The sequence below is a fragment of the Euphorbia lathyris genome, chromosome 3, assembly GCF_963576675.1.
Source record: "Euphorbia lathyris chromosome 3, ddEupLath1.1, whole genome shotgun sequence".
NCBI classification, from domain to species: Eukaryota; Viridiplantae; Streptophyta; class Magnoliopsida; order Malpighiales; family Euphorbiaceae; genus Euphorbia; species Euphorbia lathyris.
The window spans coordinates 26,614,119-26,736,041 of NC_088912.1; the positions used below are offsets into that span (position 1 = coordinate 26,614,119).

The following is a 121,923-nucleotide window of genomic DNA, read 5'->3' on the forward strand; positions in this document are numbered from 1 at the left end:
AAACTTGCTAACATAGGTGTATTTTGAGAAAACTCAATAGTGTATTATTGGAATAATAGGTATTTATATACAAAGTGGTATAGATGCTAATAGGTCCCTGAACTAATATGCTAATAGGTCCCTAAACTAATATCTATATGCAATTACATATATTACAATATGGAAAGTTATTAATAAAAGAAATTAATAATTTTCTTATGATTGGATAGATAATTTAATAGCAGATCATGTATTAACAGTGCAACAGTGAAAACCACATTTTGATCATTTTGATGCCCATGTCAATAAGATTCTCACTTGGGTTCGATTTCCAGCCTTTTCTTGTTGAAATTAGGTGCAATGATAGGATAAGTCTACCAGGTCGACAAACACACTCTATCAACTGAAAGAGGAAGTACGCCACAGTATGTGTTGAGATCAACTTGAATATGCCATTGTTAGCCAAATACAAGCCAGAGTAATAGAATTTTGATGATCCGCGAAGCCAAACCGGGCCGAATCATAAACACGGGCCCAACCTATACTTAGGCCCATGGTTCCAGATCAAATGGGCTCCTAATAAAGGAAGCGGGTAAAGCGGATAACCGCCCCGAAATCCTAACAGGGCATTAAACCTCCCACTCAAACAAACGAAACCACGTTGGTGGCCACGTAAGGGACGTGGAATAGAAAGAGTAACCGCCCTCGGCGGTTACCTAGAGATACTTATAAAAGAGACATGAAAGCAAATGGGGGAGGTAAGTTGACATTTTTCCCATCAGTACTATTATCAACCTACTAGCCTTCCACATAAAACTGACTTGATCGTCGGAGAGTTTTCCCGGAGATCCTGTCTCCGGTTTTGTTTTGCAGGTAACTACGACGAGGACCATCGAACTAAATCCGACAAGTTATCATTGGTGCGGTGAACGTGGACCTTTTTTACCAACATCTGGGTAAAGGTACACAAAGAACATGTCAGAACCATCACGAACGACTGGAGTTACAACCAGATCAACTAGTATGAACTCAAGGGGTCCACGGACTGTGAATTCGCAGCCTGCGAGTACACAACCTGTGGTACCCAGCTCGTCGAATCCTTCGGGACAGTTGAGTCCATTATTGGAGGTCCAAGTGCAAACCGAGAGGGAGATGTCCAATAGCGATTTCATACAGATGGCAGGACAAGTCTTGGCTTCGAATATGAGCCAAGCGGCTGGAGATCGAATGATTAGTTTGTTAACTGCAATCGCTGATCACAATACCGCCGTAGCGGCTGCTCCTCAAGAACCCGTTGTCATCTCGACACAATCACCGACTATTCCTGCCATATCTGCGCTTCCGCAGCCATCTCGAGAGACAAATCGGATGGGTCAGAGTAGTCGCATGAACCCACACAGCCATCCAGGCAACTACTCGCACCAAGATCCTATTATGACGATCCATCCGACCTGGCAAGCATCCCAGCCGATGTCAGGAAGGCAAGGAATTCTTTCGCTACAACAAACGGAGCCCTTTGTCCACAGACATTCAGAGTTGATGACGTCTGGAATGAATATGTCTGGGCGGGAGCACACTTGGAACTTTGATCCTATAACTGGACAGCGGTTAGACCCACAGCGAGAACAAATGTCGACACAGTATGGCGGGTGGATGTCACCCAGAATTCACCAGCAGCGGATGGAAGAAGTTCGGTGGGAACCCAATACTGAATTGGAGGATCAACTGCGAAGCATGATGGAGCGAATGGGGTACACACCTAGGGCGAGAGCAGTGGTGCAGAGTGATTCGCCTTTTGCCCCATCGTTGCGGGAGTTTATTCCAGATCACAGAATAAAAGCGCCGGCGATACCTAAATACTATGGGGATCCAAATTCTGACCCTGAGGCACATGTCAGAAACTATAGGGAGTTGATGGATGTTGCAGGAGCAAGCGAAAGCATAATTTGCCGATTGTTCTCGACCACTTTGGGTGGTGCAGCATCCGATTGGTTTCGGTCTCTACCTACTGAATCTATTCACAACTGGACTCAATACAGTCGTGATTTCTGTGCAAAGTTCGTAGGCTGTAAAGCAGCAGATGTGACGGATAGACAGCTGAAAGAGATCAAATAGAGAAATTACAATTCCCTAAGGGAATTTGTTGTAGCCTTCAATGATATTCTGGTGCGGCTACAGAACCCGGATATCGTGAGCATCCGCAACATAATGGCAGATGGAACCACAGATTGGAGCATGCGGGAGGAAATCATCCGCAACAAGCCACGCACAGTGGCCGAACTCATGAAGATAGCAAAGGAGTTCATGGAAGTGGATGATGTCAACAGGGAACATAGAGCTCAAACCCGGCGAGAAAGAGATGCCACTAGATCCGCTTCGGACAATCGGCGCCATCAACATCAAACCCAGTCCAAGGGTAATTTTGTTCGAAAGGGCGATCGCTCCTTCCAGGGAGGAGGATATCAAACGCCATTGAATACGACTCGCCATGAGGTGTTACTTTGGATTGAAAAGAACCCCCTGAAGAAAGATGTGCAGTTTCCTGAGACGAAAGGTCGAACTAGTTTGGGGCGATATCCTAACAAATATTGCAGGTTCCACAGATTGAACGGCCATGACACGAACGATTGCTACGAACTGAAGAGGGAGATTGAAAAGCTGATTGAGAGAGGCAAACTGAGTCAATTCGTTAGAAAAGAAACGATGGATGAAAAGGTAACACTTCCGCGTGAGGTAGAAGTAAGACCAGAAAAGAAGCAGAAAAAAGGAGTGATTAACGTGATAGCAGGCGGGATCTATGAGCCTCCAACAAAAAGGGCTCGCCGTGAACAGCGAAAAAGCAACACGAGTAGGGAGGATGCCCTTAATTACTCATTTGCGTGAATCACGGAGCCGCATGCAGATGCGTTGGTGATTACGGTGGCCATTGAAGGATGGGATGTTAAGCGGGTCCTTATCGATACAGGCAGTTCTTGCAATGTTATTACTCGAACTGCATTCAACAAATTGGGAATTAACGACGAGCGAGTAGAACATACGTTCATGGATGTAACTGGTTTTGGAGGTCAATCATCTCAAACAAGTGGACAGGTGGTGTTGGAGACAGAAATGGGCGATAAAAATCTAAAATGGCGAGGTGATCTGGAATTCGCAATTGTTGATCTCCCATTGGCTTATAATATAATCCTGGGGCGTCCGTTCCTATCAGAAACGGAGTCGCTCATTTCAATGAAGCATTTGACATTGCATTTGCCAACACACCAAGGGCGAGTCGTTGTTGAGGGAGATCAACTTATATCTCAACAAGCTTATACATTGTCACTTGAACCAAAGCCAGATGAAGAGGATAAAGTTGATGAGAAGTTGCCGGCTGAAGCGTTAGGAGAAACAGAACTATTCGCCATCTCAAATGACAAGAATGTACGGATAGCGGCAGGACTTCCAGAGGAAACGAAGAAAGCCATTACCGATGTGTTGATCCAGTGCGAGTCGGCATTCGCTGCTCCAAATGAAGTGCTGAAGGGGATAAGCCCAGAAATAGCGACACATCGTTTGAATGTGGACAAAAGTGCAACCCCAGTGCGACAGAAAAAGAGAGGACATGCTCCAGAGAGGCAGAAGGCGATTGAAAAAGCAGTGGCGGATTTGCTAAAATCAGATGCAATTCGAGAAGTCACCTATCCGGAGTGGCTAGCCAATGTGGTGCTAGTCAAAAAGCCAAATGGAACGTACAGAATGTGCGTAGACTTCAAAGATCTGAATAAAGCTTGTCCGAAGGATATGTATCCGCTACCTAACATTGATATATTGGTAGATGGGACTGCGGGATTTGAAGCTTTATCGTTCACCGATGTGAAATCCAGTTACCACCAGATACCAATGGAGAAGGCGGATGAGATCAAGACGTCATTCATAACTCATCAGGCAACTTATTGCTTCAAGGTGATGCCCTTTGGACTGAAAAATGCTGGAGCAACCTATCAACGGATGATGAACAAAATATTTTCAGACAAATCAGGCGAGAACTTCTCGATTTATGTAGATGACATGATCATTAAAAGCAAGAAGATGCAAGACCACTCGCAGGATATTAAAGAAATCCTGGAAGTGCTGATCAAATATGGCCTCAAATTGAACCCAGAGAAATGCACGTTTGGAGCAAGAGCGGGGAAGTTCCTGGGTTTCATTGTTAGTGGCAAGGGAGTTGAGGCGAATCCTGAGAAGGTTAAAGCAGTGATGGAGATGAAGACACCGAGGAATATAAGAGAAGTACAGCGACTCAATGGGCGGTTGGTGGCATTAGGGCGGTTCATATCATGCTCGGCTAGAAGATGTCTACCTTTCTACAATGCCATCAAAAAATCTAAGTCCTTTGAATGGACACCAGATTGTCAAGAAGCATTCGAGGGGATAAAACGACTACTATGTTATCCGCCCTTAATGAGCAGGCCAGAGGATGGAGAAGATTTATTTCTTTATGTATCCATCACCAGCATGGCGATATGCACCGTAATGGTACGAGAAGAAGAAGGGCAACAATATCCGGTGTACTACGTGAGTAAAGTCTTGAAGGACGCAGAACTTCGATATTCGAGGTTAGACAAAATGGCCCTCGCGGTGATAACCACGGCGGCTAGGTTAAAGCCATACTTTCAGGCGCATACTATCATTGTGAGAACTGGAATTCCAATGCGAAAGGTACTACAGAAACCTGACGCATCCGGCCGATTAATGGAGTGGTCAATTCGCTTGGGAGAGTTCGATATTCGCTACGAAGGAAGACCAGCTCTAAAAATTCAAGTACTTGCCGATTTCGTGAATGAGTTCACATGGGATGAAGACGAATGTCCAAAGGCACAAAAAGAAGAGTGGAGTATGTTCACAGATGGGGCATTATCCACAGATGGAGCTGGAGTAGGAGTCGCCATCAAGGGTCCAGATGTTATTCGCCTGTACTATACGGCACGATTAACATTCAAAACTACCAACAATGCCGCGGAGTATGAAGCAATGATATGCGGATTGAAGTTGCTTAATGAACTTATGCCGGAAAGAGTGGTAATCTACAGCGACTCTAAGCTTATGATAAATCAGATCACAAAGAATTATCTGGTGAAACAGGAGGATCTGGTCAAGTACCATCAGGTTGTCGGCAGATTGACGCAGGAGTTAACACATAAAGGAGTCGTCTGGGAGATGGTGCATGTTCCAAGAGGCCAGAACACAAAGGCTGATGAGTTGGCAAAGGCAGCAGCGAGTAGAGACCCATGGAGTCAAAAGGCATGTAATTTGGAAATAAGGTCGTCACCAGCATTCGAAGCCGATCAGATTATGGTCATCGAAGAGCTAGAGGACGATGAAGATTGGCGGATGCCCATCCGCCACTATCTAGAACATGGAGATTTGCCGGTTGATAAAAGTTTAACTAGAAAGCTACTCGGGCAGTCAGCAAGATACTCAATTCGGGATGGAACTTTATACCGAAAATCATATACATGTCCATGGTTGAAATGTATTAGCCGCAATGAAGGAGACTACGTGCTGCGAGAACTCCATGAAGGAATTTGTGGCGCACATGAAGCATCTGCGGCGTTGGCAAGAAAAGTCAAATTGATGGGTTATTATTGGCCAAAGGTGGAGGAGGATTCCCAGAAGATGGTAGCGGAATGTCACAGCTGTCAAATCCATGCAAATGAAAAGCATGTTCCCGGAGCCGAACAAGTCACTATAATGACGGCGTGGCCATTCGCGACATGGGGAATCGATATAGTGGGTCCGTTCCCAGAAACAACAAAGAAAAGGAAGTACTTGATAGTCGCAGTTGACCACTTCAGCAAATGGGTAGAAGCGGAGGCAGTAACCGCTCAAACACCTGAGCGAATGATCGAGTTCTTACGAGAGAACATTATCATGCGGTTTGGAATCCCACAAACGCTTATAACCGACAATGGCACCCAGTTCAACTGTGTCAAGTTCAAAGCATATTGCGAAAGCATGGGGATCAAGAATCATTTTTCTTCCGTAAATCATCCCCAGTCGAATGGTATGACAGAGGTTACCAACAGGGCCATGATTCAGGGAATCAAGAAGCGACTAGGTGATAAGAAAACAGGTTGGGCGGATGAGATACCTCATATGTTATGGGCATACAGAACCTCTGTAAAGGCAGCAACAGGCGAAACACCTTTCTCGCTGGTTTATAGAGCCGAAGCAGTCCTACCTGTTGAAATCAAATCGCCTACAGATCGGGTAATTTATTACTGCGACACCCAAAATCCTATCAACATTAGAGATGCATTGGATTCTGTTGAAGAACGAAGGGAAAAAGCTTACATGCGAATGGCAGTATATCGCAATAGAATCAAGAAGTATCGCGAAAGGTGATAATCAATGAGAGCGACTTGGTCTTGAAAAAAGCAGATAAAATACAGTCCAGAGAAGGCAAAGGAAAATTAGGCGTCAACTGGATCGGGCCTTACAGGGTATCCAAGAAGTTGGGACCATCAACTTTTGAAATAGAAGAAATGAGCGGCAAAAAGCTCCTGCGCACCTGGAATCTAGAGAAATCTACGCCTATATAAACAGGCCGAGTAGTTCAGGGAAATGACGAGTACTCTTTTTCCTTTTATGAGTTTTTTCCCACTGGGTTTTCTGATAAAAGGTTTTAATGAGGCTTTGATCCCACACAGTTTAGGTACCCATGTAACAAGAAGTCTTTTTTCTTTATCAATAAAGAGGTTCATTGGTTACAATTATTCTGTATGCTACGGCTGAATGCAGGTCCTTTTCAAACTGCTAATACAAACACATAAATGTGTTGCCTATAAAAGAAAGGCGGATGCATGATTACGCATCACTCGCAAAACCTTATGGTTAACCTTATGATTATTTGAAAAATTATAAGGCATAAAATTAAGCGAATAAATGAGTACTCAAAAAATTGCAAAAAGGGTCTGGCCACCCTAATGAAAACAAAACTAACTACGACAAATTACAAGTATGAAGTCGGCAAGAGGCAAGAGTCGCATACGAAAATAACCGACATTAAAGCGAAGAAGAATAAAACAATAATTGCGCATATATGTAAAAGCGGCGGCAAAGTCGCTCGGTTGATATATATACTGGCAGTTTGTTACATACAACAGTTCGGATATAAATAAAATTATACTACAGTTTCTTCTCATTCGCCTCTATTGCCCCCTTCGCCTTCAGCGGCTCCTTCATCTTCTCCTGTGGGGTGATCTGCTTCAAGCGAATCCCCAACAGTCAAATCAGTAACCGCATCGGAGCGAGGTACCTCTTGTTCAACGTGAGAAACATCTTGTGGTACCCCTCCTTCTACGTTCTAATTTGGGATCTCACAGCTAATTGGAGAGTCATGAAAACTCTGCCAATCTAGGAGAAGTACCTCATCCATATCGGCATCCTCGGCCTCCAACTTGTCCCATTTTTTAGCTAAATCCTTTTCAGGAATGGGAACCTTGGGGCGATTAAGTACATAATCTGGATGTCCATGCTCATAGGCCGCATGAATCCGCTCTCCATACCAATAGATGCGAGCACCATCTTCAGCGGTGATCTCCTCGGCCCTCCTCTTTTGCATGTCCAAAGCTTCCTTGGACGAATTCAGATCATCAATAACCTTCTGAAGCTCATCGGACTTAGCCTGGAGGGATTTGAGAGCTTCCTCCTTCTCGCTGATAGCCTTCTGACAAGCACCTTTAAGGGCCTTTACTTTGCCTTGGACATCATCAAAAAGCGACTTCTGAGTCGCCAATTCGGTGCCAAGGCTTTCCAGCTCTCTAGCTCGTTCAGCATCCCTGCAAAGAGCACCTTCCGCGAAATTGATAATCTGCATATAGGACGATACGTGAATAAAAAGAGCGAATGGAGACATGCATTTGAGGGATGGAACATGAGTAGAAAGCAATATACCTCTATAGCACGCTTCTCAATCCCCTCCATGGCAGTCGGAAGTCGTCCAAGGACATTGCATATGGAAGAAACAATGTCCCTACAGGAAAAGCTCACGGCTTTACCAAAGGTTCTGGTCCACCATCCGCTGATATCAGGAATCGGCTATGGATACACAAGGAGAAGGGTCAGGAGAACAGCGAAAACTGATAAGAGAAAATAAATAACGCAAGAAGAGCGAATAAATTATTATACCTCATGAAATGGGGTACCGCCCTTGGCTTTGGATGGAGTGGATGTAGATGTGCCAACGACAGGCAAGGATACGGAGGTATTCTTCTTCCTAGGGCGAGAAGACTCCACATCCACATTACTCTTCCGCTTCCTATTTAAGGGAAGCTCCTCAGAAACAGAAGCGGGGCCCTGTGAAACAGAAGCAATTGTGGAGGAATCCGCCTCAACAGAAGTCGCCCCCACAGGAGAATTCGCCCCTGCAACAGAAGTTGTTCCCGCCATCCGCTTCTTCCTTCTTGCCAGGGCTTTCGCTTCCCGATCTGCAGCGAGTTGAGATAAAGGATCACCCCTGCAAAGGGTTAAAAGAAATCATCAACTTGGAAATAAGTTAATAGTACCTTGTACAAAAACGCGATAAGGGATATAGACAACGCGATCTCCCTCGCGGTAGGCAATCGCTACTCGGCTTCTTAGCATATGGAATGCCTGATCATATGTCCATACAAAGGGAGGAGTACTCTTCAAGAACTTTATAATAGCGGATTCTTCCTGGCTGGGATAACCAAAGTTCAAACTCTTTACATTGGGTCGGCCCCAGCAGCGCAGAAAGTTTGGATTCCCTTCATGGAACTTAATGAAGAAATAGGACTTATCCCACTCACGGATTTTGTTCGACTTCTCATCAAAGCCGTAGTAACCGCTCTGTCGGATGAAAGTAAAGTACTCCCCCGAACTCTTGAAATGATGAAGCTTGGAGAAAATCTTGAGCGAGAGGGGAACCTCCAGACAATCCGCCAGAAACTTATCTAGGGTCAAGTCGGCCCATCCATTGGGATGCAGTTGTCCAGGTGCGATTCCATAACCACCAAGGATGGAAGCAATCTCATCCGCCAGCGGATACGTGAAACCGCAGATAATCTGGGCGACAAAAATGGTAAAGTACCCCTTTGGGTAGTCGCCAGGCCCTCTATTTTCCCAGGGAATGCTTGTCTCCAGTCCTTGAAGCCAAGGATACTGCTCCCGCAAATCGTCAATCGTCTCGCGACAAACTAAGCTTCCGGACCTATCCTTTTTCGGTAATAAACGGGGAGTTGGGACGAGTGGTGGAATCAACTTCTTGGGGTCGAAACCTAGGCCCTCATCAGTTGTATTCGCCAAATGGAGAAAATCGGCGGGATGAGAGTCCGACCTAGGAGAGCTAGTTGAAACTTTATCAACCATCTCCTCGACCTCGTGAGACACCTCGCGATCGTAATTTTTGTCGAAAGGTGCGAAATCAAGTTCAGGGTTCGACATATCAGGGAAGGGAACGAACAGAAATAAGAAATAGTTGAACGAGCTGCAAGTTACAGAAGAGGAAAACTTACATGTGAGAAAGAATATAGAGAAGAACGAACGCAAAGATGTTGACGCCGGAGAGGAAATGACGGAGAACGAAAGAACCACTTTCGAATTTTGAATATCCAGACAAAGACGAAGAGTTGCCTATAGCATATGAAAAGACCCTAAAGGGCTCTTGCCAAACTAAGGGGGAGGCATGTGATGATCCGCGAAGCCAAACCGGACCGAATCATAAACACGGGCCCAACCTATACTTAGGCCCATGGTTCCAGATCAAATGGGCTCCTAATAAAAGAAGCGGGTAAAGCGGATAACCGCCCCGAAATCCTAACAGGGCATTAAACCTCCCACTCAAACAAACGAAACCACGTTGGTGGCCACGTAAGGGACGTGGAATAGAAAGAGTAACCGCCCTCGGCGGTTACCTAGAGATACTTATAAAAGAGACATGAAAGCAAATGGGGGAGGTAAGTTGACATTTTTCCCATCAGTACTATTATCAACCTACTAGCCTTCCACATAAAACTGACTTGATCGTCGGAGAGTTTTCCCGGAGATCCTGTCTCCGGTTTTGTTTTGCAGGTAACTACGACGAGGACCATCGAACTAAATCCGACAAGTTATCAAATTTAAAATATCGAATATGAGGGCCTTCATAATATCTGCTCCAACTGTGGTTTACTTGGCCATAATCAGGAGAGGTGCTCTCTGTTGGGAATTTTTCAGGATTGCGATAATTTAGCGGAGCGATAAAACAATTTTATTGAATTTATGAGGTTACAAGAGGGTACTCTCTAGAAACTTTCTAGAGTTACAATGAGATAAAAATAAAAATAGTACACTCAGGTGTTTCTCGAAAAGACCCGAAATAATTATCTTTACTGTTTTTATCTCTCCCCAAAATAATTAAACTACCCTCAAAAATTAAATCACTCTCTCAAATATCACTAATCTCCTCTCCTCTTCACCTCAACTCTCTCAATACATGTTTGTTATTTTATAGCAAACATGTCAAACAGTCAACAAGAGCCTTAAATGCTCTTGTTGACATATCTTCAAATTATTAATTGGGTTGGCACCAAAATCGGTGCCACCCAATTAATATATATTTTTTTTTCTTTTCTTTTCTTTTTATTAAATTAATACTACAAATTACAAAAAGATCTCCATTAATTAGGACTTTCACAATAATTCCTTTTTTTTAATTGTTTTAAATTAATAGTTAATTTTCTCAACAATCTTTCCCTTAACTATTAATTTAAAACTTTCATTTTTTTTATATATGATGTACTTTCCCATCATCACCGGAGCACTTCTCTCCGCAAACAACTTCTCGGTGCACTTCTCACCGAATCAATGATATACTTTCCCATCATCACCGGAGCACTTCTCTCCGCAAACAACTTCTCGGTGCACTTATCTCCAAATTAAGCAAATTCTTCTTCGCCAACATGGTCTGTCACATTGACACTTTCTTTTCTCTTGTTTTTACAATTCCGTTGCAGGTGCCCAAACTTCTTGCACTTGAAACATTGAGGCTTCCCCTTATACCAGCAGTCCTTCTCATCATGACCATGCTTTTTGCAATGACCACATTGAGGAATTTCCCTTTTTCCTTTTGAATCTTGGGTGAGGAAAACTCCCTCAACTGCTTCCTCATTTTTTCCATTTCTCATTGCTCTTCTTTGTTCTTGAGCTTGCAAAGAATTAATTAATTCGGATAAGGATAATTGACTTATATCTCTTGAATCTTCAAGAGATGAAAGTTTTGCCTCAGACCTTTCAGGCAAGCTCACGAACAATTTTTCAACAACTCTGCTATCAGGCAGATCTTCTCCCATTAGCCGGATTTTGTTCACAACTGCCATCAACCGGTCATAATACTCATGTACCGACTCATTTTCTTTCATTCTCAAAGTCTCAAAATCTCTTTTGAAATTCAAGACTTGCATCCTCTTTGTTCGTTCATTGCCTTCATAAAGTTCTTTCAACTTTTCCCAAGCTTCATTTCCTGTTTCACAAGTCATAATTCTCGTGAAAATTGACTCTGAGACAGCACCATGAATGATAGACAAAGCTCTTGGAGCTTTCGATGATTCCTCTTCATGAGCCCAACAATTTTATTGAATTTATGAGGTTACAAGAGGGTACTCTCTAGAAACTTTCTAGAGTTACAATGAGATAAAAATAAAAATAGTACACTCAGGTGTTTCCCGAAAAGACCCGAAATAATTATCTTTACTGTTTTTATCTCTCCTCAAAATAATTAAACTACCCTCAAAAATTAAATCACTCTCTCAAATATCACTAATCTCCTCTCCTCTTCACCTCAACTCTCTCAATACATGTTTGCTATTTTATAGCAAACATGTCAAACAGTCAACAAGAGCCTTAAATGCTCTTGTTGACATATCTTCAAATTATTAAATGGGTTGGCACCAAAATCGGTGCCACCCAATTAATATATATTTTTTTTTTTTTTTTTTTTTTTCTTTTCTTTTCTTTTTATTAAATGATGATGAAGAAGGGAAAACAATTGAGAAAATAGAGGACACAATGGAGAGTGATAGCGTTTCTGCACCAATTGTTCAAGGCACCCCCTCATAATGCTACGAGACATTCCTGATATTTCTGTAGGATAATTCCGGTGCCATGTACCCTATAGCTGCCGTAAGAGACTTGATGCTATTATTTGTAATCATCTAAAAACTTGTCAATCGTTGGACTGATTTCTCTATCTGTTTTCTTGCACCTGTATACAAAATAAACTGAATCCATTGGAGGCAATTTCATGAACAAAGTACAGATCAGAGCACTAACCTGTTCTATGGAACAAAGTACATATATTAAGAATGTTAGAGAAATCTTTGGCAACCAAGATGGAACTTGAGAAGAAGTTAAACCAAACAACAAATTCAATAATGGAAGAAGAGTCATTAATTACAGAATAGAAATACAAAATACAACTTTGTCTCTGCACTTTCCTCTCTCTTCTCAAAACAGAAAAAGAAGTATTCTATGTTAATTATACTAGGCAACAAAGTATTCTAATTTTGATAATGCAAAATCGGACTTTAACTTATTTCTACTTTACAATACATTCAAAGTTTAAGAAATTCAAGCATTATATATATATATATATGGGTGATCACTCTGTTTCTGAAATGATTTCCAGCTCTAGATGAAGCCGTCTTTGTGGCATTTTTGCATTCTTTCTTGCAGAAACTGCAGAGGTGAAAGGATTAGGAGGTACTGGTAAGTTGTCTCCTTCTCCTTCCAAAATTTGGACAACAGTTTTCATAGAGGGTCGCTCCATTGGATTCCACTGAATGCACCATAGTCCCACAATTGCAAGTATCTTCGCTATTTGAGTATCTCCATCCTCTTCAATCTCCAACCTTAGATCTTCTCCTACTTCTAACAGATTATACATCCATTCTGGATAATATATTTCCTCATCATTTCCCATTGTTTCTTCACCAATCTTTCTTCCCCCAACCATTTCCAACACCAACATTCCAAAGCTATAAACATCGGACTTATATGAAACATTCCCAAAATTCCTAGAGAACACCTCAGGTGCCATGTACCCAATTGTCCCTTTAGCAGTTGTCATAGACACTGCACTTTGATCCTTACCACACAACTTAGCCAAGCCAAAGTCAGACACTTTTGGATTGAAATCATGGTCAAGCAAGATGTTTTGTGGTTTGATATCGAAATGGAGGATCCTTTGATCACATCCCTGATGAAGATAATCGATCCCTTTTGCTATGCCAAGAGAGATATGTTTAAGTCTTCCCCAACCAAGGAAATGGCTTTTGGTATGTGATGTGGATATGAACTTCTGCAGTGAATCATTGGGTAAGTACTCATAAACCAGAGCTCGACGAAACCCATCAGCACAGAAACCAAATAAACGAACTACATTCACATGGTGGATTCTGCCTATTGTTCCAACTTCATTCACAAACTCCTCACCATTACCTTTAGAGTTAGTAAGGACCTTAACAGCAACCATAATTTCATCAGATAGCTTTCCCTTGTACACAGTTCCATAAGCTCCTCGGCCTAATTCATCCTTGAATTGATTTGTCATTCTTTTAATATCAGCAAAAGAAAATCTCGAAGGCTTGAAAGATTTGTAATCATCCAATAACTTGTCAATCTTGGACTGATATTCTCTGTCTGTTTTGTTTGAACTGTACATTCGGAGGACCATAACTACTGCTCCCACAAGAAGAATAGAACCCAGGGTTGCACCTGTACACGAAATATTCCTTTTGTCAAAACAGGAATGATTTTCTTCACTTCTTTTCATGAATGAAGTATAGATAAGTATAAATTAGACCACTAACCTGTTGTTATTAGCTTGGTTGATGACCCTGCAAAATATGAATGTTTAGTTAATGCATTAGCAAAATTCAAGAAGCCACAATAATTGGGTCATGATGTGATCGAAATTGCTCAAGTTAGCATTGTGTTAATTTTTTTTATAGATTTTCGTCAACTTGCAGAGGGCGAGCCTTGGCGCAACGGTAAAACGTTGTTATCGTGTGACTAGAGGTCACGGGTTCGAGTCTTAGGAGCGGCCTCTTGCCAATTAAATTGGCAAGGGAAGGCTTTTGCCCCCAATACATCCTTGTGGTGGGACCCCTCCCCGGACCCTCGCTCAGCGGGGACGCGTAATGCGACCGGGCCGCCCTTTCGTCAACTTGCAGGTTAGAGTTATAAGGATGCAAAGTTCATGAGTTTTTATGTCTAGAAGTGAAATTTAGGAGCCAAGTTCAATGGTTATAAATGTATATATAAAGAAAAATCTTGCAATGGTTAAAATTTATAGTTGCTAATTTGACATATATATGGCCGACCATAATTGGCAATAACACAACTTGGAAGAAGAGAAGACACACCTCGTTTGAGCATGGCATAGCATTCAGTTCTAGATCCTGTGCTGTTACTTTGTAATCTACAATACTTTCCTTTTGTTTCACACAATCTACAATTCGGATCGGACCAATGCAATTCCAAAATATTTTGCTGCTGATATAGGTAATTATCTGAGGAAATGTCATGTATCTTGGTGCAAGACAGCAGATTCTGGTAGCCAATATCTGCATCAGAATAAATAGCATAGACTGCATAGTGTAGACCACTAAGACATGGAATTTGGCCATTATGGTCTTCATTTTCTGAAGAACAATTGAATAACGTGTATTCCTGATTGTATCCGCTATTAAACAGGAAGGGAGAAACAGATAAATTAAAATTTAAAAGCCTCCTCGGAAGGCAATCTTCAGAATCATATGCAGAGATGACTTGAGATTTATAGTTAATTTTTTTGATGGAGAGTTTCCATGAAGGCGTCAACTGCAGAACAGTATCATTATTTTCCGAGCAAGACAGAAGAAACCAATGTTGAGGATAGCCACAGTGGTCTGGTTGCTTGCCTTGGATTCGGAATGGAAACCGGACCAGTGGTCCGTTGCTCCCACATCTTGAGGAATTACAGTCATTCATATACAGTCCATGGACAGAAGTGGTGAATGAAATGAACAGTAAGAAGCAAGAGAAATACTCAACCATCTGACCCATATAATATCTTCAATAATGAGATGCAGATGCAGTTTTAGCTTCAATTTGGAGGAAGCTTTCAGGAAATTTAACAGGATGTCCTCCTAGTCAAGACATAGACACTTGTGGTGCTATTGACTTATGGATCAGGCGAAGCAAAACCATAGAATTTTATTCTTTTCCACAATGATGTTGACCTGTGAAGAAGATTGTGGTCCTATTTTTATAGTATAGTCATTAACGCCATGATGCATGGACTTTGACTATGTTGCTAACAAGTACAAGACATAGACACTTGTGGTGCTAATGTCTTATGGATCAGACAAAGAAAAACGGTGTTGGCCTGTGAAGAAGATTGTGAAGGTGGAGACACTTAGAATATAGATACGGCTGCTATTACTGTTTATTGTTTATTTTCAGATTGGCATTGCTAAGGATACAGCTGATTGTCCTCCCTCAGCATGTGGAGGAACAAATATCAGTTATCCTTTCAGACTACAGACCGACCCAATCAGTTGCGGAGATGATCAATATAACCTATCTTGTGAAAATAATGTGACAGTCTTGCATCTAATTAATGGAGGAAAATATCACTTGCACGCAATCAACTATGACAACTTCACGATCCGATTGGTGGATGTCAGTATTGATAGAGATGATTGCTCCTCCATTCTTAGTTTTCCTTTAACAGAACAGAAGATAGCTTTCGTTTTGAAGATCCATACACCTTGTATAAATACAAACAGAAGACCAAAGATAGCTACAGATGTGAAACATTACCAGCAGAGAATTTCGGTTTCTTAAAGTGCCAAAATCCTGTAAACTCTTCTGTTTACTTGGACACTAGTCCCTGTATTAACTCTTCACTCTCTCATTCTAGAATCTACACTTATGCATACGTTGGTGAAATGAAAGGATATGATTTGAGGGACGGTTGCAGCTTAGAAATAATGTCCCTAATGTTGCCAAGAAGAAGAATTTCATCTTTCATTGAGGTTCATAGGGAAATGGCATTTGGATTTGAGCTTTCCTGGTACAACATCAACGGTAGAAACTATAGTAATGACTCTGGGGCGCTAGCGAGCCTCTCCTTTCTTAGGTACACCATCACTTTGTCCCGGACTTCAAATTGAAGATCCCTCCAATGTCAGTAATGTTACCAAGAAGAAGAAGAATTTCATCTTTCATTGAGTTACATAGGGAAATGGCATTTGGATTTGAGCTTTCCTGGTACAACATCAACTGTAGACACTGAGGTTCATCAGTTGATTTTGCAGAATCAAGTGTTAAGCAATGACTCTGGTTATCTTCTTCTTTCTGCTCAAATAATTCTGTTTTAGTTCTCTAAAACTTGACATTAAACAGCCTTATTCAAAATAATTCTGCTCAAAGAATTCTGTGTTAGTTCTCTAAAAGCTAATGCACAGAAAGACACAGATGCCACTAATAATAACGATTCACTAGCTTCAGCTATGAAAACAGTATATTCAAACGGCATTTTGTAGATGCTTCTATTGTGCTTCACATCAGATAAAGTAAGCACAAAACTTCCTGGTTCCAAAAGACTGAAAGACAACAGTTGAGTCCCTGGCATAATCTGAAATAGGTGCAGAGAGATTTGTCTCCTTCTCAATAACATCAGCATCAAATTCATATAATCCAGAAACAAGGTTGCCATATTGATCTTGTTGACGTATAAAAAATTGCAACCTTGGAAACATTCTGCCATATTAGACTCCAAGTTCCAAAAGACCAGGCAGTTGGAAACAAAAAGCCACTTGAAGTGAACCAAAAAGTACAGCTCAATACAAAGAAGTGCGTGCAAAGTTTGTGTAAAACAGAATCAAAAGACCTAATTTCATCATTTGTGAAATTATAAGTACCTTGCTTATCCAAACCCTAGAAAACTATTAGGATATAGTATTTATTCAGTATATTATTTATCTGTGTAGTTATCACTCAACTGAGTTCCCTATTCCTTAGCCTAGAATATAGGTTCAGACATTGACTGCTATGTAAACTATACTATGTATATATTGGATTTACACATCAATAACAATCACTGAACAATTCAAATTGTTACATGGTATCAGAGACCAAACCCTAACCTACCTCTTTCTCCCTCTCTCTCTTCCAAACCCGCAACCCTAATCTCCATATTCGGCCGCCGCCGCCGACCACCCCCAACCCTACGACCGCCGCTGCTGCTCCTTCTTCACCGCTGCAGCCATGACAAACACATCCGCCAATTCCAACATTGAAACACCACAATCTGGACATTCACACACCAACACCACAAACCCGGAAAAATTAAACACAACTCATCCCTCCCTTACTGTCTCGAATATCTCCACCTTTATCAAAATAACACTTGATAATGAAAAATGACCATATCCCACCTGGGCTGCCCTGTTTAAGCTTCATGTCAAAGCTTTCCAAGTCCTTGATCACATAATCCCTTCCACTTCCGCGGATTCCCTGATCGACACAAACCCCGAATTATGGTCTCGCAAATGGATATACAGCACTATTTCTCTTGATTTATACTTCACACCATCATCGAACCAGACTCCACCGCAGCCAAAGCCTGGACCCGTTTAGAGGATATCTTCTCCGACAACAAGCACTCTCGTGCTCTTTTTCTTCAACAGAAGTTCTCCAAAATTAAGCTGGACGATTTCTCCGACATCTCCTCCTACTGCCAGCACCTCAAGTCTATTTACTAATGATCAGATGGTTTTACAACTTATTTCTGGATTGACTGAAGCATATGATACTGTCGGAACACAAATCCGCCACGGAGATCCCCTTCCAACCTTTCCCAAGGCATGGTACGGACAGATGACAGAAAATATAGCACATCACCTGGATTCACTTCAAATAAGTTTGATTGCCTCCTTTCACATCCAGAGAAAAGGTTCCAGCTTTTGCTGCAATAAATTCGATGGAGATAAATTCAAAGTTGAAAGATTGTGCGTTTGAATTCATTTTCGCCCCTAAAATCCTAAAACTCATAGAAGAAAAATATTATAAAAAGAAATAAAACTAAAGAAGAAATAAAAATGAAATCCAAATTTCTAATTTCCAAAAAATGGTTCTCATTCACAAACTCTGAAATTCAATTAATCAAACTCTCATGCTCTAATGCTCTATTTAGTTCATCTGATGGTTGTTGCTGTAATTGTTAATTGTTTATTATTTATTGATTAATTATTAATGTTTAATAAAATTGTGATAAACGGTTATAGTTATTATATAAAATGTTCAATATGAAAATATTTTAAATTAATTAATAAATAAATAAAATTATAAAAATTATAATACATAAATTAATAAAAATAATCTAAATTACTAAATAAAGGTTCAAAATAATATTGTTACGGGTCCATTATATTGAACATCCTAGCCCAAATAGGTTTAAAACTCTCAAGTGGATCCATACCTCAAGGACCATAAATATTTCTCTCCCTACATTGACTTACAACCATTGTCTCACCTAATGGTAACAAGATAATCTCACGGGACACCTATAAAAAAATGTATATTCCCCTCTTTTAACACATATTTACATAATCATTACGGTACTTTTCCGAACAATCTTACTACTTTGGTCTCGAAGTGTACCCAGGAGGCTCATCCCAGCATTGGTCAACCTTTGAAGACCAAATCAACGATCAAGCTCTTGGGCCAGACCCAGCATTTGATGCAGTGAGCATGGATCCTACTTAGACAAACTTCAAATTTATTCTTTTAGCTCGACTACTCGAGAAAACCTCTTGCAGAAGATCTCCGTGGGACATGACGGGTGTGCAGCCTCAAAGTTCTTCGTAGGGATCTAGCAAGCCTCCTGAAAATGATAATGACTTCGACGAATTTTCGCCTGCCAAGGAAGGAGTGTCCACACCCTGATGACAATGAGTCCGACAACCACGAAGACATTCTCCATCCCCCATAGGCAGATCATACTACAACTTTCACAGTCATCTTGCAAAAGCTACAAGAATCTCATAGCAAGCTCAAGAAGGCTCAATTACAAATACAACACAACAACCACCAGATATGGAATTACCTTATAAGGGAACGGTCCCCCCATGCCGATCAGGCGAGACAATGACCTCTCGCATGGGCCCAACAACGACAACAAAGGCGGCCAAAACTAAGGCGGGCAATGGACTTAACTCGGAGGAAACCGCTAATAAGGACCTCTAAGATTCAGAACATAGCAAGTGACCCTGCAAGACTAGTGATAGATGAAACACGTTCTATTTCAAAGGTTCTTCGTTGAAAAGGTTCTCAAAGATATGGTAGATTATCATATACCTTTAGAATTCCTTGGACCAATATAATATTTACAAAATCATTAACAGATGGCAATGCATCCATAAAGAGAATTTGATCCCTAACATGATCAAAATCAACATGTAATCCTGATAACAGTTGCATTAAATATTTTTCTTGAATTTGCTCTTGTACAATTTTCCTTGACTCACCACATGTGCAACTAACAACTGGTTTAACTATAGTATATTCATTCCCCTTGCTTTTGATTTTGTTGAAAAATCAACAGGAGTCATAGATCCTTGTGACAAACTACAAATTTCTCTCCCTAACTGAAAAATTAAAGGACTATTACTCTCACCATATCTTTACTCTAATTCAGTATCAATCAGTTCAGTAATTTATTACTACTTATTATTTCAGATTCAATATAGTTCAGTTAAGTTTTTATAGTGGTAAAGAACAGAGCCTAATTCTCTAGTTAGAGCATTGACTATCCATTAAAATACGAGATCCCCTTTCCCTTTCCACTTCGAATTTGCATCGGACTCAATATTTATAGGTTATTCATTATGCAGAATGAATTTAGTTTTCCTTTTTGCACTCAGTGCTAAAAGCATGGATCTCCTCCATGGAATGTAATTACTTCCATTCAGAAATATGCTAACAAGAATTAGACTAGGATTATCAGAATTCTGCATTACTTGCTGAGAATTCATACCCCACTTCTGTCTATCCACAAGTATGAGCAGAGGACTACTTTGGTTCAGAATTGTCCTTACCAGGAATGCGATTCCGATTGTTGCGACTGGGATTATCGCGATTATCATCGATGTCTGTAGAATCACTAGAATCGGTGAGAACTTCAGGACTTGTGTACGCAGTTGGGTTACGCACAATTCAGCATAAGAGCTCCTTTCTTTGGCGGCATTGTTAATGACAACGAAGATCAATGGATCTACCATTGATGGATCATCTCAAGAACATCAATACTGTTGTGATAAATAGGTCAGTTGAAAGACAAAAAATGCAACTGACTCCTTATTCTTTTAAATGGGAAGCATGTGCTACAATGTTATTTATACTAACTAGAATAACTAACTAATGAGATAGGTCGTAACTACAATGGGTTATGCTATACTTACTTTGTTTTTTCCACCATTGGATTGTGATGAAATTTGACAAACTAACGGTTGAGGGTTCGAGTCTTGACAACCTCATTAATTTATGGAATTGAAGACACATGGAGGATTCGAGTTCAATTGGTTAGTTACACCATTACATGATTGACTTTGTTCCACCATTATGAACTTTAACCAGTTTAGAAATAAAACTTCTACTTAAACAAAAGTAATATTATCTAATCCAAAAAGCTAGTAAATGCTTTAATTGTTATATATGGAAGAAGAAAAAACAAAGTTTTGTTCAACATTTTTATTTGCTATTGTTGATAGAAATATAGATGATTTTGATTTCAATCCATCCCCTTGAAACAAATATCAAAAAAATAAATAAATAAATAAATAATTTTTCTTTCGAAATGTCTAACACATATATCCCAATTTATTTCTCAATTCTAATTCCTCCATTTTCTAGGTGGTTAGTTAGAAAAATTATTAGAAGCATATTCTCCATCTCGAATAGATGACCTCTCGTACATATTTCATCATGTGTAACATGGACTCACACATATTATAAGAGACACCACTATTTTATTTATTAAATGTGGAGATACCAAATGCTTAATATAAAAACTAAAAAAAGTAAAGAACCACTGTTTTTCCAACAGCAAAACTTAGTAGCAGATAAACCAAACAGACCTAGACTCTATCTCTACTGTCTGGAGTAAAAAAAGAACTAAACAAGCATTAAAATTACTTGATAGAAATTTGCATAGTCAATCATCCAAGTTTAAATGCTAATTTCTTTATTATACCAATAAGAATAAAGGGTTATTAATCAACAAACTTATTCAACTGAACTTAGCATACAATCCACAAACACAAATTACTACTTTGTAATTATCTACTCCAACCAGGAATTTCACATCAACTTATAATTTTAAGTAACCAACTTTTTGTGATTTAGCTTCTTCAGGATATTACACAACATCAACATACATATCGAATGATTCCCGTCCGTCCCAATCGGTCCTTAAGATCATGCTGCCAACAAATTCTGTATGTCTTTCTGCAAAAGGAAATGAAAAGAACACATTAGAATATGCTTGCTTCTAAACTCAATCCCAGATTCCATACTAGTAATATATTATATCAAATGTTATTGTTCATACCTCGGTTTTAAGGGGTGCTGTAGTCGGAGCATATCGCTCCACGACTTTCCCCTCCTTGTTTACCAGAAACTTTGTGAAATTCCACTTGATTGAGTCTCCAAATAAGCCGCCTTTCTCTGATTTCAGGTACTTGAAAAGGGGTGCTGTGTTCTTCCCGTTTACGTCAATCTACATTAATCAATGGAATATAATTAAGTTTGCATTTATCTCTCGAATTGGAAGTTCGGAATCGAGTAGAATGTACCTTATCGAATATCGGGAATTCAGCTTTGAACATTGTACATGCTACTTCTTGAATCTCCTCATTGCTTCCTGGTTCTTGACCTGCAAACTGGTTGCAAGGAAAAGCCAAGATCTCAAAACCTGCCATTGAAAAATACGAGCATGATTAATACGAATAACTAATCATAAACTGATGAATCAATGAGCTTGTTATTCAATAACCTTGGCTCTTGTACTTCTCATATAACACATTCAATTCCTTGTAGTTTGAATTTGTTAAACCACTGCAGCAAAGCAAAAGCTGAATTACACGAGTGATCCTGTAAAACAACTGTTGATAGACATCTACTAGCTACAAGCAACACGTAACAGCAAACAGTAAACAACAACATTTGAACCGAACAGACCCTCAATTATCTCATCTTCCAAAACCAATAAGCCTTTGGTTAATCAGTGTTACAAGATTGTGAATTCGAATTCTAGGTGAACCTTAACCACAGAGAAAAATCATTTGATGCAGGAACATGAAATCTTATCTTATAGAATATATGTTTTTATGTACATGCCTATGTACCAAACCGTGCAAATTTGTTAACTCCATCAAATTTTGAAAGCATAAGTCATTTGCTAAACATTTCTCAACAAAAGCACCAAAATACTACATGTGACCATTTGGTTTTCATTTTTATATTTCATTTTTGTTGTTTTAGTCTATACAATAGATGTATAAGTATTTGGTAAGGATCGAGAAACAACAACTGATAGCTATTTTGGAAGAAAAATCACAAAAAAGGCAGCATCAAACACAAAACACGTGAACAAATAGACCCTATAAAACCTCAATAGTATTAAGCACTCGAGTCTAAGCAACTGATTTCTTTCCCAATCCGAGATGATTTGTTTCCTATATATCATTCTCGAAGCAAACCCGAATAGCAAATGTCAGCAACTAATATAAGCATTAAGCTAGATAATAGATAAATATTTCATAGAAAACTTCAACCAATGATGTGAGTGGTAAGACTAAGTTGAGAGAGAAACTAACAAGCCAAAACAAAGTTTATGCATAAAATCATAGAAGAAAATAAATCACTGAACAATTAATTAAGGAAGATCAGTCAGATTACCATTTGGAAGCAACATTCACAATCAGAACAACTTTGCCTCTGTATTCACTCAGATTCGCATCATTTCCGCGGATATCCTGCAATCATAGATGCAATTACATTCATTATACCTCTCCATCAATCGATGGTCATGATCAAACACACAAAGTATAAAAACACTTGAGAAGAAAACCCAAAAGAGGCCTTCAATTTTAACTTCAATGACATGATCAACATATTTTCTTACCTAACATCTGTAATCAGGGGACAATACAAACTGAAATCCATATATGAATACCACATAAACCACTTGTAATTTCGTCAACAACTCAATAACTTAACCATAGTTCTTACAAAATCAAAAGATTAAGAAGCAGGATCAAATCATAAACAGAACAATAACGAAGTGCAGAATCAAATAACACTAAAATCATAATCTAAAGATGGAATTCCAAAACAAAAATACAAAATTGAGCATAAATTATGTTCTTCTACAAACCCTTGACCAACTAAACTGAAAGAAAACCCAGGATAAGGAGTAGAAACGGATTTAAAAGATTGAAAAATACCTTGACAGTGAAATCATAGACAGAATTGGGGGTTTGCTCAGCCATTCTGTTTGAAGAAGAAGAAAGAGGGGAAAATGGGTATCTGTAGAAGAGAAAGACAGCAAGAAGAAGAAAGAGAGAGGAAACTAAATTGATGATAAGCATCATCAAAAGAAAACACTACCATATATATATATACAATGTGAACAAATCATTTTCAATCTGAACAGATGACCATTGAATTCATGAAATCAGACATGGAAAAAGATCCTTTTTTAAAAGGAAAGTAATTATTTATATTTTTCAAGAGGTGCAGGTGGGGTGGGGTTAGCTGGCTATAGAATCTCATTAATGTTAGACACGTGCCAGTAGATAGAATTTTTGAAATTTATTATTTTTCACGTGAACTGTTTTTTTTTTTTTATTATGAACACGTGAATTCAATGCTAAGAAATGGGAAAAAGAAGATTCTAAATGATTCTACTAGTATTTTTAGTTGTATTTTTATTATTGTAGAGATTTAAATTTCAATCCACATTACTGGTAACCCAAAAAAAAATCTCATTACTGTATTTGCAGTCAAAAGACAGACTGTTTTAAGGTATTTTGATTTTTTTTTATGGATTTTTTAGATGTATGTGAGATTATGATCTGTGACTAATATATTTTTTAAGAATAAATAACAAAATAAATTTTATATCGCGTAGTAACAAAGATATTTTATGCTTCAAAAAGAAACAAATATAATTTTATGGTTAAAAGTTTGAAAATTATATATAACTATAAAAGTAATTGGAACAGTAAAATTGACCATTTTGTGCCAAATTTTTTCCAATGTTGCCCTTTAATCCATGTTGACTGTATTACCCTTGATATCTACCAAAAATTTCTAGCAACCTAGCAGCAAAACGATGTCGTAATAGCTTTTATCCTATCTAGAAATCCGTGCCTCAGCCATCCCGCTTCATCATCTCTCCATTAGAAATTCGTGCTCTTCATCTCTCTATTCATCTCTCTCTCTCTCTCTCTCTCTCTCTCAAATCCAGCAGATCCCTACTACATGGAAGGAACATTTCCTATCATTTTGATCCTTTCTCATCGTCTTTATCTATATTGAATTCTCTTTTGATACAGTAAAACCCTGAACAGATATGGCTGGTGCTTTTAAGGAACCGATTTCTGCTAATTCTCATCGTCGGCGACGTGTTTGTTTTGCTTTCCATGGAAGATATTTACAGGTAAGCTTTTTTTTTGTCTGTGTGCTTCTCAGACCATGCTTTATAATAGACTGTTTTCCCCTATTTTGATTGCTTTTTGCTGTCCTTATGTTTCTGTAGAATCAAAATTTCCAATCGTGTTTTTGTTAGACGTCAAAGATATTACTTCTTCGCTATTTCCGTACCAGGTAATTTGTTGTTAGCTTCCCCATTGTCGCCGGTTTCCGTTAGTTCATATGTTTTTTCTGATGTTTTCACAGATTTTTTTTTGTCATTTCTCATCCATCTGAGTGTGCTATTTTTTATTTTTTTCCCAGATCTACTTGCTCTCTCAGCATACAGGAGATGACTCTTCCTCTTCCCTTCCTTCAAGAGGCGGAGAAAGCACATCTCTAAAGGAAAAAATGGAGTTACTCGCTTCCATCTCCTATCAAGGAAGGAGATATATGAGTGGTATTGTCTGACAGTTTTTTTTTTCTTTTTTCGGCTTTTGTGTGTGATGGTGGTGCTAATATGTGTTCTTTACAAATTTAAGTTGCTTTATTTTTTGGATATCCAATTCCACATTACTTAATGCAAAGGCTATAAATTTTAGAAATAGAATGAACACATTAATATCCACAATTTGTGTAATGCAATTTTTTTTTTTTTTTGTATATTTCTGTAGTTCTTTTCGCTTACTATTCTACTAATGTGAAATTATTATCTGCTTACTATTCTATTAATACAACTATTTTACAAATTTTCTTCTAATTTGACTAAATCTACGAGTTACTTATTTTCTTAGAATGTGTTCTGTGCATTTGAGCTTTCTTTTATGTGTTTTCAACTTGGTGACTATTCTAATTGCTCTATTTTGGAAATTATAGTTATTAAGTGAATTTGAAGGATTTGTGTGTATTAGTTCTGTACTTATAAATAACTAACTAATGATTTTTTTGTGGTTTTTCTCCTCCTTCTCTGTTCACTTAATATTAATACCTACAGAGATGCGGCCATCAACATACTAAAGATAGATTTGAATCGAACTGATATCATTATTATATAGAATTGATAAGTTATAATTGTTTGTTTCTCAAAATAAATTTGGTCACCTTCAAACAAAACACCACTCTCCATTCAAGGAAGAGTGATGGAATCACAGTATCAATGAAAAAAACATTTGTAGAATGTAAAGCGAAGGAAAATAAGACGGAAAAAGAAGATATAGGGACAGTGGAATGGGAAACTTTTAGTTAGGAAATATGAAACTCTTCATTTTGGTTTGGATGATTTTTGAATCTGCTACATCTTATTATTGGTTTATTTTTCCTAATTTATAAAGGCTTTGTTTGAACTTTGAACTATTTATGTGTTTTTGGTCCTTTATATATGGAAACTTGCAGGTCTAACATATTGTTTTTGGTCTAATTCAATATAGAAAAAATTCATACAGTTATCATGTATAGTCCTAAGTCTAATTGTGCGCCTAATTTAAAATTTCCTTATTTATAGGCCAATCTGAGATATGGGTTACTCTAATGTACTCAACGGATTGCAATGTGACAATATGCCCTGTTCTCATCGATCCCGCCTCGCCATTTTCATGTAATTGCGAGGTATATCTCTTTGATTTTTTTTCGTTTTCAGATATGTGCATGTTTGGTGAGTTTGTACATTCCTGCTCTGTGATGTTTCCTTACTTCTTTGCACTTCATTTTGTTTGATTGTACTCATTGCAGATGATCAGGTTGTGTTAACATCTGTTGATCTATCTGCAATTCTATGCTCTTTTTTTTATTAAAATACGTTTCTTTCTGCCTAACTAGATGATTGAATATTTGTCGGTCTATTTTTTGGGGTTTGTCACAGTCTACTGATGGATCTGGAATTTCTATTTTCTGTTATTCAATTTTGTGTTTTCCATTCTAATATTTGTGGTGGCTCTTTCTCTATACGGCGATGGTTTTTACATGTTTGTTTTTATTGTTATTTCACTTTGGAAAGAGACTTTGATGAGGGCTTATTTCATTCTTTCCATTGTGAGATATTTTTTAAAATGTATGGTTCCTAAATTGATTTGAAAAGTTGAATGAATTGATAATTTATTATTCTTCCAGAACTATGTTAACTTGATATTTCTGTTTCAACCACATCCATGTTCCAACTCTTTCTTCACACATTGCTTATGTGCATTAAAACTTCTCTATTTGTTTTATACTTTCACCACTTCATTAATCTATTTTTGAAGTTTATAGTTGATATTTTTCTATTAACATATATGTAGATAACTCAAAAGGACCTAAAATGTTCCATTTTTTTATTTGTTTTGACATGATTTATTCCTTTTTATCTTTATTTTTAAAAAATCATTGAGTGCCTATTTTTGTATTTATTTTACCTATAGATAGATAATAACCCAAATCAGAATGCTTTTTCAGCCTTTTACAACTACAATCTTGAAAAAAGTTAGACTCTTCCTCATTCGATTCTGACATCTATTTTATATGCATTTGCATGTTCCATTCAAACTGCTTATTAAAACAATTCAATTGGCAGTTCTGTGTTTATATGGACTAAAGGGAGTTCCCATTTTCTACATTTCAAGAGGTGAAGGTACTGGATATACCACTCTATTTCTCTTGCTTGATTTCCCTCTTTTGTCAAATTTGGAGATCTTTTTGCTTAAATGTTCCTTTTTGGGCAACTAACAGAAGAATACATTGAAAAGCATCCAGTGACAAAGAAGAGGTTTGATGAAATCCGAATGATCACAGGGGTTATTGATTTTTCATTGAGAATTGGGAATTTTTTGTAAGAAGTGTAATTGAATTAAAAAGTATGAGGGTTCTCTTTTATGCTTTTGTTGTTCGGGTAGCTTTGGAATGAGCAACCCGTTTGGGATTTGACTTTCTATATTAATAAATAAGTTGATAAATATCATGTCAAGTGGAAAGAATAAATTGAATTTGCAAAGATACAAATGAAATAAATCCATCTTTGAGATCTATAGGAATAGTTTAAGTTAATCACATAACATACTGCTAATTAAGCACCATGAAAAATTACTAATGCTAAGTATTGGGGCAATTTTCCATATGGATTAGTTGGCTCACACATTTAGATTCGCCCCCAAATTGAAAAATGTAGCTCAGCTTTTCATATTAATAGGATCCGATGAGAATGATATTGAACCCAATTTATTCGTGGCGAAAGGTTTCCAAATTATTCCGAGATTTGAGTTTTTGATTTTTTTATTCCTAACACATTGTATCTCTAATTATTTATTTGTGGTCATGTTAAGTTTATGTCTGTCAAATTTTTTAGTTACTAAGATTATTCAAGCCTAAAAATTAAGTTGCTACCATTAGTTAAGCTTCAACGTCATACAATGTTTAGCAAAGAAGTTCATACCATTAAGCTTCAATGTTAAGCTTGCTGGATTGATATCTTAAGCATGTTTTCTTTATTCAAAAGAAAAAAAGCATGTTTTCTTAGTTCACTTTTTTTTGTAAATATTTATTGTATCAGGAATTTTCACATGCACCTGTTTATTGTATATTGTGTCATTTTCTAAAATCCATAGATTTTGAGCTATAAAGTGGGTTTTAACTTTTTTTGAGCAAATTATGCATAAAAAGCACTCAATGAACTTATGTAATTTTTACTCTATACTCTATATGTGTGTAATTATGAATGCCTGCGGAGAATTCAAAAGGGTGAAGTCAAAATGGCATTAAGGAAGATGAAGTTGAAGAAAGCAGTAGGACCTGATGGCATTCCTATTGAGATTTGGAGATGTTTGGGAGAAAGAGGAATCGAATGGTTGACGACGTTCTTCAACAAAATTTGGGAAACAATAAGATGCCATCAGAATGGAGGAAAAGTACCTTAATCCCTTTGTATAAGAACAAAGGCGATGTCCAAGATTGTGCCAACTATCGGGGAATCAAATTAATGAGTCACACTATGAAACTTTGGGAGCGAGTGATTGAACAAAGGATAAGGAGGACGGTGAAGATCTCGGAAAACCAGTTTGGCTTTATGCTGGGAAGATCAACTATGGAAGCCATCCATCTAATGAGACAATTAATGGAGCACTATCGAAATAAGAAGAAAGACTTGCATATGGTTTTCATTGACTTGGAGAACGCATATGATAAGGTACCAAGGGAAGTACTTTGGTGGGCCTTGATAAGGAAAGGCATTTCGCGGAAATATATTGACATCATAAAGGACATGTATGAGGGAGTATGCACGAGTGTACGTACTAGTATAGTTATAAAATTTCCTTAATTTGTAAAGATAAGGGATGGAAGACCAATAAAAAAATTTGTTAAAATATTTATCGTGTAGATAAATTTGGATAATTTGAATTATTACACCAATATTTTTAGATCACAAAATATGTTAAATGTGTAAAATGATAGATGCGAAATAACCTATTAAACTGTGAGTTTCACAACTTATCCTAATTTTGTTCATTTGTATGGTAATTGTCTCATTTTACGTCATGTTTCATTTGAATAACTAAATTTACTGTATACAATTCGTTCCTGGAGTCCAATTAACATTGAAAATTCTTTCTTTTTTATAAATATTACTAAAAAAGTTTGAATATCGAGCCCCATCTCGACAAAAGGTTTAATATTTGAGAAGCTGGGATATTGTTTAATAAGTTATTTAAAGATTTAAATTAAAATATTAAGTACTTATTTAATTTAAGTGCGTTTGATAAAATTAATAAATTAAGTTAAAAAGCACTTATTTTGATAAGTCAAAATATTTAATTTAACATTTTAAGTTAAACATTATCAATTAACATTTTTATAATAATTATACCATTCAATGTTTTCAGCACTTATAATTCAGTATTTATTTTTTCAGCACTTAATTTTCAATTTTATCAAATAACATCTTACATAATAAGTTTCACAAGTTAATGGAAAGGGTAAAGTAAAAAAGAAAAAAATATGGTTTGATAGAAATATGTAGTTTAAAAGTTTCTAAAAGTTTCATTTGTATTTTTAAGAACATTTTTTATTTTATTATTTAAATTATATTTACATATTGACAAAACGCATATCCAAAAATTAAACTACAACGTGTAAAATAAACTTAAATATCAATTTAGTTCATAAACTATGAAATTAGTAAAAAATTGTAAAATTTCCACCATATGAATTTATAGTTTCGATTTAAGGAGCTATGTTTTGAGATAGGGACCGTGTAAATTGGAATATCTTATTATTTTGTAAATTAAGTCATACTACGGAATTATATTTTGCAAACCGCAAATCCCTGTTTGCAAATTAGGCAAACCACATGTATTATTTTTATACTTTTGTTTTAAAGGAACATAAGAAACCTAAGCCATGTGGTCTAGGGATGTGATAACTTGCTGGATCCGATTTGATGATCTCCGCCGTAGTTACCTGCAAAACAGAACCGGAGACAGGATCTCCGGGAAAACTTTCCGACGATCAAGTCAGTTTTTGTAGGAGGGTTGGTAAATTGACCATAGTATTGTGGGGAAAATGTGAATGTACCTTTCCCCCTTTGGCCTTAGGGCTTTTTATAAGTGTTCTTAAGTAACCGCCGAGGGCGGTTACCCCTTCCAGGCCATGTTCCGAGGGCGGTTACTCCTTTTTAGGTCATGCCCCCTCTCGTGGCTTTCGTGGCAACAAACGTGGTATCGTTTGTCCTGAGTGGGAGTTTTAGTGCTCCATTTAGGAATTCGGGGCGGTTACTCACTTCACCCGCTTCCTCTATTCGGGTCCCATCCCATCTTAGACCATGGATCTAAGTATGGGCTGGGCCCGTGTAATGAATTCGGTCCGGTTTGGCTTCGCGGGTCATCACATGTCTCCCCCTTAGTTTGGCAAGAGCCCTTTAGGGTCTTTTTTATAGGAGACTCTTCGTTTTTGTCTGGATTTTCAAAATTCAAAAATTGTGACTTTCCCTTGCCCGTCGTTTCTTCTCCGGCATCCACCTTTTGCGTCGTTTCTCTTCCGGCATCAACCTTTTTGCGTCCGTTCTTCTCTATGTCGTCTTTCATATGTAAGTGTTCCTTTCCAGAATTTGTACCTCGCTCGATTCTTTACTTCTGTTCATTTTCCTTCATCAATATGTCGAACCCTGACCTCGACTTCGCACCATTCGACGAAAATTACGTCCGCGAGGTCTCCCATGAGGTCGAGGAGATGGTTGATGAAGCTTCAACCAGCTCTCCTGGGTCTGATTCTCATCCCGCCGACTTCCTCCACCTGACGAATACAACCGATGAGGGCCTAGGTTTTGACCCTAAAAAGTTGATTCCGCCACCTGTCCCAACCCCCCGTTTATTACCGAAGAAGGACAGGTCGGGAAGTCTAGTTTGTCAAGAGACAATTGACGATTTGCGGGAGCAGTATCCTTGGCTCCAAGGCCTCGAAACCCTTATTCCCAGGGAGGATGAAGGACCGGGCGACTACCCAAAGGGGTATTTCACCATTTTCGTCGCCCAGATCATCTGCGGCTTCACGTATCCGCTGGCGGATGAGGTTGCCTCCGTCCTTGGCGGTTACGGAATCGCACCCGGTCAGTTGCATCCTAATGGATGGGCCGATTTAACTCTGGACAAATTTCTGGCGGATTGTCTGGAGGTTCCCTTCTCGCTCAAAATTTTCTCCAAGCTTCATCATTTCAAAAGTTCGGCGGGGTATTTTACTTTCATCCGTCAGAGCGGTTACTATGGTTTTGACGAGAAGCTGAACAAAATCCGCGAGTGGGACCGATCTTATTTCTTCATCAAGTTTCACGAAGGGAATCCGAACTTCCTTCGCCGTTGGGGCCGACCAAATGTAAAGAGTTTGAACTTCGGTTACCCCAGCGAGGAAGAATCCGTTGTGATCAAGTTTTTGAAGGGTACTCCTCCCTTTGTATGGACATATGATTAGGCTTTCCACATGCTAAGGAGCCGAGTGGCGATTGCCTATCGCGAGGGGGATCACGTTGTCTATATCCCTTATCGCGTTTTTGTACAAGGTACTTTTTATTTCCAAGTTGATGATTTCTTTTAACCCTTTGTAGGGGTGATCCTTTATCTCAACTCGCTGCAGATCGGGAGGCTAAAGCCCTAGCGAGAAGGAAGAGGCGAATGGAGGGAAACACTTCAGTCGCAGGGGCGAATTCTCCTGGAGGGGCGATTACTTCTATCAAGGTGGCTTCTCCCGCAAGGGCCTCCGTTTCACAAGGTCCAGCTTCTGCTTCCGAGGACCTTCCCTTAACTAGGAAGCGGAAGAATACTGTGGATACAGAGTCTTCTCGTCCCAGAAAGAAAAACGCTTCTGTGTCCCTCACTGTTGGCGGTACACCTGTATCCGCCTCGTCCAAAGGAAAAAGCAGTACACCAATCCATGAGGTATATTGATCTATTCCCCTTTTTTATGTTGTTAATTTTTCCTTATGAGTTATCTGCTGTTCTCCTGGTCTTTCTCCTTATGCATTCGCAGCCAATTCCCGATATCAGCGGGTGGTGGACTAGGACCTTTGGCATGGCTGTGAGCTTCTCGTGTAGGGACATTGTTTCTTCCATATGCAATATCCTTGGGCGACTCCCCTCTGCTTCCCGTGTGCGAGAGCAAGTGCCGCTTCCTACTGCTATGGAGGGGATTGAGAAGCGGGCCATAGAGGTATACTGTTACTTGTGATATTCTCTTTCAAGGATCTTGCATTTGTAGTAACTGCACATTTCTATCCGCTCTTATTATCTGCGAATCATCTTTTATGCAGATTATTAACTTCGCGGAGGGTGCTCTCCTAAGGGACGTTGAACGCGCTAAAGAGTTGGAGAACCTTGGTACTGAATTGGCGACTCAGAAGTCGCTTTATGATGATGTCCAAGGGAAGGTAAAGGCTCTTGAAGGCGCTTTTCAGAAGGTTATGAGCGAGAAGGAAGAAGCTCTCAGATCCCTCCAGGCTAAGTCCGACGAGCTGCAAAAGGTCCTTGATGATCTAAATTCATCCAAGGAGGCTCTGGAGATGCAAAAGAAGAAAGCTGAGGAGATTCTAGCCGAAGATGGTGCTCGCATCTATTGGTATGGGAGCGAATTCATGCTGCTTATGAGCATGGGCATCCAGATCGAGTACTTAGCCGCCCCAAGGTTCCCATCCCCGAAAAGGATCTAACTGAGAAGTGGGACAAGCTGGAAGCCGAGGATGCTGATATGGATGAGGTACTCTTCTTAGATTGGCAGAGTTTTCAGAACCCTCCAATTAGCTGCGAGATCTCTACTCAGAATGCGGAAAAAGAGGCACCACAAGACCTTTCTCAGCCTGAGCAAGAGGTACCGCCCTCTGAAGCAGTTACTGATTCGAGGGTTGAGGATTCGCTTGAAGCAGATCCGCCCATTGGAGGAGATGAGGGAGCCGCTGAAGGCGAGGAGGGCCATGGGGGTGAAGGAGAGGAAGCTGTAGCATAGTTTGATTTATATCTGGACTGTTGTATGTAACAAACTGCCCGTATATATATATTTTCTTTTGCTTGCCGCTTTACCTATACGTGCGATTGTTGCTTTATTCCTTATTGCCCTTTGTTTTCATACGTGACCCTTGCCCTTTTGCCGACTCCATATTTGTATTTCCTCGTAGTTTAGTTTCATTTCCGCTAGGGTGGCTAGACCCTTTTTGCAATTTTTTGAGTACTCGTTAATTCGCTTAATTTTATTATGCCTTATCTTATAATTTTTCTTTCAAAAATAATATAATCATAAGGTTAATCATAAGGTTTTGCGAGTGATGCGTAATCATGCATCCGCCTTTCTTTAAGAGGCAACACATTTATGTGTTTTTAAGTTCAACCATAAGGTTTTTGCGAGTGATGCGTAATCATGCATCCGCCTTTCTTAATAGGCAACACATTTATGTGTTTTTAAGTTTAACCATAAGGTTTTTGCGAGTGATGCGTAATCATGCATCCGCCTTTCTTAATAGGCAACACATTTATGTGTTTTTAAGTTTAACCATAAGGTTTTTGCGCGATTTACCCGCCTTTTGTTTGTAGATAACACACTGAAGTGGTTGTCCTAAAAAGGATCCGCACTCAAACGCTGTATGCAACAATTGAATATCTTTATTGATAAAAGAAAAGACTTTTTTGTTACATTGGTATATGAAATGTGCGGGATCAAAGCCTCATTAAAACCTTTTATCAGAAAACCCAGTGGGAAAAAACTCATAAAAGGAAAAAGAGTACTCGTCATTTCCCTAAACTACCCGGCCCGTTTATATAGGCGCAGATTTTCTAGATTCCAGGTGCGCGGGAGCTTTTTTCCGCTCATTTCTTCTATTTCAAAAGTTGATGGTCCCAGCTTCTTGGATACTTTGTATGGTCCGATCCAGTTGACGCCTAATTTGCCTTTGCCATCTCTGGATTGTATTTTGTCCGCTTTTTTCAAGACCAAGTCGTTCTCGTTGATTATCACTTTTCGCACCCTTCTGTCATGATATTTCTTGATTCTATTGCGGTACACTGCCATTCGCATGTAAGCTTTTTCTCTTCGTTCTTCAACAGAATCTAATGCATCTCTAATGTTGATAGGATTTTGTGTGTCGCAATAATAAATTATTCGATCTGTAGGCGACCTGATTTCAACAGGTAGGACTGCTTCGGCTCCATAAACCAGCGAGAAAGGTGTTTCGCCTGTTGCTGCTTTTATAGAAGTTCTGTATGCCCATAACATATGGGGTATCTCATCCGCCCAACATGTTTTTTTATCACCTAGCCGCTTCTTGATACCTTGAATCATGGCCCTGTTGGTAACCTCTGTCATACCATTCGATTGGGGATGGTTTACGGAAGAAAAATGATTCTTGATCCCCATGCTTTCGCAGTATGCTTTGAACTTGACACAGTTGAACTGGGTGCCATTGTCAGTTATAAGCTTTTGTGGGATTCCAAATCGCATGATAATGTTCTCTCGTAAGAACTCGATCATTCGTTCAGGTGTTTGAGCGGTTACTGCCTCCGCTTCTACCCATTTGCTGAAGTGGTCAACTGCGACTACCAAGTACTTCTTTTTCTTTGTCGTTTCTGGGAATGGACCCACTATATCGATTCCCCATGTTGCGAATGGCCATGCCGTCATTATAGAGATTTGTTCGGCTCCGGGAACGTGCTTTTCATTCGCATGGATTTGACAGCTGTGACATTCCGCTACCATCTTCTGGGAATCCTCCATCACCTTTGGCCAATAGTATCCCATTAACTTGACCTTTCTTGCCAACGCCGCGGATGCTTCATGTGCGCCGCACATTCCTTCATGGAGTTCTCGCAGTACGTAGTCTCCTTCATTGCGGCTAACACATTTCAACCATGGACATGTATATGATTTTCGATACAAAGTTCCATCTCGAATTGAGTATCTCGCTGATTGTCCAATTAGCTTTCTGGCTAGGCTTTTGTCATCTGGCAAATCTCCCTGCTCCAGATATTGGCGGATAGGTATCCGCCAATCTTCATCATCTTCCAGCTCTTCAATGACCATAATCTGATCGACTTCAAATGCTGGTGCGGATCTTATCTCCAAATTGCATACTTTTTGATTCCATGGTTCTCTACTCGCCGCTGCTTTTGCCAGTTCATCAGCCTTTGTGTTTTGGCCTCTTGGAACATGCACCATTTCCCAGACGACTCCCTTGTGTGTTAACTCCTGCGTCAATCTGCCGACTATCTGATGGTATTTGACCAGATCTTCTTGTTTCACCAGATAGTTTTTTGTGATCTGATTTATCATGAGTTTAGAATCGCTGTAGATCACCACTCTTTCTGGCGTAAGTTCATTAAACAGCTTCAATCCGCATATCATTGCTTCATACTCTGCGGCATTATTGGTAGTTTTGAAAGTTAACTTTGCCGCATAGTACAGGCGAATAACCTCCGGGCCTTTGATGACGACTCTCAGTCCAGCCCCATCTATGGATAATGCCCCATCTGTGAACATGCTCCACTCTTCTTTTTGTGCCTTTGGACGTTCATCTTCATCCCACGTGAATTCATTCACGAAATCGGCAAGTACTTGACCCTTTAGTGCTGGTCTTCCTTCGTAGCGAATATCGAATTCCCCCAGGCGAATTGACCATTCCATTAATCGGCCGGATGCGTCAGGTTTCTGCAGTACCTTCCGCATTGGAATTTCGGTTCTCACAATGATAGTATGTGCCTGAAAGTATGGTTTTAGCCTAGCCGCCGTGGTTATCACCGCGAGAGCCATTTTGTCCAACTTCGAATACCGAAGTTCTGCATCCTTCAAGACCTTGCTCACATAGTACACTGGATATTGTTGGCCCTCTTCTTCTCGCACCATTACAGTGCATATCGCCATACTGGTGACGGATACGTAAAGAAATAAATCTTCTCCGTCCTCCGACCTGCTCATTAAGGGCGGATAGCATAACAGTCGCTTTATACCCTCAAATGCCTCTTGACAATCCAACGTCCATTCAAAGGACTTAGATTTTTTGATGGCATTGTAGAAAGGTAGACATCTTCTAGCCGAGCATGATATGAATCGCCCTAATGCCACCAACCGCCCATTTAGTCTTTGCACTTCTCTTACGTTCCTCGGAGTTTTCATCTCCATTACTGCTTTAACCTTCTCAGGATTCGCCTCAACTCCCTTGCCACTAACAATGAAACCCAGGAATTTTCCTGCCCTTGCTCCGAACGTGCATTTTTCTGGGTTCAACTTGAGGCCATATTTGATTAGCACTTCCAGGATTTCTTTGATATCCTGCGGGTGGTCTCGCATCTTCTTGCTTTTGATGATCATGTCATCTACGTAGATTGAGAAGTTCTCGCCTGACTTGTCTGAAAATATCTTGTTCATGATCCTCTGGTATGTTGCTCCTGCGTTTTTCAATCCGAAGGGCATCACCTTGAAGCAATAAGTCGCCTGATGAGTTATGAATGATGTTTTGATTTCATCCGCCTTCTCCATGGGTATCTGATGGTAACTGGATTTCACATCGGTGAACGATAAAGCTTCAAATCATGCAGTTCCATCTACCAATATATCAATGTTAGGTAGCGGATACATATCCTTCGGACAAGCTTTATTCAGATCTTTGAAGTCGACACACATTCTGTACGTTCCATTTGGCTTTTTGACTAGCACCACATTGGCTAGCCACTCCGGATAGGTGACTTCTCGAATTGCATCTGATTTTAGCAAATCCGCCACAACTTTTTCAATCGCCTTCTGCCGCTCTGGAGCGTGTCCTCTCTTTTTCTGTCGCACTGGGGTTGCACCTTTGTCCACATTCAAACGATGGGTTGCTATATCTGGACTTATTCCTTTCAGCACTTCATTCGGAGCGGCGAATGCCGACTCGCATTGGATCACCACCTCGGTAATGGCTTTCTTCGTTTCCTCGGGGAGTCTTGCCGCTATTCGTACTTTCTTGTCATTTGAGATGGCGAATAGTTCTGTTTCTCCTAATGCTTCTGCCGGCAACTTCTCATCAACTTTATCCTCTTCACCTGGCTTTGGTTCAAGTGACAATGTATAGGCTTGTTGAGATACAAGTTGATCACCTTCAACTATGACTCGCCCTTGGTGTGTTGGCAAATGTAATGTCAAATGCTTCATTGAGATGAGCGATTCCGTTTCCGATAGGAACGGACGCCCCAGAATTATGTTGTAGGCCAACGGGAGATCAACAATTGCGAATTCTAGATCACCTCGCCATTTTAGATTCTTATCGCCCATTTCTGCTTCCAACACCACTTGTCCACTTGTTTGAGACGATTGACCTCCAAAACCAGTTACATCCATAAATGTATGTTCCACTCGCTCGTCATTAATTCCCAACTTGTTGAATGCAGTCCGAGTAATAACATTACAAGAACTGCCAGTATCAATAAGGACCCGCTTGACGTCCCATTCTTCTACAGCCATCGTAATCACCAAAGCATCCGCATGCGGCTCCGTGATTCGCGCAAATGAGTAATTGAGGGCATCCCCCCTATGCGTGTTGCTTTTTCGCTGTTCACGGCGAGCCCTTTTTGTTGGCGGCTCATAGATCCCGCCAGCTATCATGTTTATCACCCCTTTCTTCTGTTTCTTTTCGGGCCTTGCTTCTCCCTCATGCGGGAGCGTTGTTTTCTCATCAATCGTTTCTTTTCTTACGAATTGGCCTAGCTTGCCCCTCTCAATCAGCTTTTCTATTTCCTTCTTCAGTTCATAGCAATCGTTCGTGTCATGGCCGTTCAATCTGTGGAACCTGCAATATTTGTTAGGATATCGCCCCAAACTAGTTCGGCCTTTCGCCTCGGGGAACCGCACATCCTTCTTCAGGGGGTTCTTTTCGATCCAAAGTAACACCTCCTAGCGAGTCGTATTCAATGGTGTTTGATATCCTCCCCCTTGAAAGGAGCGATTGCCTCTGCGAACAAAATTACCCTTGGACTAGGTCTGGCGTCGATTGTCCGAAGTGGATCTAGCAGCATCTCTCTCTCTCCGGGTTTGAGCTCTATGTTCTCTGTTGACATCGTCCACTTCCATGAATTCATTTGCTATCTTCATGAGTTCGGCCACTGTGCGCGGCTTGTTGCGGATGATTTCCTCCCGCATGCTCCAATCCGTGGTTCCATCCGCCATGATGTTGCGGATGCTCACGATATCCGGGTTCTGCAACCGCACCAGAATATCGTTGAATGCGACAAGAAATTCCCTTAGGGAATTATAGTTCCTCTGTTTGATCTCCTTCAGCTGCCTATCCGTCACATCTGCCGCTTTACAGCCCACGAACTTGGCACAGAAATCACGACTGTATTGATTCCAGTTGTGAATAGATTCAGCAGGTAAAGACCGAAACCAATCAGATGCCGCTCCGCCCAAAGTGGTCGAGAATAATCTGCAAATTATACTTTCACTCGCTCCCGCAACATCCATTAATTCTCTGTAGTTCCTGACATGAGCCTCAGGATCAGAATTAGGATCCCCATAGTATTTAGGTATCGCCGGGGCCTTTATCCTGTGATCTGGTATAAATTCTCGCAACGACGGAGCAAAAGGCGAATCACTCTGCACCTCTGCTCTCGCCCTAGGCGTGTACCCCATTCGCTCCATCATGTTCCGTAGTTGATCTTCCAACTCAAGATTGGGTATTCACCGAACCTCTTCCATCCGCTGCTGGTGAACTCTAGGTGGCATCCACCCGCCAATTGATGTTGAGATTTGTTATCGCCGTGGTTCTAGCCGTCGTCCGGTTATAGGATCAAAGTTCCAGGTGTGCTCCTGCCCAAACGTATTCGCCCCAGGCGCTATTAATTCTGAATGCCCGTTAACCAAGGATTCCGTGTGTTGTAGTGGAAGGATTCCTGGCATTCCCGATGTCGGTTGGGATGTTTGCCAGGTCGGACGGATCGTCATACTAGGATCGTGGTACGAGTAGTTGCTTGGATGGCTGCGTGGGTTCATACGACTACTCTGACCTATCTGGGTTAGCTCTCGAGATGGCTGCGGAAGCGCAAATATGGCGGCAGTAGTCGATGGTTGTGTGGAGACAACAACAGGTTGTTGAGGAGCAGCCGCCACGACGGTATTATGATCGGCCATTGCGGTTAACAAACTAATCATTCGATCCCCCGCCGCTTGGCTCATATTTGAAGCCAAGACTTGTCCTGCCATTTGTACGAAATCGCTATTGGACATCTCCATTTCATTTTGCACTTGAACCTCCAATAAGGGACTCAATTGTCCCGAAGGGCTTGACGAGCTAGGCACCACAGGCTGCGTACTTGCAGGTTGCGAATTCGCAATCCGTGGACCCCTTGAGTTCATACTAGTGGATCTGGTTGTAACGCCGGTCGTTCGTGATGGTTCTGACATGTTCTTTGTGTACCTTTAACCAAATGTTGGTAAAAAAGCTCCACGCTCACTGCACCAATGATAACTTGCTGGATCCGATTTGATGATCTCCGCCGTAGTTACCTGCAAAACAGAACCGGAGACAGGATCTCCGGGAAAACTCTCCGACGATCAAGTCAGTTTTTGTAGGAGGGTTGGTAAATTGACCATAGTATTGTGGGAAAAATGTGAATGTACCTTTCCCCCTTTGGCCTTAGGGCTTTTTATAAGTGTTCCTAAGTAACCGCCGATGGCGGTTACCCCTTCCAGGCCATGTTCCGAGGGAGGTTACTCCTTTTTAGGTCATGCCCCCTCTCATGGCTTTCGTGGCAACAAACGTGGTATCGTTTGTCCTGAGTGGGAGTTTTAGTGCTCCATTTAGGAATTCGGGGCGGTTACTCACTTCACCCGCTTCCTCTATTCGGGTCCCATCCCATCTTAGACCATGAATCTAAGTATGGGCTGGGCCCGTGTAATGAATTCGGCCCGGTTTGGCTTCGCGGGTCATCAGGATGGCAACGAGTATTGTATCCGTGGGTATCCGGTACTACCCAATCATAATGGGACTATCCGTACCCTATATAAAAAGGTATGAGACGGATATGAGATCAAAACCACTACCTATTAGGGTAATGGGACGGGTATGTGAATATCTCTAGGATATTTGGTACTCGTTGTCCGTTATAACTCTTTTACATGTTAAAAAAATATTATTATTATTTAGATGTAAGATGCGAGATATGAACCTCAATCTCTTGTTCTTCAACCATTGAGTGATATCACTAATCTACTGTATTCTTATTAATTAAGGTTCAATTTGTTCAATTTTCATATGGATGATTTATTAAATTTGTAATATTTGTTGTTTTATTTAATGATTCTTAACGGGTAAGGGTACCCGCGAATTAAATGGAACGGGTATGTGATGCAAAAGTATACCCGTTAGGGTAATTGGACGGGTACGAATAATTAAAAAATAAACGGGTAAGGGTTCGAGATTGGCACTACCCGCGGGTACCCTACCCATCCCGTGGTCGAGCGCGGTAGGAGCTCTTTCAGAGTAAAATTCATTAGTGGTGTACAATCTTTACCTCATTTCATACTTTGTTGTACAACCTCTAATTTGTCTCGCTGATATGTACAAACTTATAGGTGACCTACCACTATGGTTTAAGGCCGGTAAAAATGACCGGTCAACCCAAAATCAACGCGTCAACTCATCAATTTTCACTTTTTAAAATTTAAATTTACCCCACCTATTATTAAATTACTTTTATACCCTTTAATCAAAATATTATTTTCCCTAATTCTCTCTTCTAATTTTTATTTTTTTTAATCCATTCACTCTCTTAGAATTAACTCCTCTCTCTCTTAATTTCTCTTTCTAAAACCTCTCTCCCCAAAACCAATTTCAACTTCACGCTTTGTTTCGAGAAAATAGGTTTTGCAATCAGCCATAGCACGAAGTCTACCTAGAAGGACCGATAACGAAATTAAAAACTTGTGGAATACACGTTTGAAGAAGAAGCTTCTGCAATTGGGTATTGACCTGACACGCACAGACCAAGAACTGGGGTTAATCTTCTTGCAAATTTACCAACTTGAGGCCTTTATAGATGTTGAGATACTAAAAATCACCACATCCCCTCTCTTCAATTGAAGAAAATATCTAGCATCTGCCCTACACGAGTAGAAGCTTTCCATCGCTCGCATATTTAATATGAAAACACTGTCAGTCACGGAAGAACAGGCGACAGACTATAAATCTTATTAAGAAAACATTGCCAGAAGAATATGTTAGATGTGATTAACCAAAAAACGAAACGATCACACAAAAATATACAAACAGTAAAACTGAAAATTAGAAGAGAATAGATAGACAAATCTGAGGCTGTATTAGCAGTTTCGTTAAGACAGATGTCGTTGCTATTGACGATCGTCTTCCAGGATACTCAAATTGTGTGTAGCCTAGTTATCACCGGAGTAGGAAAATAGTCTGGTACCAATTCCATTGTAGAGATTAGAACCGATTGAACTAAAAGTTTAAATTTATAGTTAAAGATTCGAATCTCGATCACCTTATCGTTTGATATCATGACATGACAACAATAACATCTTTTATATTAATATGACAGTTTTCTTGATCGTACTAAAACACAACTCTGAAACATTTAACATGCAAATTGATGGAAATTTCATAGTAAATAAACAGAGCAATTCATATACAATGATACATAAAAAAAAAAGAATTAGAACAATTAAATCCAGAAATTATTATATATTTAATTGAGCAACAATTATCCAAAATTAATAATTAGAACAATCAGTTTTCTGGAAATACACAGTATGTTGTTTAAGATCAAATCCAACTAAGTAGTTCATCATTTGCCAACTTCCAAGCACAAAAGAATCATCAGAAGATGCCTCAAAAGCAAGACAAATAACATCTTTAGATACCCTTATGAAACTATTAGAAATCCCCAATTCAATACTCCTAGAATTATCCAAATCAATATCGAATACCATTCTTATTTTCTTTGCTTTAAACTCTTCTTCTCTATACCTATAACAATATTCCAGCTTTACTCCTTTGTCGAAAAATTCCACCGACGGATCTTGAGAGATGTCGTAGCTAACATACGTTGCGAAATAATGAAATTCTTCCCTCGGAATGCGAGTGAACAACGTTTCTGTATCAATCAACATGTTGAACTTGTTACCGGAGCTAAGGAAGTTCCCTGACTGCTCCGACAGGCGTGGACCGCGCAGTCCACGCAGTCCACGCCACAGTTCATAGCTTTCTGATCTTATACTTAAGAGTGGAATATAGTAATTACCTGTGTTCTTGTCTTGTGAGTCTTGTCCTAATGGTAGAGAGATCACTTCAGAAGAAGAAGCATCAAAACTTAGATCACCAAATGTTATTTTGCTTGTTTTCTTTGAATTATACGGAACTAGACAATAAGAAAACTTCCCATTTATGAAATTGTATAGCCTTGATGTTAAGGAAACCGGACCCTGACCGAGTCCCGCAATTCCTACTCCAGCGAAGTTCTTTCCAACGTGGTTTCCACATACAAAATTGACCTCAGGAACGCGAAAAGATCGTCCTGTTGAAGATGTTAATGTGATTGTTTCGAGGCCTAGTGTCCCGGTGGGGCAGTTTTCGGTGCAGTTGTGAAGACAAACATCATTGGAGGAGTAACAAGAGTTGCTGCAGAAGTGCTGTGAATTGCAAGGAACATTTCTGTAAGTTGAAGAAGCCATGGAATTGAACATTTTTTGGGTGCAAGAAGAGGAATGTGGAGCACATTTTTGGCAGGGGATCCATAGTATGTTAGTGGCTGAAGCTATGCTGACTAGTAGAGGAGTTGGAGGTGTTCCTATACCTATTTTCATGACATAATTTCCATCACCAGGGGATAGGGTACTCTGAATTCCGCGATTGGCAGAACGTTTTAAGGCATTCGACAGGCGATCGGTGCTTGTTTCGGAGGCGTTGAAGAAGGGGGAATTTGGGGAATTTCTGTGGATTAGTTCAGCTGTGAAAGTGTCTGGTTGAGTGAATTTTGCATAAGAGGAGGATAGAAGAATTATTACATGTAATGTGAAGATAGAAAGGGTAAATAAGTGTGACATATTTATGTGCAGAGAGATTAGGACATGACAATTTTGGGTAGAGAATTGTTAATGGTATATATAAAGGAAAACAAGAATTTTCATTGCAAATTGTGAATTTTGTGTGAAGCAAATGATCAGCAGGATTTAAGGTTTGAGCAGAAAGGAGTGACCTTTATCAAATATTTGTTTTCCATTTGATATACAACAAACCTCTGTAAACCAATATCTTTGCAACCTGCAAAATTATTATTGTACATGAGATTATTAATTTATAGAATAATTTTTATTTTGTATATTATATTTCTCAAATATTTTAATATACCATATGTCTAAAAAAATGTTTTTTTTTATCGGAGAGACTTTGAAACGCTACCTGCTTCAAAATGAAAAGAATGTGTCGAATATAGTTTATATCCTCCAAAAAGTAAAAAACGAAATTGAGTTCAGTTCGGATAAAAAGGTTAAACAATTGACTATAGATATGAAAGCATAAAATTTGAAATAAAAATAAGGTGTAATACATCATTTGCCCCCTGAACTTGTCTAAAAAACTTGATTGACCCTCTGAACTTTCAAAGTGTTCCGATGGCCCTCTGAACTTGCATAAAAGGTTCAGTTAGTCCCCTGAACTTATGTAAAATATAATCAATTGATCACTCGGTCGCAAAAAAGTAAGTTAAATGCGGAAGATGTATTGTACGAGTCTTGAAAAATGTAAAACGATCAAAATCGGGGTATACAGTTCTAATATTAGAGAAGACAAGTTGTATAGTTGAGCAAGTAATAACTTCATTTTTAATTTATTTTTTAATTATGTAATAACATTCTAAGATGCGTGAAATACATCTTCCGCATTTAACTTACTTTTTTACGATCGAGTGATCAATTGATTACATTTTACGCAAGTTGAGGGAGCTAACTGAACATTTTATGCAAGTTCAGGGGGCTACCAGGACACTTTGAAAGTTCATGGGGCCAATCAAGCTTTTTTAACAAGTTTAGGGGGCAAATGATGTATTAAGCCTAAAAATAATTTAGAAAGTGATTTATTTATAAATTATATAAGTAATTTTTATACGTATTTAATGAATTGTTATTTTATATTTTCAATGGGTGTCAAGGAATTTTTTTAAAAATTATTATTTTATGCATTTAGCGAGGTTTTTATCCCATTGGTTCAAATCGAGATCAGAAAAATTATTATTTAATCGAGGTTATTAATTTATCAATTATCAAGGCATAATACTCATTTGGCTCTCTAAACTAAGGCTTCAAAGTCGATTAAGATCTTAAACTATCAAAATCATCAATCAGGTCCCCGAACTAAGCAAAAATCATCAATTGGGTCTCTATTCTAAACAAAAATCATTAATTGAGCCTCACCAAAATTCATCTGATTGAATAGTTTCAGACCTTTCTAAAACTCATTTTGAACCAACACAAAGATTATTATAGTGTTATCAAATAGTCACTGATTCTGATTTTAGGATATGATAGAGACTCGGTTGATGATTTTAGTGTAAAACAATTTCAGTTTGTGATGTACTTGACGAACATGATAAGCTTGCTTAAAATGGTGATTGACGGTGATAACACAAATGTTATCCGTTGAGTCTATGGTTAGAGATTGAGTTGGATAATTCAAGCACAAATGTTAAAAAACTGCGGACCATTGTTAAAAGGAGATGTTGCACGTTGTATCTCTTGGAGAGGCAATGTTGTTAGTCTTCATGTTTTTTTTGTGTTTGTAACATTTCCGCATTAATCACATTTTTTTTTTGTGTATTCATATTTATTTTATATATTTTCTAACGTTTTCACGTTTTTTCTATTTTTCACGTTTTTAGAATATAAGTGATAGATTTGTTAAAATTTATATGATTTGAGAAATTGACTAGAGAGTGAGATGTGACCACTTCAAATGAGACTAAGGCATATAATTCGTTAAAACTCTTGTAGAACCATGAGATGTTAGTGATCATAACGAACATAACCATGAGAATAAAAACCGTGTTATATTGGTATTTCTGTAAGGTATATCACCATCTACATAACAACAGAATAGTTCAAGGACTCCATGTTTACTAACAAGCCAGTAAAATAAATGTACTTTCACAAGAGAAGGTTTGGTGTTTGACTACTTATCTTATGCAAATATTGACTGTAGAGAATTATCACAACATCCAATTATTTTCTCTTCCAATTTCATTCGCGTGGGGTGAATGTTAGTAAAAATGACTTTTAATAGTGTGAATATTTGTCATTTTGGGGCTTAAATATATAAGAAATAGATGGAGTTTTGATTAACCAGTATTGTATCATTGTATTCTACTTTGTGAGAGCTTTCTAATGGTATATTATAAGCCCAAAATAGATCAATAATGAATGAGAAACGAATACTCAAAGTAAGTCACATAACATGTCCATATTAAGAAATATTGAGAAATGAGTACCTCAACCCTACATTGCTAAAATGTGAAAAGAGCAAAAGGTTTATAAGTTAACAAATGACTAACTATAAGGCTCTCTCACTTGTAAGGGTGCAAATTAAGTCAAAATAGACCTATGGACGCACAAATATCAGACATAAATGAGCATTTTTGGGCCAACCTCCTTTTGGAGTCCGTACGACAAAATATTTAGTCTAACTCCATATTTCTCTACTTTTTTGTTCGATTTAGATGTGACACCGCCATGACGTATTCTCTATTCCACTTCCAACCTTTGTTGGAATGGTTTCTCCTGATTTTTTCACCTCCACTCCTATTCCGTACAGATATCTACGAGTGACAGGAATCCCATCATAAAAGAAAAAAATTAAAATTGTTGTAAACCAATAATAACGTTACTCGTATAAAGCATTCCTATACTCTCCTCAAAATGTTTGAGTATATCAACTAGTTTCTTCTAAATTTCAAACTATTTGACTCTTTTTTTCCCTTTCAAATTACTTTTATTGGTTGGCATTTTTTTCCAATTGAAATGTGAATATAAAAATCGAATATTTTGGGTTTCTTCTCTTTTTATAGTATATGCTCATTTCCAAATATTATACACTTAAATTTCTAATTCTAAGTCCAAATGTACCGTATGTTATATAGCAATTTGAGTATAATCTAATTCAAATTGAATGCGATTCTTTTATATTAGTACAACGCTAGCGCACCCTTTTAGAGAAAGGGGCGGTAAGCAATTCACTAGCTAGGGGATGAGATTCTTCACTAGCATTCCTGCTAGCACTATAAAAAGCTCTACTCTTACCGTCCTTACTACTTGTACAACCTTGATTCGGATTCATAGAGTCGGGTTTCCCACTTACCCACAACGGAGGAGTCACTCCCACCAGGCAGGCGGCCACTGGTCATAATGCACTCTTCGCATAACAAACCCACTTTGAAGTTGATTTATTCGCTCTGTCAATCGCCGGAATGTATACGAGATATTATAAGGGTCCAATATCTCAATAGAACCTTTGTCTAAAGCTTCAAATGAGACTTCATATCCGAAAAGCAAAAAGGATTCGATTAGAAAGTCATTCAAAACTTGATCAAAGGACCAACATTTGTTGAGGAAGAAGCTATAAAGTCGATTACAAAAAGTACTAGTTTGAAAAGCTTGCTGGAATTGATCCATTATGGGAGAAAGCTTTCTAACCGTTAGTCTATTTACATTAATATTCAAGTTCAGATTTTTTGATTAATTAACTTAGTATTAAGTTAATAAAAGTAATTAAATATAAAGTATTAGATTAAACTTGTTGCTATTTTTTTTAGAGTAAATAGAAATTCAAAAGAGTTAACGTTTTATTTTCATTAACTCTATATTTTAAGCTTCCAATTAATGGGAGCCAAACTTTTAACTTATATTGATTTCATAATAATTTTTAACCTTTATTTTGATCGCTTTTTATTTTGTTCCACACAAAAGCTTAAATTTTAGATATAAAAGTTATTTTTGAAATAATTTGTTAAAATTTCTCAATTTATTAAATTAATTGATAAGATTTGTACTAATCGGAACTTTATTTAGAGTATTTTGACCCTAATTGGAAGAATATAGCTGTGGCGTTTAGTTGAAGAAGGCTAAGCTAACAGTAAAAACAAAATCTCAACTCAACTCGTAACGCCTAAACCCTTCTGCTTTACTGCTCTTTCTCTTCAGCCACCATCATCATCTCTCTCAAAACCCTCAGCCTTCCCTTCTCCTTGTATCTCCATTTTCCTCCATCCCACCATGGAGGAAGTCTGCGAAGGAAAGGACTTCTCTTTCCCCAATCAGGAGGAGAAAATCCTGTCCCTCTGGTCTGAAATCAAAGCTTTTGAGACTCAATTAGCTCGCACTGAATCGCTCCCTGAATACATCTTTTACGATGGTCCTCCTTTTGCTACTGGTCTTCCTCACTACGGTCACATCCTTGCCGGCACCATCAAGGATATTGTCACCCGCTACCAGACTATGAGGGGTCACCATGTCACTCGCCGCTTTGGTTGGGATTGCCATGGTTTGCCTGTGGAGAATGAGATCAATAAGAAATTCGGGATCGAAAGAAAGGATGAGGTCTTGAAAATGGGGATTGATAAGTATAATGAGGAGTGCAGGAGTATTGTTACGAGGTATGTTGCCGAGTGGGAGAAAGTGATTACGAGAACTGGGAGATGGATCGATTTCCAGAATGATTATAAGACCATGGACTTGAAGTTCATGGAGAGCGTTTGGTGGGTTTTTGCTCAGCTTTTTGAGAAGGGACTTGTTTATAAGGGTTTCAAGGTTAGTTGCTTTCTGTTTGAATCAATTGCCGAAGATACAGTATTAGTAGTTTCACAATATTGATTCATACGAACTACTGTTTCATTTCTTTGTTTATTACTTGAACCTAAGCTGTGTTTGTGGTGAAATTATGCTAAATTAGTTTGAATTATGTTTGACTGTAATTCTTGGATTTGGATTTTTTTGTTGCCTTTTTTCAGGTGTTAAAGAAAAGCTCTTTGTGGGGCTTTTTGTTAGTTTACTTTTCAAAAACTGAAATATGAGTTTGATCCTTAGTTCTTTCTTCTATAGGTCATGCCATACAGCACTGGTTGCGGAACTGTGCTATCTAATTTTGAAGCTGGTCAGAATTATAAGGTTTGTTGTACTTAATTTTTCTTATGTTTTCCAATTAATTCTTGGTACTTTTTGTTTGCAAATGTTATTATTCTCTGAACTCTTTCCTACTTGACACCTCTTGAATACGCAGGATGTGCCTGACCCTGAAATAATGATGGCATTTCCAGTTGTCGATGATCCACACAATGCAGCTTTTGTGGCTTGGACAACGACCCCATGGACTCTCCCTAGTAATCTTGCCCTTTGTGTTAATGGAAATTTTGACTATGTCAAGGTCAGTTAACTTACTGTGCTGATGTATGTCATTTATTTTAAAATGGTAATCCAAATATTTAGGAAATCTTTAAATTTTGAAAATTGTTTTAGGCTGTCAGTTCTTTAAAGTTTAGCCATATATTAAGTTTATTTGGTGTGCAGCCGGTGCATTCCACACTGTTGTTGTTCATGTACTTTTCTTGGACTTTTGGTGCATAAATTAGAGCATATGGCTTAAGCTCTATTAGAGAACGTTGAAGCATGAAGTTGATATGCATGTTCCCTTCAAAGGATAGAGCATAAAACTGTGATACATTGTATCAATTAGTTTGTTTTAAATTGATGTCGAAATATTATTTCACGGATTGGATTTAATAAAGGATTTTGAGTCCTTGTCCTTATCATCTGCCCCTGCTACCTCCCACCAAAAAAGAATAAGAGAAAATACAATAAGCAGACTATGTAATGAATTGGCCAGAAAACGCGATTTTGTACTTTTCCAAACTACTGAATGAATTGGTCCTTGGATATCTAATATTCAGAGAATTGTAATTCCAGGTTCGTAACAAGCACACTGGAAAAGTCTACATTGTTGCTGAATGTAGGTTGTCCGTTCTTCCCCTTGAAAAACCAAAATCAAGTGCAAATGGACCTGTCGGTGATTCAAAAACTTCAAATTCCAAAGCAAAGGGTGGGAAAACAGAAAACTTGATGGATTCATTTGAGTTGTTGGAGAAAGTTAAGGGCAATGAATTAGTGAATAAGAAGTAAGTCTACAATCTTTTATGAACATTTTAATTACTTTAAACTGTTCTGTAATTTGACTGAATATGTTTATTTATTATTTTATTTTATTTTATTCTGTTCTGGATAGTGAAATCATTTTAAACTTGTTAATAGAATTTGGTATATTTTATCATTTAAGATGTTTCGAATAGTTATAAATTGAGAGGTTTTATTTGAAATGGAAAATTGATCCTTCAATCTATAGTCTTACCCTATCACTAACCTTCTTTCGCCTCTCAAGACTTTTAGAGGATATTTCCCTAGTGTGAGCAGAAATTGTCAAAGCTACTCCTTTGATTTTTAACTGCTTTTATTGAGTTCTGCATTGTTATGGATTTTATTTTTTTCCCATTTTAGATTTTATGGATTCAAACAAAATAATATAATTTACTCGAATGTAGTTCTTGACTTTAAGAGGTTTCCAGAAAGGCTCTTCAAGATAATTGATTCTATCAGCATTTTTACCTTAAATTTTGAAGTGTAAATATTTTGGATGTACATAAAGTTCTTAGTGTATTTGTGGTGCAGGTATGTACCATTATTTGACTACTTCTCAGATTTCTCTAGCACAGCATTTAGAGTTGTTGCAGACAACTATGTAACTGATGATAGTGGTACTGGAATTGTTCATTGTGCTCCGGCATTTGGTGAAGACGATTATCGCGTTTGCATAGAAAACCAAATAATTCAGAAGGTTTGTGCTTATATTTGTAAGTTGGTAGCTGAGCTATTATGTCACACTATATTGTGTTTTCAAAAAGTTAAGTTTATTTCATTTTTCTCTAATCTCGATGTACTGAATGCAATATATGTGCCATATTGTCATTTTTCCTGTTCAAATGAAGTGTCATGGATCTATGGGCCAGTTTCATGGAATGGCCCACATTAATAGGATATGAACTAACAGATCCATTGTGTTGATTCATATTTATTCTTATATTCTTTTTGTTGCTGTGGGTATTATTTGGATTTTTTTCTCTATGCATCAGTGGTTGAATTGTCTATGAATATTTTATATGCTAAAAACTTTGCTCTTTATGCATGGACTCGGAATGGATAATTTTGCTTTCTTTTTTATTACATTATTGGTCGAATTTTTAGATCTCTTCACTTGCAATTCCGATATCCATTCATTACTTCATTTTTGTATTCTAATTCTTTTAGGGGTTTGTAGGGAGAAAATTTGGTTGTTGCTGTTGATGATGATGGCTGCTTTATTGAAAGAATTACTGATTTTCGTGGACGTTATGTCAAGGAAGCAGATAAGGATATTATTGAAACAGTGAAGGTATCTCTTTCATTCATCTGTACGAACAAAAATAGCTCCTAAATGGCATATATAGCTTGTAATTATTTTAAGATTTAAATATTTATTTTCCTTGCCTAATTATATTTGCGATAAGATATTTTAGTAAATTAACCTTAACACTATTTATATATGCTACAAAATATGATTAGATTTGATTAGATTAACAGCTTAGTTGTTCCATGAGAGAAGTTAACCATTGCACTAAAATATGATTATCCGGTTCATTGTTACACGAGACATTCACTATACACTTTAAATATGTTGCAAATAAGATTAACTTTAATTTTTACACGAGTTGAAGCAACAGTGATTATTCATAATGGAAAAGATAGGGGAGAGGAAGTTACATATTACGCTAGTCCACGTACGCATATATTTTAAGGTGCTTAAATCTTGTCTTAGTCAACTTTTTAGTCTCCCAATTTGTTTTTATATATTGTCATCATTAAGAGTATATGAGAGAACCAACTTGCTCTTACTTATAAGTAAAAAACTTGTATGTTAATTTTCAAATTTAATCAAAATATTCTTAATGAAGTTTTTGTGTAAATATAAACTGATATTTCTATATTTTTGTATTATAGTTCTAAAAATAAAAGAATTTTTTATTATTTATTCTCTTAAATTCATGATATCGTTTTCTTTATTATTTATTGTAATATCTTAAAAGTGACTTGAAATATTATTTTGACTCTTCGGTAATTTTTTCAATATTGCATATTTTGTACATCTTGTCCATAAGGTTTATTAGATAAAAAAGTTCCAAGAGAATTTTGTGCAAGTTTACAATTTTATATATAGTTCTACTCTTAATGTTATCATTTTTGAAATATTTTGCATTCATTTTTTTTTTTTTGGTGAAGTGCATTCATTTTTTAAAGGAAACAAGTTCGGTAAATTAAAGTCCTATAATTATTTAAACATCAATGAATCAGTTACTTAATATTGGAGAGATTAGGTATTTGGGTTTATGTGGGAGAAAAAAATAAGAAACATGGAGGGTAACACATTTGACCATTATAAAATAGGATAAAAGGCAGTTTTTCCCTTTTAAGTTTTAGCTAATCCAATTTGACAATTGACTAACAATTAGATGAATTTTGCCATTTTAAGTCTTATCTAATCCAATTTGACCATTGACTAACAATTAGATGGATTTTTAACGGAGGGACTAAAGAGTTGATGCAGACAAAGCTTAGGGATATATACTTATTTGCTAAAGACACAAGGACTGACTAGTGTAATATGCAAAACCATAGGGCTAGGAAGATACCCATAGTGGATATGTGGAAACTTCTTAAAAGAGATGTTTATCTGGATTTGACTTTGTAATATGATCGCCTGAACTGTTTTTTTTTTTTTTTTTTTTTTTGTAAGTTCTTATTATATTTTATTTATTGAGCTGTTAGCTATGTTATTATTATTATTTAATTTGCTTTTAGTCATTTGATTTATCTTATCATATGCTTGGGAATTGGGGATGGCTCAGGCAAAAGGAAGGCTTGTGAAGTCTGGTAGCTGCATGCACTCTTACCCCTTTTGTTGGAGATCTCAGACTCCTCTTATTTATAGAGCTGTTCCAAGCTGGTAAAGTGTTTTACTGTATATTTTATTATCTTTTGAAACTTGGTAAAATGTTGGATTGGAATAATTTGTTGTGTTTAATGATTAGGAGTTAGTTTTGTTGGAGTTTGATGAGCTTGTCCAAACATTGTTGAGCTTGAGATGGTAGATTGACCAAAAGTAAAAGAAAGACATAATAAGATTGTAGTTGTACTCAAATTCTTCTTAGGTGTTCTGCAAGTTTGATGCAGGCTCGACTTTTACATTGTTGTGATGATAGTTTGATCAACAATATTGGAAAGTCGTAATAAGATTGTATCAGAGGTCAAATATCTTTCCCCCCTTTTAGGCAACTTAAGTGATCAACATGCTTTGGCAAATAGACTTCTATTATTGGCTTAAGCCCAAAATTTGATTGGCTCCCTGAACTTACAGAGTGTTTCGTTAGCCCCCTGAACTTGCTTGACCTTTTGGTTACCTTAATTTGTTTAAAGACATATTGGCCCCTTGAACTTGCTTACAGTGATCTATTGGCTCCTGAACTTGCTTAAAATGATATACATTTCGATTTGTCCAAATCCTCTCTTGTTCTGCCACGTGGACTTAAAGGGGATTAATCATCCCACTTTAAGCAAGTTCAGGGTCTAATGAGACATTGTGTAAGTTCAGGGCTCAATCAGTTTGGAAAATTGTTGAGGTCCTCTAGGTAGCTTGGGCCTTGAGCTCCGATAACTGGACCTGCATAAGTGAAAGAAATAAAGGAAAAATGGAGGAGTAGAGGCATGGTTTTCCTCTCTGACCTAAGAAACAGAATATGATATAAAAGATTAGAGATGAATGTTAAGAGTTTAAACAATTGAGAGATTGTGATACAGATGGTGTATATTAGAAGCTAAGAGAGAGAGTAGACCATTGGAGAGATTACAATTTTCCATTTTTCTTTTCTTTTTCGAGTCTTAGGAGCGGCCTCTTGCCAAATAAATTGGCAGGGGAAGGCTTGTCCCCAGTACACCCTTGTGGTGGGACCCCTCCCCGGACCCTCGCTCAGCGGGGACGCGTAGTGCGACCGGGCCGCCCTTTTTCAAGAGTCACTTTACTTAGTATATTATGCCTTTGCCATTGTCTTGGGCTTCCATGATGTTATATTTATGTATAGTAGATTTTTTGAGCCAATGCTCAGAAGTTTCCAACCTCTTAAATTTTCTTGATAAGATAATTTCCTTTTTCTGGATATTGAATGCTTTGATAACAACCACCTTACCTCACATAAGTATAACCAACTTGTGGCTGAAATAAGGAAGTTTGCCAAGCATCTTTGTTGAATCCATACCACATTCTCCATACTTTTAACTTATTTCTCTAACGTCTAAATGTTATGGTTCAAAAATCAACAATTAACTGTTGATATGTCCTCCAGCTTCACCAAATGCATCTCTTATGTGATATAACTCATCTGTATGTGCTTTTGTCAATCTCAGTTTTCATCTTTGAATTTCTGCCCATATAACACATTCCATCAAATTCAGTTGTGATATGAACATTACCTTGATGTTTACTGTTCTCAATCTTTAGATAACTCGACTATACTACCACCTCTAATAACTAAAAGATATTTGAGATGCAGCCACTATTTTCGTCCCTGAAAAATCTCAGCTGCACCTGCTCTGCTAGTACCAAATCAATATGAAACACGGGAAATGAACAACATAAAAAAAATAAGAAGATAAAGAAAAGCAACGTGCTCCTAAACATTGATTGAAATCTGAATTGGAAATAATTAAACAAGAAAAGTAGTTCCAAAATAATTAAACAAATGGTACATTGGATGAGAAGAAAGTAGTTCCAAAATAGGTGATAAGCCTAAGTTCCTTAAATTGGGTGATTACAAGAAAATTCTAAAACAAAATCCTCAATTTAACAATAAAAAAGTTTGAAATCCCAAATAATTGATATATCTAGAATTCCTCAACAGGATCAATGATTCTGCTACTGTTAATGTTTACTTTTCTTGTTATCTGGCATTGTGCTATTTTCCATTCAATTTCTTTTTAGTAAATTTTAATCAAGCTGCATTCTTTGTCCAGGTTTGTTAGAGTGGAAGGACTGAAAGAGCAACTGCTAGAAAACAACAAACAAACGTATTGGGTTCCTGACTATGTAAAGGTTAGAAGTCTTTTGCTTGCAGTTTTGACTTATCTATGCGGGATATGTAATTGACTTGCACATTCCTGTTTCTGTTATTGCTTGGCCTTTTAGCAATTTTCATTTTAATGCATATCTCAAGTGAAGCATCTTTCATGAAAGCCAATCCCTTGCTCCATTCAGCACATACTTTTTTATTCAAATTACTCATAAGGGCCAAGATGAACATGGACCACATAAAGATGATAAGCTGATAATGCTTATAGAAAACACAAATATGATGAAAAGGGAAGAAGCGAAATTTTAACTAAGCATCAATGTGATATTATTGTTAGTGAAAATTCTGAAGGGAATTAATCTCTCAGAGTGGTTGGCGTTTTTCCTTACTCTAGAGGAAACTAATTTATAAAAAAGGACTTCAGTTTATGATAATTAGACTCTAGAGGAAACCTAGGGTTTCTTGTTTCCCAGGCTAAAATAAATTGAATTTCGTAAAGGAAAATGCATAGACTCCAGCAGGATTTGTATTTATATATATATATATATATTATTATGTGAAATATTTTGAAGAACATTGAAAAAACATTAAAACTTAATTCTGTCATTTTGCTTTACTGAACTGGAGTATAGTTTATCTAATCTTAGTATCAAGTTGAATTTTTTTTATTAGATAACTCTGTTGAATTTACTGAACATTAGTGCAATTAAAGCAATTGATTTAAACTCAATCTGATTGCCCACAATGAGTGGAGATCTGCCTTTAGTTAAATTCAAGGTGTTATGGCCCTAGAATTTGGTTATGGGATGGTGAGAAAAGATTTGATTTATTTGCTGTTTTTCTCCCCTTAGAACCTATGGTGACTACACGCAAGGAGTCATTAAGAGAGATTCCTTTTAGCTCTTGAAGTTAAGGGCTTTAGAAAGAACCCTTCGATCTCTTCAGACTAATTTCTGGAAAATACTTGCTTGTATAAATAGTAGGGTAAATTTCATCTATGGTGTACAACCTTTACCCTATTTCACACTTTGGTGTACAACCTTCAATTTGTCTCACTAATATATACGAACTTGTAGGTGACCGGACACTATGGTGTACAGCAGGTAAAAATGACCGGTCAACGCTCGGTCAACGCGCCATCTCAGCTTTGACCGGTCAAAATGTCAAAAAAATTTGATAAATTACTTCCTTACCCTTATTTAAAGAAAACTTCTCTTTACTAATTCACTCTTTCTTACTCTCTCTCTCTCCTCTCTTTCTTTCTCTCTTTTGAATTACCAGATTTATGCTTTACCCAATTTTTGATAAATTACCCAGATTTTTTCTTCACCCATATAAACATCAGATGGATTACTAGTTTTAAGAAGGTGAAGAATGGTCGATTTTTTCTTTACCCATATAAACAGTAGATGGGTTACTAGTTTCTTTACCTATATCGCAAGCGATTCTCAGATCTACAGTCGTATGAAAACCAAATTCTTCTTATGAAAGACAAAGTAGATCTTCAAACAATGGTTGTTTTAATAATTTGTTTCCGTCTCCAGTTTCCGTTCGAATTCTTCTCCGATGTATACTCGAATGTAACCTTCTGGAACTGCATTTTCTTCGTCTTCCGATCTTCTTCTCATTATCCCCTATTACGATTCAGATTTGAATCCATTTGCTCCGCAGCACCACATCTTTCTCCTTTCTCGCTCATAATTGATTTTTTTTGAAGAATTCTCCAATCTGGTGAAAATGATTGCTTGTATATATAGACAATCATCTGATATATAAGGAGATGATCTGCAGTGTCATCATCAGAACCAGATCCTGCATCTTGAACTGAAAAACCAGCCTCAGGTACTAATTGAAATAATGGGAACATATCTCTAACGATTCCATTACTATGGTTCCCATCAGGAAATTTCAGATTCAATTTTGAAGCCTCAAAACCATCAATGTATGGAAATATATTTTCATATGATCTAATGGTGGTGAAGAAGTAACTTATGACTAAGTCCAAACATTTGGGATGAGTTTTCATCATTTTCCCAACTACTTTCAACAGATGCAGATTCAACATCTAGAATTAAATATAAATATATAATTAGAATTAATTTATGTTTGATGTATATAATATTTAGATTTGGATCATAAGAGTTGTTATTTATATATGGGTAACAACATGATAATGGAGGTGAAGCAACATAGATCATTTATTTATTAATTGGAGAGAAAGTTTATAAAAAAAATGAGACGGAAAGCATTTATTTATTTGTAGAGAAAGAAAGTAAGTTAGAGAGAGAAGTTAGAGAGAAGGAATTTGTAGAAAAATGAAAAAAGATGAAGGGATAAATGGAGAGATAATAAAGAGAAGTTTGCCTCTAAATAAGGGTAAAGAAGTAAATTATCAAATTTTTTTGACATTTTGACCGGTCAAAGCTGAGGTGGCGCGTTGACTGAGTGTTGACCGGTCATTTTTACCTGCTGTACACCATAGTGTCGGGTTGTGAAATGGGGTAAAGGTTGTACACCATAGATGAAATTTACCCATAAATAGTACATAGGGGCTTGCTGTCTCCAAAACAGTTATCAAGAGCGCCAGACAGTTTTATTACAATATATAGAACTTAGGACACATAAGAAGATAGACTAATAAACCTAAGGACACATAAGACACAAACCAATAATAATCAATTAGTTTTATGGGTCTACTGGTGCGTAACATTACACCACTCCTTGAAATGGAGCTTGTCCTCAAGTGAGAAGGATAATGGAGTTGCATATGTTATATCCAAGTTTGACTGGACATTAAGATGTAACCAAAGAAAACCCGAGTGAATCACCATAAACAACGTCATTCATCACAAGTTGATAAGTAGGCAGGGCATTTAATAAGTCCAAAGGGCATAACCAGGAACTCAAAGTGCCCATAAAGAGTGTGAGAGGTTGTTTTCAAAGTATCAGTGGCAGCATGTATAAAGACCTTGGTTCAACCAGCCCCAAATTGGTGTTGGATTCGGTCTGTATCATATTTAATTCTGCTTCCCTGCTATCGTAGTTGACATTTTCAAATTCTTGTACTTGATTAACCAACCTTGACACAGCCATGTCTTGCACCAAACCTTTGAGTTTGCTGATCAATTCCTTCTGTTTGGCTTTAATCAGACATTCTGTTTCTAAGTCTTCCTTGTCATTGCTGGAACCTTGTACATTGCTGGAAAAGCCTCAAATCGTTGCTGTAAGATGCAAGATTCCCCATAACTTTTGGCCCTGATACCAAATTGGTTGGCACTAGATCTAGTTATCCGATTGGGTTTATTTTCTGGTTAGTTTGTTAGAAATAACCCTTCGATCTCTTTTAGAACCTTTTTGCTGGACAATACTGCGTGTCTTTATCTTTATTTCTTTCAACATAAATAGTACATAGAGGCCTGCTGTAACATGTAACTGCTGCCCAAAACATTTACTTGTAAATGCTATTCAAAACATTTACAAAGTCACTTTATTGAAACAAAGATGAGACTTACAGTTATTTTATTGAGACAAAGTGAAGTTCAGTGACCATATTGAAACATTAGGCAAGTTGAGTGAGTCTTGCATTTAAGACTGATAAACTAAAGACACAAACTAATAATAATAAATTAATTCTATGGCACTGCAGGTGCATAAAACAAGGTTCATAACTTGATCTCACATTGATCTAGTTAAATTTCAAATGCATTTCCTTCTCAACACAGCCTTGTATCTCATGTATGTTAGATGCATTCCCTTAGCTGATCAACTCATGTGTATTAGATACTTATCCCTTCTCTCTCCATAGTTCCAATTTTTTGGACATGGGATTTCTTCATTTCCTAATATAAATAGGTATCAATGGAACTAGAAGTTAGTGCGGAGATTAGTTATGAATGAATTTTTTGGCAGAGTAACTCTTGCTGTAACATTATGCTTAATATATACAGTAACAATGTGGATTTGGGAAGCAGTATTTGATTGCTGCTACGAGAAAGATGACGATTTTGTCTTGTGTGTTGTCCCTTTTCCCTTTTCCCTTTTCTTGTTCTTTTTCTTGTTTTTGCTACTTCTATTTTGTTGATAAATATTAATTAACTTAAATGGAGCTTCAATCTTTCCGTTAAACAAAAGATTTAGAATAGATAATATTACTTTATGACTTAGATTCCATATATAGCTTATTGCCATTTTAGATTATTTTGATGCACGCCTGAGTTGCTTTTTATTTTTGTTAATTATAGGAAAAACGTTTCCACAATTGGCTAGAAAATGCCAGAGATTGGGCAGTGAGTAGAAGTCGATTTTGGGGCACTCCTCTTCCTTTATGGATCAGTGAGGATGGTGAAGAAGTTATTGTCATAGACTCTGTTGCTAAACTTGAAAAGCTTTCTGGTGCTAAGGTTTGGTCTTTCTTTTCCCTCTCCATTTATGTATAGTTATGGTAATAAATCTTATATCATACCAGATAGATTATAGCACTGTATAATACTTAATTGCGTAAAAAGAAGGATTTCAATGTGGTATGGGATTAAGATTATTGCTAGTTAAATGGCCAAATATGTGTGCCAAAGAAAAAAAATTTAATCCACTTTCTAGTTTCTCTTTTGAGGTGATGCTGGAATACAAATTAGCATAACCATTATCTATTCAGGAAGAATTTCAGGTGATATTGCATTTTCTTATAGTTAATTAGGCTATAGCAACACTACATAATTAGGCTAGCAGTTATTGGCTACGAAAAAACAGAGACCATACTACTAGTACTAGTTGTAGTTGTTTCCACAATTTGTTTATCTACGTTTGTTGAGGAAGTAGCAGTGTATGATACTTCTTTTTCCTGCTAGCATTTGAATTTCCTTAACATTCGGTTCCGTAGGATTCTTGCTTTTAAATTTTGTTTCTTGTTTTATTTTTAATAATCCTTCTAGGCATCTTTTTCTTTGTATTTTGCAGATATTTGATCTGCATCGGCACAATATTGATCACATAACTATCCCATCTAGCCGTGGACCTGAATTTGGTGTTCTTCGACGTGTAAATGATGTAAGCTTTTAGATCTGGTTTTTCGTATTCCAAATTTCTGGAGATGCAGGATGTATAAGCGTTTATTATCAATTGTGGCTTACTGTCTTAAAGGTGCAGAATAGTAAAGCTTTTATTTGTTTTAGGTCATCTAAAAGATCAGAAATATAGTAATATTCTTAAGTAACATGCTTGCATGCAATTGTTGTTGATAAATTAATGTGCATTGTTAGTGTCACAATGTGCTCATCAGATGAAAATTTTGCAAAGCCTGTCTAAATCACACATGGAAAAAGCTGAAGACAACTTTTCCCTCTGTTTAATCACCCAAAATTATTCTTGATGTAATCAAGAGAGATTTTTTATTTGCAAAAATATCCATTGATTATTAGGATGATACAACAATGAAATATGTCGCTTCACATTTTCAATTATGTAGATAGTCTACCAGTTGAAGAATATGAGGCAACGTAATTTGTATTGATACTATCAGTGTATATATATACAAGTAAGACCAAACCCTAATTATACAAAAAGACATAAATACCCAAGCTATATATTCTATCACCCTCCCACAAGTCGAGCCGGGGAAGAGCAGAGGCTCAACTTGGAACACAACAACCGAAATCGATCTTTAGACAAGGGTTTGGTCAAAATATCAGCTACTTGGTCCACCGTCGGAATGTATTGAACCCGAAGAAGACGTTTGGACACCCGATCACGGACGAAGTAAAAATCCACCTCAATATGCTTACTCCGATGATGAAAGATGGGATTGATAGTTAAATATGTTGCCGAAATATTATCACACAGTAGCCTGGGAGGTCGAGATAGAGGCAAACCAATCTCATGAAGCATAATCTGAAGCCAACCGATCTCTGAGGCGCCAGTGGCAAGGGCACGGTACTCAGCCTCGGTAGAGGAACGCGCTACCGATCTCTGCTTTTTAGAAGTCCAGGAGACAAGAGAACGACCCAAGTAGATCGCATAACCGGTAGTGGAAGTCCGATCATCGAGAGACCCTGCCCAATCGGAATCTGTAAATCCATGTAGGAAAAGGGATGACTGCCGATGGAAAAGGATACCATGAGATTTGGTCAGCTGTAAATATCGTAATAGACGTTTGACACCTTGCCAATGGACTGTCGTAGGGGCATGCATAAACTGAGCCAGTTTGTTGACAGGGAATGAAATATCCGGTCTGGTGAAAGATAAGTACTGCAGGCTACCAAGAATGCCACGGTAAAGAGAAGGATCATGAAATGGTTCACCAAGGTCAAGTTGAAACTTCTCCTTGGTGCACATAGGGGTGGAGATTCCCTTGCACGTAGCCATGTTAGCCTTGGTTAACAACTCAGTAATATACTTGGTTTGATGCAAAAATAACCCGGAGGGAGTCCACTCGGCTTCCACACCCAAAAAGTAACTCAACCGACCAAGATCCCGAAGATCAAAGTGTGATTGCAGCCGGGTAATGAGAGATCGAAGCATGGCAGGGTCCGAACCAAGGAGCAAGAGATCATCTACGTAGATGAGACAAAAAACCGTAACTTTTGGAGTCCGGAAATAATACAGGGACGTGTTTGGACCCCGAGAACCCCAATAGCCGTAAAACATCAGTCAACCGTCTATGCCACATCCGGGGAGCTTGCTTGAGACCATACAGAGACTTATGAAGACGGCAAACATGTCCAGGTCGAGAGGAATCAACAAATCCCAGTGGCTGTTCCATATAAACGACCTCATCCAGAGTACCATGCAGAAAAGCATTAGATATGTCAAGTTGTACCACAGTCCAATTTAGAGAAACCGCAAGAGCTAGTAGCAATCTGATAGTGGCGGGTTTGACCACAGGGCTATAAGTCTCAAAATAATCCACCCCAGGCCGTTGCGTGTAGCCCTTGGCAACAAGCCGCGCTTTATAGCGCTCAATAGAACCATCGGAATGCTGTTTTATCTTGTAAAGCCAGAGACACTTCACAGTGTTGACACCAGGAACCCTAGGAACCAAGGACCAGGTCTTATTTTTCTGGAGAGCATCATATTCTTCTTGCATGGCCTGACGCCATTGCGGATCCTTAGAAGCATTGTCATAAGACTTGGGTGTGGGAGGGAGCACAGTAACAAGAGCACGAGGAACCTTGGGACGTAACGAACCGGTTTTAGATCGCGTTATCATGGGATGGTTGTTTGAGGTAGGAGGGAGAGGTCCACACTGTGTAGAATTGGTGAATTGTGGTTGATGGACTGTTTCTGTGAGGGACGTGGGGGGCTGGTTAAGTGCATGATTTTGCATGGGAGGAGAGGTGGGAACATGGGTATTGGGCGTCGGGTTTGAGGAGGAAGAGAGAGGAGTAAGCGAGGCTGTGGGCGTTGAGGGGGGCTGGTTAGGTGGTGAATTAATAGAGAAATCAGGAGATTGGGGCAGTGAGGGAGCTGTAGGGGTAGGATAATATGGTGAGCCAATCCGCTTCCTCGGATGGCAGAGAGGGCTTGAGCACGCCATAGCACAAAGTTGGAGGAGGTAAGTTTCACCGTTAATTGACTATGTAACGATGGGGCATGGGGAATCGGATTAGTAGAGGTAAAAGGAGGAGCAGTGACAGAGGTATGGTTGCCGGTGTTGGAGGTATGGCTGCCGGCGGTAGTATTGTGGGAGGCGGCGCCGGTGTTTGGGGATGAAGACATGGTTGTCGAAGGTTTAGGGTTAGGGGAAGTTACTGCAAGCCGAAATCTAGGGTTTAGAACCTAAGCTCTGATACCATGAAGAATATGAGGCAACGTAATTTGTATTGATACTATCAGTGTATATATATACAAGTAAGACCAAACCCTAATTATACAAAAAGACATAAATACCCAAGCTATATATTCTATCACCAGTTATAACCACGAAAATCTCTCATCTTTTCAATGGAGAAGTGAAATGGAACATGGAGGTGAAAAAGAGTTGAAATAATATTACTTTCTTAGATGCCCAAAATCATCCTTTATGCAGCACAATTGAGTGAAGTTGCATTCCTTGTACTTTTACCAGTATTTTTTCTGAAAGCATTTGCCATGCCCCTTGATGGATACCTTGAACCAAATCATGGACAGGATGCTTTGATAGACCTTGAAAACACGAACAGAATGACCTATGAGTTAAATGTTTAAGATCTTGGATTCTTATGGTATGGTCTTTACTTTTGATCTTTCCATTACGTCCCAAAGGAAATAAATTTTGATCCCTGCTTTCCTAACTAGTTTCAAAGTAAATATTCTGGCTGGAAGTGTGGCTGCTTATAAATAGAAGTTATCTCCTCGGTGGCTGATTGCTGGGATTGTATGAGTATAGTGAAGAAATTATCATATTACTTTCACAATGCATCTGTATGATTCTCTGAAGCCATTTTGTTTTGTTTGGTTTTCATTTTTAACATGCTAACTGCATATTTTAGATTATGTTTATATCAACTTTCAATTTTGAATCAGATTTATGCCTTCCTCTATTGTCATTGATGCATGATTTCAATTCTTGCAGGTATTCGATTGTTGGTTTGAAAGTGGGTCAATGCCTTATGCTTATATCCATTACCCATTTGAGAATGTTGAACTTTTTGAGAAAAACTTTCCTGGGCAATTTGTTGCTGAAGGAATTGATCAAACCCGTGGATGGTGGGTTCTTTCTCTATGCATAGTTATTTAAATTGTAGGAGTGGATACGTTATGCATCTTTGGAGGTGGTTGTGACTTGTGACACCTTAACGCTTAACAGCTGAAAATTATAAATGTTCTGGATGGTGGCTGTTTCCATCCTGAAGAAACTTGTTATAACCACTACTCCTTACCCATATTCTTCATGATTCCTTGGATAAAAATTAAATTTTAATTGCACGTATGAAGAAATGATCTTTTCATGTTTGCAGCAACTCATGATTTTCTTTCTTCATTAAATCATGCCAAATTTATGGCCTTTTGCAATTTGCTTTTAGAAAAAAGAATGATGGATCCAGAGGTTTCTACAAGGATTTTATTTCTGTATTTGTTTCTCTTTTATTACTAATCTGCTAGATTGGTTTATGCTGCTATTTTCATATTGTTTCTGAATAATTTAACTACCTATGCATACTGAAGTCTTGTTCTCTACTTCCATAGTTGGAATAGTATTTTTTTTTAAGAACTACTCATTTTGTGGAATATTCTTTACTGCAGGTTCTATACTCTTATGGTGTTGTCAACTGCATTATTTGGTAAACCTGCATTTAGGAATCTTGTCTGCAATGGACTTGTCCTAGCAGAGGATGGGAAAAAGATGAGTAAAAGTTTGAAAAATTATCCTTCACCTATGGAAGTCATCAATGATTATGGAGCTGTAAGTCCTACATGAAATGATATGATATGCATCAACGATCTTTTATCTCAATACAAATTTTTCTTACTCTTCTTAATGTCTATATTCTGCATTTTCATTTCTTTCCTTAATTTTAGGATGCACTGCGGTTGTACCTTATAAACTCTCCAGTTGTGCGTGCTGAAACCCTGCGCTTCAGAAAGGATGGTGTTTATAGTGTTGTGAGTATTTTGTACACAACTGTATTTTATTAGCTTTTGCTTCTAGAGAGTTTCAAGTGGTCTCATCAATGTCAAATGTTTAAGCTCAATTTTTGCAATTTATTGTTTGTTATTTTTAATCAGGTTCACATCCTAATCTGGTCGTTCTTTTTAGGTCAAAGATGTCTTCCTTCCATGGTATAATGCATATAGGTTTCTGGTACAAAATGCTAAGAGGCTTGAGGTTGAAGGGCTTGTCCCATTCACTCCTCTTGATTTTGGAAAACTTCAGAACTCATCTAATGTGTTAGATCAGTGGATCAATTCAGCCACTCAAAGTCTTGTTCACTTTGTCCGCCAGGAAATGGATGCATACCGACTTTACACGGTTAACTTCCTTCAATTTGTTATTTTCTGTTTTTATGTTGACCTTAAATATTGTGCAGATTTTGAGCACTCAATGATTTAGTGTGTACTTCCTTAGATATTGTATTTCTCATTTGCAGTGACATTCATGCTAATCCTTTATATTTTTTTCTTTGTAGGTGGTTCCATATCTCTTGAAGTTTCTTGACAATCTTACAAATATATATGTACGATTTAACCGCAAGAGATTAAAAGGTCGTACTGGAGAAGAAGACTGCCAGACTGCTCTCTCAACTCTTTACAGTGTATGTTGATAGCAATTTCAGTATCATGTATTGAGATTGTACGGAAGCTTTGATTTTAAGCTGTTTCACGTTTACTATTGGGAAACTTGTACAAAACGTCTCGGGTTACGCTTCTTTTTAAAAAAAATTATATATTTTCAGAAGTGGATCAATGCTAATTACATGTTAAAAAATCTCTAATATTTTTTAGATCATTTTGTACAAGCTTTCAAAATGAAAAATTCTCCTTTTCTTCTCTATTATGAGACTTGTATGTAACTTTTTGAAATATATATATATATATATATATATAAATTAAAAATACATTTTTATATTTTTAAATGGTTATATAATCCATATATTTTTGTTATTTATATGTTTCCTATATAAAATATCGTTGCCAGTTTCCGTATCAGTTGCCATGAAGCATAGGTTTAGAGTGTAAGAATGGTAGTACTGGAATGTGATGGATTTGATTTTTGTACTCAAATGTGCCTGTTGTGCTGCTAGTGATGACAGACACCCTCATTATCAGTAGATTTGCATTAAACATTACTTTGTGATGCTTGCAGGTTCTTCTAACTGCGTGTAAGGTGATGTCACCATTCACACCATTCTTTACTGAAGCTCTTTATCAGAATCTGCGGAAAGTTTCTATTGGAGCAGAGGAAAGCATTCACTATTGCAGTTTTCCACAAGAAGAGGGAAAGGTATCATTTATATTGTTAGGGGAATGTAATGAATTATAAATTAGGAAACCTGCATATGTGTGATGATTTTTTATATTCAGGCCTTATACATGTTCTGAACTCTGGCAGAATCTTCATATGCAGAGCTGGAGAAACATATCTCTATGATTTTTTTTTTTTAGTGACTGTATGTCGTGTGACTAAATCTCATTGCTGTTAGTGAATTGATATGTGAAATTTCAAACCAAGATTTTCAGTCAAACTTTGCCACTTGGGAATTTGATTGGTTATTTATAGGTTCAAGTTGTATCTGAATTATATAAATATTTCCTAATGCTAAAAATATCTGTGGTACAGTTTCCTTGTTCATTACCTATATCTTTTTTATGTCATTTAGAGAGATGAGCGAATTGAACGAAGTGTTTCAAGGATGATGACCATTATTGATCTTGCCCGTAATATTCGTGAGCGGCACAACAAGCCTCTAAAATCACCTCTGAGGTCTTTTATTGTTTATTTCCTGGTCATTTATTTGTTTGTTCTATTGATGCATATAATTGGTTTCTTGTTTTTTCTTTTTCAGTTCATTATTTTTACTGTCTTCATGTTCTCTGCAAACTGCAGGGAGATGATAGTAGTTCATCCTGATGCCAACTTTCTTGATGACATAGCTGGAAAACTAAAAGAGGTTTGGCTTGCCCCTTTACTGAGTGTTCATTCCAAGTTGTGGAAATATCATGTCTCTCTATGGTCATTTTGGTCTCTCTTTCTATTAATGCTGTTCTCCGTATTAATGTTTCTTCTGCTGTAAGTCTCGCCATTAAATGGTATACAACATTCTTATAAGCTTAATTTAATAACTGGGTTACTTGATGCAGCATGTAGTCTTTTGCCTATTTCGTTTGGTCCTAGGAATGTTCTCCATTTCCTTTTTTATTGTTTAAATAATTGATGAGATATATTTAGTTCTACTGTTGATTTTTTTTAGTTCGTTGAAAAATGACTGAAAAGTCAATTTTCTTTAGGAATGTCCTTCGCTTGAGTTCTGACTTCCCAGCTCAATCAGATCTGTTTTTTTCTTTCTCTTTTCATGCGCATGCTCAGTATGAAGTTAGCTTGAGGCCACTATTCCCTTATTGACTGCAAAAAATTTCGGTGTCTGAGTAAATCAGATACTTATGTTACACCCTTTAATCTGTTGATTTACAAGTTTGTTCCTCAGTTAAGGATTCTATTGTGAATTAATTCTTTGATGAGGATTACCATTCTTTCCGCTGATAGTAGATGTGCTATGACTTGTGCACATTGATTTTCGCAAGTTTGCTCTCTCTTTTTGCAATTAATAGTGGAATGTATTTGCATGGCAGTTTGTGCTAGAGGAACTTAATATAAGATCCCTTGTACCATGTATTGATACCCTGAAGTATGCCTCTCTGCGAGCGGAACCTGAGTTTAGGTATGCCAATATATTTTGTTATAAAGAAGCCTATGCTGCTGTTCTTACATTAATATTGTGATTGGTTTTTTTCTTCTAGTGTGCTAGGTAAGCGACTTGGTAAATCAATGGGAGTTGTTGCCAAAGAAGTTAAAGCAATGTCTCAGAAAGATATTTTGGCATTTGAGGAAGCTGGAGAAGTTACTGTTGCTTCACACAGTCTAAAGCTTGCTGATATTAAGGTGCAATTTTTTTTGTCAGGGCTGATCCTTAACATTCTAAAATGCTTACTTCCTGTAATTTATATTATGTGTTGGCATAAACTCTTGTTTATTTCAAATCACGAAATCAAAATGGAATTGATTTTTGTGCAATTAGATATCATGATGAATTTATATTGAGTCCCCTTGTTGTGAGGCCCAAGTTATCTGTGAATAAATCAACAAAAGTAGTCATCTGCCTGCATATGACGCCTGGATGTGCAATTTCTTTTTTTTTTTTTTTTTTGTTAGAATGGAACATTCTGATTTCTGAGAGTGATATTTTCAATTGTATTTGTATTCATATTCTTAAGAGTGCAATAATTGTGAAGTTTGAACAGAAGGAATGTGACGAAAGTATGTTACAGTGAGAGTGGGAGATAGAGATCAAAACAAAAAGAACAAGAAATATTTGTATTTTAGCAAATTGTGTTGGTTTGTATATTATAAAAAGAAGGCTTTTTATGGGAAAGTGAGTGAAAAGAGTCATAACAAAGATTAAGAAAAGCTAACTATTTTTTATTGTGATATTCTATGTTGTAAGGCTATACTGAAATCAAGAATTAAGAGATGCCTAATTTAATGGCGAGGCTGGTATGGATCCATTGTATGAAGAGGAGTTCTTAGCTTTTAAATAGTAATATATATTGTCATATTTTGTCTTGACTCAACTTGGTGTTTGACTACCAAGCATTTACTTAAGAGATGAGAACATGAATCCCTACTTTTTCTTTGTCTATTTTAAGAGCCCTCAATTTGATCATCCATCAATTTTGGTTTTCATCTAAGAATCATTAACAGATGGTTTTTCTATAAATCATCTGGTAATGCTAACTATTGTATTTTCCTATTTTAATTGGAATCAGGTTGTTCGGGAATTCAAACGCCCTGATGGTCTTACAGATAAGGAGATAGATGCTACTGGGGATGGTAGGAGTTACTGTTTGCATTCAGTTAATATCATTTTATAATGTGCCTATACATTCCTTGAGTTTTTGGTGTCAACTTTTTAGGTGATGTTTTGGTGATTTTGGATCTACGTCCTGATGAATCATTGTATGGGGCTGGTGTTGCTCGTGAGGTATTTTCTGGTTTCTGCTGCAATTTATGAATTGACATGATCATAGTTATTAAAGGCGCATGGGGCACTAAGGCGCAAGGGGTCCTGGAGCCTTGGCGCATGGCTCACGGCGAAGGCACGCGCCGTAGCGAGACAAGGCGCATTTACAAAAATAAAAATTATAAAACTAACATAAAAATGCAATGAATACTAAATCATGAAAATATCTTAAGCATAAATAAAATGACTATGTCTCTCACTCTTCAAATGACTCTGTCTCTTCCTCTTCAAAGAGTCTCTTCGTCTTCTAGTTAGTTAAAACGTATAATCTCTCTCCTTTTTAATACTTTTTGTTAATAGAACACGTGTTCCATTCCAGATAGATAAAAAGAAATGCCAAAAATTCCAAAAAACTGCCCATAACTGCCTCTAACTGCCAAGGCGCGCCTTGGTGCGCCTTTGGCAACTGCCTCTTGGCGCAAAATGGCGCACCAGGCGCGCGCCATGGCAGTTGCGCCTCGCCATGGGGCTGCCATGGCGCTAAGGCCTGCGCCTGGTGCGCCATGCGCCATAGGCGCGCGCCTTTAATAACTATGCATGATTATTCTTTGTTTTACTTTCTTCATGTGGTTTACTTTATATTTACTCCATATTGTGTTTTCTTCTATTAACTCACCATCGCCAGAAATTGTTTGTACTTTGTTTTTGGTAAGAATGTGTTTGTTTGCAAACTGTAATGGTATTTCCATATCATCAGAATCCTTTTATTTTGATATTCTAGTCGCTCTCCATCACGTCATAAATCTCAGGGTTTATAAGAGAGAGTATTCTAATGAATTTGGGCCATCCTTAATCGACTGTAGGTTGTTAACCGAATTCAGAAGTTGCGAAAAAAAATTGCCCTTGAACCTAGCGATGTGGTGGATGTTTACTTTGAATCTTTGGATGAAGATAAATCAAAGTTAGAAAGAGTTCTGGGTTCTCAGGTAAATATGTAGCCTCTCTGCTTGTAAATACAAATGTGCACTGCATTCTTTATGTGATATGATTTATTTTATTTTATACTTGTTATCATGGGTTTTGGAACTTAATTTAAATTTCAAATCCTTTAGGGCTGAAAATTCGGAGTTCACTGAACTTCAATACTTATTTTGCAAATTCTGCAAGGAGAGATTTGGCTATCTGTCTATCCACATTGATTTTAAGTGATGCAATGTGATTTGCAAGAGCTGTTCTAGTTGTTTTTGCCTGTTTAGATCTATTTCACGGATGCACTGATGCATACTGGTGTTCTCTTTTATTATGTTATTCTTGATTTAGGATGAGGCCTTGCTTGGCTATTCTTATTGGGCAAGCTTGTATATTTAGGGGATTGGGGTGTATCGAACTAAATCCGTTGATTTTTACGCAGGAAAAATACATCAGGGATGCAATTGGATCTCCATTACTACCTTTTAGCGAGATGCCACCACAAGCTGTAAGTTAATGAGATTAGAGCATCTCCAACAGTCTCTTAAGTTGGCTGTTAAGTTAAAATTTGAGGAGAGAGAATGGAAATTCATCTCCAACAGCCTCTTAGTGGCTCCTCAAATCACTAAGAGCCTCTCCCACCTCTTAGTGCCTCCTAACTTCATTTTTTATTAATAATTTATTATTGATGTGTCTCTCTCTTCACACTGTTGGTGATGTAAAAATAAAAAAATAATTTCAATAATAAAATAATAAATAAGGAGTGAATATAAGGAGCATTGTTGGAGATGATATATCTTAGCCACTCTTAAATCACTAAGAGTCAATTATTTATATTATTTTTAGAGAGCTCACTAAGAGTCTCTTGGAGATGCTCTTAGCCTTTTAGTTTGAGGAATCTCCAAATTTCGTTCTTTAAAGTGTTGATTATCCCTTTAGAGAACAGTACAATCTGCCTGTGATATATATATATATATATATATATGTATATATATATTTATATATCGTGTTTGCAAAGGGGCCTATTTTTTTATTGTGATTTAAATTGTGCACAAATGGCAGGTTGTGATTGGCGAGGAGAGTTACCATCAAATTTACGAATTGTCCTTTACCATCTATTTGACAAGAGCTTCTCTAATGTTCAAATCAGATGCTATTCTTGCATTATATTCAGGTTACTTCCTCTCTGACTCCTTACAAACAATGTTTCCCTTGATTCGGTCACGCCTTAGGCTTCACCTTGACCAAAGCTATGGCTGAGTGTTCTTTATGGACTCTGATTTTCATGAATTATTGCAGGAAATACGAAATTTGCACAAGGTCTTGAAGCTTACTTACTCTCTAGGGATCATTCTAGCTTGAGGTCAGAATTTCAGCTGGGAAACGGCAAGGTTTGTTCTTCCTCTTCTCATTGAAGTATATAATCAACCCTTTTTATTACTCATCCCACGGAACTTTCTTGTTCTTTGCAATCTTCAGATAACAGTTGATATCATAGAAAATCAACATGCCGTTGATGTGGTATTGGGAGAACATTTGTTTTTGACTGTCGGCGACTTCTTTTTGAGACCAAAAAGCGGGTGACTTGTTTCTCTATAGATTGATAGTTGATTTTCCTTATCCTAATTTTGTTGGTAGTTTTTATCCATGTTTAAGAGTACAAAATTCAGATGATTTCATAATCCTGCCAAAATGTAGTTGCAGGTATTTATAATCATTTTCTTCTTATACGAACAAATATTTAATCATGTATACAATGTTTCTTTCTTTTTTAATTGTGGAAAGTCAATTCCAGCAAGAACAATATACATATAATATATACCCTTATATTATGGAAGAAACTATTATTAGTCTATTGAAATTTTATTTATATTAAGCTTTTGAAATGTTCAGTTCGTCACGGTGAGATTTTGGAGTACTGTTTATATACTGATATAGATATTTGTTATTTTTCTTAAAAGAAATATATTGATATTTGTTTAGTTTGAGGAAAATGTAATACTGTAGCAATAGTTGAGAGATTCGATCTGCATTTTAATGAGATAAATGTAACAAAATATTAATCCAGAGGTTCAATTAATGAAAATTGTTTAGTTTAGAACTTTTCATAAATTCGTCCAATACAGGGCTCGTCTTAAATAATACTTGACCTTATGTTATCTCTTTGTTTTGTTTTGTTTTTTAATTTTAGTACATAAATTAATTTTTTTTATTGAAATGTCTTAGTTAAAATATCATTATAATTATTTGTAAAAAATTATTAATTATTCTCTTAGTTTTTTGAAATGAAATTATTTTATTACATTTTAAAAACAGACAGAATATTAAATAAAGCAAGATATTAAGTGAAGTTAAAATTCAGCTGTAAGATATGGAGTTTGTGAATGAATAATACATGTTTTTTTTTATGGGTTAAGGTGCAAAAATACCCTAACGTGTTGGGCTAGGAGTAATTTTACCCTTAATGTTTAAAATGGTGCAATTTTACCTCTAACGTTGGAAACTAAGAGCAATTTTACCCTTAGCGTTCATAAATTGGGTCAATTTGAGAAATAATTCATCAAACTGTCTTCTCGGTCATGAATCTTGTCATCTATATTTTACATTTGTGTGATTTTATCAGTAACAAATCACAAACATACGTTGAGATGTGAAAAAAATAAAAATATATATTGTTTTTTTTGTACGAATTGGACAAAAAAAATCAAAAAGTTCACCGAATTTATAAATATTAATCTTAAATTCTATTATTAAATTATAAAAAACATGAAATCCTTTTTTTAGAGTGAATTGTTATGCAATTGGTGTAGAATAAGGAACGAAAATATCTGTGTTTTATAATAGTGTCTGAAATTGATCCAATTTATCAACGTTAGGGGTAAAATTGCTCTTGGCTTCCAACGTTAGGGATAAAATTGCACCATTTTAGACGTTAGGGGTAAAATTGCTCCTGACCCAAAACGTTAGGGATATTTTTGCACCTTAACCCATTTTTTTTATTGTATTTCTCATGCATCACACATCATCCAAATAGGGGTACAAATACGACGGGATTATTTGTACCCAATTGGAATTCGTTCCAAAGGCATGGAAAATCGCCTAAGAAAAAAAAATCCAAAGACGGGAGATATGTAATTTTTTTTTTTTTTTCGGTGAGATTGAAATGAAACAGCAGAACACAGCTTCCAGGGGAGCTTGTAACAGGCTGTTTAAACCGCACTTGTTACCTTCACGATGGATGATGTGAATAATTTGAATCTCCTCAAACTTGGTTAAAAGCTGTTGGATATTACGAATCAAGATATGCAAGGGATGGTGGATCTGGCAATCTTTCTTGATCATGTTCTCATCCTCCAAGCAATCTATCTCAACCATTAATTTTGTGAACCGTAGATTAATGACAATTTTGAGGCTAGATAGAATTCCCCAAAGCTCCATCTCAAATGAACTGCCTTTGCCAATGTTCTGAAGAAAACCGCTGCACCACCTTCCTTCCCCATCCCGAATAACACCACCAGCCACAGGGAGATATGTAATTTATATAGGCTTAAAGATGCTTATTTTTATCTATTTTTGTATTTGGTACATCGATATATTGCTTACAAATTATGTTTTATGATTTTCTTTTTCTTAAATATACCAATGTTTTAAAATGGATATGGAGATTCCCATCTAGACCGGGACAGGAAAGCAGTCCTCATCCCTATCCCGCCCTATTTGCGACTCTACATCCAAAGGGTAAAGTTCCTAACCTATCTTCTTATTGCAAAAACTGAGAAGATCATTAGCACCTTAAACAGAATTTACTCTTTCTTTTTTTATTAACTTTCCTTATGCAGTTGATTGAGGATAATTGGAATAAAAGATATCATCTTGATCACTCTTGCTAATAAAAATGTAAGACTAGTACAATAACAGGGAGGTAAAAGTGCAACACCCCATATGAAAATAGATTACATCTACTTGACCTAATAATTTCATCCTGAACTAGAGACAGCTTCCCGGCAGTTTTCTGCTTCCGAAGCTATCTCTTCCTCTTCAGGAAAACTAGGAGCTTTTGGGATCAAACCCAGTACTTTGAACATGAGTTGATCAGCATCATAATCATTGTTAGGAGTAGTCAACAGCTTCTCACCAGTAAAGATTGAATTTGCACCAGCAAGAAAGCAGAGTGCCTGCTCAGGCATTGAAAAACGGACTCGTCCAGCTGATAACCTCACCATTGCTTTCGGCATCACTATTCGTGCTGTAGCAATCATTCGAATCATCTCCCATATTTCAACTGGCTGAAAATAGGTAGACAGATGAATAACATTTAGCTTGGAAGTTGCAAATTATAGTAGCAAATCTAAGAGTAGAATGGACACAAGGCCGTTAGCAAAAATTAACAGTTTTGGTGTGTCAGAACCAATGTATTAGTGAAGAGGTTTCGGTGTCTCTGAACCAATAATCAAGGAGACGGTTCTAAAATTATGCTAAAACTGTGGATTTTTGCAACCTAACATTATGCACATTCACAATAAACTCCTCTAGCAGCAATAAAATTACCTTCTGATCTGCAAGAGGAGTGCCTTCTACAGCTAACAGAGCGTTGATGGGAACACTCTCGGGGTGAGCGGGGAGTGTTGCAAGTGTATGTAGCAGGCCTACCCGGTCTTCTTCGGCTTCTCCAAGCCCTATTATGCCTCCTATTAACACAAAATATATGAGTTTTAATCATATAGCCATTCATCTCTCCCGTAGAAAGTTCTTATACGACATATATGATGAAGAAAGCTTAAAGCTACAAAAGAAGACATTAATAATAGGACTTCTTAACCACTAAATTTTAAAGAAATCACCTGAGCAGACATTGATTCCTGCTTCTCTCACATGTTCAAGTGTTTTCAGCCGTTCATCATATGATCTTGTAGTAATAATGTTGGGGTAATATTCTCTTGAGGTGTCAAGATTATGATTATAAGCTGTAAGGCCAGCTTGCTTGAGTTCTTCGGCCTGCTGCTTCTCCAACATGCCCAAGGTGCAGCAAACCTCCATGCCCATTTCCCTGGTATACATATAGAGATGCTTCAGTAAGAGGCCTGAGATTTGAATAGAACCAAATACGCATAGAGGGTCTAGGAATTTTCCTATCCTTCAGCGATTAGTGACTTCTCTACAGCTTGGTATTCACAATCTTTCATTCGCGAAATCAAAACTTATAGTTGTGTTAGACCATAATCCTTAGGTTGAACACTTGATAAAAACATTAAGGACTTGTGGCAAAGTTTTTTTTATATAACAAAAAGAAGCCGAAAAAGAATTGAGGCGAGTTATATTTTAGTTTGTCATTGTTTATATCGGATGGAAATGAAAGGTAAAAGTAAGATTACGATTAACTCCCAAAATCAAACTGAAATGAGTGAAAGTCTGCTCCACTTATAAAAAAAGGGCGGCCCGGTCGCACTACGCGTCCCCGCTGAGCGAGGGTCCGGAGAGGGGTCCCACCACAAGGGTCTACTCCACTTATATTGCAGTAAAAACTTATTGCTATGTGTTGTATAAAATAAAATTATTCATTGTGTAAAAAGATATCTATCTTACTTTAAATTTCCTACACTATTCTCAACAGAATTAAGTCCAATTATATGAGAAGTTCAAATTACTTTCTATCACTAGAAAAACAATACCTTTTTCTTCATTTTATATTCAACATATCAAGTAAGGTTCAAGTTCTAGATCGAAAAGCAGATGCTAAATACAGGAATTGATAATGGTGGGGTTTTCTCCATTTTCTTCCATATGAACTGAATAAGACACTCGGACATGCTTAGACACACAATTTATGATTCCAAGATAATTATCACGCCCAGGTAGTTCGCAAATTTGCATAAAGTGGTTTGCTTCTTACCTTATATCTTTTACATAATCTAGGATCTGGTTAAAGTTGGTTTTTCTTCCTACTGTGTCTCTCCATGCAGCACCCATACAGAAACGTGTGCTACCGGCTTCTTTTGCCTGTCATGAAAGATAGAACATATCAGATACTACTTGGATTCTGCGTGAATCAGTTTCAGAATTGAGAACAAATACTTCATAAGAGTTTATAAAGTAGCAACATTCTACCAGTTCACCAAACAGCGTATATGCTAAGTGTCATGGGACAAACTTGGCTACGCCAAAGTCCCTGTGTGGCCCCGAGACTTCCTCAAGTCATCAACCAGCCAACCAATATATCGAGGGGATTTATCCCCTATATGCATTCCGCCAAGTCCTACTTCCGATAGTATAGCCGAACCTATGCCATTACTCATTAGCCACTTTAGAATACCGTCCCACAAGATTCCCTCACTGTATACCTCGACCTTTGTAGGAGTGTGCACTATGGGCCTGACGGTCCCATAGTGTCAATAGGGCTCCTTCCTATGAAGAAATCCGCCTCTCTTTCACAAGGCCGGATGCCCATCTCTTAAGTCTCCTAGTCCCTGATGGACTAAGATGGATCACTTAAGCCAAGTGCCTATTCACTTCCCTGGGGTGGCAGGATCCTACGCTGAACAGTCCTTGTCCCCTATAATAGTCTATATAGGATCTTGGGGTCTAGAAGGAACAACCTTTAATATGTTCCATTCAACACTCCTTGCTGAAGCCCCCTCGTAGTTGTGCCATGGACCAACTGCCTCCCCTTACACTTAGAACATCAAGAGCTCATTTTGAAGGTCCTATGTATCTTAGTCACCCAATTTAGTTAGCTAAACTTGAATTACAGAATTTAGGCAAATTAATGGAAGTAAACAACATTCTTTAAAGTGCAAATTTTGTGTTTCCATAAGAACCACACAATACTTCAACTCAACCAAAAAAAGACAAGTGCCCCTGAAGTAGGGGTGGCAATTTCTAACAGGATTTGCAGAAACAACCCAACTAACACAACACATTGACATGATAGCCCAAAATTTCCACCCCTACGAGTGAAGAACCAATTTCTATCCCATAAGCACTTAAGATTCAGTGAATTGGTCAAAACCAATATAATTCTACATACAGTTGAAAGTAAAATTGACAAAGAAATTGAAGTACTAGAGAAGGATGAAAGGATAAAAGGGCACATACCCTTTTGGCTGCCTCCATAACATCATCTTTCATCATAAGTTTTTGGGCTTTAACACCAGTTTTATACCTTGAAGATTGAGGACAATAAGAACAATCCTCACTACACCCACCAGTCTTAATAGAAAGAAGTGTGCATTGCTGCACTTCTCTAAAATTCTGAGCATGCCTATGAACTTGAGCCTGACAGAATAAATAACCCATAATCAAAATGGTAATTTTATCCACCATTACTTCAAAATCCAATTCAAACAATTAGGAAAATTAAATGGGAAGTAGACTAACTCCGTGAAAAAGGAGATCGAGAAGTGGAGAATCATAAACATCTCTGATTTCTTCACGGGTCCAATTAGTTCTTGGACCTTGATTTATGGTTTTCTCAGCCTGAATTGAAGCAGCTGATGAAGAATATGAAGAATGCCATGAATATAGAGAAGAGGGTCTAAGTTGTTGAGGACGAAGGATTGATCTAATTGAAAACATCTGGCTTTTAATGTTTTATGTTTGTTTGAAAATGTCGGGCTTCTTCTCTTCTTTCTTTGTTTCGTTAAGAACTAGGAGAAGTAGCAGAAGACAAGAGGGTTGGGTTTTAGAGTGTGTTAAGAACTCAACTACTCGCTACCTAACTGAGACTGATGTTGCTGTATTATTACTAGGGTTAATTTCAAATCAAATCAAATCTTTATGTTTTTCACGTTTAAATTTGTGGTTGGTAACCTTGGCTATTTTGGGGAGTTTGCCAAATTTCACTGATAATGAGTTCAAATTGAAAATTTTAAGAATTGTTATCTCGTGAAATTTAATAAATCAACTTAAAATGGTTAATGATGCCAATTAAGGTATTTGTTTTGTAACAAAAAAAACTACAGATATAGATCTGTAAAAACGTAAAACCACAAAGACTTTATTTGAAATTAATCTTTAGGGATGTTTGGTTGGGTAAAAAAGCACTAAGAAATGAGAATGTGAATGAGTTATTTCCATTTACAGTGTTTGGTTAACTAAATTTAATTATAGAATGAGAATGTGATTACTATTAGCCTATTACTAAAATAAATAGTAAATACACAGTTATTAATTTTATTCTATTTAATAGTTTAATTTCTCTATACATTTAAATTAATATTTTTTTATTATGAGTATATGAATTTTAGTATATCCCAAAAAAAAAATTTTGGTTAAAAACTATTATTTTAAATATTAAAAATGTATTGATTCAAAAAAAATATATTAAAAATGTATTTTTTAATTTTTTTAAATATGTTCTGGACATCTCTTTCTTTCTCCTATCTAGTTTTAACAAAAATATAATTCAAATAGTCAAATATATAAAATTAATTTTTTTTTAAGAAATATAAATATAACATTTAAAATAATAATATTAGTAGGTGTAAAACTAAATTTTTTTTTTGAAGGAAAAGCTCAGTCTTTATTAATTACTTGAAAGAATATCCTGATCGATTACATCGGTTAACCACTCAGGAGTAACGAATGAAAAAAAATCCGTTAGCATTGGAACGGGCCTGGCAATTAAGTGGGCAACCCTATTCGCTAAACGAGGGACATAATTGACTATAAACTTGTCATTATCTGATATAATGCTACGACAATCGTTTAAAAGTGCACCAAATTCGGATCGGTCCAGGACATCAGCCTTTAGCCCATGCACGATAGTCTGTGAATCAGTCTCGAATTTCACGTGCTTCCAATTCTGCTCCATTACCCATAGCATAGCATTGCGGAGGGCAATTACTTCAATTATTTTGGATTCCTTTGTCCCGTCTAAACAGCTACTGTGATATGCAATGAGTCTACCTTGTTCATCCCGAATTACAGCTCCTGTCCCGCTTTGATTTGTGTCCGCGAAATTAGCACCGTCAACGTTACATTTGACGAATTCCGCCTGCGGCGGCTTCCATTGTGTCTGATTAACTGGGCGTGGAACCACAACAGCCACAGTTCTCCTATGCGCCAATTCCCATTCCTGCAATTGCTGTCTTGCATTCCTCGCTGTTCTACCGGCATCGCACGCCTCTCCTCGCCAGATTTTATCGTTTCGCTACTTCCATATTGCGTACATCATACACAGCCGCTTTTCTTTTAGCCCAGTTCCGTCGTTCGGTCCGAGTGACAGTAGCCAGTTCGTTATGTTTTCTGCTGGGAAAACAGGAGGTAATAAACCAGCAGCCCTCCAACAGCCCCTCGCGAATCGACACTGACCAAACAAATGTGCTACGTCCTCCATTCCATCATCGCACAACACGCAATAAGTAGCAACTTGGACGTTGCGTTTTGCGAGTTCCATTCTCGTAGGCAGACAGTTCGTCCCTAATTTCCAAGCGAAAGCTTTTATTTTAGGAGGGACATCACTATTCCACAGGTCTGACCATCCATTAATCGCTTCACGGTTATTTGTTATACCATCAATGGCTCGATAACCAGACTTGGAGGTATAGTTTCCATTCTTTGTATAAACCCATATCAATATATCTTCTGAACTTCGCAGTGGTGCTATAATCTGACAAATCTTCTCTGCCTCAATTTCACTAAAACAACCAAAAATTCTGTGTAAAACTAAAATTTAAATGCAAAACAGTATTAAGAATAATATTTTTAAAACAATATGATTTTTTAATATTTTATTTTATATATTAAAATATTTGATTATGTTTTTTTATTATTTGTTTTTATTTATTGATTTTTTTTTTGGTAGGAAGAGAAAGGAAAAAACAAATAAACAAAAAACCTAACCCGGGATCAGTCTAGGAAGGCTGACCCCGACCCTATCCTCTAGGAGAAAAGACAACAGAAAAGAAGGAGGAACAGAAAGGGTAGAAACACCTAACATCCCCCCATGCCGAGCAGCTGCCAAGCGATCCGCCACGCGGTTTTGCTCCATGTAAATATGGGAGAAAATAAGAGTCTCAAAGGCAGGACGAAGCCTCAAAATAGCTTTGATGAGATTTTGGCTCTTAAGACAAACAGCCTGGCTATCCGAAATCCTGTTGATTGCCTCCAAATTGTCAGACTCCACCGAAAGCCTTTTAATACCCATGCGAATGGCGAGTTTAATACCCGACAGAATACCCTAGAGCTCCGCAGAAAAGGAGGAGCCCGTTCCCAAGTTATGGGTAAACCCAGCCAGCCAAGCGCCACCAGCATCCCGAAGAACTCCTCCAGCAGCAATTCTGCCATTGCTAAGGCATGATCCATCCGTATTTAACTTGACAACCCCTTATCTGGGCTTACTCCAACCAACTAAGAGGACCTCTTTATCCGGGGAAGGGCGAACAAGGGGCTCTCCTTCAATTTTGTAATAACAGAGAGCTTTTTCGAGAAGTAAAACCGTAAGTCAGGAATAAGGACAGTCTTCTCAGCAAATAGCTCTTCATTCCTCCATTTCCAAATTTGGTGACATATAATAGCGAAGAGAATGGCACCGTGCTCCATATTGGCCAACAAATTCTCATTGGCTCCTTCAGAGAACTAGTCACCTTCAGAATAAGCCATGAAAGAAGGAAGGATGTGGTGAGGGAGGCACCCTTCCCAAACCTTTTTGCTATTCGGGCAATCCCTCAAAGCATGGCACAAGGTTTCCACATGGCCGCTGCATCTGCTACAGGCACCTGACTCAGCCAAGTGCCTTCTATGCCTATCCGCATTCGTGAGGAGCCTGTCTTTGACTCCCAGTCATAGGAAACTTCTAATGCGGTAAGGGATTTTGAGGGCCCAAATGGACTTCCAAATCTCCAAAGGAGGATCAGCCCTATTAGGGGTAAAAGCTTCATAGGCCGATTTACAAGAATAAGTACCATTATTCGTCAAGGCCCAGCAGTGTCTGTCCTTATCCTCCTCTTGATTGCTAATCTTCACTCCTCTAATATTAAGGAGGGTCTCCAGGCTAAAGAAGGAGTCGAACTTAGACCAGATCCAGTCTCCCTCCGAGTCCACCACATAAGCAACTTTCCAGGAAAGGAAGTCACACGGCGGAGGGGTGCTACACACTTCAATCAGCGGTTTATCACCAATCCAGGTGTCATACCAGAAACTAATGGATTTACCATTACCCACCTCCAGGCCAATCCCCGTACAAAACTCAGCAAAAACAGCACTAAGCCCTTTCCAGAGGAAGGAACAGCTGGCAACCCTCTCCTTCAGGCCACCAAAAATTCTGTCTTTCCGATACTTGCCGCACAGAAGACGAACCCAAAGGGAGGAGGGGGATTGCCACATTTTCCAAAGAAGCTTCATTAACAGGACTTTATTGTTGTCTTTAGCTTGTCTTATACCCAGACCCCCCCTGCATTTAGGCTGGCAGGCTTCATTCCAAGGGACCAGGTGAACCTTTCTCCCATCTCTAGACTCTCCCCACAGGAATCGTCGATTAATCTTATCAAGGTCGTTAAGAACCGGCTTAGGGAGCTTACAGGCTTGCATAATGTGGTTCGGAGCAGCGCAGTTTACAGACTGGATTAAAGTAAGGCGACCTGCAAGGGAAAGAGAATTAGCTTTCCAGCTAGCACACAAACTGTTAGTTTTGTCCAAAATGTCTTTAAAAGAGGCTTTGGAGACCCTGTCACTGTGAAGAGGGACCCCAAGATACTTCCCCAACGAGTGAGTCAGGGGGATGCCAGAGAGCTCACTCAGTCTTCTGCACAATCTGTTGTCCATATTCTTGGAACAAAGCATACGGGACTTTTGGATGTTAATCTTCTGGCCCGAAGCCTCACAAAAGCAGTCCAGGATATCCATCACTACCTTAATTTGCTCCTCATTACCCTCCACGAAGAGCATGACATCATCAGCAAAGAGTAAATGGGTAATAGGAGGGCAATGTCTGTTGATGGAAAAAATAATAAAAAAAATAAAAAATTTATTTATTGATTTTTAATATTTAAGCTAATAATAAAAAATAAAAAATAAAAAAAAAGATTTTTAATATTTAAGCTGATAATAAAAAAAATAAAAAATAAAAAAATTCGATGTAACAATAAAAATAAATTTCAGATATAAAAATATAAATTTATCTTTAATCATTAAACCACAAATCATTAACATATTAATTTTTGAATGTGAGACAAGTGACACATCATCTAACATAATCTCCAATGGTTCATACTTACAACTACTCAATATGAATGCCACATCATTTATTTAATAAACATCATTTTATTAAACTATCTAACTACATTGGTTAAACTCTATAACCACTCAATCATAATGGATCCACAAGTCATAAAGAATCCACAATCATAATGAATCCACCAATTAATTAAACCAATCGTATTATTTTACAAATAAATAAATATATATATATAAATAACCAAAACCTCAATAAACATTGAGTGGTTGATGAAAAGTTCAATATATTAAACTCACTTCAATGGAAGAGAGTTTAATAAAGGAGTATAATGAGTGGTTCATTATACTCCATTGGAGATAAGTGTAATTTTGGAAGATATTTATGCATTGTTAATATAAGTTTCGTTTTATTTAAAAAGAAAGAGAGAATTAGAGAAAAAAATAGATAGATATTTTTAGAGGATAAAATAGATAGATATTTTTTTGACTAAAAGTTCATTCATAATAATAAACAAAGAAATAGTAAATTTCTATCTAAATAATAAAAAAATTACAATAAAAAATTACATCAGAAAAAAACTTAAATCTACATTTTCAATATTATAGATTGTGATAGAGTAATAACAGATAGTTTCTTCAACTGTTTGGATTCATTGTCTATTTGTCATTTGCATTTGTCAGCTCGTAACAAAATGTTAGACTAGACTGACACAATCGAATTGGTATGAAGTATAACACGATAATAACAAGTTTTTTTTTTGGTAGAAATAATAACAAGTTTTTAAATTTTATATTCTATAAATATTAAAGTTCAAATCAAATAAAATACGTTAAAAATTTAATTTACGCAATGATGATTTGATAATAAATAATAATTTATATGGTATAAATTAAAAAAGTTAATGATTTAGTTAAATTCGTCTAATAGATTAGATAGTCATTTCGTTACTTTTTAAATGTATTTTTTTTTTATTTGAAGTTTAAAATTAATATAATTTTTGTTAGAAGAACCGTAACAATTGGAAATCGTGGATGTATTTTATAAAAGATTATTTTTAATTGTTTGAACATAACTAATCAATGAATAATTTAATTAAATAATTATTAGTAATAAATTGAAATTGTTTGATTAATCAATCTGTATAATGAATTTTTTTTGAAGCAAGTATATATAATTAAATTAAATCTCTCTTCCAAAGAAAAGTTAATTAGTTTTTTTTGTTGGTCTTACCTATTCGAGACTCGTTAGACATGGATATATTTCAATTAAAGATTTGTGCTTGTACCTAGTGTCACGTCCGTGTCTAAATTTTTAAAATTTATATTTTGATATGAGTATATATTATAATTATAATTATTGGATGGGTGAAGTTAATTCGGTGCTATAGGAAAAGTTTGGAGTTAACTTGATGGGTTTATATGTAAATTAAAAGTTTAGGGTAATTTTGAAAAGATTATAGAAAGATGGAGGAGTAAACTGGATATTTACCAGATTTGGGATATATATCCCAAATCTTTCCCGGAGCTGGACATCCCTATCTCTTTTCTTTTCTTTTCCTTTTTCTTTTTCTTTCTGCTTCTTCTGCAGATTATCGATTCCGAACCGTTTCTCTACCGTTTCTTTGATTTACGAATATTTGACCGTCCGAATTACTCGAAATTGAAACCATAGTATCCTTATGTATAGACCTAAGTCCTAACCGAAGAGTTTTTGAATTTCGGAAGTGTTTGGAGGGAAACGTCTTAGACAGAGTTTAGAGGCGAATTGAACGGGTTGTTTTCTTCAATTAGTAGCCAATGTAAGTAACTATCAACTATATTTTGAGTTTTATGTATATAGATATATTTATAATCAAAGAATTTTCAGAAATTGATATTTAAAGATTATACGGGTATTTTGTAAATTGGAATTTTTCACGATTTTGCTTTTTATTGTGAAATTATGGTTCAAATAAAGCTATTGACTATATTTCTATGTGAATTTCAGATTTTACTTTATTATGTTGATTTAAGGCTTCATTTGGTTGATTTACATATGTACATGTATGTTTTGGGTTTCAATGTATATATATATTGAATAAAAAGAATTTGATGATTTCTTAAGAATTGTTTTTGGATTGAGAAATCTGTTGCGGTTATTGTTGTTATTATTTTGGATTGAGGTCCAAATATGATTTTGATGATACAAAATGGCTAATTGTAGCCAAATGATTTATGATTATGAAATAGTTTGGAATTTGATTGTGAAAGGATATTTGAGCACGTTATGATTTTATGATTTTATATCCATCGAGAGTTATCCGGATCGGTGGTTTTATATTTGAAGACCATGTTCAGTGAGGGACATGGTCTGTGTACACAGTCTGAAGACCTATTGGGTATGGTAGCGAAATGTTGGGTAAGATCATATGGGATAGGCAATGAGAAGAGACGTCTCGACTATATATGTGGTTATGGATTGATACTTAAGGGGAGAAACTCGAGGATGGATACAATGTTTTAAGTTCATTTGGATTATGTTTTCGGTTATGATTGATTTTGATATAAGGTTTTACGTTTGATTGAATACGATTTGGTTTGATAAAACATTTATTTGATTATGAATTGGTTTGATAAAATTTTATCAACTTAAGTTTTGAGTATATTTTATAAGGTTTTGATTAAATCCATTTCTAAAGGTATATATGTAGATATGTTAAGTAAAGTTGGTTTTTATAGCTGATAGTTTCTTACTGAGATTTTTGTCTCACCTTTTTAAATGTTTTAATGTTTTTAGGTGAGAAAGTAAGTTATCGACCGTTTAGACAGGGTTTGGAAGTTGGCTACTTATTGTTAGAATTATGGTTAGAACTTTGGTATTGCAATTGTAATATAATGATATTGAGATAAATTGGAGACTCCTAAGTATTGATTATTATCTTTTTATATCAGGCCCGATGCCGATTGAGGTCGTCTAGGATCGGATGTGACACCTGGGGAATTAAACCTTATAATAACAGAAATTAAAATTACTTTTAAAAGGTTATGTAAACAGAATTTCCTTAAAAAATACTGATAATAATAACTTAAAAATGTTGAGTTTTTATTAAAAATGTAAAGCTATTTTGAAAAGTACTTATAAACTTATGGCAGGATAAAAATAAAATATATTTTTTAATAAGAGATAAAAATAAAATTAAGCTCTTCTTCTTCTTGCTTCAGAAATTAGGAACAGAGAGCACAAGTAAAAATGAGCGGGAGCAACATGAACTCGGTGTTCTACGCACGCAAATACCATCCCATTCAAGCCGGAAGCATCGACGGCACCGATGTTCTCCCTCACGACAGCGGCGTTTACCGTGCTTATCTTTGCTCCACAGCCGGCCTCTGTATTTTTCTCCACCCTAATCAAGAATCTCCCCTTTTGCTTCCATTAATTTCTCAGTTTTTCACTCTACTCCTCAATTGTCAGATGATCCCTTCGGCGATCCCAAAGTCATTGGCGAACCTTATTGCACAGTTTTCGTCGGTCGCCTCTCTCATTCTACCACCGAGCATACTCTTCGTAAGGTAGTATTTCGTACCTAAATTCCCATTTGCTATGTGGGTATTCTGATTTTGATCATTTTTTTTCTTAATCTCAGGCTATGAGCAAGTATGGTAAAGTGAAGAACTTGCGGTTGGTTAGGGATATAGGTAGTTTTCTTTTTAAGTGTAAAACTTGTGCCTTGTATGGTGATTTTAATTCTATGATTAATGAGCTGTGCTGTCTCTATTTGCAGTAACTGGTGCCTCGCGTGGCTATGGTTTTGTTGAATATGAAACTGAAAGAGAGATGCGTCGTGCTTACAGGGTTTTAAGACTCTCTGGTTTTTACTTTCTGCTTTTCTTTTTTGTTTGATTAGTCCCTTTTAAAAATGAAAAAAAAACAGCTTTTCTATTTCCTAGTAAGTTTCACTTCATCACTTCAAGTAGATGAGATAATAATGTGCCAGTTAGATGTGTTGTTTTTAAAGTCCCTCTCATGCCAGTTAATGTTCACCTGAATAGTTAAATGCAGTAAACCTTTTTGTTGCTAATCACATTACATAGCTTACAATGTATTGGAGGATATTATGTTGAGACTTCAATGCTCCATTTACTCATACTCCGCAGATAAGCTTTTGTTGTGTATGGATATGCTTTAGCAAAACATGAATAGAATTAAAACGTTTTTATGCAATTTCTGTGCTGTTCGAGGACAAATATAGAAGCATATAATTGTGAGAGCACCAAAAAATCAATCTTCTTTTGAATTTTTCTTATTCCTTTTGGTATTTATCCTAGCCAATTTATTATTCTAAACTTGGGTTGTAGAGTGGATTAGTTATGACAATGTGGAAGCTTGTTGTGGAGGTTAAAAGCAGGCAAGAGCCAAGCTAGTGTGCAGTTTTCTTGATCCTTTGAGGATGATTAATTAAACTTCTTTATAGGCTTTTCAATAAATTTGAACAAAATATTGAATCATTGACGAGAGCAAGTAGAACTTCACTTATTGTTGTCAAAGCAAAAAAACCCCACATGGACATTTTATGGTGATTGAGAAAGTCCATGCATCAATGTCCACACACTGGAAACTATTATTCCATGCCTTCGGTGAAATATCACATGTCGAAATTATCTTGGTTGCTATGTTTATGAAGTTTTAAACTAAACTAATAATTTATTTTTCAGGATGGTCATCATTCCTTCATTGATGACTCCGAAATAATAGTTGATTATAACAGGCAGCAATTGATGCCTGGCTGGATTCCAAGAAGGTTAGGTCAGTTTAATCATTCGTCTTTTTTCACAATTTTACCTTTAAAAATATCATTACAATGCTTTCTCTGCCCACTAATTGAAAATGGTCGTGACTGGCAGTCTTCATGGGTACTCATGATATTTCTTATCTTGTAGTAACCATTGCCAAATGACATGAAATCTTGTAGGAATCACGATTTTGTATGTAATTTTTGAAACCTTTCTCCTTCGTTTTTGTTCTTTTCGAACAGGAGGCGGCCTTGGTGGAAGGAAGGAGTCTGGACAGCTTCGATTTGGCGGGCGAGAACGGCCATTTCGTGCTCCCCTGTATGAGACATTGATATTTCATGTCTAACAGCTTTAAAATATTAACAAACTTTATATTTTCCACCAATAGTTAGTTAGTATACACTCTTCCAATTATATAGATATGTCATTTCTGGTTGTTAGAACAATTGGATATAGATGTTCATCTATTTTTCTTGCATTTTGGATCCCAAAGCTATGCTAATTCTACACTTGAATTGGAGTGATGGTGGAGCTTCATTACTCATACCTCTTGAAAATTATTCTCTACGTGTTTCTAGAATTGAGAATCATACGTAGGAGTAGGAAATTAGCTGTATCTTCCTACTGATACAATTACAAACATATTTTGCAGTTTCATATTCAGCATGTTATATTTGTTGGCTGCAATAGGATCATCAATTTAGAAACTGACTTGAGCTGTTTGCTCTACCAGTCAGTTTTCACTTTGAACACTAAATAGTTTGAGCAATGCCTTTCAGATTTCTGTCCGGTTGAACTAAATCTCTATAGAGTATTAAGTGCCGAATAGGGTTCTGATGTTATACAATTTCCAAGTTTCAGGTGCAGGTATTGAATTGTGTTCTTTTATAGACATGGTGTGGGGTTAACTGAATTTATTTTGGATTGAAAATGGTGTGATTATTTTGGCAATTCAATTGCATGTTTTTGTTTCAGCTTTCTGCTATCAGGCTTGTTTGTGAAACACTAAAAAAGAACAATTAAACTGCTGTTGAATACAAATAATACTATTCATAACTACTGGGATGCAGCCTCCTGAGGTTTTAAGCTTCATCAGGAGTAAAATCTAATTTCAGAAACATTTTGTTCCAGAAGAACTAATTTGAGAAACTTGATATTCCTTTATTTTTGTAAATCAATAGATTACATTGTTAAGAAAGATACTATATGCATTGATATGAAAATTTATTTGGTAGACGATCCGATGGCAGCTACAATGTCTAGTAACATTACTGATGGGATATTCTTTTCCACAAAGCAGGCAATCAGTTCCAGTTGATGAATTGAAGAGGCTCGGCATTTCTCCACCACCAGAAGGAAGATACATGACACGATTTCAGGTATTGTTTCTTATTTTTTCGTCTCCACCAAATACTAAGGTGCATCTCATCTTGTTTGTGTAAGCGGTAAATTTATATTTCTTACTCAATGTGTATTTGATATAACCATTTAACTAGTTATTTATCCTTGTCACTTTCATTATTTAGGTTCCGTCTCCTCCTAGAAGACGTCGAAGCTCTATAGAAAGGGAAGAAAGCTCTCCCATAAGGCGGTCCATTGACAGAGATGAAAACAACAATAGAAGTAGCTCAGCAGAAAGGGAAGAACACTACTACAAAAGGAGATCCAGGGGCACAGAAGAATACTCTGAAGAAGAAAAAGGACGGTACCATAAAAGAAGATCTGTCGATAGGTCTGGGCTCTCCCGTAGGAACTCCATGGAAAGGAAAGATTACCGTCACTCAAGAAGTAGTACGGAAAGGGAAAAATACAATAGGAAAAGGAGTCCTGTAGACAGGGAAGAAGCTCCTTACAGAAGGTCTTCGGATGTGGAAAAATACCGACATAGAAGTTCCAGAGATAGAGAAGAAGACTCGGAGAAGCGCCACAAGTAGGGGTGCAAACGAGCCTTGGTAGTTCGCAAACTATTCGAGTTCGGCTCGGTGAAAGCTCGATCAAAGCTCGGCTCGATAGGGCTCGACTCGAGTTCGGGATCGGCTCGAGCACTAACGAGCTGAGTCCGAGCTTCCTCAGGTTCGGCTCGAAAGCTCGCGAGCAGGCTCGATTATTTTTAATTACTATATATATTTCATTATATATATTTCATTGGTTATTATTAGTTTTCATCACAATTCACAACTTAAATAAGATTTAACCCATACAAAAAAAAGAACACAAAAAAAAGCTTAGACATTTGAGTCTTTAGCGAGATAATTAGGTTTTGATAAGGAATAAAATATATTACAAAGTTTAATATATATGTCATTGTTTGAAATTTTTCTCCAAGCTTGTGTTTTCCGATCATAAATACCATATACTGTTCTGGAATCTCGACAATAACATGATTGTTTTTCTTTATAAATATTTTAAACTCATATGGAGTATGTTATAAGGCTTTTCTATTTTTTATGCTACTTATTCTATGCATGTATAATGAATTTGGTTAAGGCTCGTTAGAAGCTCGATAAAAGCTCGGTTCGGTCAAAACTCGGTCAGATTCGGTCAAAGCTCGGCTCGGTCAAAGCTCGTCAAAGCTCGATTCGAGAGGACTCGGCTCGAGATATTAACGAGCCAATACCGAGCCTACCTAGGGTTCGGCTCGGTTGCACCCCTAGCCACAAGCATGGCAGTAGATCGGACAGACACAAAAGGAGAAGATCCTCTTCTCAGGATGACACTGCCGATTGATGATTACTAACCAGTTGGTTTCTAAATCCTTGTATTTTCGGGTTAGATTTTTCTTGTTGATTCTAAATTGGCGGAAGTAGTGTTTTGGGCTTTTTTCTTTTGCTGTTTTTCAAGGGAAATTATAATGGGAGCCAAGATGGAAGACCCCATTCAAATTTTGACAAGTACGAGAGAATTGAATGATTTTCTTCAATAAAATCACTTTAACTTCTTTAATTTCAATGAAATTAATTACATGTAAAAGATGTAATTTTTAAGAGTCTATGGATTATATGTCAATTAAATATTATGTTAGATAAAAGCCGTGATTTTTAAAATTCTTTCATGTAACACATGGGGAACACTGCTATATTTCAGCTACATCAATCATAGAATTCATACTTCCTACATCTATCATAAAAGTCGGACATATTCAGAGCTTTGAGCTGGTTTGGCTTTTAATTCTGAAGACAAATTTGGGTTACAGTATCGGCAGAATCCATGTGCGGTAATATCCAATTGAAAATGATTAGCTATACAATTTTTTACAATTGATAAAGGTTCAAGTTATCAATTTCTACAAGGGAATTGAAACATTTTTCACTTTTTGATAAGCCAAGGGAGTTAACTTTGAAGTTATAAAGAGAATTATCACCCCAGGCTCCTGGTAAAATGTCTCAGTACTAGGATTGTAAATAGGGTGAAGATTATATCCCCAGTGAAGATTCGCGATTCGCCGCAGCGGGAGTCCCTGTTTATTTTCCCCACTGATGGATTGATGTGGAAGGCATACAACTTTTATGTAATTATTGGTATATAGTTTACATATAATACAGACCCTGGCACTGCACAAGTTGCTTAACATCTCTTATTGCTGCAACAATATCACCGCCCTGGAAAATATATCCTGCCGAACACAAGAATTAAATGGTAGATGAGGACAAAATTCTCAAAGAAAAAAAAAGGAAAAAAAAAACACTATATAATATAGTATCACGAAAAATATTGTTTAGGTAAGGGTGGCCAACAGCCTGACACGGCAAGATCGATACGGTTAGGTGATTAGCCTGACAGTTCAATAATGGTTCTTGAGGTAGTCTTAACTTGCTATTAAAATAAAAGGGTGAATTCAATTATATTGTCTGTGCACAAACAAACAGTTCACATACTATCTGGTTGACAGGTAAAGTAAGTGCTCCTTATATAAAAGCTAGTTGGATTTGTAATGCTTAGCACATAGTTCTAACAGCTAAAACATGCAAACAAGATCAAAACCAATAATAGATCATTCCTCCAGATCAGCAAATGGTTTCAAAACATTATCACACTCTAGAATATGGAAGGCTTAACATTTGGTTGATAAAGGAGGAAACCGCGTGTAGATTACAGCTGATATACATTTTTTTCACATCATAATGACATGGATTGTAACAATGCAGTGAAAATTATAGGCCATATAGAAATTCAAAGCTTCCTAGCTCCATTTATCTGCCATCTCTCCTTCAAACGCAGATCCACATCTAGTAAATAGATTCCAATTTGACAGATTATAAAATCTAAATCAGTTTCTTTATGATATACATGTGCAATCGAAGTCTCAAATCCGATGGTATCTTAAGGGGCTAAAGCACATGTTCTGGGTTAAAACATCACCATAACTATTTCAACCAATAACAAATTTGGGTATCTTCCTGCTGGTTGAGCACCTCCGTTTTGCTATCTAATACTTCTTTCTATAAATCTAGAAATATAAGACAAAATTCTTAAGTTGACTAAGTTCGGATTCATTCCTCCGGGTGAAGAGCAAAATAAACTTTCTTCTTTCATATATGCCAAATTTTGATAGCCAGGAAATATCGAGAAGTGTCGAGTCAATGATGCAATTAACTTAATGAACACCACACCCTTTGAAAACTTGCCAGATGCTTAACATAACAAATAACTTAAGAAAACAGAAAAAGAAACATTAATGAGATAAATCCGATGGCAACTTCAGCAAAATCAAAACCTAGCATCACATGATATCATTCCAATCATTTGCTAAAGGCTTAATTACTAAAAGAACTAACCTTTTGTTTTTGCAACAATCTATGCTCCATGATTCTCCATCAATAATTCTACAGTGACCTACTGGCTTAGCTTGCACTTTTTTCCTTCTTTATACCTTTGATTCCAATTCCTCTTTTCACAGCTTTTCTTTTGGCTTGAATTTGGCGAACATATTCTGTCACTATAACATGGAACTTAGGAGCAAGTTTACTTGATGAAGAAACATTAAGACCAGCTTTCTTCAAAGCCCGAGTAACATGCTTCTGAGCCTTCTGGAAGTGCATATTGCAGAGAGAAGGAGCACTTGATCTCAGTATAGGCCTTCCACATGTTATAGGTCCTGCCTGAGCACTGTAGAAATGAACACCCAATCAATTAAGTAGAAATAATCATTACAAAAGTGCTCATGCCCAAGGATGACAGACCATAATAACTCAGCATCATAATTCAGCAAATGCAGCAAGGGGTTTCCATTTCTTTTCTACAATTACGGAAAGAAGATCTACTATATCAAACATATCTTGGTAAAGAAATCAATTTGCTAATTTAAAGAACCCTCAATGCACACCAGTTGTCCCTCGAACATAAAAAGATAAATAATACTAATTTGGATAGTATAATGGCCATAATTGCTAGTTAAGTTCTAAGGTGAGACAAAAGCAAGGTTCAAAAACTAGGCCTCAGTTTACACACAAACCTGAAATCTTTGAGTGAACTTTCAGACTTGAGAGCTAATTCCACCCAAGAATAAACCACTGGGCCAAACTTGGCTAGGGACTTAATATGGACTTCCTATGTCCATTTCCTCCAATTTGGAAACTAGTAATGCAATTAGCAGAGGTGACCAATAAGAAAGTTAAAATGAACAGATTAGTTATCATTACAACTTCAAATGGATACATAATAATGTGAAAATTTTCTACAGAAACATCTTAAATAAAAATCCAACTGCTTTTCCAGAAAGACTAGAATTAATCTGAGAAGGTAATGGTTTTCAATCTCCACGAAACCGAACATTCGTACCATTGAATTTGAAGCATGAAGAAAGTACACAATTGAATTGCAAATACCCAACCAAAAGCATTAACATACACTCATGAAGAACCCTTCAAATCAAAGTACCAAAATACCAAAAACAATGCAACTAAAAAGGGGCTACCAGATAAAGAAGTAAGCCTAAAAGGAAAGAGGAAGAGAGAAAATTAACCTCTTGATTACATAGCCGCAAGGCTTGTATAGCTTCTGCTTGGCATCAGAGAGGATATGCAAATGACAAAAGCTAGTTAAAGCCATAGCCTTTAGCTTACATCCAACAAACAAACACCGATGATTGTTCTTCAGGTCCAAATCGCCTTTAAAATTCGACACCACATTATTACCGTTACCATTATTATTTTCCCCAATAACCTCCATATGAACATTTCCGCCATCTCTCTCTCCACTTTCTCTCTCTCCTTGTTCCGATTTCTGATGAAGCTGTTGATGATCTTCTTTGAACGGACTGACACCGTATTTCCAATAATATTCTCTGTACTGGATCTTCAGCTCCTCCATAAGAGCCCAGTAGTGGTCTCTGTAACATTTGGAGAGTTGTTTCAGGTTGGAGGAGCGGCGCTTGAAGAGCTCGTGGCGCGTGAGGTGGGAGGCGTGTGAGAGGAACTGGTCCTGTTGGGAGAGGGAGAGTGGTGAAGTAGTGGAAGTAGAATTAGGGTTGGGATTTTGGGAATTAGTCAATGTGGTGGTGATCGAATTGAAATTAGGGGCTTTTGGTGGCCGAGAAGAGGAGGAAGGTTGGTGGTTGAACTTGGAAGCCGCTGTCATGGCGTCGCCGGCGGTAGAACGAGAGAGATGATTGGTGGAAGACAGCAGGTGAGCTGTGTCCTATACGGTCAGTAGTTAGAGATGATTACGTATAAGCAGTTTCCAAGTCAGATCGTGTTTTCTGTTGATCCAACGGTGTATATGCACATATGAATACGATGGTTCATGAATTATGCCACTAGTATATTCCAATTTCCTAGCACATGATTCTTTTTGCAAACGAAGTTGGATAAATTAGAGCATGTATTTTGAAAAATTGTTTATATAGTAAATATTTGTGTGTTCATTTTTTATATGATAGATTTAAGTATTTATATTTTTTCCAGTTGTTAGTAAAAATAAATATTTAAATATAATTAATGTCTGAAAAATTCAATTGATGTGATAATTAATAATGAGTTAAATAAGCCAATGAAAATTGATCCGAGTGGTAAGACGTTGAACCTCTGTTTGACAGGTTTGAGGTTCGATTCCTCATCGAGATCTAGGGTTTGTTCTGATCCCGAGAGTGAGTAGACCTACCCTTACCTAAACGTTTGAAAATATTATAAATAAAACTAGTTTTTGACCCGTGCGATGCACGGAATACATGACTTTATTATTAGATAGATATAATTTTGATATTAAATACTAACCGAAATTATAAACGTACATATGTCATATATCGTATTAAATAATACTCCCTTCATTCCATTATATAAGTCATTCTATGGTATTTCACACAAATTAAGAAATATATTGGTTAACTAAAAAAAATTCTCTCTCATGTCACTATTGGGCAATAAGCATTGGAATATTAAAAAACACATGTACCAATACAAAAAATAATTCACTCTCATATCACTATAGGGTAATAAGCATTGGAATCCTAGAATGACATATATTTAGGGAAAAAACTAATTTGCTAGAATGACCTATATAATGGAATGGAGGGAGTATCTAATTCTCTCTCATGTCACTATTGGGCAATAAGCATTGGAATATTAAAAAACACATGTACCAATACAAAAAATAATTCTCTCTCATATCACTATTGGGCAATAAGCATTGGAATCCTAGAATGACTTATATTTAGGGAAAAAACTAATTTGCTAGAATGACCTATATAATGGAATGAAGGGAGTATCTAATTCTCTCTCATGTCACTATTGGGCAATAAGCATTGAAATATTAAAAAACACATGTATTAATACAAAAAATAATTCTCTCTCATATCACTATTGGACAATAAGCATTGGAATCCTAGAATGACCTATATTTAGGGGAAAAACTAATTTGCTAAAATGACCTATATAATGGAATGAATGAAGTATCTAATTCTCTGCATATCTATATATCTATATATAATATATAATATAAAACAGTAGCGATGGAGTTGAGGTATCACTTCCTCCTTTTTTTACTGATGAAAAATATAATATAAAATATAATATATTAACTTTAGTTATATTTTTATATTTATTTATAAAAAGATTATTTTATCCGTAATATATCTAAGAGTTCTACAGAATTTAAATTAATCCCTAAAATCTATATATAATATAAAACAGTAACGATGAAGTTGAGGTGTCACTTCCTCCTTTTTTTACTAATGAAAAATATAATATAAAATATAATATATTAACTTTAGTTATATTATTATATTTATTTATAAAAAGATTATTTTATCCGTACTATATCTAAGAGTTCTACAGAATTTAATGCATGATATTTGAGTTACTGTTTTACATTATAATATTATTATGGGAAAAGTACAAAAATAAACCTTGTGGTTACACTCGTTTTCGATCGCAGCCATGTGGTTTAAAAGTTTGCAAAATGGTACCTTGAGGTTCATTCTGTTAGCAAACACATGCCAAATTGACTAACGGTGTTAAAAGTCAAAAGAAAAAGAGTTAATTTGGTCCTTATATTTATTTATTTTATAAATTAACCCGCATTATTATCTAATTATCATATCATATTCTCCATCTCTTTAATTTCTTATTTTTTTTTCTTTTTTCTCCCTCTTCTCTCCTAATCTTTCTCTCTCTAAAATCAATTAAACTACCAAACAAACACTCATTATTCCACCCTTACACATTAACTGAACCACCCATTGAGAGACTATAAGTGTTATTTACCCTAATTAAAACGATATTGGCCTTGGCCTAGCAACCTCCGCTTATCCCCAATTGATTCTCAGAAATGTCTTCTTTTGAATTCGACTCCGTCAAAGTTGAGAAAGCCGACGCCATTAGAACCTACAACATAAACAGAAACACAAACTATATTTTCTATTCCCACCGCTTGATCACTGCCTTGGCTCTTCTCAGCTCCTTTCTTTATTTTCCAGTCCTGAAAGAAATTTACTCCGCCTATTTCTCCCTCTTTAACCGCCAAATCTATGTTTTTTCCTAATCAATGCAATTATTTTCATTATCTACCATTTTTCAAACAACGACGCCGCATCTCAGCCTGATCTTTACGATCACTACGTCTCACTTTCCTCCACCTCCGACCTCCATGAAAAATTAGCAGACAAGGAAACAAAAGCAGTGGTTTCTCCGGCAATGGAGATTCAATTATCTGAGGAGGATCACTACGTCTCACTTTCCTCCACCTCCGACCTCCACGAAAAATTAGTAGACAAGGAAACAAAAGCAGTGGTTTCTCCAGCAACGGAGATTCAATTATCTTAGGAGGATAAGTTATGCGATAAGCAGATTGTTGTTTACGAGAATGCTCAATCAGCTCCGGAGGAAGAGAATCCTAAGGTTGTTAAGGATGAAGAGATTCATGTCAGGAGAACACAATCGGAGAAATACACAACCGTGAAGAAGAAAACACGGGCTCTGTTGCGATTGGAGACAGAAAATGGAAGAGAACTGGTTTTGGCCGGTGGTGATTCTCCAGCGAGAAAGTCGATGGAGGATATGAACAACGATGAATTCAGATGTACAATTGAGAGAGAAAGATTAAGGGAGAAGAGAGAGAAAAAAAGAAAAAAATAAGAAATAAGAAATTAAAGAGATGGTGGTATAATTGATTTTTATTTTTTATTTTGGGGTTTATTTGTAATAATTAAATAATAAATGAGGTTAATTTATAAAATAAATAAATATAAGGACCAAATTAACTCTTTTCCTTTTGACTTCTAACGCCGTTAGTTAATTTGGTATATGTTTGCTAACGGAATGAATCTCAATGTACCATTTTGCAAACTTTTAAACCGCAGGGCTGCGATCGAAAACGAGTGTAACCACAAGGTTTATTTTTATACTTTTCCCTATTATTATTTTAATATCAAAAACTCTTAGATGGTTAGCTAGTTTTTGGCCGAATTCATCTTAAAATTCAAAAATATAATATAATAATTATAATTAATGATATAAAGATGCTATATAAATTAAATATTATTATTTTATTTTCACATTTTCTTTTTTATAGATAAATATAATAATATAATTAAAAATTAATGTATTATATATTATATTATATATTTTTTATCAGTAAAAAAAGAGAAAGTGACACCTCAGGTCCATCGTTACGGTTTTATATTATATATAAATGATATAAAGATGCTATATAAATTAAATATTATTATTTTATTTTCACATTTTTTTATAGATAAATATAATAATATAATTAAAAATTAATGTATTATATATTATATTATATATTTTTTATCAGTAAAAAAAGAGGAAGTGACACCTCAGGTCCATCGTTACGGTTTTATATTATATATAAATATAAATGATATAAAGATGCTATATAAATTAAATATTATTATTTTATTTTCACATTTTTTTATACATAAATATAATAATATAATTAAAAATTAATGTATTATATATTATATTATATATTTTTTATCAGTAAAAAAAGAGGAAGTGACACCTCAGGTCCATCGTTATGGTTTTATATTATATATAGATATGCAGAGAATTAGAGAGATTTTAGGGATTAATTTAAATTCTGTAAAACTCTTAGATGTAGTATGGATAAAATCTATCTTTTTATAGATAAATATAATAATATAATTAAAAATTAATATATTTTATTTTATTTTTTATTTTTTATCAATAAAAAAGGAGGAAGTGACAGCTCAGCTCCATCGTTACTGTTTTATATTATATATAGATATATAGATATGCAGAGAATTAGAGAGATTTTAGGGATTAATTTAAATTCTGTAAAACTCTTAGATGTAGTACGGATAAAATCTATATTTTTTATAGATAAATATAATAATATAATTAAAATTAATATATTATATATTTTATAATAAATAGACACCTCATCTCCATCGTTATTGTTTTATATTATATATAGATAGATATGAAGAGAATTAGAGAGATTTTAGGGATTAATTTAAATTCTGTAAAACTCTTAGATGTAGTACGGATAAAATCTATCTTTTTATAGATAAATATAATAATATAATTACAGTTAATATATTATATATTTTATTTTATTTTTTATCAGTAAAAAGGAGGAAGTAATACATCAGCTCTATCGTTACTGTTTTATATTATATATATATAGATTAAAATTAATATATTATATATTTTATTTTATTTTTTATCAGTAAAAAATGAGGAAGTGACACATCAGGTCCATCGTTACTATTTTATATTATATATAGATATGCAGAGAATTAGAGAGATTTTAGGGATTAATTTAAATTCTGTAAAACTCTTAGATATAGTACGGATAAAATCTATCTTTTTATAGATAAATATAATAGTATAATTAAAATTAATGTATTAAATATTTTATTTTATTTTTTATCAGTAAAAAAAGAGGAAGTGACACATCAGCTCCATCGTTACTGTTTTATATTATATATAGATAGATTGTAATAGAAAAAAGCAAATTTGACATTATTTTTTTCTTAGTTTTATTTTTTTCATACAAAGATAATTACTTTTTTTTATCATAGTTTTATAATTACCTTTTTTTCATAGTTTTACTTTTATTTTAATGTATAACTATATCGTAAAATCGAATTTTTAGCTAGAGCTAATTACTAATCTAGTCTATTTGAGGGGTCAATTAACATATTTGATACACTTTTCTTTGATTTTACTAAATTAGATACTTTCATTTATTCTGAACAAAAATACCCTAATCTCTTTCCCTTTTCATTTCTTTCGAATTCTTACAACAAAATTCAATAATTCAACCCAAGATTTAAGCATATTTCTAAGTTCATGTAAATATTTTTTCTTCATTTTATATACACATTATTCAAGTACGCAGTTGGTTATTTGAATGTTTTCTCGTTGAATGTTTTCTCGTTGAAACCGTCATTTCCGAATTCTTCCATTTTTATCTCATCTGCGCCGAAATTTATCGCATCTGATTATGCAGTGAGCCATTCAAGAGGCATCAACTGAGTAATTAAGCTCTTCCATGGAGATCTGGTGAGGGATTTGTACAATTGTTGGATTGTCACAAATGCGATAAATTTCGTCACAAATGCGACAAAAATAGAGTAAATTGAAATGATACCGTTGTAGATGAAAAAGGCAAGACCAGCGAGAAAAGCATGCGTATAAGCTAAAAGCATACCGTTTCGACTGGAAAGCTTCATTTGTTTTGTGTTTCATTTCCAAAATTTAGAATACTTCAATAAATGTTTTCCTCTGATCTCTGTTAAACTCAAAATCGCTAATGAAACCGAACTCATCATACATATTCCTGAGATCACCAAATTCAAAGGACATTCATACAAATATTTCATCTCTACTTTTGGTTTTGGTTGTGACTTTCTTTGATTTTTTTTCTATTTTGGTTTGGGATGACAAAAAAGACGTTTGAGAGTCTGAGGAAGAAGGTGAATTGAAATAAAGGTAATTTAGTCCAAAGCGGATGAAAGTGTCTAATTTGGTAAGATAAAAGGGAAGCGTGTCAAATATGTTAATGGATCCCTTCAAATAGGCTAGATTAGTAATTAGCCCTTTTTATTATTATTGTTGTTAGCTATTTGTTACTACCTTATTAATTATTAATATCTCTGTTCTATAATATTTATTTTTTAAGATTAAGGTACGAGAATTAAGAAATGTAATTAATGTTAACAAAAAAACTTTGTTATCTTTGTATTAATTAATTCATTTTTAAAATAAAAATACAATTTAAATATGAGTATATTTAGTAAACCATCAATCAGTGTACATGGATTGAATCAAAACGTGAAACGTTATAGAATAAAAAAAATTTCTCCAGAATAGAAAGACAAATATTATGAAATGGAAAATATAAAATATTATGTTTCTTAATTTCTTCCATTATAAACTCCAACATCTTATAAAAAAAAAACTATTATTTATGGTTACTTTGTTTTTACAAAGTAAGTTTTACTTTGTATGTTTTCACCATTGGATTAATTTTATACTCCATCATCCAATGGTGATAATACACCAAGTAATGATACTTTGTCAAAAACAAAGTAACCATAGAAAGCACATTATTTTAAATAAGAAAATATATAAAAATATATATATAATGTAAATTATCTACTAACATAGAAATTAGTAAATGATAGAGAGAAAATGTCAAAAGGCGATGGCGAAAGAGCGTGAAAAGAACAGGGCAAGGTCGTTGGTGATGGACGGCACGGGCGGCCGATCGGCGTTGGGGCTGGGGGATCGGGCGGTTGGGACGGTGCAGGGCGCAGATCTAGGGCCGGATGGGGGGATGACGGGGGGCGATGGGAAATCGGCGGCGTCTGTTTACGAAAGACGTGTGAGCGGGGAGAGGGTTAGGGATCGCTCACGGGAGCATGATCGGCCGGCTCGTAGGAGGGGTGAGGGGCCGGATCCGGAATCTGGCGTGGTGGGCGCAGGGGATTTGGGGTCGGAGAAGGCAAGGGAGTGGTGGGATATGTATGTGGAGCTCGGGATTGACGGGGCATGAAGGTTGTAGAGAACGGGGTGCCGGTGTGTGCCGAGGGTGGGCCAGCAAGGGCATCCGGTGTTGGGACTTGCAAGCAGCGCACGGGATCTGGTGTGGAATTATCCCGCGCCTCGCAGGGCTGTGGTCCGGATGGGATTGTTGGTAAGAGGCATCCTGTTTCTTGTGCGGTAATGGGCATTCCTGCCGCAGGAGTGCAGGTAGTGGGGAATGCTGCCCAGGCACGGAATCCGGCGGTGGCCCCTAGCACTAGGGCAGTGATTGAGGCTGAGGCAGTCCCGATGGGCGGATCGTTGGCCCAGGGGGCTGCGGGTCAAAATATCACATATTCTATTGCTAATCCAGGCTCATGGAAAATTGTGGATACGGTAAATAATTTCACCTTGGAGAATGGACTGGGGAAATCATCCTGGAGAGATAAGGTGTTGGGGGTGGTTGAGGAAGAACCCATGATGGAAGAAGACATTATCGGGGATGAGTCCGAGGATGCCTTTTCCGACTCTGATGTTGAGGATGGTGAACAAGAGGACCCGCTGTGTCCCGTGATCCGTCTTTCCTCTGAAGACAAACACGTCCTTAGATCAAAATGGAAATTAGCCTTAATTGTCACTGTGCTTGGGAAAAGGATTAGCTTTAATTACTTTGCTCAGAGGATCCAGGCACAATGGGCGAAGAAAGGAAAGGTTACCATAACGGACCTGGAGAATGACTATCATGTCATTAAATTTACAAGGGCAGAGGATTTTAATGCAGTTGTTAATGGTGGACCTTATATTATTTCCAATCATGTTTTGGCACTGAGGCCATGGGTCCCAAATTTTAATCCTCATGACTGCTCTGTGAATAGGATCCTTACTTGGGTTAGATTCCCAGGCTTACCTATTGAATACTATAACAAAAGATTTCTTAATAAAATTGGAGGCCTTATTGGGAAAGTTCACCATGTGGAAAAGACTACCGTTGGGGCAGTGAGAGGCAAGTTTGCCAGGGTTTGTATCGACATTGATCTTGCTAAGCCTCTTCTGTCTAAATTCTGTGTTCAGAATTCGGTTTATCATATTGAATACGAAGGTATTCACAATATTTGCTATGAGTGTGGCATGTTTGGCCATACTTATGATGGCTGCCCTAAGAGAAGGAAGGTGGTTGAGGAGGTGACTATGACTAATAAAGTTAGAACTGAGGTGAGTCAAGGAGAAGGGGGGAATTTTGGACCCTGGATGCTGGCTAAAAGTTCAGTTAGAAGAAAGCCACGGGCGAATGTTGTTCAAAACCAACCCCCTGATATCAGCAAGGATTTGTGTTCTCTACAAATTGCTCCTGAGATCAAGGTCAGGCCCCCCGACATCAAGATTGGTGCTGGTGTTGAATCAGCATCTGGTTCAGGGTCAAGATTCGGGGTCCTGTCTACTGAGGAGGGCCAGGATTCGGATCTATCTAATGAGCATATGGAGTTAAGCATGCCAGGCCTTGAGTCTGCTGAGCCTACTACTATCCTTGGTGACTCTATTAATCCTCTGTTCGACCCCAAGGTGGTTACCATGGGGAACTTGATGAGAATCAGATCCATGCTAAGAACGAGATTATATTTACGAATTTTAATCCTTTATTCGATAATCCTATGAAGTGTGCGAAGTTCAAAATGAAATAATTTAATCACTTTCGCGAGTTACACGAAGATGAAATTGATTTCAAAATCACCATATGAATTTCAACCATTTGGATTTATTGGAAAAATAAAATCAATTCAATATGAATTGATTTAATTATTTCAATGGTCAAAATGACAATTTCAACACAATGTGAACCTTATCAATTCCATATGAATTGACTTGGTTTTTCATTATTGGGTTTTCATTGTATGGAAATATTTATGTAGTATTTTGTTTTTATGGTTGACTAAATAAAGTACTTAAATGCCCTTATATTATTGTTGTTATCAAAGATATGTAAGGGCAATCCAAGTCATTGTTTGTATTTGCTTTACCTATTTAAGGGTGAGCTTTTTCATATGTAACACACAAGTTTCATCTTAATAAAAATATTACTCTTAAAGAGTTGTGAGTGGTTTCTCTTGTGTTCTTTGGGGCACTACTTTGAACAGTTCGGGATTAAATCCTTAATTGTTGGAGAGTGGGATTGGGTCTTTACAACCTAGTTTTGTAAGGGTTCTTTTCTGTCCGACCCTGATTCGTTAGCTTTCCTAGGGATCAAATCTAGTTGTCGGGTTTTCGAGGCACTGTTCCTCGTGGGTTCGCATCAGTTTGATATCAGAGCATAGCTCTAACTTTTCAGGTTTTATCTATCCATAATATTTTTTGATATTTTATTTTATTTTATTTTCTTCTTTTTTTTAATTTTTTGTTGGAAGTAAAAAGAAATTATAGTTCTAATTTTGAGAAAAAAAAAATCCATTGATAGTGAAAAAAAAAGGAAAAAAAAATCAAAGCTTTTCTTTCTTTTTTTTTTTGGTAGGAAAGGAAAAGAAAAACAAAAAACAAAAAAACCTCAACCCGGGATCAGTCTAGGGACAAAGCTTTTCTTTCTAGCATATTCACAAAGTTATATTTTATATGTAGTATAAAAAAAAAGAAAAAAAAAAATTTAAATAGCACATTATGTAAACAATTTGATTTCAATTCCCTTATATATATATACTAGTTTTTGACCCGTGCGATGCACGGATTCATCTTAATATATAAATATTAACAAAAATATAATTTAATAATTACAATTAATGATATAAAGGTGCTATATGAATTAAATATTATTATTTTATTTTCACATTTAATTAAAATAATCTTTTTATATATAAATATAATAATATAATTAAAATTAATATATTATATTTTATATTATATTTTTTAACAGTAAAAAATAATGAAGTGACACCTCAGCTCCATCGTCACTGTTTTATATTATATATAGATATGTAGAGAATTAGAGAGATTTTATGGATTAATTTAAATTATGTAGAACTTTTAGATGTAGATATGCAGAGAATTAGAGATATTTTATGGATTAATTTAAATTCTATAGAACGAATAATCTTTTTATAAATAAATATAATAATATAACTAAAGTTAATATATTATATTTTTTATCAGTAAAAAAGGAGGAAATGACATCTCAGCTCCATCGTTACTGTTTTATATTATATATAGAAGATATGCAGAGAATTAGAGAGATTTTAGGGATTAATTTAAATTATGTAGAACTCTTAGATATAGTACGGATAAAATAATCTTTTCATAAATAAATATAATAATATAACTAAAGTTAATATATTGTATTTTATATTATATTTTTTATTAGTAAAAAATGAGGAAGTGATACCTCAGCTCCATCGTTACTGTTTTATATTATATATAGATTTTTTTTCTCCTTTTATTTCTTTTTACTTATATTATTTTATTAATCGTTTTATCGTCGTTGAAATTTTGGTTATCAGTTTGATTTATCTGCATCCCTTTCATTGTTTAACGTCTTGCTTCTTAGGTTGTACGATTAAATTTTGGGTTTTTTACTGTTGAGTTTTTAAAACTGAATTTGTTCTACTGAGTTCTTTAAAGAACACTGTAAGAGAACTCGAGCGGTAAAAGACACAGAGTGGTGAGCATATCAGAGAGAATAGCCAAAAAAAATGAGCGAAACACCGAGTGAATCGTGAGTTTTTTTTTACTTTTTTTTATTTTACTTGATCTATTTGAATTTCTTTTGCGCAATAATATGGCAAACGATCAAGTGTTAACAATGTTAAACCGCTTGATGGAACGTATGGATATCATGGAAGAAAATCAACAAAGTGTTCTAGAAACAAACCAAGGCGATGTAATGTACCATTATGATGACAGTGAAAGATCAACTAGAAATCAAGGTGACTATGGTAGAGAAGAAATAGGTATTGGGAATGTAAAATTCAAAATATCATCGTTTGGTGGAAGAGACGATCCCGAATCTTATTTGAAGTGGGAGAAGAAAACGGAAATGATTTTCGACTATAAAAAATTTTCAGAAAAGAAGAAGGTACGAAAAGCTATTACAGGATTTTCAGATTATGCCTTAATCTGGTGGGATCAATTTGTGACAACTAGAGAGAGGTGTAGAGAGCCACCAATTGATTCTTGGAAAGAGCTAAAAGCCGTTATGAGAAAACGATTTGTTCCTAACCATTTCTATGTGGGTTTGTACAAACACATGCCGAGTCTAATGCAAGATTTCAATCGAGTCGAGAACTACTACAACAAACAAGACTTTATATCTCGATATGAGATTATTGGTAACAGCGATAAACGTACATATGTAAGTGAAGAAATAACGGGTGAAAAGACTGGAAAAGTTATTGACGAGTCTGGCAGAGTGAAGGAAGAGTCTAAGAGCACTGCATGCAATGATGATGATGATGCTCTTGAAATTGAAGGACTAACAAAGAAAGATGAAACGTCGTCGAACAAAAAAAATTGAAACAAGATCTCAAGTTGAGAATGATGTAGACAAGGTTGAGATTCAATATGTATCTGCATTTGACCAATGTTATATTTCAGAGATTCTGGTTACAAGAGAAGATGAGGTCAAAATTGAAGAACAACTATGTGGAGTTGAAAAGACAAATTTTGTTGATTTCGTAGGTGTTGAAAAGATACGTACTTACACTAACAAACTTGACATTTGTTTGTTTAGTGTTTTAGATTCTAAATTGCAGGTGTTCATGTCTATCCACGAACAACATTGCGATTCGAGGACGAATCGTCTTGAAGAGAGGGGGAATGATGAGAATCGGATCCATGCTAAGAACGAGATTATATTTACGAATTTTAATCTTTTATTCGATAATCCTATGAAGCGTGCGAAGTTCAAAATGAAATAATTTAATCACTTTCGCGAGTTACACGAAGATGAAATTGATTCAAAAATCACCATATGAATTTCAACCATTTGGATTTATTGGAAAAATAAAATCAATTCAATATGAATTGATTTAATTATTTCAATGGTCAAAATGACAATTTCAACACAATGTGAACCTTATCAATTCCATATGAATTGACTTGGTTTTTCATTATTGGGTTTTCATTGTATGGAAACATTTATGTAGTATTTTGTTTTTATGGTTGACTAAATAAAGTACTTAAATGCCCTTATATTATTGTTGTTATCAAAGATATGTAAGGGCAATTCAAGTCATTGTTTGTATTTGCTTTACCTATTTAAGGGTGAGCTTTTTCATATGTAACACACAAGTTTCATCTTAATAAAAATATTACTCTTAAAGAGTTGTGAGTGGTTTATCTTGTGTTCTTTGGGGCACTACTTTGAACAGTTCGGGATTAAATCCTTAATTGTTGGAGACTGGGATTGGGTCTTTACAACCTAGTTTTGTAAGGGTTCTTTTCTGTCCGACCCTGATTCGTTAGCTTTCCTAGGGATCAAATCTGGTTGTCGGGTTTTCGAGGCACTGTTCCTCGTGGGTTCGCATCAGAACTCCCAGAATGATGGCTCAACTGGAAATTTTAAGACCAATGAGGTTAGTAATTCGAAAACTTGACTTCTCAAATGGAAAGTCTATGGGAGTTAATAAGTTGACTATGAAGAAACCTAAGGCTATTCCTAAAAAGAACCATAATTCTTTGGACTCTTGGGATAAAAGGGGGTCGGCTGGCACCTCTTCAAGGCTCTCAGGAGCCCCGAGTAAATACCTAGCCTAGGGTTTGGGCCCGTGGTCAGTAGTCTTCCTTTCTGATGGACCTTTTTGTTTGGAATGTTAGAGGTGCGGCTAGTAAGGCTACCCGCATCCATGTTAAAGATTTAATCAAACAATTTAATCCTTCTTATTTTGTTTTGCTTGAGACCAAGATTAGTGGTTGCAAAGCAGATGAGGTGGTTATAAAGTTTAAGAATTGGAGGTGTGTCAGATCTGAAGCTACTGGTCGGGAAGGGGGGATTTGGCTTTTTTGGAAGTCAGGTCGTGTTAATATTGATATTATCAGTATGGATAAGCAATTTATTCATAGTAAGGTTTGTTACCCTGGTAATAAACCCTTCTTTCTCACCTTTGTTTATGCCGATCCTGTTTTGGCTAACCGCAAAAGGCTGTGGGAGTTCCTGTTTTCTTTAAGTACAAGCATGGTGGATGCCTGGATGGTGGCTGGGGACTTTAATAATATTGCCCTTATGAGCGACCAGAAGGGGGGGGGGGTAATCATTATGTGAACCGGTGCCTCAATCACAAACAGAATATGGATTTATGTGGGCTGTCTGACCTGGGTGCCTCTGGTCACAAGTTTACTTGGAAACGGAATAGCGTGTTTGTTCGGTTGGACAAAGTTTATGCGAATGTTGCTGCGATTTATATATTTCCCGATGTGAATGTGCTGAATCTACCTTTTCGCCACTCGGACCATTGTCCTATCCTCATTAAGCTGGTTAAAGGTTAGCGGCTTAAAGGGGATAGACCCTTTAGGTACCAGATTGCCTGGGAGTCCCATCTTGAGTTTAAAAATTTTGTCAAGGATAATTGGCAACCTCATTCCAATGTTCTCCTTGCCGCTGAGGGGTTTAGAAAGAATGTGGTGGGTTGGAATAAAAACATCTTTGGCCACATTATCAGAAGAAAGAACAAGCTTTTAAGAAGAATTGAAGGCATTCAACGCTGTTTGGAGATCCGTTTTGATCGCAGTCTGAATTGTCACCTTAGATCTCTCCAGAACGAGTTGGAAGCTGTGCTTAGACAGGAAGAACTTCTTTGGTTTCAGAAATCTAGAAAGGCTTGGATTAAGGACGGTGACCGGAATACCAGGTTTTTCCACCTTTCTACTATTATTAGGAGGCAGAGGAATCAGATCGATGTCGTTAAAGACTCCAATGGTGATTGGGTCTATGAGGATGAAGATATTCGTCGCATGGCCCTTGACTTCTATAAAGACTTATTTAAAGAGGATGAGGTGTATCTGGATAAAGCCCTTTCTGGGATCTCCTTTCCTAGGCTAGAGGAGGATGCTATTAAAGAAGCTTTCTATCCTATTGACCAGAAAGAGATTGATCTGGCGTTCTCTAGTATTGGAGCCACTAAGGCTCCGGGGATCGATGGTATTCCTGCTAGTTTTTACCATAAACACTGGGATACTGTGAAGGAAGGCATCTACAGTTTTGTTAAAGGTGTTTTTGGCGGTTCCAATGATATTAGGCTGGTGAATAAAACCCTCATGGTTTTGATCCCAAAAGTTGAAAAACCTTCCTCCTTTTTACAAATGAGGCCGATTAGTCTTTGCAATGTGTTGTACAAAGCTATTACTAAAATTGTGGCAAATATACTCCGGCGCATTCTTCCTGAGATTATCAGCTAGAATCAAGGCAGTTTTGTTCCTGACAGGCAAATGATGGATAATGTGGTGATTGCTGATAGGGGGTCAAAAACCCCTATCTTTTAGTACGGTTTTAGGGACAATTTTGTATCTTTTATTTTCTTTTTATTTACTTTAATAGTAATTTATTATTGTTTTTCCAATTTTATGTTTTTAAATTACTTTTTAGCTTTTTATTAAATATTCCTAACTTTTGTCAAGTATTTTGTCACTTTTAGTAAATTAATCTCTATTTATTATTTTAAGCTTTATATGTACCCAAAATTAAGAAATTAACCTACCAAAAATAAATCAAATTTGACTTGGTAATTAAAAAAGGATTTTTGGTAGGATAATTAATTAATTTTGGGTGAATTATCTAGATAATATTTTATGAGATTATGTGCAGATTTTTAGAGATAAACCTGGAGATTTTTAAGGATCAGAATCAAGGACCCACTCGGCGCATCAAATTCAAATAAAAGTCATGCAGAATATTTTGGCAGATTTTTAGGGATTATCTTTGGGTGTTTTGTATTTAATTAATTAGATTTTTTATCTCCAAAGATAAAATAGTTTTTATTAGATAATAATTGGAGAGTTATTTTTCCATTAGGATAGCTTTTTATTAATTAGTCTTTCGTTAGGAAGGCTTTTTATTAATTAGTCTTTCATTAGGAAAGCTTTTTATTAATTAGTCTTTCATTAGGAAAGCTTTTTATTAATTAGTTTTCCATTAGGAATAGGTTTTAGTTTTTCATTATAAATAGTTCCATTTGTTAGGAATTATGGACATCTTTCATTATTGTAATTTACTTTAGCTTCCCCCTTGAAGTTCCTCTCCATCTCCTCCATCTTCTTCAACCTCCATTGAAGCTCTTTCAAAGCTGTTCACCGAGGAATCTTCAAGGTCCGCCCTTAAGACCTAGGAAGCCGACTACAGAGTAGACAGGTTCCCTAAAAGGGATTTTCGTATCTCCTTTTATCTTTCCTTGTTTGTACTCTTTGATACAGTCTATGAATCCTAGGCTAATTGTATCCTGTGACATTGTTCTTCATCTTTAATAATATTTTAGCTCTTATTTTGTTCTATGCTTATTTTAATCTTTGTCTTACGCTTTATTCAATTGGTTTAACTCATTCAAAAGCCCCAAAATCTAGTAGGCACATATTGTGAGCTGAATCTGACCTAGTCAGAGCCTAGGAGATTGACAACCCCTTAGTTGATTAAGCCCAAATTACTGAGCCTTAGACCTAGTTTCGGCCTTACAAGGGAATCACGCACTAGGAACTTCAGGAGGGCAAGTAGGGTTAATCGCCTTGAATACAAGTGACTTAGATTAGGTTTTTAATCAATAGACCTAATAACCTAACTTCATTATTATCGTTCATACCATGTTCCTTCGGGTAATTGCATAAGTGAAATATCACCTAGGAGTAGTATAACTTAATTAGGAGTAGTTTAACTTAATTAGGCGTAGAATAACTTAGTTAGAATTAGTATAATTTAGCTAGGAGTAGCGTAATCCAACCTAGGAGTAGATTAACTTAAACAAACAAACTCAAAACCCACAAAGCCTAGATAACACCTGAGACCAAGTAGCTCGATACTTGTGGTAAATAAGTCCTGTGGATTCAATACATGGACTTTCCAGATTTTATTACTTGATAACGACGGGGTACACTTATCCCTTAGTGAGCCTTGTGGTACCGAACGCCGCGAGGCGCATCAATTGCCCAAGAGATGGTTCACTCCATGAAGATGAAGAAGGGTAAGAAAGGGATTGTGGCTCTCAAGCTGGGTCTGGAGAAAGCTTATGACCGTTTAAACTGGAGTTTTCTTCTGGATAGTTTAAAGGGAGCTGGTATCCCGAATAGCTGGAGGAGATTGATTGAGGATTGCATTTCTTCTCATGTTTTTCACGTTTTGATTAATGGAGATATGTCTGAGGAGTTCTCTCCTTCCAGGGGGATCCGTCAATGGGATCCTATGAGCCCTTTCCTTTTTGTTATTGCTATGGAGAGGTTATCGCACATGATCCAAGAGGCTGTGAGCAATGGGAATATCCATCATGTGTCCATCAATAAGTTCTGCCCTCCTATTACCCATTTGTTCTTTGCTGACGATGTGATGATCTTTGTGGAAGGGAATGAGGAGCAAGTTGGTGTGGTTATGAATATCCTTAATTGTTTCTGCGCTACTTCTGGCCAGAAGATCAATATCCAGAAATCTCAGATGCTTTGCTCTAAAAACATGGATAAAGGCATTTGTAAAAGGCTTAGTGATTTATCTGGTATTCCTCTTACTCACTCTTTGGGTAAATATCTTGGAATTTCCCTCCATAGCGACAGAGTTTCCAAAGCCTCTTTTAAAGAAACTCTGGATAAAACCAATGGGTTGTGTGCTAGTTGGAAAGCTAATTCTCTTTCCCTGGCAGGCCGTCTAACGTTAATTCAGTCTGTCAATTGCGCGGCTCCTAATCATATCATGCAAGCCTACAGACTGCCTGAGCCTGTTCTTAATGAGCTTGAAAAAATTAACCGGCGTTTCCTTTGGGGAGAGTCTGGAGAGGGGAAAAAGATCCACCTTGTCCCTTGGAAGGAGGTTTGCCAGCCGAAGGGTATGGGAGGTCTTGGGATAAGACAAGCTAAGGATAATAACAAAGTCTTATTAATGAAGCTCCTTTGGAGAATGTGGCAATGCCCCTCCTCTCTTTGGGTTCGTCTTCTCTGTGGAAAGTATCGTAAAGACAAAAAATTTGGTGGCCCTAAGGAGAGAGTTGTCAATTGTTCTTTCCTCTGGAAAAGGGCTTAGCGCTGTGTTTGCAGAGTTCTGCTCGGGGGTTGGCTTGGAGATGGGCAATGGAAAATCCATCAGTTTCTGGAATGATATCTGGATTGGGGACAAACAGCTTTTAGAAGTGTGTAGCTCCCCTCCGCCTAGTAATATCCGTAATTGGAGGATCGCCGATATGGTTGATTCTAAGGGGGAGTGGATTTGGTCTCCTTAGAATTAGAGGAGTGAAGGTTAGTAATCAAGAGGAAGATAAGGATAGGCATTTCTAGGCCCCGACTAACAATGGGGCTTATTCCTTGATAACATTGAGATATTATCCCGAGGACCAAAAGGGATATTCACCTAAAGAACACCGCGTATTGATCCTCCAAAGAGATCCGACTGGCGGATCACCAAGGTCCCATCAAAAGAGACCCACCATCGAACCTATGAGGCGAATCTCCTTGAACACTCATTCGCTATTAGAACGGTTGGGCCGACCCGGCCATAAAGACTACTAATGAGCTATCAATTAGCTAACCGCCGGCTTAAAGGTAACTTGTAACCGCCATTAAAGGAACATTAATGGAGACTTTCTAGTTACTGAAAGTTACAACTTTATAGCTATATATAGCCTACGTCTCAGGCTATCAAGGTACACATTCACTTACCCTTTGTCAATTCAGTTTGCCCTCTTGTTCTTCCTTACTAACTTTGGCATCGGAGCTTGCTCCCGTCGAACCCAACGACGCCACCTCAGGGACGGAAGTTGATCAGAATTTCTCCGCTTGTCATCAATTGGTGCGGTGAGCGTGGAATCCTTAATCAAATAAAGGGTTTCCATTCACGTTAGAAAGAATATGACAAATGGAGAGCAGAATCCCTCCTCAAGGGTTGAGACACCATTAGTAACACCATCAAGTCAACCAGTAACTAGTGCTGGGAGTGCTGATTCAAATGCTCTCACAACACAAGCTGAAAGTAGTATGCCCTCGGATGCTTTCATCAACATGTGTGCGGAAGCAATAGGAGAGAAGTTTGGCTCTAAGACAGGTAATCGCCTACGATCATTCCTCCGTTTTGGAGCTTGGCGCCTACATCTACGACATCTTCTTGGCCCAGATGACTCTAGGACCAAACGCCCACAATTCTTCATTTCTCCAAGCCCACAATACAGAATCCATGGTAACTTCCACGGCGGCGTTTGGAGAACGACCAATCAATCGGGAGTTATTCCCTGCTGGCGCAGGAGGAAGTCAAAGGAACGATCAAACTCTTCCTGGCGGATTTGCAAGCCATGGGATAAATCTAGGCGGATCAGATATCCCAAGGCGACCACGGTCGAATCTCTCCTTGGGTGGATCAGAAGGGCGAAAACACAAAAAGCGTAGAAAAGAGAAAAGTAGGCGGTCCGAATCACCTTCGCCCCAAAGACCGAGATCCTTCCGCAAAGGCAGATCACCCCCGTCTACTGGACGTAGACAGAGCAAAAGGCCAGTAGAGACACCCCGTTCAAATGGACCACCGCCACCACCACACCAAGGAAATGAAGGGCACATTCCTTCAGGAGGCTCTGAAGGGGGTAACGGTCAAGCTCCCCCGGGCGGACAAGGTGGAGGAGGTGGAGGTGGAGGAAGAGGTGGATGGGGAAACAGAGGCGGACGTGGAAGCGGAGGCGGAAGATCACCCTCGGATCCGTCTTTAGGATCCAGCTCTTCATCTTCTCCAAGCAGATCTCCACGAAGGGGCCGCCCAAGGGCGAGTCCGGAGAATTTTGACGACAGAGTTCGAGCTGCGGTGCTCCGTATGAATGAGGAGAATGCCAGGCATAACCCATTCGCCAATAGAGATTCGCCCTTCACGGCTTGGATCGAGGCAGAGGAAACGGATATGCATTTTAAAATACCTAATCTCCCTATATACACGGGTGCTGACAACCCAGAGGCCCACGTCAGAAAATACCGAATACTGCTTCGCCTCAACCGTGCAACTGAACCAGTGCTCTGCAAAATGTTTGTCACCACGTTAGGAGGTCCCGCTTATGGCTGGTTCCAATCTCTACCTCCTGGCTCGATAAACAGTTGGGACCAACTAAGCAGAGAATTTTGTGCTAAGTTCGCCGGATGTATCCCTCAAGTGGTCAAGTCAAGGAAGCTTTTTGAATTAAAGCAGAAGGCGAACGAATCCCTTCGAGAGTATGTAAACTCTTTCAACAAATTGTGTATACAAATTGTTGATGTGGATATCTCCATGGCAGTGGAATCTCTGGTAAAAAACACCACTTGTAAGAGTTTACAGGAGGATCTAATTCGAAAGAAGCCCAGCAGCATGGCAGAATTGATGGAGCGCTGCAAAGACTTTATAGAGGTAGATGACATTCGCCGTGAATCATCATCTCCGCCTAGAAGAGACAAAAGCGAATCTCGCCATCGGGATAGAGAAAAGGACAAGCACCAGGATTCCTCCTCTAGAAGCCGGCGAAGGGGTTCTAAGAACAAATCGGCATTTGTCACCTCCTTCACACCTCTCAATGCTTCTAAAAGTGAAGTGCTTTTGTGGATCGAGAATAGTCAACACAAATGGAGCATTTCATACCCCGAACCAAAAGGGGGGGAGTACACCAATACTGGTAAAAATCCTAAAAATTATTGTAAATATCACAGGAAAAATGGCCATGACACAGATGCATGCTGGGAGTTAGCTCGAGAAATAGAACGTCTCATTGAGAGAGGCAAATTGGATCGGTTCATCCAAAATGATGGCAAGAAGGGAGATGGTGATAGATCCAGAGAAGACCCAAAGAAGAAAGGAAAGGGTACCATCAACGTCATAGCAGGCGGACCTGGGTACCAACCAATACTAAAAAAGGCAAAGACCACCGTTTTTGACAGGGCATCGTTGAATCGCCCCTTTGCAGACGTAGGTCTAGAGATCTCTCCTCATGCAGATGCCTTGGTCATTACTATGATGGTGGAAGGCTGGGAGATGAAAATAGTGATGATCGATACAGGGAGCTCATGCAATGTCATCACAAGAGGTGCTTTCGCCAAACTCATGGTTGATCCAATCCAAGTAGAACCAACCGTGGTGGATATCCTGGGAGTGACAGGACATACCATCCAGACAAAAGGCCAGGTAACATTGGATTGTGAGTTAGCAGATAAGGATCAGGTCTGGAAGGGCGATCTGGAATTTTCTATCTTGGATGGCCAGTTAGCCTACAATATTATCCTCGGACGGCCCTTTATCTCCGAAGCAGCAGCCCTTATCTCCATACGCCACTTAACTCTTTACATCCCCACAGCCAAGGGAGGTGTAATGATCAGAGGGAGCCAAAAGGTGGCTCAGGAGACGTATTCGACATCACTAATGATTCGCCCCCAATCTAAGGACGAAGATGAAGAGGAACTCGTCACAATGGCCTTGGGCGAGACAGAAATGTACCTCATGGAGGATGAAAAGCAGGTGCGAATGGCTAAAGGTCTCAAAGGTGAAGTTAAAGAAGCAATCACCAAGGTTCTCCATGAAGCGGAAGACGTCTTTGCATGGAAGGATGAGATCCTCCCAGGGATCAGTCCATACGTGATCACTCACAAACTTAACATCGACAAAGATGCAGTTCCCGTAGCTCAGAAACGGAGAAACCATGGCCTTGAAAGGCAGAAGGTGATAGAGGAAGAGATTATCAAGCTCCAACGGGCGGACGCCATTGAAGAGGTACTTTATACACAATGGTTGGCGAACGTCGTTCTGGTGAAGAAAGCAGGCGGATCCTACTGCATGTGTATTGACTTTACGGATCTCAACAAGGCTTGTCCCAAAGACAACTATCCTTTGCCATGTATTGACATACTCGTAGATGGAACCGCCGGACATGCTATGTACTCCTTTACAGACGTAAAGTCAAGTTATCATCAAATCCCCATGGAGCCTTCAGATAGAATCAAGACCTCGTTCGTGACTCACCAAGCCACTTATTGCTTCAAAGTCATGCCCTTTGGGCTTAAGAACGCAGGTGCCACCTATCAGCGAATGATGAACAAAATATTCGCGGAAAGCAAAGGTGATAACTACTCTGTCTATGTGGATGACATGATCATCAAGAGCACCACTGTGGAAAAACATGCAGATGATGTAAGGGAGGTACTGGACGTACTCCGACGCCACAATATTAAGCTGAACCCGGAAAAATGTACCTTTGGTGCTACATATGGAAAGTTCTTGGGATTCATGATTAGTGAGAAAGGAGTGAGCCCAAATCCTGACAAGGTTAAAGCTGTTCTGGAAATGCAAGCACCGCGGAACATCAGGGAAGTGCATCGCCTTAACGGGCGGATCGTGGCCTTGGGCAGGTTTATCTCCTGTTCGGCTCGTAGGTGTCAGCCCTTTTATGAGGTCATCAAGAAGCAAAAGGCATTCGAGTGGAATGAGGATTGTGAAAAGGCTTTCGAGGGAATCAAACGATTTCTCACAGAACTGCCCATGATGAGCCAACCCCTAAAAGGTGAGAATCTCTATATGTACGTCTCGGTTACAGATAAAGCTGTGAGCATAGTCATGATAAGAGAAGAGGATGGCCAGCAGTATCCAATCTATTACGTGAGCAAAGTATTGAAGGATGCTGAAACTAGGTATTCTAAACTTGATAAAATGGCTCTGGCCGTTGTCACCACGGCAATCCGCCTTAGGACATACTTCCAGGCCCACACTGTCATAGTTCGCACGAATATACCCATGAGAAAGGTATTGCAAAAGCCGGACACTTCAGGGAGATTGATGGAATGGGAAATTCGCCTTGGAGAGTTTGATGTGCGATATGAGAGCAGGACCGCCTTGAAGAGTCAGGTCTTGGCAGACTTTGTGAATGAATTCACTGAAGAAGGAGTGAATCTCCCTAAATCTCAAGTAGAGGAGTGGACGATGTACACGGATGGAGCTTCCTCAGCTGATGGAGCTGGTATAGGTATCGTGATCAAGGGCCCCTATTACATAAAATTACGGTACACAACAAAGTTGGATTTCCATGCAACCAACAACGCCGCTGAATATGAGGCTCTAATATTGGGGTTGCGCCTGCTAAAAGAAATCACTCCCGAGCGGATCGTGATCTATAGTGACTCCAAGTTGATGGTCAATCAAGTGATCAAAAATTACGAGGTAAAGGATGATGTTTTGGCCAAATACGTGGCCGAGGTCAAAAAATTACTGGATCACCTCGAAGCTAAAGAAACTAAATGGGAATTGATCCATGTGCCCTGAGGATCAAACACCGAAGCAGATCACCTAGCAAAAATGGCTTCCAGTGAAGAGAACTGGATAGATCCGCAATGTTCATTCGAGGTTAAAGCTGCCCCGGCCTTTGCCTCCGAAGAAGTATCCCTACTCACAACAGTAGAGGATGATTGGCGGACCGCCATTCACCAGTATTTGTCAGATGGAGCTCTACCCATCGATAAAGAGGCCTATTTCTCCATAATCAGGAAAGCGGCCTATTTCTCCATAATCAGCGATTGCCTCTATAGAAAGTCATTTAGCCATCCTTGGTTAAAATGTATTCTGCCAGAAGAGGGACAACAAGTCCTCAAGGAGCTACACGAGGGATCATGTGGGGCCCATGAGGCATCCGCCTCCATCTTGAAGAAATCCAGGTTAACATGATTTTATTGGCCCACTGCCGAGCTTGATGCACAAAAATTGGTGGAATCTTGCCATAGTTGTCAGATTCATGCGAATGAATCACACACTGCCAAACATCTCCAGAGGCCCATCATTGAAGGGCGACCCTTTTCCATCTGGGGAATTGACATCATTGGACCGTTTCCTCCTACTCGTAGACAGAGGAAGTATGTGGTAGTGGAAGTAGATCACTTCACCAAGTGGGTAGAAGCCGAAGCTGTCTCCTCCATCACTGCTGAACGAATGGTGGAATTTGTTAAAGACAATATCATGGGAAGATATGGTGTACCCCACACAATCATCACCGATAATGGCACGCAGTTCAACTGTGGCGAGTTCAAAACTTTCTGTGAGAAATTAGGCATTTTGAACAGATTCGCTTCCGTTTATTATCCTCAATCCAACGGTATGACTGAAGTTACGAATCAGACGATCGTAAAAGGAATAAAGAAGAGATTGGGGGAGCATGATAAGAAGTGGGCGGATCAGTTGACAAGCGTCCTATGGGCATATCGCACCACTCCTAGAACGGCCACAGGAGAAACACCATTCGCCCTCTCTCATGGTGTAGAAGCTGTAATCCCAGTTGAAATACTGGTCCCAAGTGACAGAGTTGCATTCTATTGCGAGGAGGACAACAGCCACAGATTAAAAGAGAGTCTTGATCAAGTGGAAGATCGAAGAGACAGGGCTTATGTACGTATGGCGGCATACAAACAGCGGATCGCCGCTTACCATGACAAAAATGCCAAACTTGTAGACCTGAATGTGGGAGATCTCGTGCTCCGCAAAGCCGAAAAAATCCAGTCTCGAGAAGGGAAGGGCAAGCTAGGGCTCACCTGGACGGGTCCATATCAAATAGTGGACAAGATTGGATTCGCCACATTTAGGATTCAAGACATGGAGGGGAACACATTGCCACGCACGTGGAACCTCCAAAATCTCCGCAAATATTTTGTCAGAAAATAAAGTGTACATACGGTCTTGAGTACTCTTTTTCCTTTAGTAAGCTTTTTTCCCATGTGGTTTTTCTTATTAAAGGTTTTAACGAGGCTCACATGTAAGACCTGCTTGCTGTAATAAGGCATTTCTCCTATCAATAAACATCAATTGTTCTATTATCTATGTTCTTTTTAAAGTTTTTATTGTAGCAATATCAATATTCCAGTCTTAAAAAGAAGGGGGGCATCCAATGATCTCCACATTAAACAAGTACTGCTATCTCATAGCTACTTTTTCTCCTCAAAGATAGGAGAACAAATCTCATGGGCGGATCCATCTCTGGAGGATCCTCATTCGAGATAGAGTTAAAACAGTCATTGGACGCAAGGTCTTTACACTCTATTACACCCTTCCCAAAGAAGGATTCACAAGTCCTAAAGGCGGATCACTTCACCTCAAAGATAGGTAGCAAGTTGATCCCCTAGGCAACTTTACTTCCTCTAAAGGAATAAAACAGCTTCAAAACCTTCACAAAGGTTCCCGCTATGAAGTACGGCTGGCCACCTACTTCACAAAATAAATCCTAAAAACATATTACTTGCATAGAGTAAACACAAAATGGTTGTAATAAAGGATTCAAAATTGTACTTAAGCTTTACACATAAAGTTATACATTAATAGGAGCATCCTCCTTTACACTCGGTTCCCCTGTTACGCCCTCCAAAGGGGTCTCCTTTTGTACTGCATCAGGTATGCCCTCAGGGGGAACCACTGGCTCCACAGAAATAATTCCTCCTAAAGGAACATAACTGTCCTTTGGTAGCTCATCACTTATCTTCAAGGGAACTTCACTTGCATCCGCAGTTTGAGGGATGACGATAGGCTTGCTTTCCTAGACGGATCCTTTCATCCATTCTCGAACCCAATCTCGAATGTAGTCCTTGACATTTGGAGTTTTGCGATATTTAACAACTACATCCGGATCGGGAACTGCGAATTCCGGATCTGTAAAATCGATCTCAGGATATTCCAATTGGAAGTACGCCATAAGCCATTCACCATAGAAGAAGGCTTGCTCTCCAGCCATAAATTCGGCATCCGCTAAAGCTTCTTCATGCTCCTTAGCATCCACTTGAATCTTCTCCTTCAACTGTCGGATCTCAGCATCCTTACGGGCAGATTCATCATCTTTAAGAGCAAGAGCTGATTTGGCATTCGCCTTCGCAACCGCAACTTCTTTTTCTAACCTTTCTATGGTGGCCTTATCCGCCACCCCTTGAAGAAGCTCAGCCTCTGCAATTCGTAAGCGAGTATACACCTACAAAAACAAACAAAAGCTTAGTTGATATTTATCCCCAAAAGAAATTGCATAAAACTCAAGCGTATGGTTGAGAAAGCACTTATGGACAGAAGCTCCTTTTTCCCAAGTTGGATGTTGGCAGCTCCTGAGATTAGAGTTTGACTCTCTCGAACTCTGCCTAATTGCCCAAGAGCTTCATCCAGATCGTTGATTACCGACTCATTCTCCAGGGATCCCTCATCTCCATATTTAGTGGCCCAATAACCGCCCAAATCAGGTCTCGCCATCTACACCGTAATCTCCAGGTCAGAACCTAAAATGAAGATGTAGAAAGGAAAAACAAGTAGAGCAATTTACCTGTCCCTTGTCCGACGAAGGTATGGCGGATCTCAAGGCATCGGCCATCAACTTTTGCCCGACAGGAGCGGTGTATCTCTTCTTCTTCTGCGGCGGATCGATTGCTGGATCCGCAACACGTTTTCCTGCATTCTTTTGAGGCTCCATCGCCTGCGCCTTCCTACGGGCCTCCTCCTCCTTCATCTTCTTACGCATCTCTATAAGAGCATGATTGGCCTTAGATACACCCCTGTCCAAGAAGAACAATAAAATAATCAAGGTTTAAAGAAAATTAAGGTTACCTTGATCAAATTGAGCAATCTTGGAGTAAGTGAACTTGTCTCCATCTCGGCGTATCAAGGGAATGTCGTTCATCATAAAGTCTAAAGCATCGGCGTATGTCCAAGCATTCACCTTAACACACTTCATGAGATCCGCCACAGCCTCATCGCTATCCGTCATTATTCGCATGTCACCCGCCATGTGTAGAGCTCTGGCATTCCAATATGATGGAAAGCCTAACAGCTCATTCTCCTTGATCTTCACATAAAAGAACCTCTCGTCCCAGGAATGGACATTCGACATCTTGCCATGAAATGGAGAATAAACTCCAAATTTGACAAAGGTAAAAAACGACTCGGACTTTCGTTTAGAAGGTTTATGAAAGGTTCGGAAGACGCGTGGTGTACACACTATGCCTAGATTCGAAGCTAAGTAGCAATCCAGAGTGTTGAGCGATTTCCGCAAGTGCACGGTATACGCTTGTAGTAATAAAAGATATAGATCCCACAGGGAACGTTTTTCAACAAAAACTTATTTTGAATCGGTTAAATTTACTTTTAGGTTTATAATATGGGAAAATCATTTTAATTGGTTTTGGTTTTGAAATTGCTAGAATGAGAATTAGATTAGAATGTGAAGACGTTAGAAAGTATCTGATCTAAGAATGAATTTGCAAAACAGGAACATTTTAGTACTTTAGAAAAGTAAACAAGAATATTTGTTTGCATTAAGCAAAGAAAACAACTTTAAACTTTGTACGAATTATAAAGATGAAATAAATGACGGAACCTCTAATTAATAGGCTTTGAACGCGATAAAACCCTTATCCGGGATAATTTCCCTTAACCAAATTAAAACTCTACCGAGATAATAATTTGCCTAAGTGTTCAACAAAGTTTCCTTGTAAAAATTTTGAATTAAACTACGTTTTAATGAAAACACCAGCAGTCACTTTAGTGGATTGGTTACCATAAGTGCTGCATAAAAATCTATCAAATAGAACGGACTTTATTAGATGAAATATAAATTGATACAAGTTTACAGAGAACATGGAGCATTGAATTCTTCGACGGCGTGCAAGTGAATGGGTTGTCAATCCTTTCCTTGGGTTTCGTTAGAGTTTGTCAGGCTCAGGGGCGAATCCTCTACTCAATCTTCTCGCTGAATCTTCGTAATAGAGACTGGGTCGGTCCACTACCAAAATGTAAACTAAACCGGAGCAATGTCTAAACGCTACTGAATTTGTTATTATTTTGTAAACAATGTGTGTACATCATATTGCTTTTGAACAGAATCGAAATCTAATTTTTGAATCACTTGATTCAGAATTTCTGCATAAATTCTACACTAATCTCTTTCTTCTACACATATCATTATATTCAACTCTCCATCAACTCTTTATTTATAGATGTTGAAGAGTCTTGATTGAAGCGTCGTGTCCGTTGTGAAGGATCGTGTCTGCTGCGAAAGGACGTTTTTATCCACCCGAACGATCGCGTTTCATCGAAAACGAAAGTGTGTAACTAGGCTTCTAAAATCTCCTGCTCGTACCGAGAATATTAAATTCTCTACCGAGAATGGGGGAGCATCAACTGTACTTCAGACGAAGGGAAGGAGAGGCTGAGGGACGCGTATCGCGACCGTGAATTTGGGGGCCACGGTCGCGGCACGGAGCATTTTTCACTTCTTCGCTCTCGTTCGTGTCCTCGACTTGGCGTTATTAATTTTCGTCGTCTTCGACTCCTTTTGTAGGGTTTTTCTTCTATTTTTGAGCTCTTTTTACTCCTATTTGGATTTTACCAAATATTTATGTACCTTGCATGAAAGAAACATATTCGAGAGTAAAAGCTTTCTAAACAGATATAAATAGCATAAATTCGTAGCAATATTGATGTAATTATTGATGATATTTTAGGTATATTTTGGGCTTAACAAATCTCCACACTTAATCTTTTGCTAGTCCCGAGCAAAATTTCATTGAACTTATTCTTTAACTAATCTCTTTATGAAAATAAAACATATATCTTGACATTACCTTTTAAATTAGTTAAGCCGAAAAGACTAACTTCGCATGGCAAATTTATACGCAAAATATCAAACTAACTTAGTATAAATACGATATATCATTCGTCTTGTATTTCCAATTTTGAATTGAAGCATTCGGGACGATATAAGCACGCATGTTATTGAATCTTTCGTCTCAAGGCATTTCAAAGCACAAAATTTCCTTTCCCAAACCTAAACTAATATATGAGATATATTATTTTAAATAAGTACTTGGGTTAATTATTGCTTAGTTACGCCCGAGATAAGGGTGGTCTTGATCGTAACTTTATACGTATTTTTTACTTTACTTAATGTTTGCTTAAGAGGTACCGACCATGCCATGGGTGGACGCGATCGTTACTTTAAACTTATACACGCTTAATTTTTTTTCTCTCGTTCCTTCCATACCTCGATTGTGATAAGGGTGGTCGCAACCGTGGCCAAAAGTAAACGGTACTTAATTTTCTTCCATTTCATACCTCGATTGTAATAAGGTTGGTCTCAATCGTGGCCAAAAGTTAAGAATTCAACTAATTGATTGATTAATATGAATTATAAAATTGTAACTTGGGAAAAAGAAAAATAGCACATTCATTCTATATTGACTTAAAATTCAACATGTATTATGGCTAAAGTTTCCTTAAAAACTTCAATTGGTGTTAATGTAAGACGAAATCAAACCGAGCTAAAATTGTTAGTTCAATTTAATGCCTATAAACCTAATTGAAAATTTTAAAATAAGATTTATTGTATCATGAATTGCATGATATAAAAATAGAGATTGAATAAAGAATTTTTTATTTAAAATACATTCACTCGAGACAATTTTTACTTAAAATCGTATCGGAGATTCGTGAAATTTTTTGAAAAATATTACCCGTATAGAAATATAATTTCTAATGATAATGATAACCTAAAAATAATCATATTAACTTATGATTAATTTTAAAAATATATGAGAATGTAAAGTTAATAAAAATAGCGTTTTAAACAAGTTTATGTTGCAAAATACGTTGCATTTGTTATAAATGATTCGTTGCATTTGTTATTTGTGCTAGAAAAATGAAAATGATGTACATCTCCTCCCACACTTAAATTGGACCATGTCCTCATTGGTGCAAAAGCGAGATATCAAGAATAAAAGCACAAAAATTAAGCATACGAAATAAAGATAGGAATGGTGCAAATGAAACATTCAACATAAAATTAAAAATTGAAAATTGTACCAAACATATGAAAATGAAAATTGTACCAAATTATAACAAGATAATAAAATTAAAGAAAACAACCTATGCGTGAGGTGGGGAACCGGGAGGTGTAGGTGACGTCTCCACATTACGGCGTTGGAAAAAGGAAAGCATCCGATGCCGAGTCGATCGATGTTCACGCCTCAAAAGGTTGAGGTTGTCATTCATCACCATATTGTTTTCAACCAAATCATCAATTCTTAAATTCATTTGACGATTGTTGGAATTGATTTGGTTCAAAATTCTCCACAAATCTATCGGATCATCCGCCGCTTGAGGTGCTTGGGGTTGTTCTTGAGCCGGTGGTTCATCCTCCTCGCCTTCCGCCTCTCCACCGCCTTCGGTACCTACAAATTGAGAACTTGAAGCGCCACCACCCATAGTGCCACGAAGATGGGCAATACGGGAGGCATAGGAAATAAAGACGGGAGGTCCTTGTGGAAGCAATAAATGAGCTCGCTCAAGAGCCGAGATGTCCAAAAGCGGAACATACCCACGGTAGGTGGTCATGTCATAATCGGCCAATTCTCCCCGTGCTCCTAACACAAGAGCGGTGATAAAATTACAAAGAGGGATTTGAATGGTAC

The 121,923-nt window shown here is 37.3% G+C and overlaps 7 protein-coding genes and 1 long non-coding RNA gene across 9 annotated transcripts; 3 read left to right on the top strand and 5 right to left on the bottom strand.

Annotated features, from left to right (window-relative positions):
* Positions 1–12,367: 12,367 nt before the first annotated feature.
* Positions 12,368–21,074, bottom strand: LOC136222950 (rust resistance kinase Lr10-like). Of its 2 annotated transcripts, none has more exons than XM_066010647.1 (4): positions 20,103–21,074; positions 14,382–17,972; positions 13,827–13,853; positions 12,368–13,731 (listed from the first exon to the last, which is right to left on the bottom strand). In XM_066010647.1, exons 2-4 carry the CDS (start codon positions 15,061–15,063, stop codon positions 12,617–12,619), a joined length of 1,824 nt encoding a protein of 607 aa, XP_065866719.1. In that variant the 5' UTR covers positions 15,064–17,972; positions 20,103–21,074; the 3' UTR covers positions 12,368–12,616. The 2 variants fall into 2 exon arrangements, with proteins under 2 accessions (XP_065866719.1, XP_065866720.1); XM_066010648.1 differs by having other exon boundaries at positions 14,382–18,046.
* Positions 21,075–21,224: 150 nt separating this feature from the next.
* Positions 21,225–23,716, bottom strand: LOC136222951 (probable glutathione peroxidase 2). The gene is made up of 6 exons (XM_066010649.1): positions 23,511–23,716; positions 22,963–23,039; positions 22,058–22,119; positions 21,858–21,976; positions 21,614–21,781; positions 21,225–21,510 (listed from the first exon to the last, which is right to left on the bottom strand). The coding sequence occupies exons 1-6, from the start codon at positions 23,655–23,657 to the stop codon at positions 21,481–21,483; spliced, it is 603 nt and encodes a 200-aa protein (XP_065866721.1). The 5' UTR covers positions 23,658–23,716; the 3' UTR covers positions 21,225–21,480.
* Positions 23,717–24,439: 723 nt separating this feature from the next.
* Positions 24,440–27,625, top strand: LOC136223329 (uncharacterized). The gene is made up of 6 exons (XR_010685909.1): positions 24,440–24,727; positions 24,827–24,894; positions 25,024–25,159; positions 26,201–26,304; positions 27,245–27,301; positions 27,400–27,625. It is a non-coding gene; the product is annotated as an uncharacterized lncRNA (long non-coding RNA).
* A 14,209-nt stretch (positions 27,626–41,834) lies between these two features.
* On the bottom strand, positions 41,835–43,228 carry LOC136224330 (aspartic proteinase CDR1-like). The gene has a single exon (XM_066012642.1). It carries the CDS (start codon positions 43,213–43,215, stop codon positions 41,884–41,886), a length of 1,332 nt encoding a protein of 443 aa, XP_065868714.1. The 5' UTR covers positions 43,216–43,228; the 3' UTR covers positions 41,835–41,883.
* Positions 43,229–47,266: 4,038 nt separating this feature from the next.
* Positions 47,267–70,749, top strand: LOC136222088 (isoleucine--tRNA ligase, cytoplasmic). Its single transcript, XM_066009561.1, has 27 exons — positions 47,267–47,964; positions 48,256–48,321; positions 48,434–48,577; positions 49,117–49,325; positions 49,873–50,038; positions 50,519–50,632; positions 52,143–52,240; positions 54,301–54,379; positions 58,598–58,756; positions 59,310–59,399; positions 62,902–63,035; positions 63,573–63,732; positions 63,849–63,932; positions 64,087–64,299; positions 64,457–64,582; positions 65,134–65,271; positions 65,648–65,751; positions 65,875–65,938; positions 66,618–66,706; positions 66,786–66,927; positions 67,812–67,875; positions 67,959–68,026; positions 68,869–68,991; positions 69,417–69,482; positions 70,037–70,148; positions 70,274–70,365; positions 70,454–70,749. Exons 1-27 carry the CDS (start codon positions 47,431–47,433, stop codon positions 70,556–70,558), a joined length of 3,543 nt encoding a protein of 1,180 aa, XP_065865633.1. The 5' UTR covers positions 47,267–47,430; the 3' UTR covers positions 70,559–70,749.
* Positions 70,750–72,766: 2,017 nt separating this feature from the next.
* On the bottom strand, positions 72,767–76,679 carry LOC136221557 (biotin synthase, mitochondrial). The gene is made up of 6 exons (XM_066008931.1): positions 76,349–76,679; positions 76,067–76,246; positions 74,865–74,971; positions 73,816–74,021; positions 73,523–73,662; positions 72,767–73,260 (listed from the first exon to the last, which is right to left on the bottom strand). The coding sequence occupies exons 1-6, from the start codon at positions 76,544–76,546 to the stop codon at positions 72,952–72,954; spliced, it is 1,140 nt and encodes a 379-aa protein (XP_065865003.1). The 5' UTR covers positions 76,547–76,679; the 3' UTR covers positions 72,767–72,951.
* Positions 76,680–82,728: 6,049 nt separating this feature from the next.
* Positions 82,729–88,212, top strand: LOC136223915 (U11/U12 small nuclear ribonucleoprotein 35 kDa protein). The gene is made up of 9 exons (XM_066012085.1): positions 82,729–82,944; positions 84,347–84,513; positions 84,597–84,694; positions 84,769–84,820; positions 84,907–84,977; positions 85,838–85,928; positions 86,158–86,233; positions 87,216–87,294; positions 87,442–88,212. The coding sequence occupies exons 2-9, from the start codon at positions 84,375–84,377 to the stop codon at positions 87,847–87,849; spliced, it is 1,014 nt and encodes a 337-aa protein (XP_065868157.1). The 5' UTR covers positions 82,729–82,944; positions 84,347–84,374; the 3' UTR covers positions 87,850–88,212.
* Positions 88,213–89,000: 788 nt separating this feature from the next.
* LOC136224609 (uncharacterized) lies at positions 89,001–92,667 on the bottom strand. The gene is made up of 3 exons (XM_066012998.1): positions 91,878–92,667; positions 90,691–91,021; positions 89,001–89,528 (listed from the first exon to the last, which is right to left on the bottom strand). The coding sequence occupies exons 1-2, from the start codon at positions 92,489–92,491 to the stop codon at positions 90,757–90,759; spliced, it is 879 nt and encodes a 292-aa protein (XP_065869070.1). The 5' UTR covers positions 92,492–92,667; the 3' UTR covers positions 89,001–89,528; positions 90,691–90,756.
* Between the last annotated feature and the right edge of the window lie 29,256 nt (positions 92,668–121,923).

Coding starts and splice junctions, on each gene's coding strand:
- LOC136222950 (XM_066010647.1), bottom strand. CDS start 15,063: ATGGGTCAGATGGTTGAGTATTTCTCTTGCTTCTTACTGTTCATTTCA. Junction 13,854..14,381: donor CTATGCCATGCTCAAACGAG/GTGTGTCTTCTC, acceptor CATATTTTGCAG/GGTCATCAACCAAGCTAATA. Junction 13,732..13,826: donor AACCAAGCTAATAACAACAG/GTTAGTGGTCTA, acceptor TTTCGTGTACAG/GTGCAACCCTGGGTTCTATT.
- LOC136224609 (XM_066012998.1), bottom strand. CDS start 92,491: ATGACAGCGGCTTCCAAGTTCAACCACCAACCTTCCTCCTCTTCTCGG. Junction 91,022..91,877: donor TGCGGCTATGTAATCAAGAG/GTTAATTTTCTC, acceptor TCATTTCTACAG/TGCTCAGGCAGGACCTATAA.
- LOC136222088 (XM_066009561.1), top strand. CDS start 47,431: ATGGAGGAAGTCTGCGAAGGAAAGGACTTCTCTTTCCCCAATCAGGAG. Junction 59,400..62,901: donor TTCTTCGACGTGTAAATGAT/GTAAGCTTTTAG, acceptor CAATTCTTGCAG/GTATTCGATTGTTGGTTTGA. Junction 65,939..66,617: donor TAGCTGGAAAACTAAAAGAG/GTTTGGCTTGCC, acceptor TTTGCATGGCAG/TTTGTGCTAGAGGAACTTAA.
- LOC136223915 (XM_066012085.1), top strand. CDS start 84,375: ATGAGCGGGAGCAACATGAACTCGGTGTTCTACGCACGCAAATACCAT. Junction 84,695..84,768: donor CCGAGCATACTCTTCGTAAG/GTAGTATTTCGT, acceptor TCTTAATCTCAG/GCTATGAGCAAGTATGGTAA. Junction 87,295..87,441: donor GATACATGACACGATTTCAG/GTATTGTTTCTT, acceptor TTCATTATTTAG/GTTCCGTCTCCTCCTAGAAG.
- LOC136221557 (XM_066008931.1), bottom strand. CDS start 76,546: ATGTTTTCAATTAGATCAATCCTTCGTCCTCAACAACTTAGACCCTCT. Junction 76,247..76,348: donor TCGATCTCCTTTTTCACGGA/GTTAGTCTACTT, acceptor TTATTCTGTCAG/GCTCAAGTTCATAGGCATGC. Junction 73,663..73,815: donor AGGAATCAATGTCTGCTCAG/GTGATTTCTTTA, acceptor TTGTGTTAATAG/GAGGCATAATAGGGCTTGGA.
- LOC136224330 (XM_066012642.1), bottom strand. CDS start 43,215: ATGTCACACTTATTTACCCTTTCTATCTTCACATTACATGTAATAATT.
- LOC136222951 (XM_066010649.1), bottom strand. CDS start 23,657: ATGATGCTTATCATCAATTTAGTTTCCTCTCTCTTTCTTCTTCTTGCT. Junction 23,040..23,510: donor TCTATGATTTCACTGTCAAG/GTATTTTTCAAT, acceptor CTATGATTGCAG/GATATCCGCGGAAATGATGC. Junction 21,782..21,857: donor AATTCCCGATATTCGATAAG/GTACATTCTACT, acceptor TGATTAATGTAG/ATTGACGTAAACGGGAAGAA.